We start from the raw sequence: 144,179 nt of genomic DNA, 5'->3' as shown, positions 1-144,179 counted from the left end.
CTCTTGTAGTGAGTATTCTATAACTCTGCATCCTGTGCTCCTCCTCCTTCTCTGCCATGATAATCGCACACAAGGGTGTGCTCATGGAGAATGCCATAACTGCTCCTGCACATTGGCATGGGGGGGTAGGTTACTAATAAACATGTCACTGGTCTAACTTTGTCAGAAGCAAGTGCAGACATCTGTGGGAAAAATGGCAAAAAAAAAATCCCAATCACAGAAATCACTATTAAAACTCTCCAAGCTCTTCAGTCTCACTAATTCAGCTGATCCAGACATCATCTGAGTTCACTAAATCTCAGTCTAAGTTTCTCAGAGTGCATTAGGAATGTAAATTCAGCAAACTCTGAGCTGCCACACACACTGGCTCGCATTATGACATATGCAAATGACATTACCCAGGACTCGAGCCGATCGCGGGCAGGTACCAAAATCTCAAAGGAATTTGTGGGATTATCTTCTTGCCTTCTGTCTGATTTTCCTGCTTGAAAATAATACCAGGATGTTTATGCACTTTGTGCTGAAAATAGTGAAAAAATTCATCCCTATATTTACAATAAGTGGTCTCGTCAAGATTACAAGTGCCATTAGGGTTAATTTGTTGTGGAGTGCAGATCTGGCTGGCTATAGAATAGGTAAGCTGCTAGGGCTAATTATTTGGGAGGGTGGGAAATCTATCATCCCTGTCACTACTTAAAGACTGTCTGCTGCACTTAAAGAGGAGGTTCCCTTACCAAGGTGGAGAATGCAATATTAAGGCAGTAAAAACATCAACATGTTTATTTCCATATACTAGAATAGTAACCGTTACATACTGCAATCATTGGAATAGTGAAGTGTATAAGAATGTAGTTTCCTGGTACAATCTTGGGGAGCTGAATTTTGTGCTTTCAGGTGTGCCTGACTGGTTGCAGTATGGGTGCATTATTGCACTAATATTGAAGTCACTTTTTACATCCCTGAGGATGTCCACTGCTACAGTACACAGAATGCAGGCACTTTCCATAGAAATAAAGGGGCCTCAATCATGTGAGATTAAAAAACTTTAAAAATTAAACAAAACAAAGTTAACAAAAATTAAAACCAGTTAACCCGTACAAGGAGCCCCAGCAAAACTGGAGTCAATGGGAATCGGGGAAAATTCTCCACTGGGTAGAGTCATACAGAGCACAAAGGAAGATGGTTGCGGTTGTTGGAGGTCAGTCATCCCAGCTCCAGCACATCACTGCAGGAGTTCCTCAGGATACTGTCCTAGGCCCAACCATCTTCAGTTGCTTCATCAATGACCTTCTTTCCATCATAAGGTCAGAAGTGGGGATGTTCGCTGATGATTGCACAATGTTCAGCACCATTCGTGACTCCTCAGATACTGAAGTAATCCATGTCCAAATGCAGCAAGACCTTGACAATACCCAGGCTTGGGCTGACAAGTGGCAAGTAACATTCACGCCACACAAGTGTCAGGCAATGACCATCTCCAACAAGAGAGAATCCAACCATAGCCCCTTGATGTTCAATGGCATTACTATCACTGAATCACTATCAACATTCTGAGGGTTACCATTGACCAGAAAGTGAACTGCACTAGCCATATAAATACTGTGGCTACAGGAGCAGGTCAGAAGCTAGGACTCGTGCGACGAGTAACACCTCCTGACTCCCAAAGCTTGTCCACCATCTACAAGGCACAAGTCAGGATGAGTGCAGCTCTCACAACACTGAACAAGCTGGACACCATCCAAGACAAAGCACCCAGCTTGATTGGCACCACATCCATAAACATTCACGCCCTCCACCACCGACACACATTAGCAGCAGCGTGTACCATCTACAAGATGTGCTGCAGGAATTCAGCAAGGATCCTTATACAGCACCTTCCAAACCCACGACCACTACCACCTAGAAGGACAAGGGCAGCAGATAGATGGGAACTCCACCACCATCCTGGCTTGGAAATATATCGCCGTTCCTTCACTGTCACAAGGTCAAAATCCTGGAACTCCTTTCCTAACAGCACTGTGGATGTACCAACACCACATGGACTGCAGCGGTTCAAGAAGGCAGCTCACCATCATCTTCTCAAGCACAACTAGGGATGGGCAATAAATTCTGGCCCAGCTAGCAAAGCCCACATCCTGTTAATGAATTTAAAAAAAACAAAATGGGCAAGCGCTGCCAGTCAAAGAATGTAACGGTCCACACCAAAGATTGGAGCAATACCCTGCAGAAAAATCCTAAATATTGACAATCTCGGTGCAATTTAATTTAGTTAAATTAAATAAAGCACCCCACTCTATTTCTAAATCTTAATAATTCCACCAGTGCACTGACAGGAATACTTAATAATGCCACTCAACTGCATCCACACCTGGGAACGGTCTTCAGATCTCAACAAAGCTGCGATATATTAGTCTCAAGAAAAATGAAACTTCAAACAGGATAACAGCTTGGCATCCCCCAGGAAGTTCAACTGTGTAAAATGTGGCATTTTTACAGGTTGTATTTTCACAATTTATTCCTTATGTGCACCTTCTTTGGGGAAAGAAAAATATTTTTAAAATCTTTAACTGTGACCCTCAGACATCATCAGCTCAATTTAAACTTTTCAGCCTTGAATTTCTCCACAACCAAAAAGGAGGACAATTTTCCTACATAAGCCTTCGGTTCTGACCTGCTAGGTTCGCTGATTGATTCTGGTAGCTTCCAGTCATGTCTTCTGACTGATCCATTAACTCCCTATTGAAAACTGCTCATCCCTGTGACAAAAGCTAATTTTTGGTATGAATTGTGGCCAAGTTGGGTCAAATAACGTACTGTTAATCTAAAAACCTGATGGTTGGTATGCCTGCAGAATTAACTTTAACCCATTGACCCGATCCCCTCTTGAAACCAATTACTTTTGCAATGAACCCTTATTGTACTGTTTGCACAAAATTTGTTTGGTAACATCGCTGTGAAGTGCCTTGGAGGTGCTTTACTATGTTAAAAATGTGATAAAAATATAAGTTCTTCATGTTGCTGTTGAAGTGAAATGGCTTGCTTATTCCTATATTATCCAAACCAATGCACATTTTTCTGACCTGGACCATATCCCTTCTCAGTATTTTTCTTCAGTGAAAGCAGGTTCAATGAGTCTATTTTCATATGTTATGGCATTTTTCTTCCTCTTGGACCCATCTTTAATTTAATGTTACCCTGGTTACATTTTTAGGTTGAGAAGCACTTTATAGGCAGAAATTTTCACTGGGGGGGCAGGCGCGCATCCGATCCGCTCGAGCGTGAAATGATGCGTGTTGATGTCAGCCAAGCGAGCTGACTTCAACGCAGAGTCGCGCGATAGTTCGGCCAGCGGGCGCACGCTGAGTCGGCAGCGCACCTGCCGGCAATTAAAAGGACTGTTAAGGCCATTAAGTAATCAATTAAATTAAAATTTTCACTGCCCATCCAACCTAATGGTGTGATGAGGTTTCCAAAAGGAAATAATAATAAAATAAAATTTTTAAAATTTAATTAATAACATGTCCTTGCTCATGTGACAGAGTTACATGAGGGGACATGTTTTATTACATTTTTATTTCCTTCATTTATTTTTTAAAAATGCTTCATTTGCCTGAGGCAGCTCCGCGCCCCAGGGAGATTATACAGCGCTCACTCACGCGCACGCGCAAAGTTCATGCTCGGCCCACTCGCCCTCCTCCCCCTGCCCACCCAGGCAGCGCTGAGCGCTGCCATTCGCATTTCATGCTGGACAGGCCTTAATTGGCCCGCCCGCGTAAAATTGCGGTGCGGCGCCGATCGCAGGCAGCGGTTGGCTTCCTGACCACCCCCACCCCTCCCCCACTCCCACCAAGCCCGCCCGCCAAAGGCAAAATTCTGCCCTATGTTTAAATAAAAAAGGATCAAAGAAATTTAAGAATTCTTTCTCAAACTAAATAAAAATGTGGATCAAAATCTCTTTGTGGGTAAAAGTATTAGATCAAGTATGGCAGGTTCAACTGAAACATTGAACGGGGAATTAGATGGTTAACTGAAAAGGAAGCATGTGCAGGGTTACGGGAATAAGGAGGGGGAATGGTACTAGGTGAATTCCTCATTCGGAAAGCTGGTACAGACACGATGGGTCCCAATTGCCTCCTTTTGCACTGTAGCGATGCTGTGAAGTAAACATAAGTGGAGGTACAGATCAGCATTGATCTCATCGAATAGCAGACCTGGCTTGGATGCTGAATAGCCTTCTCCTGTTCATATGTTCCCATGTATGTGTGGCAAAAGCCATAGCATTCTTGAATCCTGAAATATTGACTGACCTGTGTGTTCTCTGCTTATGTTGCCTGACTTTCTGAGTATCTCCAGTGTTTTCAGCTTTTTGTTTCAGATTTCCATCATCCGAAGTATTTAATTTTTCTGCAGAAGATGCTTGTATTTGAATCGAATGACTTGTTCCCTTCTCTCAAGTACCTTATCAAATAAAATGTATATATTCCACATCGGATGCATCAAAGCAAGCTGGAGGATTTCCTGTAAGTGAAACTAACTTCTAACCCCATATCTACAGTGATAGGAAGGAAGTAACATCTTGCTATAACATGGATAAAAATGCTTCATTTTTGAAACGGCCCTCTAAGAACATAGGAGCAGGAATAGGCCATTCGGCCTGTTGAACTTGCTCAGCCATTCAAACTGATCATGGCTGAATATCTGCCTCTACGCTATTTTTCCCCACTATCCCTATATCCCTTGATGTCATTAGTATCCAGAAATCTATCAATTCCAGTCTTGAACATGCTCAGTGATTGAGCATCCACAACCCTCTGGTATAGAGAATTCCAAAGATTCACCACCTGTCTTAAATGGCCTGCCCCTTATTCTGATCATCTAGTCCCCTGGTTCTAGACTCACCAGCCAGGTGAGTCTAGAACCTATCCACATCTACCCTGTTGAGCCCTGTAAGAATTTTGTAAATTTCAGTGAGATCACCTCTCATTGTTCGAAACTCAAGAGAATACAGGTCCAGTTTCGTCAACCTCTCCTCATATGACAATCCCAGGGATTAGCCTGGTGAACCACCATTGCACTCCCTCTATGGCAAGAATAACCTTCCTTGGATAAGGAGACCAAAACTGTACACAGTACTCTAGGTGCAGTCTCACTAAGGCTCTATGCAATTATAGAAAGATATCTTACTCCTGTACTCAAATCCCTGTGCAATGAAGACCAACATACCATTTGCCTTCCTAGTTGCTTGCTGCACCTGCATGCTAGCTTTTAGTGACTCATGAACAAGGACACACAGGTACCATTGGACATCAACACTTGCCAACCTCTCACCATTCAAGAAATACTCTGCCTTTCTGCTTTTTCTACCGAAGTGGTAACTTCACACTTATTTACATTATATTCCATCTGCCATGTTCTTGCCCAATCATGTAGCCTGTTCAAATTCTCTTGATGCCTCCTTGTATCCTCCTCACAACTTAAATTCCCACCTAGTTTTGAGTCATTAGCAAATTTGTAAATTGCTGAAAAAGGAGACATGCTGTCAAAGCTTTTTGTCTTGCCCTGATCAGGACAGAATTCGCAAGAACACCAAACTTATACTGTATGAGAAAAGAGCGCTGACTGGTTGGCAAGTGGACTCTGATTGGTAGAGGTATTGCCATGGAGAATGCACCAGGGAGCAGTTAACTGCCAGCTTTTATTTAAATTCAAACTAGGCAGGTCGACTCAGATTGGTCAAGGCATTGCCATGGGGAATGAACTAGGGAATGGCTGTCCTCCAAGCTTTTGTTTAGTTGAAAAAGGCTAATTGTGTGGACATGCTCCTTCTGTCTGCAAAGGACAGGGCCCTGTGTGTGAATATATATTGCTTCTAGCACAAGTGAGCCACACTGCAAGCTTGACTGATGCAGGATAAATTGTTATTCCCTTTACAGTTGGTATTCTTGTGAATTCTGTCCTGATGAGTGCAAGATGAAAAGATTTGATGGCACATCACTTTTTCCAGCAATACTCAAGTTCTGTGCTACCAAACAAAAATTTGGAAATATTACATTTGATCCCCACATCCAAATCATTTATATAGAGTGTGAACTGCTTTGGCTTCAGCACTGATCCTTGCAGTACCCCACTAGTAACAGCCTGCCATCTTGACAATGACCTGTTCATTCTTACTCTCTGTTTTCTGTCTGTTAACCAATTCTCAATCCATACCAGTATATTATCCCCAATCCCATGTGCTCTAATTTTGATTACTGACCTTCTGTGTGAGACATTATTGAAAGCCTTCTGAAAATCCAAATGCACCACATCCACTGGTTCTCCTTTATCTATGCTACAGGTAACATCCTCAAAAAACTCCAAGAGGTTTGTCAAACATGGTTTCTTCTTCATAAATCCAAGTTGACTCTGCCCAATCATGTCATTATTTTCTAAGTGCCCAGTTATCACATCCTTTGTAATAGATTTTAACATTTTCCCTACTACTGATGTCAAACTAATAGGCCTATAGTTCTCTGTTTTTGCCCTCATTCCCTTCTTAAATAGTGGGGTTACATTTTCTACTTTCCAGTCTGCAGGAACCTTTCCAGAGCCTATAGAATTTTGAAAGATAACCACCAATGCATTCATTATCTCTATAGCCACCTCCTTCAACATTCTGGGATGTAGCTCATCTGGTCCAGGGGATTTATCAATCCAATTAATTTTTCAAGTACGACTTCTTCATTAATATTAATTTCTTTCAGTTCCTCATTTTTACAAGTTCCTTGGTTCCCTAGTATTTCTGGTAGATTTTCTGTATCTCCCTCCGTGAAGATAGGTACAAAGTAATTGTTTAGTTTCTCCGCCATTTCCCTATTCTCCATTATAAATTCACCTGTCTCTGCCTGTAACAGACCAACATTTGTCCTTGCTAATCTTTTCCTTTTCACATACCTAAAGAAGCTCCTACAGCCTGCCTTTATGTTTCTTGCTAGCTTGCGTTCACATTCTCTTTTCCCTTTCTTTAACAGTTTTTTGGTGCTCCTTTGCTGGATTACAAATTGCTCCCAATGCTCAGGCTTAAAATTTTTTCTGGAACCTTATAAGCGACTTCCTTTGATCAATGCAATCTTTAACTTCTTTTGTTAGCTACAGTTGATTTATCTTCCCTGTTGGGTTTTTGTGTCTTTGAGGAATAGATATCTGTTGTCAAGATGGCAGACTGTTACCTGTCACTGCAAGGATCAGTGCTGAAGCCACAGCAGTTCACACTCTATATAAATGATTTGGATGTGGGGATCAAATGTAACAATTATTTAAATATTAGCCATTACCTGTCTACCACAGCCAACTTGCCCCTCATACCTTCCTAGTTTCCTTTGTTCAGATTTAAGACCCTAGTTTTAGAATGAACTATGTTACTTTCAAACTTAATGTAAAACTCTTTCATATTATGCTCCTTATTACATAAAGGCTCCTTTACTGTAATGTTATTAATTAGCCCTTTTTCATTACATATTACTAAATCTAAAATAGCTTGACCCCTAGTTGGTTCTTCAACATACTGCTTCAGAAACCCATCCTTACACACTCCAGGAATTCATCCTCCAAATCATTAGTCCTAATTAGGTTAACCCATTCTCTACGTAAACTAAAGTTGCCTATTATTATCCATGTTACAGACAGCTCTAATTACCTGATGTATACCATGCCCATCATTACCACTGCAGTTTGGTGGCTTGTAAACAACTTCCAGCAATGTTTGCCAACCCTTGCTATTTCTCAGCCCACCCTAACTGATTCTACATCTTGATCCTTCAATCTAACATCCCCTCTCACTAATGTACTGATCTCGTCCCTTATTAACAACACTACCTCACCTCCTTTCCCTTTTTGCATATCTTTCCTAAATGACAAATATCCTTGAATATTCAGTTCCCAGTCTTGGTCACCCTGTAACCACTTCTCCATAATGCCAATTGAATCATACCCATTGACTTCTATTTGTGCCTTCAAATCATCTACATTGTTGAGAATGCTACATGCATTCTGACAGATTGCCCATTATTCCGCATTTGATGCCTGTCTTCACACTGTCTGCCTTTTAATTTCACTTCTTACTTTTCTATTTCCTGTTGCCAGTTTTGCTTCCCTCCAACCTGATCTCCTTTCAGCTTCCCATTCCCCCTGCCAATCTAGTTTAAAACCTCCCCAACAGCACGAGCAAATTTCCCTGCAAGGATGTTAGTCCCAGCCCTGCTTAGGTGTAACCCGTCCATCTTGAACAGGTCCCACCTGCCCCAGAACTGGTCCAATTCCTCAGAAATCTGATGCCCTCCCTCCTACACCAATTCTCCAGCCATGTGCACAATTGCTTATTTCTTCGATTCCTATGCTTTCTGGCACGTGGCACTGGGAGTAATCCTGTGATTACTGCTTTTAAGGTTCTGCTTTTTAATTTATTTTCTAGCTCCCTAAAATCTGCTTTCAGGATATTATCCCGCTTTCTACCTATATCGTTGTTACCAATGTGGGCAATGACCTTTAGCTATTCATCCTCCTCCAGGAAAATGTTCTGCAGCCGCTCCATGAGATCCTTGACCCTGGCACCAGGGAGGTAACACAGCACAGTCATGTCTACAGCCACAGAAACGCTTAGAAATTTAAGTGCCCAGAATTGCACACAATCTTCAGATTGTGACCTTGCCAATGCTCAATTCAAGACTTAAACAACTTGTTTGAATTTACGATTATGGTTGCAACAGAGATTTCCAGGTATTTGGTTAGATTTATTGATAACTTAATATTTACAGTATAATTTCACGAGGGGTCAATAACCATCTTGAATCCTTTTCCTACTAAGAAGTGTTTGGCATGAACGTTTAAATAATTTCCAAGTTTTTTAGTTATTTCAATTCCTTCCCATTGCAAAAGATTTTTAAAGGATTCAGTTCTGGTTAGCGGGTTGCCAACTGTTCATGATGTGCAAAACTAGCTCTGCATTTACCTCCTTCCTGTCTAGTTGACACAATGATCAGGAGCTTTCCTTGCTCACCATTGCCATCTATTGGCAATGAGTGAGAAATTCATTGCATCCTCCAGTGTTTAAATCCACAATAACAAAATTCAAATAAGCCCAGAACTGGGAAAATTACAATTTCTTGTAAATTTAGTTTAGTAATATTAATGGTTATATTATAATTTTAGTTCTTGATACTAATATTGGTGGAAGAAAATACCAGCCTATAGCATTAAATTGTTGCACAGAAGTGTCAGCAGTAGCTTAATAGAACTTCTTGCTACTGAGTCAGAAGGTTCTGGGTTCAAGTCCCACTCCAGGACCTGAGCACAAAAATCAAGGCTTATACTCCAGTGCATCACTGAGGGGATGCTGTACCATTGGAGGTGCTGTCTTTTAGGTGTGACGTTAAGCTGAGTCCCTGCATGCCATCTTAGGTGGACCTGAAAGAACCCATGGCACTATTTGAAGAAGAGCAGGGGAGCTATCCCCAGTATCCAAGCCAATATTTAACCCTCAATTACTATCACAAAAACAGATTATCTGATCATTATCAGATTGCCGCTTGTTGGAGGTTGCAGTGCACAAATTGGCTGCTGCATGGCCTACATTACAACAGTGACTATATCTCAAAAAATACTTAATTGGCTGTGAAGTGCTTTGGGACATCAGGTGGTTGTAAAAGCTGTGATATAAATGCAAGCCTTTCCTTCATTTTAAAATTAAATTTCCAAAATAAGAGATACAGTTCTCTCATTTTGAATTGAGACAAATTATGTTGTGATAATATTTCCAGTATTTCTTCATAGTAGCTTTCTAGTGTAAAAACCATAGCTACGCTTAAATTACCCATGAAGGAATTGGGCTGTGTCTATTTGGAAAGAATTGTTTTTATATGGAGTCTTCCTTAATCTCAGGGTGTGCAAAAGCATCTCAGAGCTAATGAAGTACTTTTTGAAGTGTAGTCTCTGCTGTAAAGTAGAAGAACAGCCAGTGTGTGCACAGCAAGCTCCCGCTAATGACCGGATAATTTGATTTAGTGATGTTGGTTGAAGGGCAAATTATTGTCAGGACACCAGGAGACTTTTCCTCCTCTTCTTTATTAGTGGGAGGAAGAGGAGGAGGAGGGGGAGAATGGCTCTCAGCAAGAGGACATATCCTATCTGAACTTCAGGTATGACCAGTCAGATAATGACAATTCCTCGCTGAGGAATCTGCCAACTAATGTAACCACAACTCCAAGGTTCACATTGCCGTGAAGGTGGTCCTTGCTGTAGATTTTCATCTGTCTGGTTCTGTCTAGGCACCTGCTGGGAATATTAGCAACATCTTGCAACTTGCACTATTTCATAAGGAAGGTCACTGAGGCTCTCTATGAAAAGTGAAATAACTTAATTTTATTCCCTATTTCCAGAGTGAAGCAGGTGGAATAACCACAACGGTTAGCACATATTGCAGGTTTCCCCATGATGCAGGATACCACTGACTGCACACATATTGCTTTGCATCTATATTGTGTCAACTCTCTCATGTATCTGAACTGAAGAGGATGACACTTGCTCAACAAGCAGCTGATGTGTGACCATAGACAGCACACCATGCAGGTCAATGCCTGGTATCCTAGCAGCAGTCATGATGCATTAATGCTGCACCAATCCACTGTACTTCAACCACCATAACAAACCAAACCAAACTGAGCAACAATGATGGGATAAGCTTCATGAACTCAGTTTACAACTCATGCACACATGTTCACCAGGTATATAACAAGAGCAATGGTGCTGCAAGAAATTGGATAGAGCAGGTATTTGGTGTCCTGAAGCAATGACTCTGCTGCCTGGATCACTCTGGAGGAGGACTGTAGTAATCTGCTGAGTGGATGACAAGATTCATTATTGAACTCTGCATGCTGCTCAACATTACTGTCATGGGAGAACAGCCCTTGCCACCACCTATCAGGCAAGAAGCTGATGAGCAGGAACATGAAGAGAAGGCAGTGGAAGCCGAGGAAAAGAAATGGAGGCTGCAAACTAGACAGACCCTTTCTACTCAGGTTTTGCATGAACAACTAATCCAATATGTTACGACCAGGTGAGTAGGAGTCAACTGGCTCCCCTCTATTCAGCCTCCTCGGTTGATCACAACTAAGGTTTAAGTTTGTTTTTTATGAGGTTATGCCTTTTCCAAATCAGAATGTATTTAACTTTTGAGCAGTGAGTAATAAGGAGCCAATCAAGCAAGATTTGCCAGAGTGAAAGAAGGAGCAAATTTATTCACCGTTAAACCCAAGGGAAGTTAGAGTCCAAAAAAAAAGTTAAAAGAATATACGGTTAAGTGTCCTTGGATTGTTCTGGAGATGTAGATTTTTAAATGTTGCAGCTGGTTTGGATTAGCTGGTTTCGTGAGTGCAGTCAGATGTAGAAGATGTTACAATTCTTACGAGATCTCAGTTCATTGGTAGATTTCTAGTAAAGGTGACTTCTGAACCAGGCAATACACTTGTTCCAAAAGAGAGAGAGAGAGAGAGCTCAGCTTTGAACTTGTTCCCTCTGCTGAAAACTGTCTTCAATCTCTTGCAGCGGTTCCAGCCTGGCCTGATATTCTTCACCCATTGTGTATTTCCAAGGGGTTTTGGGTGGGTCTGTCTGTGTCAGCCATTGTTTCAATATCCAGTACTTTGCATTTTAATATCTTTTCCTTAGACAGCGATGAACTTTGGTGGTAATCTGAATTATAGGAAATGTCTCCCTCTTTGCACTCCTCTGAGGGTGACTTGTTTGTTTTCTCACCTTCACCTTGGAAGATGGCCTTGCATTTTTAAGTAGTTTGTTCTGTCTCATTTCAAACTGCAAAATTTCCAGTCAGTTGGAAGTTGAAAAATCACCTTTTCAAAAACAAAGAGCAAAGCCTAATGACAGATAGGAATGCTGGTAATATCAAGTCAATTCTCCAATCACCAACATACTTGTTATCTGTCCTCTGTCATTGACCATTACCTACATGCAAAAATAAAAGCTAACACAAAAAATGCATTCCAATTGAAATGTAATAATTAAATCATGCATACAAAAATGAACTAATCATCCAGCATCATGGAATCAGAATCACAGAACTGTTACAGCGCAGAAGGAGACCACTCAGCCTGTCGTGTCAGCGCCATCTCTTTAAATGAGCAATTCACCCATTCACTCACCTTCTCTCTATAATCCTGCACATTCTTCCTTTTCAGATAATTACCCTGTTCCGTCTCGGAGGCCTTGATGTGCATCTGCCTCCACCACACTCTCAGTGCATTCTAACCGCTCGCTGCGTGAAAAAATTTCTCCTCATCTCTCCATTGCTTCTTTTGCCAATTACCTTAAAACTGTGCCCTCTCGTTCTCAATCCTTCCACCACTGGGAACAGTTTTTCCCTATCTCCTCCTACCCTTGTGCATTCCCTTACTGCCTGTCTTCTGTCTTTGATTGTCCCAGTCCTCCCGCACACTGTTACCCCAGTGGCTGCAGCACAGCTGGCGGAGGACTGGTGACTTTCAGTGGGGGAGACTGCAGATGACCTTGAAAGATGACCCCGAGCAGCTCTGTGCCTTGAAGGCTCAGCTTCAGACTGCACCACCCCAGCATGGGTGGCAGCAGCCCTGCTTGGCTAGCTGGCTGGCAACATCAAGGGCGCTGGCAAAGTGGAAGTGGGTGGGAGCACGAATGCTGTCATCCTGAGAGAGGACAGCAGGTTTGTATGCCATGGAACCGCTGTCACTCACCCAGGGCAGCATTTCAGCAATCCTAGTAATCTGTTAGGATTAGAATGCTAGACTGCTGTGTCACCCTGCAAGCTCCTTTGAACACAGGTATCAAGAGTCATGATGGCAGCAGCCTAAGCATCCATTGTTGGGTGACTCACTGTTTATGCTGCAATGTTAGAACGTGAAAGTAGGCCTTTCCCCCTCCAGTTATTTCCTGCTTCTCTGATAGTGTGCCACCTTCTTCTGCAAAAGAGAGGAAATAGTATCAGCTAGTGTCATGCATAGGATGTCGTGTGGTGCAGTGGATCATCTCTACCTCTGAGCCTGAAATTCATGGCTTGAGTCCCACTCTGGGACTTGAAGGCTATGGAAGGTGTATTCATAAATAACCAAAAAGGTTGATTATCAACCTGCAAGTCCTTCCAATATGCCTATGGCAGGTGGTAAGAGCATGAGAATCTCTTGGTCAGCCAGAATCTGCAGGAGGCAAAGGCAAACCACTGCAGTACCTTGCCAAGCATAACCTTGGACCAACACATGGAAGTGCATAACAAAAACAAAAATACCTGGAAAAACTCAGCAGGTCTGACAGCATCTGTGGAGAGGAGCACAGTTAACGTTTCGAGTCCAAATGACTCTTCATCAGAACTAAGAAAAAATAGAAAAGAGGTGAAATATAAGCTGGTTTAGTGTGTGTGTGTGTGTGTGTGTGGGGGGGGGAACAGGTGGAGCTGGATAGAGGGCCAGTGATAGGTGAAGATTGCCAAAAGATGTCATAGACAAAAGAACAAAGAGGTGTTGACGATGGTGACATTAGCTAAGATATGTGCTAATGGTGACATTAAGGGTAGAAAGCAGGATGAGGGAGTGCATGATGGCCTATGCCCTCTTAGGACAAGGTACCACTCATGCACTCTGCTTGGGTGATGTGCCCATCACAGTTGAAAGCTGCCAGTGTGAGCAAGATGTAAGATGTGGGTGTGAGAATTGCAACAATGCCAAGTATGTAAGTGTGAGGTGAAGCATAAAAATGAATCAGACTGATAAAACAGTGCTTCTCAAAGATTTTCCCAGTGTGACCCCACTTTAATGTCTCAGACTTCATGTGACCTCAGAGTGAAAATTTTGGGATAGAGTTGCCGAACGGGTTGGGGGGAAGCGAGGAGGCTTCAGTTATTGAGCAGGGAGAGGTGAAGGAGTTTAATGTGCCCCATCTCCCCATACTTCACCCTGCCATCATGCCTCCTTCACTTCCCAATCTGCCCCTCATTTCAACCCCCCATCTCCCCCTCCTTCACCCCCAAGCTCCCCTTCCTTTACCCCCATATCTCCCTCCTTTTTTGCCCAAGCTGCCTTTCCTTCACCTCCCCATTTCCCCCTCCTTCACCCCCAGCTCCCCCTCCTTCAGCTCCCCAGCTCCCCCTCCTTCAGCTCCTCATCTCTCCCTCCTTCACGCCCCATCTCTCCCTCCTTCACCCCCATCTCACTGTCCTTTACCCCCCCCCCCATCTGCCCTTCTTTCACCCCCAACTCCCCCGCCTTCATCCACATCTCTGTCAGGGCAGTAGTTGATGTAAAGGCAGTTTTTCTCAAAAAAAACACCTGCCTGTTAACAGGCTTCTTTGATATAGCAGCATCAGGCCTCAAAGAGCAGTCCATTAGGTCATGCCCACCAACAAAAAATAAACACAAGGATTTAAAGGTGCCTTGCAGCTGTCAGAAATCAGTCTGAGCTAAATGGCAGCCATTGATGCCTAGGAGCTCGTGATCCCAAAACACCATCTCACGACCCCACAGGGAGTTCCGACCCACAGCTTTGGAAGACCCATGATAGAGATTGATGGTATATTAACTGTATATTAATTGAGCATTTAATTGTATTTAAGCATGTTACAATTATGAGATTTATAAATTTATTATATATTTTTTATTCATTTGTGGGATGTAGACATGCTGGCTAGGCCAGCATTTATTGCCCATCCCCAATTGCCCTTGTTCAGAGGGCATGTAAGAGTCAACCACATTGCAGTGGGTCTGGAGTCACACGTAGGCCAGACCAGGTAAGGACAGCAGATTTCCTTCCCTTATGGGCATTAGTGAACGAGATGGGTTTTTGTGACAAACGGCAATGGTTTTGTGGTCATCATTAGACTTTTAATTCCAGATTTCTATTGGATCCGTGGTGGGATTTGAACCCTAGTCCCCAGAGCATTACTCCTAGGTTTCCGGGTCTACCAGTCCAATGATGATACCTCTATGCCACCGTCTCCTCCTACGCCACCACCTGCCCCTAATTTTGGGACTGTAGCTTTAAATTTAGAGGAACTGAAGGAGTTATGTGACCTGTTCTGAAGCCAGCCTGAAAGTAAGCCTGGGTAGTTTGATTGTTAGAGTTCAAAGAAAGGCTTAGGGTGGAATCATCCCAGATTTGCAGTAGGTACGGTAGCGGGCAAGAAAAAGGATGTTTTACCCGTTGGCTGTAATGGCAAGTTGTTGCACCGTATCATCCCAATCCCGGTTCATTAGTCATGCATTCCCGGGAAACACGCTGTTTTGCTGGCAAGCGGCCTCCAATTCACCCACCACGCTGTCACCTCGCCGCTTCCCCACGCCGGATGCCATACTTAAAGTGCAGCTGCGTGCACACCTCTCAGTGCTTCCAGCCCAGGACTGCAGCACAGAGACGTGGCCCCAAAAGGCAAGAAGACTGCAGTCCCCTGATTCAGTGACATGTCCCTGGGACACCTCCTGGACTTCATTGGAGCCCGCCGCAATGTCCCCTACCCCTGCTCTGGCTGTACGAGGCCCATCAGTGTCACCAGTCTGGCTTGGGAGACGGCGGTCAGTGTCAATGCTGCACAGAAGAGGCTCACCATCCAGTGCAGAAAGAGGATGTGATCTTACCTGTGCTGGTACAGGTATCACTCTGGTCATCACTCTAAACTCACACACTCACAAGGCCATCACACATTCACTGGCATCTCACTCATTGCCAGCTCAAGGGATATCGCCACTCACTCTCCCACAACACCCTTGCATCTCCATCTGGCCTCCTCCTCTGGAGACTGCTCCTCAGTCCTCACCCTCTTGAGGCCACTTGCACAGAACAACATGTGTCCTGGGATACTCCCCCTTCCTCAGTAATGCCCTAGCCATGCAGCCTCTTCCCTTGCCTGAAGCCACTTCTCTCACTTCCCCAAGTAAGCCATAGCGCTGCAGCCGTTGAAAAGCCAGCCCTGCCTTAATGCCGGTCTTGTAAGTGGAGACCTGCCCATGAGCCTGCTCTAAAAGTGATGTGGTGCTGCCTGTGAAGCCTGGCGCTGATGACCACGAGTACTGCCCAAAGCAAGGTAAGCAAACAATCCTCAAAATCCTGAGCAAAGTGCAGATTGCCAGGTGCACGTCGCTTATGTTTAGTTGTGAAACACATCGGCGTGCAATCACGCCAATGTGCTGGAATGATTCAGTGTGGGGGAATGATTCCGGCTAGCTGGGCTTATAATGATATGCAGATGTATTACAATCAAGTTCCTGATGTGCAGTGGTGGGAAATGCGGCCCGACTTGGTTGGGTGGAGCGGACGATTGCAAACTAATCATGAAACCAATTTTTGGCCTTGCTGTCATATTGTCCACTCATGCCCACCATGACGCCCAATGCCAATGGGCACAGAAAATTCCACCCTTAGTTTGTTTTACTGAGAAGAAGGTGCAAGGTATTTATGCTTGGAGGCAATGGCAACAGTCTCTGAGTTTACAGTGAGTAGACTGTGAGTCTCCCTAACTCCCAGAAAGGTGTGGTACTGGGTTGTAAATATTGTGCTGTAAACTGTCCATTTCTAAGGTGAAAGGGAGTTGAGGTCAAGGATAGCCAATCGGCATTTCTAACTTGATACAAGGCTAATGTGTTTTATGTTGCCACGGGAAAGAGGGCAGAGGAAGCTATTTTTGAGATCAGGTTACAGCCTTACCTATAAATAATGAATATCTCAGGCAGACAGCAGTTCTCTGTAGTCAACAGAGAGGAGAGGCTGCTTGGCTTTGCAAACTACCACAGCAGGATGCGGGAAGGAGACAGTCTCTAGTTAAAAGACGCACCCTGCAGCTATCTAAGGATTCTGGAAGATTCATCCTGGTATGGGCATTAGGACTAAGAATTGTCGGAACAGGCTTTACTGCTGGTGGTGGATTTAAGGAACTCTCTGAAAACTGAGGAAAGTACCTGGAGACAGTCACCTGAAGTTATGACTCAGTGAAACAGGATATGGAAACCCATTGGAAGTTGTTAGCAACTGTGGAATGTTTGCTAAAAGGACTGTAATTCCATGGAGAATGTGATGGGTGATAAGTATAAAAGGGGAATGTCACTTTCTATAGTTTAAATTATAAGTTGCGTACAAAAAGAAAATATTGTTTAGTCAATGGTTTTTTTTAGTCATTCCTTACAGTAAAATTTTTAAAACACGAAATCTTGTGTCATTCTTTCAACTAGTAACTGGAAGCTCGAATCTCTTTTTAAAAGTTAATGGTCTCTACAGATATCATAACAAGTGGTAGGTATTAACTGGACAGTCACTTGTATATATTGGAACAGACTGAAACTGTGGTTGTTTAGAGGTGCATGTTCATAGTGTTTTTTTTATAACTAAAATATTTAAAAATGTGTAATGATTAGGATCCAGTTATATCTTTCAATGCCTGTCTTTCTAAAATAGAACAAGCAGACAAGTGATGGAGGTATGGCATTGTGAGCAGCAGCTAAGGCTAATGGTGCAGTTACTTCAGAACTAAGACCATCAGAAATAGAACCCGGATTAGGCCATTCAGCCCTTTGAACATGCTCCACCATTTAATTAGGCCATGGCTGATCATCTACCTCAATTTGTACTATCCCCATTCCCCTTGATTCCCTTAGTATCCAAAAATCTATTGCTATCTGAATATATGCAGCAGCTGAGTAACCACAGTTTTCTCGAGTAGACAATTGCAAAGATTCACAACTCTTTGCATGAAGAAATTTCTCCGCATGTCAGTGATAAGTGGCTGGCCAGTTATTCTGAGCCGGTGACTCCTAGTTCCAGATCCTGTCTGATTTTCATACCCAGGAGAAACACCCTCACAGCATCTACCCTGTCAAACCCCATAAGAATTTCAGATATATCAATGAGATCACCTCTCACTCTTCTAAACTACAGGGAATATAAGTCGAGTCTACTCAATCTTTTCTCATGGGGAAATCCCCTCATTCCAAGAGTGAGAAAGATTTGGCACTGAAGGTGCCTTCAATACCTTTCCACACAGGAGAACATCAAGAAATAGAGGGCACAGATTCAAAATAATTGGCAAAAGGAGTAAATGTGATGTGCGGAAAAATTTTTCATCCAGAGGTGGTTGTCTGAGATAAACTTACTGAAAGGGTGGTGGAGGAAGAGTCGCATCAAGGTATTCAAAATGGAATTGGATTGCTACCTGAAAAGAGAGAATGTGCAAGGTTATGGGGATAAGGCAGGGGAGTGGAACTAAGTGGAATGCTGTTTCAGAGAGCCAGTTCAAACTCGATGGGCCGAATGGCCTCTTTCTGCACTGTAAAGATACTGTGATACTAACTTCTACCACTTGTGTGATGTCATTTGCCTTCTGTCAATGCATCCAAGTCCTAGCATAAACTTCCATGATTAACTTCTCCTACTGCCTTCTCGTCATATTGGGCAGAATTTTCTGGTAGGCGTGCGGGGACGGACCCGACACACCAACGCTTAAAATGACGCACAATGCCGTCGGGCGTGTGTCTTGATGTCATCACGTGTCATCGTGATATTTCATTCAGTGGGCGCGAGCCTGAGTCAGCTGTTTGCCCGCCGAAATGTAAATGGCCTATTAAGGCCATTAAGAAATTAATTAAAGCACTTAAGAACGTTGCCCGTCCAAAATTAAGGTTCACGGGCAGGTGAAAAGCCCAAGCAGCCTTCATGTTTTTCAGGAAACCTCATCCACAGGCGGGATGAGGTTCCTGAACCTTTCATTAAATAAGTAAATAAATTCTCATAAATGTAAAAACATGTCCCAACTCATGTGACACAGTCACATGAGGGGACATGTTTAAATAAATTTTGAAATAATTTATTCAATCCTTTTGATATCCATTCAGTCTCTCTGAGGTAGCTCCGTGCCTCAGGGAGATTGCTGCGCTCTTTCGTGCGCATGCGTGAATGAGTGCAGACCCTGACTCTCCCTCCTCCCCCTGCCTGCACTGGTAGTGCTGAGCACTACTGGCCGTGTATTATGCTGGGCGGGCCTTAATTGGCCCGCCCACATAAAATGGCGGTGCACAGCCAATCACGGGCAGCAATCAACTCCGTGCCCTCCCAGCCCGCCCGCCATAGGAAAAATCCTGGCCATTGTTGCAGGGTTTCCTGATACCCTGAGGTTACAGAACACCTCCCCTCCTTTCCAGTTCCTCCGCCAAGACCCCCACTGCAGCATCCAAAAATCGGTGACCCACCCTCTCCTATGGTCAGTCATTCTCCTCTCTTTCCAAGTTCAGATTCAGTTGCAGACTCCTAGTATCTACTCCAGCCACAATGCCTTTTAAGAAGTGCAGGCTAGCTTTAAGTCGTGCGGTCTAACTTTATTTAGTGCAAGTTTGTAACAATATTGTGGCCCCTGTTGATGCATGAAGCCAATGAAAAGTGCAGGGTGCACCAGCTCTGTGGACAAATCATGATATTTAGCAAAAAGCTGGATGCTGCCCGCATTCCACTCAGCAGACATAAGTCAATTGTGATTCCCGCTCTTGTTTTGAGGGTTAACCAATTTAACCCCCTCTCAGGTCCCTAGACTGTCTAATTCATGTGTAGATTCTGCCTCTATGATATCTGTGCCAGTACCTGAGAGTGCTATCATTGGTTGAAAGCTGGCACTTATTTCTTGCACAACACAATATTTGATTTCACTTACAGCCATACAAGTGTTTCATTTATCAGATTCTTATACAGAGCTGGTACATTTTGAAAACTATATGGTCAAAATATTTTTTAAGATGTAGAGATCTCCCAACACTCTGCCCATAGTCAACACCCTTAGGCACTCTTGTGGAACTGTCCTCACTTGTTTCCGCTATTATCTATCCAGTCATAGCCAGAGCATCTCTAGCAATGTCTTGTCTTCCCAGTGCCACACCTGTTACCTCCAGATTCTCTCACCTTCCTCTTTTTCATCTATATATTGTGTCTTGACATAACAAATGGGGTCAGGTTCCACATATACACCACAACAACTTTCCACCATGCTCAACTTGTTAAACATCCTACAGCCAGTTCGTGAAGGAGGAGACCAGAAGTCAATCTTTATTCAGTTTTGGATTATTCACAAAGTGAGACATTAGAAATGTATACCACTTAACTCTACAGCGTACAGCCAATGTCAATAAATGTCTCTTTACATATGCACAAGTAATTGGAAGGAAGTTAAGGATGGTATCAAATTAAAAGAAAACATGTACAACATGGCAGAGACTAGTGGTAGGACAGAAGATTGGGGAAACTTTAGAAACCAGCAAAGGATGACTAAATAAAGAGGGAGAAATTAGAGTATGAGAGAAAACTAGCAATAAATATAAGAACAGACAGTAAAAGCTTCTACAAGTACATAAAAAGGGAAAAAATAACTGAAGTGAACATTGGTCCACTGGAGGGTGAGACTGGGGAATTAATAATGGGAAACAAGGAAATGGCAGAGACTTTGAACAAGTATTTTGTATCTGACTTCATATTGGAAGGCACAAAAAGCATCCCAAGAATAGTAGAACAGCAGGGGGGGAAATGGAACTTAAAAACAATCACAATCACTGGAGAAAAAGCATGAGAAAAGCTAATGGGACTATAAACCGACAAGTTCCCTGGACCTGACGGCCTGCATCCTAGTGTCTTAAAGGAAGTAGCTGCAGAGATAGTGAATGCATTGTTGCAATCTTCCAAAATTCTTGAGAATCTGGAAAGGTCCCAGCAAGTTGGAAAATCATAAATGTGACACCTCTGTTCAAGAAAGAAGGGAGACAGAGGGCAGAGAGCTAACAGCCACTGAATCTAATATCTGTTTTTGGGAAAATGCTAGACTCTATTATTAAGGAAGCAGAAGCAGAGCATGCAGAAAATCAAAATACAATCAAGCAAAGTCAAATTTGCTTTGTGAATGGGAAATCAGATTTAACAAATTTATTGGAGTTCCTTGAAAATGTAACAAGCTTGGTGGATGGAAGGGAACCGACAGATTGAGTGTATTTGGATTTCTAAAAGACATTTGATATGGTGCTACTTAAAAGGTTACTGCACAAGATAAGAGTTCATGCTGTTGGGAATGAAAGATTAGCATAGATAGAGGATTGGATAACTAACAGGAAACAATGGCCAGAATTTTCCAGCCCCCTGAGACGGGTTTCCCCGCAGCAGGGTCGGCAAGCCATTGAACTCCCTGTTCACATCATTGGGACCGGAAGATCCCGCCAGTGTGAAAGGCTGGAAAATTCTGGCCAAAGAGTTGGGATAAATGCGTCATTTTCAGGTTGGCGAACTGTAACTAGTGAATCAGTAACTGCGCCTCAACTATTTACGATCTATATTAATGAATTAGATGAAGGGACCAAATTTGGCCGTTTTTCAGCCAAATTTGCTGATGATACAAAGATAGGTAGGAAAACAAGTTGTGAGGAGGATACAAAGTGGTCGGCATGGGGATATGGATAGGTTAAGTGAATGGACAAAAATTTGGCAGATGGAGAATGATGTGGGAAAATGTGATGGTGCACACTTTGGCAGGAAGAAAAGAAAAGCAGAATATCACTTAAATGGAGAGAGACTGCAGAATGCTGCGGTACAGAGATACTTGAGTCTCCTTGTATGTGAATCACAAAAAGTTAGCATGCAGGTCCAGCAAGTAATCAAGAAGGCAAATAGAATGTTGGCATTTATTGAAAGGGAGATGGAGTATAGCATACATACATATGAACTAGGAGCAGGAGTAGGCCACGGCCCCTCGAGCCTACTCCGTCATTCAATAATATCACAGCAGATCTGATTGTAACCTCAACTCCACACCCCAGCCTATCCCTGATAACATTTCACCCCCTTGCTTATCAAGAATCTATCTACCTCTGCTTTAAAAATATTTAAAGACTCTGCTTCCACTGCCTTTTGAGGAATAGGGTTCCAAAGACTCCAAACCCTCTGAGGGAAAAAAATTCTCCTCATCTCTGTCTTAAATGTACAGCCCCTTATTTTTAAATAGGCACCCCTAGTGAGTAGGGAGTAGAAGTAGAGAAGTTTTGGTACAACTGTACAGTGCATTGGTGATACCACACCGAGAGTACTGGATACAGCTTTGGTTTCCTTACTTAAGGAGGGATATACTTGCATTAGAAGCAATTTAGAGAAGGTTCATTAGGCTGATTCCGGGGTTGTCTTATGAGGAAAGGTTGAGCAGGTTGGGCGTATGGTCATTGGAGTTTAAAAGATTGAGAGGTGATCTTATTGAAACCTAAGATTCTGAGTGGGCTTGAAAGGGTAGATGACGAGAAGATGTTTCCTCTCCCAGGGTAATCTAGAACTAGGAAGCCTCAGTTTAAAAATAAGGGGTCTCCCATTTAAGATGGATGTTATGACCAGGTGAGCAGGAGTGAACTGGCTCCCTTCTATTCAGCCTCCTTGGTTGGTCGCAACTAAGGTTTAAGTATTTTTTTCACAAGGTGATGCTGTTTCTGAATTCAAATATATTTAACTATTTATGCAATGATCAATAAAGAGCCAATCAAACAAGGTTTTCTTGAGTTAAAGAAAGAGTAAATTTATTGACCACTAAACCCCAGAGAAAAAATAATAAAAATGCAGCATCACATGCACACACACAGGTATCAGAAACAAGGGAAGTTAGAGTCCAATGAGAAAAGTTAAAAGAATACTCGGATAAGTATCCGTTAATTGTCACGGAGGCCTAGGTCTTTAAACATTGTGACCAATTTGGATTGGATGGTTTCATGGATGCAGCCTTGATGTGAAGATGTTGCAATTATTATGAAACTCAGTTCACTGGTAGATTTCTAGTAACATTGGCTTCTTAATCGGGCAATACATTTGTTCCAAAAGAGAGGGAGGGAGAAAGCCCAGCTTTCAGCCTGTTTCCTCTTCTGAAAATTGTCTTGCAATCTCTCTGTGTTGGTTGCAGCCTGGCCTGTTATATTTTACCAATTATGTGTTTCCAAGGGGTTTTGGGTGAGTCTGTCTGTGGCAGCAATTGTTTCAATATCCAGCACTTTGCATTTTAATGTCTCTTCCTTAGACAGTGACGAGTTTTGATGGGTCTCTGAATGACAGGAAATGTCTCTCTTTTCACATTGCCCTGAGGGTGACTTGTTTGTTTTTTCACCTACATCTTGGAAGGTGGCCTTGCATTTTTAAGTGGTTTGTTCTGTCTCATTTCAAGTTGCAAAATTTCCAGTCAGTTGAAAGCTTCAATCATATTTTTAAAAATAAAGGGGCATAGCCTCGTGACACAAAAATGAGAAGGAATATCTTCTCTGAAAGAGCTGTTGGTCTTTGGAAATCTCTTCCACAGAGAGTCTCAGTCATTGAATATATTGAAGGCTGAGTTAGACAAATTTTGATCGATAAGGGGGTCAAGGGTTATGGTGGACAGGCAGAAAAGTTGAGTTAAGGCGACAATCAGATCAGCCAATCAATCAGCTGAATGGTCTACTCCTGATGCTATTTCTAATGATCTTATAATTATCAAGTGAGTGCCCCCTACCTGTAGACATTTAACTTTAAGTTATAGAATTATGCAACTCTTAGGAAAGATTTCCTTTATAAAGGAGAAGACTAAGAAGACATCTGATAAAGGTGTTTAGCATTATGAAGTAGCTTGCTAGGGTGCAAATGGAAAACAGTTTCCACTTGTGTGTAAGTCTAGAACAAGGGGACATAAATATAAAATGACCAGTAACTGATAACACAATAATTTTGGAAAAATTTTAAGATGGCGGAAATGTGAAACTAACTGCCATGGAAAGTGGTTGAAGGTAATAATGATGAATTTAACATTGGTTTGCTGCATACATAAAATCCCTCCATGGATTGCCACCTTGACATGGTGGAGAGGCTTGTGCACTCCGATGAACCTTGCTCCTGGTAGAGTCACACCGGTGGAAAGGTTGGGGGGAGGTGCCAGGCAAAGTGTGGTCCAAAAATTCCTCAATGGCAGGACAGGCAAAGGAAGACAGTGCATCTCACCAGCTACAAAGGCGGAAGAAGGCTGCAACGGCAAGGTAGTCACAGTCACCATGGTTTGACAAGTCACTGAAATCTGACCACCAACCCATCAAGGTTGAGTGGACAATGATGGCGTCCCAAGGTTTCCATGTCAAACCAAGTCATGCACAGGCTTCTAGCAGGATCCATTTATTCAGTAAATTATGGGGCTCAATGAATTGTGTTCCAAAAATTTGGATATCCAAGAAGCCTCATCACAACCCTGCAATTGTTTCATGATGATATGACTACAACTGTCTTGAGATCTGAAACATATGCTTTCAGAATCCAGACCAGGGTCATGCACAGTTCTGTGATTGCCTCCATACTATTTACAATCTATCTGACAGTGGCGACTCACCTCATCAAAGATCAATTGCTCTCTGGTTTCCATTTTAAATATTGGCTAGATGGAAAACTCTTTAGCCTCAGTTGCCTCTGTGCCAAAATTAAACTGACCACCAGAGACATACATGATTTACAGTTTGTGGATCACTGCAGTGTCATTGCCTACTCTGCACCAGATTTGCAAGCCACTTTCGATCTCTTCAATTCTTCATACAAGAAACTTGACCTGTCCTTAAATCTTGCCAAAACTTAACTCATATATCAACCCAGACCAGGTTAGCCAAATATTCCACCTCCCATATCTGTTGAAGGACAGACTTTGGAATATGTTGAGTACTTCCCATACCTTGATAGCCACCTCTTTCAAAAGGCCACCATCAACAAGGAGGTCCAACTGGATCAGCTGTGCCCAGCTAGCTCAGCCTTCTATGAACTACGGTAGCGAGTGTTTGACAACAAAGACATCCACAAATCAACACAAGTCCTGGTCTACAGAGCAGCTGTCTTCATCACACTCCTGTATTGCAGTGAGACCTGGACTGTGTATCAGTGAGAAATTCCATCAGCAATGCCTCTGCCGCTCCCTCCGGATTCAATGGGAAGACTGGCAAAAAAATGCTAGTGTCCTTCTTTAAGCCAGCTCCACAAGCATTCAGGCAAAATTCCTGCAAAATCAATTGCAATCCACTGTACACTGTGTCTGGATGGCCAAAAACCATCTCTCCTGCCAGGTCCTGTTTTCTCAACTCTCAAATGGCCAACATTGCAGGGGAGGTCAAAGAAAATGCTTCAAAGACACTCTGAAGCTCCTCTTGAAGTGTAGCACTATTGACATTAATGACTGAGATGAGCTTGCTACCAATCATTCAAAATGGCTACACGTTGTCCATCAAGCTGCATCATACTTTTGAGTACATCTTAATGATGAGGCAGAGCGGCAGCAGAGGAGCAAGCAAATCCTGCACTCCAGGTCCTACTACCTCATGGGACATCCTGCCCTGTGCCCAAAGATCTGTGTGTCAAGAATAGACCTGTTCAGTCACATGAAGATCCATGGCAGAAACTTGACCCTCAAGACAGGTCATCCTTGAATAGAGCGATAGCCAACAACGATGCATATAGAGGAAGAAGGGAAACAGAGATAAGGGGCAAAGCAGGAGATACTTGAAGTGAGAAGAAATTTGTATGTAGTAATGTTGTGGCACAATTGCTTAGGCTAAATGTTTTTGTGCTGTAGATTTCATTAACTTCTGCTTCTCCTTTGGTTGTGTCAGCATCGCAGACTAACACCCCTAATCCAACAACATCCACCGGGAACAAAACTGTTCTCGCTCGTGAAAGGATTGACGATGAGAGGGCACAGATTTAAAGCAATTTGCAAAAGAAGCAAATGCGTTGCGAAAAAGCTTTTTCACACAGCAAGTGGTTCGGGTCTGGAATGCAGTGCCTGGAAGTGTGGGGGAGGAAGGTTCCATCAAGGCATTCAAGGGGGCATTGGATCATTATCTGAATAGAAACAATGTGCAGGGTTACAGGGAAAAGGCAGGAGAATGGCACTAAGTCATGATGCTCCTTCCTGAGCTGGTGCAGAAACGAGGGGCCGAATGGCCTCCTTCTGCCCTGTGACAATTCTGTGATTCTATAAATGTGGTTAGCGCCCGCTGAACCAGTGTTCATGAATTCTGAGTTAGGTAATAGTTTCTTTCTTTGATAAAGACTTTAACCAGAATTGGGAATACAATTTATGAAAAATTTCTCAGTTATTGCCTCAGCAGGCTTGCTCCTAACGCCAATCCATCTCCGAAAGCGATACCGTTCTGTTTGGTCGTCAGATGCGGCCAAAACAAAACGGTTCAAATATCCCAACTCCAGCCGAGTCTGCGCAACCACGCGCACACTGACCAAACCCCAGATCAACCCCGCACCACCCCCGCCCCCCCCCCCCCCCCCCCGCGGCCACTTTCGCCTCGCAGGAAATCCCTCCTCTCCGCCGCTCTCATTGGCTGGATACCATGGGCGCCGTGCTCTGACTGGCGGATAGAATTATCGATCAGAGCGTGCACGCACGCTTCCGGGTCTCGGTGCGTGCTCAAACAGTAACAGTGTTGGAACGTTGGCTCCTGGACCGTTAAACTGCCGCGTTCCGAACAACAACAACAACAACAAGAAGAAGAGAGGAAGAGCCGAGAAGCGTCCGGCCGTAAAGCCCGAGCCGAGTTGAAGGAGAGGCCGGTGAGGAGCTGTTTATTAGTTTCTTTCAGACTTTGTGAACATGCGCGGCAGAGTTCCGATATCCGGTTTGCCGGGGCCTTCGGTCAAAATGGGAAGGAACCGGAGGCGAAGTGGGTGGCGGTGAGTTAGTGCCAGCCTTGAACCAACAGTGTGATCGGGTCAGAGGGATGGAGGGAGTAGCTGAGCGGAGCCGATCGCCCACTCACTGATTCCGTGAGTGAGTGTGTTTGCTGGTGTGGGCCCAGGGCTTGGTTCATCCACAAAGTGTTCGCTTATTTCAGGGCAAGGCAAACCGCCCCCCACCTCCCCCCCCCAAACCCACCCCCGAACGGTGCTGCCCCCTCCCCGCTTTCCGGTATAGAGGCTTCACAAATATCCCCATCTTCAATGAATCTCCAAATTGTTACAGCGCAGAAGGAGGCAAATCGGCCCATCATGTCCGTACTGGCCCTTCGAATGAACAGTTAATTTAACCCCCGCCATCCCCCTCTGACCCTGCACATTCTTCCTTTTCAGAAGAGAATGATGTGGGAGCCCAGCACTTTTTAAAAAAAATTCATTCACGGGATGTGAGCTTCACTGGTTGTGCCAGCATTTATTGCCCATCCCTAGTTCCCCTTGAGAAGGTGGTGGTGAGCCGCCTTCTTGAACTGCTGCAGTCCATGTGGTGTAGGTACACCCACAGTGCTGTTAGAGAGGGAGTTCCAGGATTTTGACCCAGCAACAGTGAAGGAACAGCGATATATTTCCAAGTCAGGATGGTGAGTGATTTGGAGGGGGACTTCCAAGTGGTAGTGTTCCCATCTATCTGCTGCCCTTGTCCTTCTAGATGGTAGTGGTCGTGGGTTTGGAAGGTGCTGTCTGAGGAGCCTTGGTTAATTCTTGCAATGCCTCTTGTAGATGGTACACACTGCTGCTACTGTGCATCGGTGGTGGAGGGAGTGAATGTTTGTCGATGTGGTGGCAATCAAGGGCTGCTTTGTCGTGGATGGTGTCAAGCTTCTTGAGTGTTGTTGGAGCTGCACTCATCCAGGCATGGGGAGAGTATTCCATCACACTCCTGAGTGTGCCTTGTAGATGGTGAACAGGCTTTGAGGAGTGAGGAGGTGAGTTACTCGTCGCAGGATTCCTAGCCCTTGACCTGCTCTTGTAGCCACAGTATTTATATGGCTAGTCCAGTTCAGTTTCTGGTCGTTGGTAACCCCCAGGATGTTGAAAGTGTGGGATTCAGTGATTAGTAATGCTATTGAACATCAAGGGGCGATGCTTAGATTCTCTCTTGTTAGAGATGATCATTGCCTGACACTTACATCCCCATTCTGACCTTATGATGGAAGGAAGGTTATTGATGAAGCAGCTGAAGATGGTTGGGCCGAGGGCATATCCGTTCAAAAGAAAGGCTGAAGCACTTGCACCAATCTTGAGCCAAAAGTGGATGATCCATCTTGGCTTCCTCCTGAGGACCCCAGGATCACAGATGTCAGTCTTCAGGCAATTTGAATCACTCCACGTGATATCAAGAAATGGCTGTAGGCATTGGATACTGCAAAGGCAATGGGTCCTGACAATATTCTGCAATAGTACCGAACCCTAGCCAAGCTGTTCCAGTATGGAGAGGCGGTGGCATAGTGGTATTGCCATTGGACTGGTAAGCTAGAGATGGGGACCTGGGTTCGATTCCCACCACAGCAGATGGTGGAATTTGAATTCAATAAAAATCTAGAATTAAAGTCTAATGATGACCGTGAAACCATTATTGTAAAAACCCATCTGGTTCACTAATGTCCTTTAGGGAATCTGCAGTCCTCACCTAGCCTGGCCTACTTTTGACTCCAGACCTGCAGTAATGTTGACTCTTAAATGCCCTATGAAATGGCCTAGCAAGCCACTCAGCTGTATCAAACCTGTATAAAAAGCCAATAAAAAGGAATAGAACCGGATGGACCACCTGGCACAACCTAGGCACCGGAAACGACAGTGGCAAACCCAGCACTTTCGACCCTGCAAAGTTCTCCTATTACTAACACCTGTGCCAAAACTGGGGGAGCTGTCTCAGACTAGTCAAGCAACAGCCTGCTATAGTCACACTTGCAGGATTATACCATACAGATAATGTCCCAGACACCACCATCACCATCCCTGGGTTATGTCCTGTACCACCGGCAGGGTAGGCCCAGCAGAAGTGACGGCACAGTGGCATACGGTTGGGAAGGCTTTGTCCTGGGAGTCCTCAACATCGACTCCGGCCCCCATGAAGTCTCATGGCATCAGTTCAAACATGGGCAAGGAAACCTGCTGTTTACCACGTACTCTCCCCACCCCCTCAGCTGATGAATTGGTGGTACTCCATGTTGAACACCAGTTGGAAGAAGCACTGAGGATGCAGAATGTACTCTGGGTGGGGACTTCAATGTCCGTCGCCAAGAGTGGCTCGGTAGCACCACTACTGACCGAGCTGGCCGAGTACTAAAGGACATAGCTGCTGGTTTGGATCTGTGGCAGGTGGTGAGGGAAAAACATACTTGACCTCATCCAACCTGCCTGCAGCAGTTGCACCTGCCTATGACAGTTTCAGTAGGAGTGACCACTGCACAGTCCTAGTGGAGACGAAGTCCCGTCTTCACTCCATCGTGTTGTGACACTACCATCGTGCTAAATGGGATAGATTTCAAGCAGACCTAGAAACTCAAGACTGGCTGGTCACGAAGCGCTGTGGGCCATCAGCAGCAGAATTGTACTTGACCACAATCTGTAACCTCATGGCCCAGCATATTCCCCACTCTACCATTACCACCAGCCCAGTGGTGTAACCCATGTTCAATGAAGAGTGCAGGGGGCATGCCAGGAGCAGCGCCAGGTATACCTAAAAATGAGGTGTCAGCCTGGTGAAGCTATAACACAGGACTGCTTATGTGCCAAACAGCATAAGCAGCAAGTGATAGACAGAACTGAGCGATTCCACAACCAATGGATCAGATCTAAGCCCTGCAGTCCTGTCACGTCCAGGTGTGAATGGTGGTAGACAATTAAACTACTCACTAGAGGAGGAGGCTCCATAAATATCCCCATCCTCAATGATGGAGGAGCCCAGAACATTAGTGCCAAAGATAAGGCTGAAACATTCTCAACAATCTTCAGCCAAAAGTGCCGAGTGGAGGATCCATCTCGGCCTCCTCTGGAGGCCCCCAGCATCATCAGTCTTCAGCCAATTCGTTTCACTCCACATGATATCAAAAAACAACTGAAGGCACTGGATACTGCAAAGGCTATGGGCCCTGACAATGTTTAGGCAATAGTAGGAGTTGCTCAGGGTAGTGTTCTAGGCTCAATCATCTTCAGCTGCTTCATAAATGACCTTCCTTCCATCATAAGGTCAGAAGTGGGGATGTTCGCTGATGATTGCACAACGTTCAGCACCATTTGCGACTCTTCAGATACTGAAGCAGTCCATGTCCAAATGCAGCAAGACCTGGACAATTTCCAGGCTTGGGCTGGCAAGTGGCAAGTAACATTCGTGCCACACAAATGCCAGGCAATGATCATCTCCAACAAGAGAGAATCCAACTATCATCCCTTGACATTCAATGGCATTACCATCACTGAATCCTGCACTATCAACATCCTGGGGGTTACTATTGACCAGAAACTGAACTGGATTAGCCATATAAATACTGTGGCTACAAGAGCAGGTCAGAGGCTGGGAATCCTGCGGCGAGTAAATCACCTCCTGACTCCCCAAAGTCTGTCCACCATCTACAAGGCACAAATCAGGAGTGTGATGGAATGCTCTCCACTTGCCTGGATGAGTACAACTCCAACAGCACTTAGGAAGCTTTACACCATCCAGGACAAAGCAGCCTGCTTGATTGGCACCACATCGACAAACATTCACTCCCTTCACCACACTCTCAGTAGCAGCAGTGTGTACCATCTACAAGATGCACTGCAGGAACTCACTGATGGTCCTTCGACAGCACCTTTCAAACCCACGACCTCCACCACCTAAGAAGGTTAAGGGCAGCAGGTGCATGAGAACATCACCAGCTGCAAGTTCCCCTCCAAGCCACTCACCATCCTGACTTGCAACTATTTTTCTGTTCCTTCCTTGTCACTGGGTTATAAGCCTGGAACTCCCTTCCTAACAGCACTGTGGGTGTACCTACACCACACATGGACTATAGCAATTCAAGAAGACAGCTCACTTCCACCTTCTCGAAGGCAATTGGGGGTGGACAATAAATGCTGGCTTAGCGAACGATGCCCTCATCCCATGAACAAATATATTTTTTTGTATATGTTCACACCGTTATAATGTCATGCAATTGTCTTGTAATATAATGTAACTATAATGGAAGACTGCAGTAATACTGCCCTCCCACATACACCCACACACAAATGAGGGGTTGTTGGTGGGCACAGCCTGAGCTGGGTCTCAATGGGACAGTTACTTGGTGTGATCAGTCTGACCAAGCAACAGCTACTTATTACTTCCCAATGGTGAAACAGGATGGCTAATGGATCTCTTTAAGGTCAAAAAGTAACTTGGGGCGCAGAGGAGATGAAGTAGCTTGGGCGCAGAGGAGGTGATTCGGCCCATCCAATCTATGCCAACTCTCCGTAGAGCAAGTCAGTCAATCTCATTCCCCTCTGCTCTATCCCTGTAGTCCTGCAAATGTATTTCTTGAAGCACCCATCCAATTTCCTTTTGAAATAGGCCACCTCTGTTTCCACCACCCTTATAGGCTGTGTGTTTCAGGTCATTACCACTCACTACGTTTAAAAAACAACTTCCTCTCATCTCACCCCTGCATTGCTTACCAAAAACCTTTATCTTAAACCCTAGTCCTTGTACCATCAGCTAATGAGTACAGCTTTTCTTTGTCTACCTTTCCTAAACCTGCCATAATCTTGTACACCTCTATCAATCTCCCTTCAATGTCCTTTGCTCCAAGAAGAACAACCCAAGCTTCTCCAACTTACCATTGTAGCTACATTCCCTCATCTCTGGAACTTTTCTGTAAATCTCCTTTGCACCCTCTCAAGTACCCTAATATCCTTCCTAACGTGTGCTAAATGAACTGGATACAATGTCTATATGTGGCCTAACCAGAGTTTTATGCAGGTTCAATCAGCTTCACTACATTGCTCTTGTACATAATACCTCTATGAAGCCCAAGATTGCATATGCTTTGTTAACCTATTCTCTCTATATGTCCTGCTGCCTTCAGGGATCTATGGATATAAAATCCCTCTGTCCATGCACCCTCTTTAGAACTGTGCCATTAATTCTTTATTGCTTCTCCTATACCTTCTACCAAAATGCATCTGTACACTTCTCTGTATTAAACTCCATCTGCCCCTTGTTTGACCATGCTGCTAGCCTATCTATGTTCTGTTGTGTACGTTTGGTCACATCCTCACTGTTTGCCACACATCCAAGTTTGGTATCATTGGCAAACTTTGAAATTTTACTTTTATATTTATCGATAAAACAGTAGTCCCAACACTGATCCTTGAGGAGCACCACTGTCTACCATCCTCCAGTCTGAAAAACAACCATTTACCGCTACTCACTGTTTTCTGTCCTTCAGCCAAGTTTTGACTGAAGCTGACACTGACCCTCCTACTCCATGAGCCTCAGTTTTGTTAACCAGCCTTTTATGAGGTACTTTGTCAAATGTTTTCTTAAATCCATATAAACAAAATCCGTGGCATTCCCCTCATCAATCTTCTCTTGTTACTCCATTAGATCAGACAATTACAATCTCTTTTATAAATAAAATACATGCTGGTTGTCATAAATTAACTCAACCCTATCCCAATTGCCTGTGGATTTTTTTTTCCCCCGATCATACCCACTTTTGCTGTTAAACTGACTGCTGTGTCGGTACTAGGAATATCCTCACACCCTTTCTTGAACAAAGTTAACGCATTGCCGCTTTCCGACCATCTGGCACTTCCTCCGCATCCTTTAGCAACCTGGGAAGCAAGCCATCCAGACATCCTTTCCAGTACATCCTGCCTTTAAATATTCACCCCATCCATTACCTCTACCACCTCGGCTTCTACGGATGTTTTGTCAGCTTCCTCTTCCTTGGTAAACATAGATACAAAGTAGGTGTTAGCCTTGCTATGCTCCACTAAGCATACATGTCTCTTTGTCCCTAGTAGGGCCCACCCTGGCTTCTTCTATCCATTTACAGTTTACATGCCGGTAAATGATTTTTGGGTTTCCTTTTATGTTAACTGCCCTTTTATCCTCATATTCTCTCTTCGCCAGTCTAATTGCCTCTACGTTTCCCCTCTCAACTCATTGTATTTGGCCTGGTTTGTGCTTGAAGAATTCACCAACGTGCCTCATAGATCTCCGTCGTATTCTCTCTCGTCATCTGAGGAGCCCTGGCATTGGTTCCCCTGCTTTTCATATGTGTTGGAATCTATGTAGCCTGTACCTGAAACATTTTTTCTTTGAAGATCACCCTTTGTCCCATTACATTTTTTTCCTGTCTGTCTTTGGTTCCATTTTATACTGGCTGGATCCCCTCTCATCCTGTTGAAATTAGCTGTCTTCAAATTTGAAAGTTCTACTTTAGCTTGTTCCTTGCTCTTCTCCATTACTAATCTAAACCTTTATAGTAGGATGTTAATTCTTATCTAAATATTCCCCACAGGCACTTGGTTCATCTCATTTCCCAGCACCAGATCCAGCAATGCCTCCTTTCCACTTGGGCTTCTGCCAGCCCACCTCCCTTTTTTCCTTCCCTATCTTTTCTGAAAACTTTGCATCCCTGAATATTAAGCACCCAGTCCTCACCATTTTTGAGCCAGCTTTCCATTTTTGCCACTACATCATTCTCTCACTCCTATTTCTGCTTGCAGCTCACTAACCTTATTCACCCTACACACTATTTCTTAATCCAGTACTATCCGATAGAGTACTACTACCTCCTTTAGTATACACTCACATTTTGCATCTTATTCCTCTTTTCAACTCGATATACTGATTCCCAGTCCCCTGCCAATTTAGTTTAAGCGCTCCCAACTACACGCGTGAACCTCCCTGCAAGGATCTTGAACCCAATCCTTTTGAGGTGTAACGCACCCTTTTGATTAGGTGCCTCCTGCCCCATAACTGGCCCCAATGCCCCAAAAATCTGAAGCCCTCCCACCTGCACCATGGTTCAAGACACACATTGATCTTCCTCATCTTACTCTCGCTAATACGCAGCACTGGGAGTAATTCAGAGATTACTACTTTCAAGTTCCTACATTTTATCCTTCTCCCTAGCTCCTGAAAATCTGATCATAGGACCTCAGTGCCTTCTCTCTCTCTGTCGTTGGTACCAACATGTACCACAACTCCTGGCTCACTCCCTTCCTCCCTGTAGAATATTTTGCATGCTATCTGTGATCTCCTTTACCCTGGCACCATAATGATGGTTATGGGAACGTCTGTTTGTTCCCCTAACAATGGAATAGCAAAGCATTTCTCCTTTGCTCTACGCTCTTGTGCAGTCCTTGGAACTATATCACTTCCTTCACTGTTACTGGGTCAAAATCCTGGAACTGCCTTCCAAACAGCACCATGGGAGTATCTGCAGCAGATGGACGGCAGTGGTTCAAGAAGGTGAAGGTGACTCTGAACCACCTTCTCGATGGGCAATAAATACTGGTATTGCTACCGATGCTCTCACATCATGAAAGAATAAAAAGATAAAACTATTAGTTTAAACAAGGTACTAATTATTTTCTAAAATTGGGGAGGGGGGGGAGATTTTTTTATATTATGAATAGGCAAGTGATAGGGTACTACAGTAGTACCCTACCTAATGCTTGCAATTCATGCGTCATGTGGGAACTTCAGGACACTTCATTGGCCTTGGGGGACCATTGGTACCATAGTTTGGACTGTACTCCTCCCTGAAGTCTCCAATGCTGAGTACTGATTTAAGAGTGGCACATACCCCGAAGACTCCTGCACTTCCTGCCTCTCCCTACTCTTTCGGATGATCACCCATCGACTATCCTGAACTTCTATTTCCTGTGGGGTGGCCACCTCCTGGAATGTACAATCATCCTCCTTGATGCTCCAGCTGCCCCTCAAACTCAAATCCTGAGATCGAACTCCAGTAGCTGTCCAGTACACTTCCTACACACGTTATTCCCCCTAAGCAAACGAAGTGACTTGAAGCTCCCACGTGATGTATGAATTGCAAGCATCAGGTCTTGGCTGCCCATTCATAATCTGACACTCTCCTCCCTCTTTCAGAAAATCGTTAGTACCTTATTTAAACTATTAAATTTACATTTTTATTCTTTCATGGCATGTGAGCATTTATTGCCCATTGTTAATTGCCCTTGAGAAGGTGCTGAGTCACCGTCACCTTCTTTAACCACTGCAGTCCATCTGCTGTAGATCCTCCCATGGTGCTTTTAGGAAGGCAGTTCCAGGGTTTTGACGCAGTGACAGTGAAGGAACAGTGATATAGTTCCAGGTCAGAGTTTGAGAAGAGTTTGCAGGTGCTAGTGTTCCCTTGTGCCTGCTGTCCTTGCCCTTCTAGAGGTTGTGGGTTTGAAAGGTACTTCAATATGCTGCCTCTAGACCTGCTCCGTGCCAATGCTCTTATTAACTCCCTCACTGTTATACTTACTCTGCTCGTGCTAATGTGTTTTGTTTGTTTTTAACCTTGCTCTTGATGCTCATGCTAACTCTGCTCTGTCACAAACTCCTTCAGCTATGCGCTTCTCGCCTTTGGCTCTCCAAACAACCAATCACCCACCTGTTGTCCTGTGATGGCACTTCTTGATATTTTTATTGATTTCTTCTCATAGTGCATTCTTTAACTCCCCCTGATTCCTGCAACTCTCCCTGATTCCTGCAACTTCCCCAACTCCAACTTCTTGCTCTCCCCCACACCCACTGAATCCCCTCTGCCACTATTATCCATGGGTCTCCGGCACTTTTTTCCCTCAGGCTCACTCTTTCCTGCTGACTTCTCGTTGCCACCTTTACCTGTGCGTTTCTGACACTGATTCCCCACAAGCTCGCTTTCTCTCAACTGGTGTTTGGTGGCATATTAGTTGTTGGCATAGAAGTTGGACCATGACAATCATGTAAGTTTTTCCTGCACCAATAGGGTGCTTTTTTTTTGCTGCTTGTTGTCAATTGAGATTTTTTTTTGTTGAGTTCCTACATTCTAAACCTTGCACTTGATCACTTGGATTGGACCACATAAAGCACTATTGAGTCCTGCTTTCATCTGCCCAAACTGCTCACTATTGCAGGATAGCAGATAACTCTAGTTTCTTTTCTCGACAGCAAATTGTTGTCTTAATTCTCTCACCCCTATTTCTTCCACTCTCGCCTCCAATAAGTCCAAACCGAGGACTACTTTATCGCTAAGATCGGGACCATCCAGTCAACTGGTTCTGCTGCTTCCCTTTCCCATCAGACCAAATGCCTCAAATTTCCCCCTGATCTAGACTTGAACTTGCATCTTTCCCTGGTTTCTGTCCTCATGCACTCTCTGAGCTCATTTTGTCCATGAAGCCCACTTCCTGCTCCCTTGCTCCCATACCTATACTGCTGACATTTCAACTTCAATTCCTGACTCCCACGCTAGCTCATATTTTCAGTGGTTCTCTGTCCTTGTGCCTTCAACTGCCAAGGCCCTAAGCTTCTTTTCAGACACACCTTAAAACCGACCTGTTTGACCAAGCTTTTGATTATTTGCCTTAATATCTCCTTATGCAGCCCCATTGTCAAATTTTGTTGATTATGCCCCTGTGAAGTACCTTAGGATGCTTTTACTATGATAAAGGTGCTATATAAATATAAGTTGCTGATGTTTCAAAATGTAAAAAGAATGGCTGATTGAGCCCCGAATCAAACATGGTGCTGGCCAGGAATGGTTTTTGCCAAATTCCCCCAAGTGATTGAGGGAATTGGTTAATGTTGGATCTAAATAGGCTTCACTGTAAATCTATTTGCTGGATCTATATGGGCATTATCTCTATTTGAAGACTCATAGAAGTTTATAGCACAGAAGGAGGCCATTCGCCCCATCATGTCTGCAACAAACATCTGACTACACTAATCCCATTTTTCAGCGCTTGGCCCGTAGCCCTGGAGGCTATGGTAACGCACACAAATATCTAAATACTTTTTAAATGTTGAGAGTTTCTGACTCAACCACCCTTTTCAGGCAGAGAGTTCCAGACTCCCACCACCCTCTGGGTGAAAGAATTTCTCCTCAATTCCTCTCTTAGCCTTCTACTTCTTACCTTAAATCTATGCCCCCTGGTTATTGACCCCTCTACTAATGGAAAAAGTGCCTTCCTATCCACCATATCTATGCCCCTTATAATCTTATTCACCTCTATCAGGTCCCCTCTCAACCTCCGTTGCTCCAAGGAAAACAAAGCCAGCCTATCCAATCTTTCCACATAGCTCAGACCCTCCAGCCCAGGCAGCATCTTGGTAAATCTCCTCTACACCCTCTCCAGTGCAATCGCATCCTTCCTATAGTGTGGTGATCAGAACTGGAAGCAGTACTCCAGTTGTGGCCTAACCAACATTTTATACAGTTCCAGCAGAACCCCCCTGCTCTTGTATTCTGTGCCTCGGCTAATAAAGACAAGTATCTGATATGCCCTCTTAACCACCTTATCTACCTGTCCTGCGGCCCTCAGGGATCTGTGGATATGCACACCAAGGTTCCTCTGTCTTCAGTACTTTCCAGGGTCCCACCATTCATAGTGTAATGCCTTACCTTGTAAGCCCTCCCCAAGTGCATTACTTCACACTTTTCCAGGTTGAATTCCATTTGCTACTGCTCTGCCCATCTGACCAGTCCATTGATATGCTCCTGCAGCTTATGGCTATCCTCCTCACTTTTTACCACCCTACCAATTTTTGTGATCATACCCCTTACATTTAAGCCCGAATCACTTATGTACACCACAAACAGCAAGGACCCCAGCACCGAGCCCTGCGGAACCCTATCGGAAACAGAATTCCAGTCACAGAAACACCCCTGTACCATTATCCTCTGCTTCCTGCCTCTCAGCCATTTTTGGATCCAACTTTGCCTTGGATCCCATGGGCTCTTACTCTCTTGACCAGTCTGCTGTGAGGGATCTTCTCAGAAGCCTTGTTAAAGTCCATGTAGGCCACATCAAATGCATTACCTTCATCAACACTCCTGGTTACCTCCTCAAAAAATTTGATCAAATCTATTAAACATGACCTCTTAACAAATCCATGCTGACTATCCCTGATTAACCTGTGACTCTCCAAGTGCAGACATATTCTGTCCCTCAGAATTCTTTCTAGTAACTTCACCACCACCAAGGTTAGACTGACTGGCCTGTAATTTTCTGGTCTATCCCTTCCTTTTTTAATAATGGAACAACATTAGCAGCCCTCTGGCACCTCACCTGTGGCCAGAGAGGATTTGAAAATTACTGCCAGGGCCCCAGGCATCTCTCCCCTTGCCTCTCTCAACAGCCTGGGATACATCCCATCTGGGCCTGCAGATTTATCCACTTTTTTAAGGCTGCTAAACCCGCCAGTACGTCCTCTCTCTCTGTTAATTTCCTTTAATATTTCGCAGTCCTGCACTCTGATGTCTATACCTGCGTCATCCTAAAGAAGACTAAACCAGTTAGGTGAAGTTGCTGAGTGGAAGACAGTATGGCATTCCACAATGGTTTGTCTTGTTTCCTAGTCAATTTGTGTACTACTTGGTTGAAGTTGTTGATTAAGAGAACTGGCACTTGAAAAATGGATGTTGGAATTATCCACTGGTGGTCAAGGTAAAAGTGCCCCACCTGCTGACAGCAACTCTCCCGCTGACTGCGACAATTTAGGCAAAGAGACCATGGGTAATCGATATACCATAGAACATGGCGTAGAAGTGGACCCAGCTAAAAGGAGGACTCAACTTTTGGCACTGAAAAATTATGTTTAGGCCTATACTCACCATGTAAGTGGAATCACCCTCCTCCAACTTTCCATTAAGTCATGCTATATTTCCATTCGGAGCCAGCATCAATTTTTCATCTCAGAAATGTATGTTTTACTTACCTTATAAGTTGGCGCAAGGGAGCAAGCAGGCAATATGGGCCGTTTCGTCAAGAAAATGGATGGGAGTTTAGGACACACCCACACAGAGCAGACTGCATGTGGCGAATGATGAACAGAAATGTGTTCTCCGGCAAAAAGAATGAAGTATGAAGCTGGCTTCAACCTGAAAGTCGTAACATTTGCTAACTTGACAAATAATTGCTGTAGTGAGGGAATTTGGTGTTCGTGAAAAACTGGTGCAAGTATGGAAGAAGGGAGAATCCTCCCAGAAGAAGATGCCCAAGATCAAATGCACCATAAGAACAGGGGGCAACCACTGGCCTGATCTTAAAGCATGTACTGGAGTGAGTCCTTGAAAATCTGCAGAATGGTTATGTCGTCACCGGAAATGCAAGCCTATGTATGCACTTAAGTTGGTCAAATCAAACACCGAGTCCAGCAAAGGGCAATGGCTAGTTGTTGTAGCTACTTTATGGAAAGAAAATGTCTAGTGTTGCAGCAGAAGACCGAGATCGCTCAGAGACTACCAAAAGATGTAGAAGTCAAACCCATTTAAGCCACATCAGCAGCATGGATGAAACGCCCATGAATTTTGAAATGGCAACCAAACTGTAGAGTGGAAAGGTTCCAAAACAGTTCTTGTGAAAATCACAGGGCATGAGACAAGATCCATAGTGGAACTAAACTGCATGACCGACAGAATTAAACTGAAGCCTATGATCATTTTCAAATGTAAAACCATGCTGAAAATCAAGTTCACCGCAGGAGTTTTTGTGCATGCCCATGAGAACGGTTGAATGGATAAAGATGGAGTGAAATTGTGGATCAATAATGTGTGAAATGGGCGTCCTGGTGACCTACTCAAAGGACGCAGCTTTAGCGGGGGACATGCTCATATAGATCGAGACATACCTGTGAAGAAATCACACCCACATTGCAGTTATACCGGGGGTTTAACATCTATAGTTCAACCTTTTGGATGTGTGCCTCAACAAGCCATTCAAAAGATCATGTTTGCACCAGATGGAATTGATAGATGGTTGACGGAAAACAAACCACACGAAAATATGCATGCTCTACTTGATGTACTTTGTGGCTTTGTCATCAAATTCTGGGATGCTATTAATGCGCAACCTGTCATCAGATCGTTCAAAAAATGCAGAATGTCCAGTTCAGTGGATGGAGATAATGATTTGTTGTGGAGGGATGATTCTAAAATTGAAAAGCAAGTCTGGTCTGAAGTGCGATCCTTAAGGTGATGTCGTAACCAAAGGGACTCAATGAATTTGATTGTCAAAAAGTTAATGAATTCAATGGTTTTTAGAATGTTTTGATTGTGGTTAAAGGTATCCTTGTAGAATTTATTCATTCAATAAAACATGTCACACTGATTTAATTTACTTGCCAGTGTTATGCTTTTTCATATTTCAAAATTAAGACCACTGATGCCAACACTGGCAGTTCACATTTTATACTTGGCGAATAAGTTGACCTCCCTGGAAGGATTTTTTGAGGCTTCAAAGATCGACTTGTACGCCTCGATCTACAGTAATTTTATTTCTTGAGAATTACTTGCTACCTCTTCAATGTGATGCTGTACTCAGCCCATATGTGTGCGCATACGCACCATACAATGTGTTTGTCAAATTTTTTCATGTCTATATTGAAATAGGTGACAGCTGCTGTGTCAGAGGCTAGATGCACCGTAACTGAAAGTAACAAATAAGTATATGTGCAACGTGCACCACTGCTGGAGGGTGAACCTTAAGTTAGTGCTGCCACATTACAGTTTTCGTACAAAGATCATTTGAGTGCAATCCCCAAAATACCAGTAAATCACCTAAGAACATAATTTGATTTGAACAGCCCTGATCTCTTGTGCTCTGAAGAGCCTTAAGTCCGAGTTTCATTGTTGTTAGCTTGCATTAAGCCTTGCCTGCATGCAGTATTATTTGTTGCATGGTAAATTGAGTTTGCATAAAAGCAAACTTGATCACTAATACATGGTGAGGAAAGTATCTGGGAATTTCAGAGCTCATCCTACTTCTAACAGTTAGACGATTGAAAGAGATCCTGGGGGTGAGATATCCTCAGTCATTGTATGTAATTTGAATAAGCATGCTATTGATTTCAAGTGCAGTACATATGGACCTACATATTACTGTAATGGTGTTGCACTATAAAGTAGCAGGATTTTTCTAATACTGTTACCATCTTTTATGAACTTCAGTACCAAGTTCTGCATATTGACAATGTCACAGCAATGTCTACTCAGTGCTGAAATGGGATGCTGTTGACTATGTACCCTCTACATTATGCTGTGTTAATATGCTTTGCCTTATAGAACTGTTAGTGTTTTTTTTGTATGCCTCAGAAATAAAACTGGATATATGCTGCATTTATGTATTTATCTCCAATGATGTAAAGTCAACTTATTTACTCTATTGGTTGTAGGTATAGACCTTCATCCAACCAGTCCCTGTGTTAGTATATAGGCAATTATGCAATGATCTTGATGTACGAATATTGCGTAACCACTTTTAAACACAGTAAATTGTTGTTGAATTTAACCTGAGAAATCCAATGTTTTAATTGTCATAATTTTATCAATCTGGATTTATTGGCAAGTCATTTGACATTTAATGAGTAGCTTCTAGCAAGATGGCATTAACACGAAGAAAGTGATGTTTAACTATAAAGATGGGGATAAATGTCACCTTTTGTCAGGAAAGAGTTCCATATGTTTGACCAATAATGTAAAGAAAAAGAGACTCTCTTGCATCCCCAGCTACTGAACTATTCTCTTCCATCAACTAAACCAGTGCTTCCTAGACTTTTTTTTTGGTATGACCCCATTTTAATGCCTCAGACTTAATGTAACCCTGGAGTGAAAATTTGGCTGGTACAGGAGTTGTTGAGTGGAGGGTAGGGGGGGAATAGTAACCTTCACTATTTAATTATTAAAGTGCACACTAACTTTAAACATAAAATCATATGTTTTTAAATTTAACCTACTTTGTCAAAATGTTATCCCACTCACTGAGCCTAATGAGATACATGGCCTGCATGTTGTGACAGTTTCTCAAAACCTGGCGGTGTGGTTGATGCTATGCATCTAATCTCCCATGTGACATCCAACTTGATCAATATCGAGATTTGATGCAGACCAGTGTGCTTAAGAAAAATATCGGGTGTGTTCAAGGTGCACACAGAGGCTGCCTGTGCAAAGCTTGTTCGTTCCTCTCCCCTCCCAGTGAACTGCAAACAGGGAAAAAAATAATGGGTGTGTGTATCATGGGACCTCAAAAGCTGGTCCTAGGACTTTCCCAACAGTCTCCACCCAAAATCTCATCCCAACCATAATTTGGGAACCCCTGAAGTAAGTCTTGTGTCCTTCATTATCAGGAATGCTAATAAATGTAAGGCAACTTCTGAATGATCTTAGAAAGGGTGGCATGTTTTAAAAGTAACTCATGGTACAGGTCTGAAATAGGCCAAAGTGGAGATGTGTCACAAAAGAAAGAGAGACTGCTGCTGAATGGTGAGTGCTAAACAATGGGAGGGTGAAACAACACTGGTTTTGGAAGTCTGGTAAGTTATTTTGTATAACCACAAATATGAACAAACCTGCTACAAATTTACAAATTTTTGTACCCCTGTAATGTTCCCTGCCCTCATTTTTTGAACTCTTAATAGTAACACAAAAAATTCCAAGATTTAGGCACTGTCTTTAAAATATAATTTTCTGAGCGATGTGCAGTACAGTGTCTTAATTTGTAATATTCATTTCATGTTTTCACAGATAATTAATCCACATTCCAGCCAACAACTGAATCTTGATCACCTTGCCTCTGGAGGAAGATGAACCTCAAGATTTGAGGAAGAGGAGGGGGTAAAATCTGTTGAATCACAAGTGCAGCATGCTGAGGGCCACTTTTTTTTCAATAGGCCTTGAAGTAACTTGATGCAAATCTTTAGGAATATCCACAAGGTTACCATATAAAAAGCTGTCAACATTCAAAGAACCACCTAAAATAGATCCTTTTAAAATAAATGCAAAACACTGCAGATGCTTAGAAATCTAAAATATACAGGTGTGGCAGCATCTGTGGAGAGAGAAACAGTTAGTTCTTGAATAGGATATAATTCTTCAGAACTGAACTCAGTTCTGTTCAGTTCCGTTCTGAAGGAGAGTCATATTCAACTCGATGGTAACTCTCTATCCATAGATGCTGCCAGACCTGCTGAGTATTTCCAGCGCTTTGTTTTTACTTAAAATAGATCCTTTACTTCGCTGGGCCAAAATCCTGGGCCTCACTTCCCAGCAGCACTGTGGGTGTATCTATATCACATGGATTGTTGTAGTTCAAGTAGGTGGCTCACCATCATCACCTCCAGGGTAATTAAGGATGGGCAATAAATACTGGTATTGCTAGCGATGCTCACATCCTATTTTTTTTTAAAGTTGGAAAGAGACGGGGAGGCAGTGGCATAGTCACTGGCCTGGTAATCCAGAGACCCAGGATAATGCTCTGGGGACCCGGGTTCGAACCCCACCACTGCAAATGGTGGAATTTGGATTCAATAAAAATCTGGAATTAAAAGCCTAATGATATCCATGAAACCATTGTCGATTGTCGTAAAAATCCATCTGATGGTCGACTCTGGCCCATATGTGACTCCAGATCCACAAAAATATGGTTGACTCTTGAATGCCCTCTGAACAAGGGCAATTAGGGATGGGCAATAAATACTAGCCAGCGATGCCCGCATCCCGTGAATGAATTAAAGAAAAAAGTTACAACAGCAGAAATTAAAGATAGTGCCTTCTAACTTGGAGCAAAGGATATGCAATGGATGTGTTGGCTGTACACCAGCTGTATAATGAAAAGCTGTATAATTTACTTGTAAGCTTGGCACATTTAGTCAGATTTGTAACAAATATCCTAGCTTTCTGATATGACTTGGAGATTTTCTGAGACAACTGCTTAAGTCTTAAGTAAGTTGTACTGTTTTTGACTCTTGATGGGCTCCTTCGGCAAATTCTGATTCGCAGTTGCCCTCCTCTCATTGAAATTATTATTTTAGTTCTCACTAAATTATATATTGAAATATTTTCATATGTGATATACAAAAATATACTTATTTGCCTTTAGCATTGAAGGCATTAAATAAAAATAATCCTCACTTGTGAATCTGGAGGCTTTTTGTTTTGTTGATGCCAGTTGTCATTTTAAGGTACTTTTATATTCTTTTGAGTAGTGCTGAAATAAAGACCTACTTTATGTACTTCTCTCTCAGTTGGAGGGCATTTTTTTTGCTTTGGATTGTATTTTGCACATGCAAATTTATCAGATGTCTACTAAGGTGGGACCCTAAAGTCTTTTCAAGTGTCAGCTGTGATCCAGCGGTAGCATTTTTGCCTCAAGTGTAGAGGCTGTGGTTTCACAAACTTGAACACATAATCCAGGTTGACGGCTCATTGCAGTACCGTGGGAGTACTGCGCTATTGGAAGTTGTAATCTTGTAGATGAGATGTTAAGCCTTCTCAGCTGGATGCAAAAGATCCTATGGAACAATTAATGAAGAGGGGATGAAGTTGGTAGTGTATGAGCAAGCATTTATTATTCGACTAACACCAAAACAAAATATTAGTTATCTAACTGATAATATTTATTTATATTGTTTTTGGGATCTTACTATGCATACATTTGTCTTTTAGCATTTTTCTTCCTTTAACCCTTCTTATGGTAATGTCCATTTTTGACTGTTGTACCCAACCCTTGTCATATTACTTCAATCTCCTTTTTCTTTTCCCTTCTATGACCCAGTCATGTTACATTTCATTTCTTCCATCTTTGGCATTTTGTGCCCCCACCCAATCTGTACCCCAAACCATCCACAGTTTTCCTACATTTGGCACTGTGCTGTGCTTGAATTCCTCCTCTTGGAAAAGCCCACAGATGCCTGTTCCCATTTCACGTGGTCTATATTCCTTATTCACAGAAATGTCCATCTCCATCCACTTGCGAGTATCATCCCCTTCCAGCCTTACTTCCATCTGCACTTGCTACTGGAAAAAAACTTCCCTTCTGTTCCACCCCACCTCTTCTACCAAGTTTAGTTACAGAAACACTTTCTAATTCTGAGCTGCCCAACATGTGCCACAATTTTTTTGTTTATTCAACTAGTGATCTGATCTCCCTCTCCAGCATCTTTAATACCCTTGTCCCCAGCAAAACCTAACTCTCTCCCCCGTTGGTCATTCTGCTTGATATTGCTCCCATCTTAAGTCTGAGAGCCACACACTTGCCCTTGTATAGCATACAACTGCTTTAGTGGTCCATTGCCAGATTAGATTGAGCTACCTAAAGCACTACTGGGCCTCCTATGCCAAAATTGCTCACTACTCAAGGATCATTCTTGAATGCAAAAATAATACTACTTTTATCTAGATCGACCATCTCCTCAAACCCCCCTGTCCACCCCTAACCCTCAGTTTCAATATGCAAAGAATTTGTTGGCTTAATTTGTTCTTAAGATTGAGACCATTTATTCAGCTGTCTCTGCAAATTTCCCTCATCCTACCTGATAGCCAAACGTGCTCTGTCAACCTAGGTCTTTCCTAGCTTCTCTCCTTAGCCTCTGGTTCTCATCTCAGGGGTTTTGTCTTGTCTGTCTGACCCGCCTTCTGCTCTCTTAACCTCTTTCTCACTTAAGCTGACCAGCCTATTTTCCCTTCTTGGTCTCAATGCTGGCTGACTTTGCAAATGGTTCCAACTCCTCGGGTACAGTCCCTCCCTCTTAAAACAACTTATCGCTCCCTGCTTCAAAAAAACGCATTCTCGACCCCTCTGACATTGCAAACTATTACCCCACTTCAACAATCCTGTCCAAATCCTTGAATCATAGAATGGTTACAGCACAGAAGGTGGTCATTCGTCATATCATATCCATGCCTGCTCTCTGCAAGAGCAAGTCAGCTAGTCTCACTATCCTACCTTTTCTTTGTAGCTTGCATTTTTTTCTCTTCAGATAGTTATCCAATATACTTTTGAAAGTCATGATTGAATCTGCCTGCACCACACACTGAAGAAGTTCCAGATCCTAATCATTTGCCGTGTTTAAAAAAAAATGTAATTCCCTTGGTTCTTTGCCATGCGCCTTAAATTGATGTTTTCTGATTCTTGAGCTATCTGCTAATGGGAACAGTTTCTCCCTCTGTCCAGGCTGCTTATGTTTTTGGGCACCTTTTATCAAGCCTTCCATCAACCTTCTCTGAGTTGAACAATCTTAGCTTCCCCAATCTATCCACCTAACAAGTCCCTCACCCCTGAAATCATTCTTGTAAATCTTTTCTACACAAATATTTTTCCACAAACATTCACTCCCTCCATCACTGATGCACAGTAGCAGCAGTGTTTACCATTTCCAAGATGCACTGTAGGAATTCACCAAGGCTCCTTCAACAGCACCTTCCAAACCCACGACCACTACCATCTAGAAGGACAAGGGCAGCAGATAGATGGGAATACCACCAACTGGAAGTTGCCCTCCAAGTCACTCACCATCCTGACTTGGAAAGATATCGCCGTTCCTTCACTGACGCTGGGTCAAAATCCTGTCTGGGTCAAAATCCTCTCTGCTTCTGCACCCCTCCTAATATTTCTTTTGTTTTGGCATCCAATTTTGTCTGATAATACTCCTGTGAATAACCTTGGGACATTCCATTTATATTAAAGGCACTATTATAAAACTAAGTTTGTTCTTTCCTGAAACTGCAACAATGGCTGCTCTTCAGAAGTACATCTTGCCTGTGATATGCTTTGAGATGTTTTGAAGTCATAAGTGCAAGTTTTTTTTCCTAAAATATTTATATCAAACTAGCTGTAATTTACATTTGGTAGCGGTAGTAAAATATGCCACAATAGAGTGCATGAGCAAAGCAGCCCACCTAGCCACCTCTTTCTCTTCTCCTTATTCAGCTCCCATCTTCCTACTCCCCGATCTCTCCTGCCCGACTTCAGAACCCTTATTTCTTCTGATGAACCAAACCCATTCTAATCCAGTTCTTAACCATCCCCTTTTTTAATGAGTCTGTACAATTCTTCTATGCTCGTCTCAGCCCCAGGACTTAAGAGATATTACTAGGTCCAGCTGCATTACTGGTGATGATCCCTGCATCAAAAAGTTAGAAATGGGGTCGTTAGCTTTGACCTCATAGCATTCAACTCTCTTTGCAGTTCCTTAGATAATACAGTACTCCATGCCTGCATGCAGTAGGAACTGGGCTATATTCTGACTTGGGCTGTTAAATCACAAGTGACATTGTATCACAAAAATACCAGGCAATGACCATCTCCAACATGAGCACCTAACTATTTCTTGACATTATCATTGCGAGTACTCCCCATCAACATTCATTGACAAGAAACTAAACTGGACGAATGATATAAATTGCATGACTAGTGGAGCAGATCAAACACTGGGTATTGTGCACTGAGTGGCTTACTGCTGGACTCTGCAAAGCCTCTCCGCCACTTTGGCAAGGCATAAAGCAGGAGTCCGATAGCGTACTCCTGACTTGCCAGGGCGGGTGCAGCTGCAACAACACTCAGCACCTTACAGGACAAAGTAGTCCGCTTGATCGACACCTGAACATCAACTGCCTGTGTGGCATTGGTTGTTTTATATAACATCTTTAGCATCTTCTCCCTAACTTGCAATCTCCATCACTTTGAAAAACAAGGGCAGCGGGAACATGGCACACCATAACCTTCAAGTTTCCTTTTTCCCCAGGCCCAGGCCATATACCATTCTGGCTTGGATATGTATCCAACTTCACAAATCACAACATAAGACGAAGGCATGTTGATAATGTGTTGCATTTTTCCCCTAGCTAAAAATTTTAAATGAAACTTCTCAGCAAGAGTTAGTGTAAAATTATAACATTGCTAAAGATAATGATAATATCACTCCTACTCAAATGAAGACTGGCTTAATTGTTTCATTGGTATGGTGTTGCATGACAATTATTTGGTATATAGAAAATGTGACAAGGTGGTACTGCAATTCTGTTATCGCCAATGCTAATGTGGTCCAAGTTAATGGAGGTGCCATTTATGGGGGGGGATGGTCATCACATTAATTCATTTAAGGTTGGCTAATTTTGTATGTCAAATCTCAATTGAAAGTTAACTGCTCCCTTTTAAATCCCTAATCATGCTTTATTGCAATTATGAGTCAGATCTGAATAGGGACACAGCATTGGTGAACCTCGTGCCTGCATTCAACTGAGCTAACTAAATGTGGACCTCACCTCTCCCACATCTGCCACCTGCAAAACCCTTTGACCTGTTCCAAACACCTCAAAACGTGGCATTACTTTACATAGAATTAGCCATGAATGTTTATGGATGTTATTAATTTAGCTCCCTTGCGCAGGTGGGTTCGGTAATATTCAGATGCATATCTGGCTAAAGTACTAATACCACAACCCATTAGGAGAACTAAACTTTTCAGGGATCTGAATTGGCCTGGACCTTCCTGGGCTTTGTTCTTATCTAGTCGGAAAATAAACATGCAGGCTGCCCGAAACCTGTGAATCAAAAAACAAAAATGGCTTCATCTCCTCAACAAACATGCAATGAGGTGTACCTTTCGAACAGGAATATTTGCTAAACCAATTTACTTGCTGCACAGGAATTGGCCGAATAAATCTGACAATCAAAAAGCATATGTGCAAATACTATGTATGAGTGTTTTTATTTATTCTACCTCAGCTCCTATAACCTTGCTTGTAAATCATTTGGAATGAGAATAAGCCTGATGGTTGGCTGCTAAAATGGCGTTTAGTTAATCTGGCCTATATTTTTAAAGCCACTGCTGTGGGGCTGTTTGTGCGGTCTAAGTGGTGCATTTTGAAATTAATTTTGGGTGAATTGGTGGAAGTATCTTAAATTGCCAGCTGCTCATAAATATCCAGTTCTTTCCTTTGGCTTGAGGTCAGGGCAATCGAGATTGGAAAATTGGCAAGAAACTACTGACTCTTGTTTTAATATATATCCTTTTGACACTTGAAGTAAGATACCTGAAATGTGCTGTGTGCTAGATCCAAATTGAATGAATATTGAACTAATAAGTTGATCTCCCGTGGCATTGCTTGCTGTGAGTTAGGACTAACCGTGTTCTTCAAGTGAAACAAAATTGGGCCATGATGTAAAGATGTAATTTAGCCCCTATTTTAAAGTTAAACATTCTGTCTTTATATATCAGCAGTTAACCCCCCTCCTCCTCCCAAAAAAAAATACCAATAGGAAGCGTGGAATTGGACTTGATTGAACTGCAGGAATTTTCATGCAGATAATGTCCCAGACACCACCATCGGCATCCCTGGGTATGTCCTGTCCCAGCGACAGGACAGACCCAGCAGAGGTGGCGGCACAGTGGTATACAGTTGGGAGGGAGTTGCCCTGGGAGTCCTCAACATCAACTCCGGACCCCATGAAGTCTCATGGCATCAGGTTAAACATGGAAAACAAGGAAACCTCTTGCTGACTATGTACCCCCCCACCGATGATGAATCAGTGCTCTTCCATGTTGAACACCAATTGGAGGAAGCACTAAGGGTGGCAAGGGTGCAGAATGTACTCACTGTCCATCAAGAGTGACTCAGTAGCTCCACTACTGACCGAGTCCTAAAACATATAGCTGCTAGACTGGGTCTGCAGCAGGTGGTGAGGAGAACCAACAAGAGGGAAAAACATGACCTCATCCTCACCAACCTCCCTACCGCAGATGCATCTATCCATGTCAGTATTGGATAGGAGTGACTACCGCACAGTTGTGGAGACGAAGTCCTGCCTCCACATTGAGGATACCCTCCATGGTGTGTGGCACTACCACCATGCTAAATGGGATAGATTTTGAACAGATCTAGAAACTCAAGACTGGGCATCCATAAGGCACTCTGGGCCATTGGCAATAGCAGAGTTGTACTCAAACACAATCTGTAACCTCATGGCCTGGCATATCCCCCACTCTACCACCACCATCAAGCCAGGGGATCAGTCCTGGTTCAATGAAGAGTGCCGGAGGGCATGCCAGCAGCAGCACCAGGCATACCTAAAAATGAGGTGTTAACCTGGTGAAGCTATAACACAGGTCTACTTGCGTGCAAGAGCATAAACAGCAAGTGATAGAGCCAAGAAATCCCACAACCAATGGACTAGATCTAAGCTCTGCAGTCCTGCACATCCAGTCATGAATGGTGGTGCACAATTAAATAACTCACTGCTCACTGGAGGAGAAGGCTCCACAAATATCCCCATCTTCAATGATGGGGGAGCCCAGCACATTAGTGCAGAAGATAAGGTTGAAGCATTGGCCTCAATCTTCAGCCAGAGTGCTGAGTGGATGATCTATCTCAGCCTCCTCCGGACATCCCCAGCATCACAGCTGCCAGTCTTCGGCCAATTCAATTCACTCTACATGATATCAAGAAACAGCTGAAGGCACTGGATACTGCAAAGGGTATGGCCCTGACAATACTCGGCAAAAGTTTTGAAGCCTTGTGCTCCAGAACTTGCCGCGTCCCTAGCCAAGGTGTTCAAGTACAGCAACAACACTGGCATCTACCCTGCAATGTGGAAGATTGCCCAGGCATGTCCTGTACTCAAAAAGCAGAACAAATCCAACCCGGCCAATTACCGCCCCATCAGTGTGTCTCGATCATTAGTAAAGTAATGGAAGGGGTCATCAACAGTGCTATCGAGTGGCACTTGCTTAGCAATAACCTGCTCATTGGTGCTCAGTTTGAGTTCCGCCAGGACTACTCAGCTCCTGACCTCATTACAGCCTTGGTTCAACATGGACAAAAGAGCATAACTCCCGAGGTGAGGTGAGAGTGACTGCCCTTGACATCAAGGCAGCATTTGACCGAGTGTGGCATCAAGGACCCCTGGCAAAACTGGAGCCTGTGGGAATCAGGAGGAAAACGCTCCACTGGTTTGAGTTATATCTAGCACAAAGTAAGATGGTTATAGTTGTTGGAGGTCAGTCATCCCAGCTCCACGACATCACTGCAGGAGTTCCTCAGGGTACTGACCTCAGCCCAACCATCTTCAGCTGCTTCATCAATGACCTTCCTTCCATCATAAGGTCAGAAGTGGGGATGTTCAGCACCATTCGCGATGACTCATACTGAAGCAGTCCATGTCCAAATGCAGCAAGACCTGGATAATATCCAATTTTGGGCTGACAAGTGGCAAGTAGCCAAGCAATGACTATCTTCAACAAAAGAGAATCTATCCATCGCCACTTGACGTTCAATGGCATTACCATCACTGAATTCCCCACTTTCAACATCCTGGGGGTTACCATTGACCAGAAACTGAACTGGACTAGCCATATAAATACTGTGGCTACAAGAGCAGGTCAGAGGCTAGGAATCCTGCAACGAGTAACTCACTTCCTGACTCCCCAAAGCCTGTCTACCACCTGCAAGGCACAAGTCAGGAGTGTGATGGAATACTTCCCACTTGCCTGGATGAGTGCAGCTCCCACAACACTCGAGAAGCTGGACAGCATCCAATACAAAGCAGCCTGCTTGATTGGCACCACATTGACACACGTTTACTCTCTCCACCACTGACACACAGTAGCAGCAGTGTGTACCATTTACAAATGCAGTGCAGGAACTCACCAAGCCCCTTTAGACAGCACCTTCCAAAACTACGACCGCTAACATCTGGAAGGACAAGGGCAGCAGATGGATGGGAACACCACCACCTGGATGTTCCCCTCCAAGTCACTCATCATCCTGACTTGGAAATATATTGCCGTTTCTTCACTGTCGCTGGATCAAAATCCTGGAACTCCCTCTCTAACAGCACTGTTGGTGTACCTACACCACATGGACTGTAGCAGTTCCAGAAGGTAGCTCACCACCACCCTCTCAAGGGCAACTAGGGATGGGCAGTAAATGCTGGCCCAGCCAGCGAAGCCCACATGCCGTGAATGAGTAAAAAAAAAAAATCTATAATTGCAACTGCAGTTACACCTTCAGTTTTGTTGTGGGGATTGCCAATCAAAATATTTTGCAATATTCCCCTTTTTATGTTTCAGCCTTGGCTCAAAGGTAGCGCACTCACCTCTAAGTCAGAAGGTCATAGGTTCAAGCTGCACTGTAGAGACTTGAGGATATTAGCTAGGCTGATGTTTGAGTTCAATACTGAGTGAGCACTATACTGTTGGTTGGCCTTTCGGATGAGACATTAAACTGTGCCAAATTGTGTGGATGTGAAAGATCCCAAGGCACTATACGAAAAGGAGCAGAGGAGTTTCCACCATTGTCTTGGCCAACAATCATCTCTAAACCAACATCTAAGAAAATGACTTGGTGATTTATTTTATTGTTTGTGGGAATTGTTTCTGTGCAAAATGATTACAGTGTTTCTCTACATTACAGCAATTGACTTTCAATGCTGTGGAACGCCCTGACTATAAAAATTGAATCTGTTATGGTCAAGCCAGATTTGAAAATCTGAAGTAATTGGGAGTTGTGCTATTATCTGTGTCTGTATGAGTCAATGTAATGAACATTTATTTTCAAAAGAAGGTAACTGACACACTTCCAAGATAGCTGTTCAATAATCCATGATCTTTGTGAAATCCTTTGTTTCTTAACATTCACTTTGCATATACAGTAATACTTTGCACTTGTTTTTAACTTTGTAAGCAATGTTGTCTTTGGGGTTGCGAAGGGTATCTTCAGGAAGTTTGATCACTGTGCAAAAATGCAAGCCTCAAAATCCTTGGCTTTCAAGGAAGTGTATGAGATTATTTAGTTTGTAGTTGAAGTTCAAGTGATCAAAATAAGACTAAAGCATGTGTTATAAATTCTCCTATTTGCAGGACTTTTTTCAATAACAACCCAAAGTTAGCAAATTTTGTCAGAATTGAGAGTTATTGTCGTGTGCTAAAATATGAATAAAGTCAATTGCCTTAAGCCAAATGTTAGCACTTGCAGTTGCTGAAGTAGCCATAATGTGCAAAAGAAATCCATGGTTTTTTTTCTCTGAGATCTTAAATAATTATGCAGACAATTACACTGTTGGATCCTTGGCACCGTAGGCCTCCGATCAGCTTCTGTTTTGTTTTCCTGAGATTATTTGCTCTTCGTCATTCTACTTGAGTGTCTGCCTAGCTCCTGCATGTGTAAATCAGGATTTCCTTAGACATTTTTTCTCATCAGCAAAGCAAACTTGATGAACTACAGATGGAGAAGATATTAATACGTAGGACTTCTGATAAATCACAAGTTAGGGACGTTTGGAGTTATGGTATTTTCTTTGTTGTTTACTTGATTTTATCCTTTTATTTTGTTCATTCATTGGATGTTGCTGGCAAGGCTATTATTTATTGCCCACCTCTATACAACTGATTGGCTTACAAAGCCACATCAGAGAGTAAAGGCTCAACCACAGTGTTGTATGCCTGGATTCACATGTAGACCAGACTGGGTAAATTTGACAGATTTCCTTCCCCAAAGGACATTATTATTGAACCCAATGGGTTTTTACAACAATTCAGTAATTTTATGGTCACTATTACAGCTACATACTAGCTTTTATTCCAGGTTTATTTAATTAATTAAACTTAAATTCCCAGCTGCCATGGTGGGATTTAAACTCATATGTCTGGCTCATTAGTCCAAGCCTCTGGATTACTTTTCCAGCCATATAAGCATTCCAGATCCACAACAATGTGGTTGACTCTTAACTGCCCACCGGAATGATCTACCAAGCCATTTAGTTGTATTGAAGAAGACAGCTCAGCATCACCTTCCCAAGGGCAATTAGGGATGGACAATAAATGTTAACCTTACCAGTGATGCCCACATCCTGTGAATGAATTTAAAAAAACAAGTAATTTTGAATTATATTTTTATTTGAAGGTTAAAGCAAAACAATATTGACACAAACAAGCTAGTTCTTTTGATGTTTGAACATTGCAAACAGTAATACACCATTAATTGATCATGATTTTCAGCCGTGTATAATTTGTGTCTACACTAAGGCATTAAAAAAGAACAAGATTGACCCTCAATCTGTTACATAAACATTTTATCTAAGCTATTTCTGTTTTAACAATGTGCCCAAGTTCAGCTTTTAATGTCTGGGAGAGAACACCCATTGCACAGTCCTTTTTGTTAATACAATAGGATTCTTATGAATGCCACTGCTTTTTTGGAGGTATTCATTATTACATTATTACATTGCATACATTGCATATAGACCATTTAAGCAGTAAACCGAGCTGATAATAAAACTGAGATACTATTTTTATTTCATTTATAGGTTTGCTGCTACCTTTACTTCTAGACTTTCTTTTTACTCGGACTCTAGAAATTGGCTGCCCAGCTGGCTATGGTGAGTATTTTTCTACTCTTGATCCTCAAGTGCATTACCCGAAAATTGTGGGCTAACTTATGGGTCTGTGCAGTTTACTTGGCAAAATTAGACTTCCCTGTAGTCCCATCTAAATTTTATGGACTTGTTTTTTGAATTTGATTTTGAGTAAGGCATTCCAGATATTAAGTAACAGTTGCTTATTGTTATGGTATACATTGCATCTTTTTAGATACCTCTGTACATATGAAGTTAACATTTTGTTGTTCTAATCTAGTATAGCACTATCTAGATGGTATGCTGTCTGTTGGTCAGTTGGATAACAAGCCATACCCATGGAACCGGACAATGATATTGCACTGGATATTTTGATAACAAATGTAGTCTGTGTCTTTAAAACAAGATGCCATTTGAATCTGCGGAAGATTGCACTGGAAGGAACAAATGTGATCTACAAAAGAGATGTTGGAGTAAGTTCTATTCTGTTTGCGTCATCATTTCTGCATCGTTGTATTAGTTGCAATAAACTCTAACCTTCTCTATGCTGCTGCAGTGAACAGTGCTAAATTATTTAATAGGCAGTAGATAATTTTTTTCTGTTATATTTAGTTGATTTTTTTTAATGTGAAAATTTCAAAATGATTTACTGACCTTCAGTTTTAGTAAAGATCACACATTTGTTAATGCTTAACTTAATGAACTCTATATGATCTCTATAGATAATCTTAGCATTAATGATTTGTTATAAAAGTCCATATAGACAAAATTCAAGTATGTGACAAAGCAGATGGCTACTATAGACTTTGGTGTACTTACTGCCATTAGATTTGGGGTTTGATTTTCAAAGATAAACATTCGGTGTATTTTCAATTGCTGCCTTTTTATTATTGCAGCATTCAAAAGAATGAACAAAATTTCAGCATTGACTTCTGTGTTTTTGGTGTTTTATACTGGTTTTAAGCTAGTCATTGTCTATGATTTTACTTCCTACATTTTGTAAGATGAATGCTAAGTAAAGTGTAGCATAGCTTCTGTGTTGGTCAAATTAAACTGTTTTTCACTTTGGCATTTATTATCTGTCAGTATCCAACTACAGATATTTTTGGCAGCAGATTATTAATTGGATTGATATCTCTCAGAATTATTTGTCTTCCAGGCCTGTTGGAAGATAAAGATCCTACATTATTAGTCACGTAGACTTATGTACCTAGAATCGTAGAACGATCCAGTGCAGAAGTGAGGCATTAGTCCATCATGCCTGTGAAAGCTCTTTTGTAGAGCTATCCAATGAATCCACTGCTCTTTTGCCATAGCCCTGTAAACTTTTCCCTTCAAGTAATTATTCAATTCCCTTTTGAAAAGGGCGAGGCCCAGAGCGGAGCGGTAAAAAAGGGCGAGGCCCAGAGCGGAGCGGTAGAAAAGGGCGAGGCCCAGAGCGGAGCGGTAGAAAAGGGCGAGACCCAGAGCGGAGCGGTAGAAAAGGGCGAGGCCCAGAGCGGAGCGGTAGAAAAGGGCGAGGCCCAGAGCGGAGCGGTAGAAAAGGGCGAGGCCCAGAGCGGAGCGGTAGAAAAGGGCGAGGCCCAGAGCGGAGCGGTAGAAAAGGGCGAGGCCCAGAGCGGAGCGGTAGAAAAGGGCGAGGCCCAGAGCGGAGCAGTAAAGGCAGTAATGTGTACTATATATAAGATGTACTGCAGCAACTCAGCTCACCAAGGGTCCTTCAGCTGCACCTTCCAAACCCACAACCTCTACCACCTAGAAGGGCAAGGACAACAGATGCGTGGAAACACCACCAACTGCAAGTTCCCCTCCAAGCCACACGCCATTAAGACATGAAACTATATTGATATTCCTTCACTGTCACTAGATCAAAATCCTGAAACTCCCTTCCTAACAGCACTCTAGGTTACTTGCACCATATGGACTGCAACAGTTCAAGAAGATGGCTCACATCGCCTTGAGGGCAATTAGGGATTGGCAAAAAATGTTGGCTTTGCCAGCGACAGCCACATCCCATGAAAGAATATAAATAGATGAAAAACTGCAAGGTGATGTTACAGCATATCAAGGGGCAGCATATATCAAGGGGCAGCAGAGGTAAGTTGCAGGTCAATATTTAATTTAATCTATCCACAACTCAAGATCAGGTAATTAAAGGATGAGAAAATATAAACTAAGTTGATTAAATACATAAACTTTATGTGGATGCCAGCATGTATGCTGACCATTGAAACTGCCAAAAGTTGTTCCAGAAGCAGTGGCCAACTTATATGCTGAGTATAAAATGTGAACTGCTGGTGAGAGTGGTTGCCATTTTGAAGTGTGAAAAAAAAATAACATTGGTAATTCATTTATTTTAATGTGGCATGGTTATTGAATAAATTAATTATACAAAGATACCTTTAACTACAATGAATGCGTTTAAAAATCGATCAAATTGACTGTCTTTGGCTCCGATGCAAAGAATTCGTCAAGTTTATTCTGAGTCATTTTTTGGCTATGGCATCATCGTAAGGATCGCACTCTGGATCAGATGCGGCTTTCGATTTCAGAATCATCCCTCCACAACAAATCACTTTCCACTCCATCCATTGATTTGGATGTTCTGCAATTTTTTAGAACAATCTGATCACAGGTTGTGCACTAATAGCATCCCACGATTTGATGATGAAACTACAACAACGTCAAGCAGAGAACATTACAACTCTTTGCAAAGGCTTTTCTCCGTCAGCCATCCACCTATTGCATTCAGCGAGGACATGATCCTTGAATTACTTGTTTTGACATACATCCAAAGGTTGAACTATGGACATTAAATGCAACCCCCCCCCCCCCAACCCCTTGGTCCGTTGGTTTAACTGCAGTGTGGGTGTTATTTCTTCGCAGGCACCGCTTGACCTCATTAGTTATGTGGGATCTGAATGTTTCCTACCCTAATAAACTGCATTCTTTACCTAGGCCACCAGGGCTCCTATTTCATACATTATTGAGCCATAACTTCATCCTCAACCATCCAACCATTTTCATGGACGTAAACACTCCTGTAGGAAATTTGAATTTTTGACATGGTTTTATATTTGAAAATTACGATAGGCTTTAATTTTGTTCTGTTGGCCAAGCAGGCTAGTGCCACCATTAAAACAATAAGACATAGGAGCAGAAATTACGCCATTCGGCCCATCGAGTCTGCTCCTCCATTCAATCATGGCTGATAAGTTTCTCAACCCCGTTCTCCCGCCTTCTCCCTGTAACCTTTGATCCCCTTACCAATCAAGAACCTATCTATCTCGGTCTTAAATACACTCAATGACCTGGCCTCTACAGCCTTCTGTGGCAATGAATTCCATAAATTCACCATTCTCTGGCTAAAGAAGTTCCTCATCATCTCTGTTCTAAAAGGTCTTCCCTTTACTCTGAGGCTGTGCCCTCGGGTCCTAGTCTCTCCTACTAATGGAAACATATTCCCCACGTCCACTCTATCAAGGCCTTTCAGTATTCTGTAAGTTTCAATCAGATCCCCCCTCATCCCTCTAAACTCCATCGAGTATAGATCCAGAGTCCTCAAACGTTCCTCATATGTTAAGCCTTTCATTCCTGGGATCATGCTCGTGAACCTCCTCTGGACCCTCTCCAGGGCCAGCCCATCCATCCTGTGATACGGGGCCCAAAATTGCTTACGGTATTCTAAATGTGGTCTGATCAGAGCCTTATAAAGCCTCAGCAGCACATCCCTGCTTTTAAATTCTAGACCTCTCGAAATAAATGCCAACATTGCATTTGCCTTCCTAACTACTGACTCAACCTGCAAGTTAACCTTAAGAGAATCCTGGACTAGGACACCCTAGTCCCTTTGCACTCCAGATTTATGAATTCTCTCCCCATTTAGAAAATAGTCTATGCCTCTATTCTTCCTACCAAAGTGCATGACCTCACACTTTCCCACATTGTATTCCATCTGCCACTTCTTTGCCCATTCTCCTAACCTGTCTAAATCCTTCTGCAGCCTCCCTGTCTCCTCAATACTACCTGTCCCTCCACCTATCTTTGTATCATCTGCAAACTTAGCCAGCATGCCCTCAGTTCCTTCATCTAGATCATTAATGCACACACGGTAAGGTGGGGGATAGAAGAGGGCAATTTTTACAACAACAGATAACAATAGTAAAAGAGCCACAGAAATGATTATTAGCTCACTTGATTTCCAAAGTCTGGAAGGTCAGAGTCCAGAGGGTGTTTCCTTCGTGGCGGAGTTTAGTCCAGATGAGTTCTTGGTTGAAGACAGCTACATGAAAATCCTTGAAATGAACAACAATGCAGCATGATGGACTTTCTTTGTTTAAACGGCTTGGCAGGTGATAATCACAGACTTTTAAAATCAAACAGGTTTTGATGAGTTGAGACACAGTGACCAGCTGCTTGTTTCTGTTTGATTAGTTGGTAACTCAGCAGACTGAGGATTTCTCAGTTCTCAAAGGAATATAGAGATTTCATAGAAACTAGGAGTAGGCCATTCGGCCCTTTGAGCCTGCTCCACCATTCATTATGATCATTGGTGATCATCCAGCTCAATAGCCTGCTCCCGCTTTCTCTCCATACCCTTTGACCCCTTTCGCCCCAAGAGCTATATCTAACTCCTTCTTGGAAACATACAATGTTTTGGTCTCAACTACTTTCTGTGGTAACGAATTCCACAGGCTCACCACTCTCTGGTTGAAGAAATTTCTCCTCATCTCAGTCCTAAATGGTCTACCCCATATCCTCAGACTGTGACCCCTGGTTCTGGATTCCCCCACCATCGGGAACATCCTTCCTGCCTCTACACTGTCTAGTCCTGTTAGAATTTTATAGGTTACTATGAGATCCCCCCCTTATTCTTCCAAACTCCAGCGAATATAATCCTAATCGACTCAATCTCTCCTCATTTGTCAGTCCTGCCATCCCAGGAATCAGTCGGGTAAACCTTCGCTGCACTCCCTCTATAGCAAGTACATCCTTCCTCAGATAAGGAGATCAAAACTGCACACAACATTCCAGTTGTGGTCTCACCAAGGCCCTGTTCAATTGCAGCAAGACATCCCTGTTCCTGTACTCAAATCCTCTGGCTATGAAGGCCAACATACAATTTCCCTTCTTTACCGCCTGCTGCACCTGCATGCTTACCTTCAGCGACTGGTGTACAAGGACACCCAGGTCTCGTTGCACATTCCCCTCTCTCAATTTATAGCCATTCAGATAATAATCTGCCTTCCTGTTTTTGCTACCAAAATGGATAACCTCACATTTATCCACATTATACAGCATCTTCCATGCATTTGCCCACTCACACAGCTTGTCCAAATCACACTGAAGTATCTCTGCATTCTCCTCACAGCTCACCCTCCCACCGAGCTTTGTGTCATCTGCAAATTTGGAGATATTACATTTAATTCCCTCATCTAAATCATTAACGTATATTGTGAATAACTGGGGTCCCAGCACCAATCCCTGTGGTACCCCACTAGTCACTGTCTGCCATTCGGAAAAAGACCTGTTTATTCCTACTCTTTGTTTCCTGTCTGCCGACCAGTTTTCTATCCATCTCAATACACTACCCCCAATCCATGCACCTTAATTTTACATGCCAATCTCTTGTGTGGGACTTTCCTCGAAAGCCTTCTGAAAGCCCAAATAAACCACATCCACTGGCTCCCCCTCATCAACTCTACTAGTTACATTCTCGAAAAATTCCAGTAGATTTTTCAAGCATGATTTCCCTTCCATAAATCCAAGCTGACTCAGTCTGATTCTGCCATTGTTTTCCACGTGCTCAGCCATTAAATCTATTATAATGGACTCTAGAATTTTCCCCACTACTGACATCAGGCTGACTGGTCTATAATTCCCTGTTTTCTCTCTGCCTCCCTTTTTAAATAGCGAGGTTACATTAGCTACCCTCCAATCTGTAGGAACTGTTCCAGAGTCTATAGAATCTCAGAAGATGATCACCAATGCATCCACTATTTCTAGCGCCGCTTCCTTAAGTACTCTGGGATGTAGATTATCAGGCCCCGGGGATTTATCGGCCTTCAATCCCATCAATTTCCCCAACACCATTTCCCTACTAATACTGAGTTATTTCAGTTCCTCCCTCTCACTAAACCCTGTGTTACCCAACAGTTCTGGTATGTTATTAGTGTCCTCAAAATGGTCACCCAAGTCATGAGACCTTTTTCCACAATGCCTTCAAAAGGGATGTTTATCTAGTGTCTGGGACTGCCTTTGGTTTCAGAACTGAAAATGTCCCAGCCATTAGCTTTTTGAAACATAGAAAATAGGAGCAGGAGTAAGTCATTCGGCCCTTTGAGCCTGCTCCACCATTCAATATGATCATGACTGATCCTCTATCTCAACGCCATACTCCCATTCTCTCCCCAGGTCTCTTCATGCCTTTAGAGTCTGGAAATCTATCTATTTTCTTCTTAAATATATTCAGTGACTTGGCCTCCACAGCTTCCCATGGTAGAGAATTTCACAGGCTCACCACCCTCTGAGCGAAGAAGTTTCTCCTCATCACAGTCCTAAATGGCCTGCCCCGTATCCTGAGACTGTGACCCCTTGTTCTAGACACCTCCAGCCAGAGGAAACATCATGCCTGCATCCAGTCTGTCCATCCCTGTCAGAATTTCATACATTTCAGTGAGATCCACTCTCATTCTTCTAAATTCCAGTGAATACAATCTAGTGGACCCAATCTCTCCTCATACGACAATCCTACCATCCCAGGAATCAGTCTGGTGAACCTTCACTGCACTCCCTCTATGGCAAGTATACCCTTTCTTAGGTAAAGAGACCAAAACTGCACACAATACCCAGGTGTGGTCTCACCAAGACCCTGTATAGCTGCAGTAAGACATCCTTGCTCCTATGCTCAAGCCCCCTCGCAATGAAGGCCAACATACCATTTGCCTTCTTAACTGCTTGCTGCACCTGCATACTTGCTTTCGGTGATTTGTGTCCAAGGATATCCATGTTATTGTATATCAACATTTCCCAATCTGTCACCATTTAAATAATACTCTGCTGTTCTGTTTTTCCTACCGAAATGGCTAACTTCACACTTATCCGCGTTACACTGTATCTGCCATGTATTTGCCCACTCACTCCACCTGTCTAAGTCGCCTTGAAGCCTCTTAACACCCTCTTCACCACTCATATTCCCACCGAGTTTTGTGTCGTTGGCAAACTTGGAAATATTGCACTTGGTTCCCTCATCCAAATCATTGATATATATTGTGAATAGCTGGGACCCAAGCGCTGATCCCTGCTGTACCCCACTAGTCATCGCCTGCCATTCTTAAAAAATATCCATTTATTCCTATTTCTGTCTGCTAACCAATTCTCAATCCGCCATCTATGTTGAGGATCTTGTGTCAGGAAGCCATTACCTGGGCAGACCATCTGAGTCCACTAGAGGGTCAGCTTGTCAAGATGCAAGTGACGTCCATTATTCCCTCAGTGGCCCTCTTTGAAATGGACTCGGACAGTCCCAGGTGTGAGGTGGGTCTGTCAATAACTCTGCAGGAATAACAAGTTTCAATTTCCGAGTCCCTTGGTTTCATGGTTCCATGATTATGATGTCCTTGCAATTGGCTGTGAGATTCCACGATGATATGAGGAGGATTCTTTTGTTCTTGTAACTCCTGTTGGTAGCTTCCAGAACAAAGGGCCAATCCTGTGGTCATGTGACTTGTAGCAACCATCTTGTTGGGTTCAGTAGGAGGTCCATTTTAAAAATAGCAAAAAAGTCAAGTCTGATGTGCACAGTTTGGATTTCTTTCATGTCTTATTGACATGACAGTAAAAATAAGCAGAGGTCAGGAAAAGATAGAGCTTGTCAAAGATAGGGCATTAGTGACTAGTATGAAAATTGGGACAAATAAAGAAAAATTAAAGCCACAGGCACTAAAATCTCAATGTGTGAAGCTTTAGCAACAATATTGATGAATTAGTAGCACAGTAACCTACAATACCCACATAAGATTTAAAGCTAAATATTTCAGGATATTTGACTTTTAGAAGACAGACACTAAATGAAAAGCGCAGGGTTGAAGCGGGAGGGGGTGGAAGGGTTTGTCCTAATAATAAAAGCGATAAAGACAGTAGAGAGTGAGGATCTTAGTTAAGAAAATCAAGATGTAGTGTCAGTTTGGTCAAGGTTTGGGTGGCGCTAAGAAATATCAAGAAGCAGGAAAAACTGGTTTGAGTAATTTTTAGGTCCCCTACCAGCAGTTGTAGTGTCGGGCAGGGTATAAATCAGGAAATTAGAGGTACATGTAACAAAGGTAATAAAGAACTTTGATCTCCACATGGACTGGGCAAATTTGCAGTAATACAGTCAAGGTAGATTTGTAGATCAGAATGTTGAGAAACCAACTAGGGAACAGGCTATTTTGGATTTGGTATTGTGTAACGAGAGAAGGTTAGTAACTTTGTAGGAAAGGAGCCTCTGGGGAAAAGTGCTGATAATATGATGGAATATTATCATTGAGCTTGGGAGCGATTTAGTTAAGTCTGAGGCTCTAAATCTGAATAAAGCAAACTGTGGAGGTGAGTGGCTAAGATAGATTGGGAAACTAGATATGGTAGATAAGAAATGGTGAACATTTAAAGAAATAATACATTTTTAAAATTCTTTCATGGGACATGGGCATCGCTGACTGGGCCAGCATTTTTATTGTCCTTGAGAAGATGGTGGTAAGGTGTCTTCTTGAGTGTAGATACGCTCGTGGTGCTGTTAGGGAGGGAGTTCCAGGAATTTGACCCAGCAACGGTGAAGGAATGGCGATATAATTCCAAGTCAAGATGATATGTGGCTTGGAGGGGAACTTGTCGGTGGTGGTGTTCTCATGCATCACTGCCCTTGTCCTTTTAGGTGGTAGAGGTCGTGGGTTTGGAAGGATGCTGTTGAAGGAGCCTTGGTGAGTTGCTGCAGTGCATCTTGTGGATGGTACACACTACTGCCCCTGTGCATCGGTGGTGGAATGAGTGAATGTTTAAGGTGATGGATGGGGTGCAAATCAAGCGGGCTGCTTTGTCCTGGATGGTGTTGAGCTGCTTAAGTGTTGTTGGAGCTGTTCTCATCCAAACAAGTGGAGAGTATTCATCACACTCATGATTTGTGCCTTGTAGATGTTGGACAGACTTTAGAGTCAGGAGGTGAGTTACCTGTCGCAGAATTGCCAGTCTCTGACCTGCCACCATATTTATATGGCTGGTCCAGCTCAGTTTCTGGTCAATGGTCTTGATAGTGGAGGATTCAGTGAAAGTAATGCCATTGAATTTCAAGGAGAAATGGTTGGATTCTCTCTTGTTGGAGATGGTCATTTCCTGGCACTTGTGTGGCATGAATGTTACTTGCCACTTATCAGCCTAAACCTGAATGTTGTCCATGTCTTGCTGCATTTGGGAATGGGCTGCTTCAGTATCTGAGCTGTTGTGAATGATGCTGAGCATTGTGCAATCATCAGTAAACATCCACACTTCTGACCTGATGATGGAGGGAAGGTCATTGAGGAAGCAGCTGAAGATAGTTGGGCCTAGGACACTACCCTGAGAAACTCCTGCAGCGATGTCCTGGAGCTGAGATGAATGACCTACAACAACCAGAACCATCTGCCTTTGTGCTAGGTGGAGAGTTTCCCCCCTTATTCCCATTGACTTCAGTTTTGCTAGGGCTCCTTGATGCCACACTCGGTCAAATGCTGCCTTGATGTCGAGGGCAGTCACTCTCACCTAACCTCAGGAGTTAAGCTCTTTATCCGTGTTTGAACCAAGGCTGTAATGAGGTTAGGAGCCAACTGGCCCTGGCAGAACCCAAATTGGACATCAGTGAGCAGGTTATTGCTAAACAAGTGCTTCTTGATAGCACTGTTGAAGACCCCTTTCATTACCTTACTGATGATCGAGAGTAGACTTATGGGGCGGTAATTGGCCAGGTTGGATTTGTCTTGCTTTTTGTGTACAGGACACACCAGGGTAATTTTCCACATAGCCAGGCAGATGCCAGTGTTGTAGCTGTATTGGAACAGCTTGGCTAGGGGTGTGGCAAGTTCTGGAGCACAAGTCTTCAGTACTATTGCCAGAATATTGTCAGGGCCCATAGCCTTTGCAGTATGCAGTGCCATCAGCCGTTTCTTGATATCACGTGGAGTGAATCGAATTGACTGAAGACTGGTATCTGTGATGCTGGGGACCTCCAGAGGAGGCAGATATGGATCATCCACTCGGCACTTCTGGCTGAAGATTGTTGCGAATGCTTCATCCGCTACCTCCAGTGAGTTGTAATTGTCCACCACCATTCACGACTGGATGTGGCAGGACTGCAGAGCTTAGATCTGATCCGTTGGTTGTGGGACCACTTACCTCTGTCTATCACTTGCTGCTTATGCTGTTTGGCACGCAAGTAGAGGACTACTACTTTCCTGTCTACCCCCTATACCCTTTGAACCCCTTGTCAGTCAAGAATATCTCTAACTCGGCCGTAAAAATATTCAATGAACTTGCCTCTGCTCTCTAGTAAAGAGAATTTTACAGACTAATGACCCTCTGAGAGGAAAAGAAAATTCTCCTCATCTCAGTCTTAAATGGGAGACCCATTATTTTTAAACAGTGTCACCTATTTCTAGTCTTTCCCATAAGAGGAAGGCATGAACCCTGTCAAGCCCCCTCAAGATCTTTTACTTTTCAATAAGACCACCTCTCATTCTTCTAAACTCCAGTGGATACAGGCGCAACCTTTCCATCCTTTCCTCATAAGACAACAAATGGGAACAGTCTCGGGACCTGCACCCCTCAATTTTGAACTCTTCTCAACCATCTCTCTTCTCAGGAGAATAACAGCAGCTTCTGCAATCTGTCCACTTAACTTAAGTCCCTCAACTCTGGAACCATTCTAGTAAATCTTTTCTGCAACCGCCTCCAAGGCTTTTGCATCTTTCCTAATGTGCAGTGCCCAGAATTGGACACTACTCCATTTGTGGTTGAATTAGTGTTTTATAAAGGGCCTACAGAATATATAGTTTGAGCACAATTCTGCTGATTATGGATCAAGTTGATATAATTTATGGGTTTTTTTGTGTTATTCGTTCTGAGCATAAGCTCCTCATTTAGGATTTCTTGTGTGACATCTGTATGAGACTTAGTATCTACAGAAAGACCTCTATTTTTTATATGGATCAAATGACTATTGTATCAACTCAATCTTCACATTCAATTCAATTCAAAAATATCAGGTTTGTTGGGCATAGTAAGAAATAATGCCCAAAGAAGCTGAAGTTCTTCCATTTGGGCATGAGGTGTCATTGTTTGCTCATTTTGACTTCTATAAAATGGAGAAATGCTAACATAATTTACCCTAGTATAAAATATCTATGAATCAAGCATTTTTTGCTGATTCTTTTACTATAAATGCTATAGTAAAATTGATTATTTCATTCCTTGGCTTCATTGGAAGTTTCATTATCCACAAAATCAGTAATTTATACTGCTCACCACTGAGCATTATTTCAATGTTTATTTTGTATAGAATTACCCCTGAATAGATATATAGAATATTTACTCATGCTGTTTATCGTTTGAGGATTCATTTGTGAACTAAAAGGACCAGGATCACAAGCTGAGGTTTCCTATTTTATGTTGCACAATTGATGAAATAATTTGCACATTTAAGAATTCATCTTGTGATGTGGACTATTTTGTATTTTCACTGTAGTTATTACTGTCTAGGATAATGAAACTCCCATTAACTTTCATTCAAATCTCTACTAATGGGATTTCTGGTTCTTTCATCTATTTCATCATAACTCAAGCCTGAAATAGTTCAATTTTTCGCACTTTTGAGAGAACTACTTGAACTCCACCATCAGTGTGACCAGTGTCTCTTGCAACATACACGCAGCTATGATTTATTTGATCTTTGTCTTCAAATAAAAAGACAGGAGTCTTGTTTAGATTTAAAGCAGAAAGAGTTTTAGAAAAGTAATAAAGAATGAAGAATATATTGCATTTGACAACTGTAATAGATTAACACCTAATAATCATATACATTAGTACAACTTAACATGAAAGGGTAAATTTGAATTAAAATGAATGAATGGAAAATTGTGGGGTGCATGTTTGTGACTCTTGGTGTGTGCCTTCGAATGGTGAGGCTGCATATTGGTTGCACAGCTTGAAAATTGGCCCTTATGTTTTATAGTATGTCTTTAAATGAAGAATTTAGAGAATCTTTCCCCACAGGTGAAAGACATGTAATTCACCATTGTCTTTCATTTGCACTGTATTTAGTTTGGGGCAACATACTGCTGGAGAAACAAGTGAATCTTGGAAGGGGTACATTGCAGATTGGTGGGTCATTTTTTTAATTCTTTGATGGGATATGGGTGCCGTTGGCAAGGCCAGCATTTGTTATCCATCCCTAATTGCCCCTGAGTGGCTTACAAGAGGGCAGTTAAGAGTCAAACACATTGCTGCAGATCTGGTCTACAGCACAGAATAAGGCCCTTTGGCCCATTGAGTCTGTGCCGGTCAAACAAGTACATAACTATATTCTAATCCCATTTTCCAGCACTAGGCTCATAGCCTTGTATGCCATGGCATTGCAAGTGCACATCCAAATACTTCATAAATGTTTTGAGGGTTTCTGCCTCTACCATTCTTTCAGGCAGTGAGTTCCAGATTCCTACCATCCACTGGGTGAAAAAATTTTCCCTCACATCCCCTCTAAACCTCATGCCCCTTACCTTAAATCTATGCCCCCTGGTTATTGATCCCTCCACCAAGGGGAAATGTTTCTTCCTGTCTGTCTATCTATGTCCCTCATAATTTTATACACCTCAATCATTTCCCCCCCTCAATCTCCTCTGCTCCAGGGAAAATAACCCCAGTCTATCCAATCTCTCCTCATGACTAAAACTCTCCAGCCCAGGCAACATCCTGGTAAACCTCCTCTGCACTCTCTCTAGTGCAATCACATCCTTCCTATAATGCGGATTCCAGAACTGCACGCAATACTCTAGCTGTGGCCTAACCAGTGTTTTATACAGTTCCAGCATAACCTCTCTGCTCTTATACTCTATGCCTCGGCTAATAAAGGCAAGTATCCCATACGCCTTCTTGACCACCTTATCTAGCTGTCCCGCTACCTTAAGGGACCGGTGGACATGCACACCAAGGTCCTCTAATCCTCGGTACTTTCCAGGGTCCTACCATTCATCGTGTATTCCCGTATCTTGTTTGTCCTGTCCAAGTGCATCACCTCACACTTATCCGGATTAAATTCCATTTGCCACTGATCAGCCCATCTGACCAGCCCGTCTATATCCTCCTGCAATGTAAGGCTATCCTCTTCACTATTTACCACCTCACCAATTTTTGTGTCATCCACGAATTTACTGATCAACCCTCCTACATTCAAGACTAAATCGTTTATATCACAAACAGCAAGGGACCCAACAACAATCCCTGTGGAACCCTACTGGACACAGGCATTCAATCACAAAAACACCCCTCGACCATCACCCTCTGCTTCCTGCCACTCAGCCAATTCTGAATCCAATTTGCCAAATTGCCTTGGATCCTATGGGCTCTTACCTTCGTTATCAGTCTCCCATGTGGGACCTTGTCAAAAGCCTTGCTGAAGTCCAAGTAGACTACGTCAAATGCATTGCCCTCATCTACACACCTGGTCACCTCTTCAAAAAATTCAATCAAATTGGTCAGACATGAGGTCCCCTTAACAAAACTATGCTGACTGTCCTTGATTAATTCCTGCCTCTCCTAGTGTAGATTAATTCTGTCCCTCAGAATTGCTTCCAATAGTTTCCCCACCACTGAGGTTAGACTGGCTGGCCTGTAGTTCCCTGCTTTATCCCTTCCTCCCTTCTTGAATAACGGTACCACATTGGCTGTCCTCCAGCCCTCTGGCACCTTTCCTGTGGACAGAGAGGTATTGAAAATTATTGCCAGTGCCCTGCTATCTCCTCCCTTGCCTCACTCAACAGCCTGAGATACATTTCATCCAGGCCTGGAGATTTATCTGCTTTTAAGCCTGCAAGACCACTGAGAACCTCCTCCCTTTCCATGCTAATTTCTTTAATTACATCGCAGTCCTTCTGCCTGATTTCCATACCTACGTTGTCCCTCTCACTTGTGAACACCAACACACAGTATTCATTTAGAACCCTACCTACGTCTTCCGGCCCACACACAAATTACCACTATGGTCCTTAATGGGTCCTACTCTTTCCCTACTTATCCTCTTACTCTTAATGTACTTGTAAAATAACTTTGGATTTTCCTTTATTTTACCTGCCAATGTTTTTTCATGCCCCCTTTTTGCTCTCTTAATTTCCTTTTTAAGTTTCCCCCCTGCACATTCTATACCCCTCTGGGGCTTCTGCTGTTTTGAGCCCTTGGTATCTGCCATAAATCTCCCTTTTTCTCTGTATCCAATCCTGTGTATCCCTGAACATCCAGGGTTCCCTGGATTTGTTGGTCCCACCCTTTATCTTTACTAGAATATGTTGGCCCTGTACTCTCCCTATTTCCTTCTTGAATGAGTCCCACTGCTCTGACACAGATTTACCTAAAAGTAGCTGCTCCCAGTCCACTCTGGCCAAATCATATCTGATCTTATTAAAATCGGCCTTCCCCCAATTTAGAACTCTGATTTCTGGCCCATCCTTGTCCTTTTCCATAACAACCTTGAATCTAATGGAGTTATGATCACTATCTGCAAAATACACCCCCACTGATACCTCTACCACTTGCCCGGCTTCATTCCCTAAAATCTAGTCTAGGACCGCCCCCTCTCTTGTAGGACCCTCTATGTACTGGCTTAAAAAGCTCCCCTGGATGCATTTTAAGAATTCCACTCCCTCTAAACTTATCACACTATGACTAACCCAGTTAATGTTGGGGAAGTTGAAATCCCCCACTATTACTACCCTATTATTTTTACACTTCTCTGAAATTTGCCTACATATCTGCTCTCCTATTTCTCTCTGACTGTTTGGGGGCCTATAGTACACTCCCAGCAATGTGATTGCTCCTTTTGTGTTTTTGAGTTCTACCCATATGGCTTCATTTGAGGAGCCTTCTAAGATGTTATCCCTTCTTACTGCTGTAATTGATTCCTTGATCAATACTGCGATACCACCTCCTCTTTTACCTCCTTCCCTGTCTCGCCTGAAGATCCTATATCCTGGAATATTGAGCTACCAATCCTGCCCCTCTCTCAACTATGTCTCTGTGACAGTAATGACATCATACTTCCATGTGTTAATTTGTGACCTCAACTCATCTGCCTTATTTGTCAGACTCCCTGCATTAAAATAAATGCCATCCAACCTTGCCAGATTCTCTTGTGCCTTAACTGGCCTATCATTTCTATGCCTTCCAGGCTGACTTGCTCTCTCTTCTAATTTTGGCTGTGCATCTCCCCTTGCTGAACCTTCTGTCAGGATCCTATTCCCCTGCCAAGTTAGTTTAAACCCTCCCCAGCACTAGCAAACCTCCCCGCAAGGATTTTAGTCCCATTCCGGTTCAGGTGCAACCCATCCGCCTTGTACAGGTCCCACCACTCCCAGAAACGGTCCCAATGTCCCAAAAATCTAAAGTCATCCCTCCTGCACCATCTCCAGCCACGCATTCATCTGGACTAACCTATTTCTACACTCACTAGCGCGTGGCACCAGAAGTAATCCAGAGATTACCTTTGAGGTGCTGTTTTTTAATCTGCTTCCTAGTTCCCTAAATTCTGCTTGCAGGACCTCACCCCTCTTTCTACCTATGTCGTTGGTACCAATATGTACCACGATTTCTGTCTGTTTGCCCTCCCCCTTTAGAATGCCCCGCAGCCGTTCAGTGACATCCTTGACCCTGGCACCAGGGAGGCAACATACCATCCTGGAGTCACATCTACGGCCACAGAAATGCCTGTCTGTTCCCCATACTATCGAGTCTTCCACCTCTATTGCTCTTCCCCTCTTTTTTCTCCCATCCTTTGCAGCTGAGCCACTTAGTGCCATGAGCATGGCTGCACTCCCCAGAGGAACTGGCATTCTCACCAGTTTCCGACACAGAAAAACGGTTCTCGAGCGAGATGCACCCTGGGGGTTTCCCGACTATGTGTCTGACACCTTTCTTCTGACTGATGCTCACCCATTCCCTCTGTCTGCACTTCCATAAGCTGTGGGGTGACCATATCTAAAAACGTGCTATCCACGAAACACTCAGCTTCACAGATGCACTGAAACTCGGAGCTCAAGTAGCTGCAGCTGGTGGCACTTCCTGCACAAATGTTTTTAGAACAGTCAATGTTAGTTTCATGTTGGTTTTCAATTCCATATTTTATTAATTGAATTTAAATTCAACCAGCTGTCATGGCAGGGTTTGAATCCAGAGTGTTAACCTGGGTCAAGTGGATTACTGGTCTAGTGACATTACTAATACACCACCATCTCCCCCTAATTGAGTTGCTTGAAACAATAAAGGGGTTGAATACAATAGATATCGATAAACTGTTTCCTCTGGTGGATGAATTTGAACAAATAGGCATAATTTTAAAACTATAGCTGAAGCCATTTAGGAGCAAAATCAGAATGTACTTTTCCACACCATTTTGAGTGAGAATCTGGAACTCTGTACCCCCAAAGGTTATGAATGCTGGGGAAATTGAAATTTTCAAAACTGAAATTAAGCATTTTGTTAGAATACCAAGGAATATGAATCACAAGTGGGTAAATTGTGTTTGAGGTACAGATTAGTCATGATTTAATTGAATGGCAAATGGGCTCAAGGGACTGAATGGTCTAATCCTGTTTCTTATGTTCCTAGTGAATATTAGAATGACGAGAACTTCCACTTGCTCCCACAGAATTTTTTTATTTTTTTACAGGCACAGAGGTCTTCAATGCTAATTTTAACTTTATGTACACTTTTCACTGTTATAGTAAGTGCCTTGTGTATATCACTTTGATTTTTATGTGTGAAGTATTGATCTACCTCCGGCTAAATTAGCAATCATACACAGATTATATTAGTTTAAAAAATCAATGAAATAGTAAGCCTAGATGCAAACCTGTCCTTGATCAATATTAGGCAAGACTTGCATCAAGGAATAATGAATAGAAAGCATGTATACAAAATTCTAATCATACTGGAAATAAAACAAAGCCAAGTGTTTAAAATTATCATGAGCATCAGAAAAATCCTAATTACCACAATGGTGTAATATAAAATGAAATACTGTATAACTGGTAAATAGTGCATATAAAATGCATTATTTTACATTCAGAAATACACTTAAACTTTAGGTGCATATTATATGCAAGTATTTTTATCAAAGCAGCCCTCTGACATTTTTTGCATATGACATGATCCAGAATTGAATTAAAATATAAATGTGAATTCTCAGTGAATGTACTAAGACACAGATAATAGTTTGTTTATATGTTTGCAGAAGGTGTTAATGAAACTGAGGAAACCCAGGATAACAGCCACAATCTGGTCCTCAGGGAAAATTATATGCACTGGAGCTACAAGGTAGGAAATGTGTTTTTCTTTTTAAAAGCTTTTTATTCTGTTATTATCATTGACTGTTGACTTATTTAATCTTAAGAACTTTGTTTTAATGGCTAGCATTATACATATATTGAATGAGAGAACTGAACTAGGGAAGTTCAGCCTGTGTTTTTCCAGATAATTGGGAGGAAGAAAACACTATCCATTTTTGTGCAGATGGTGATATAGTATAAAATGAGAGATTAACTGTAAAAGTATGTATTGTAAACCAATTATTGGTCTTTTTTTTTAACCTGGAATGGTATCTGTGAATATACTTGGCAAAAAGCTTGGTCATTTGTGAGCAGAAAATGAATCGCAGAAAAGATTCTAGTCCAAATTTTGAGTTTTGGAGCTCGTAAAATACAGGGAATGACGTTCAGAATTCAGATGCTGTATTCAGATGCTGTATGCTCAAAACACACTCCAACAGTGGACACCTTGCACGAGGAACATGAGTGAAATTAAATTTTAATGGGGGCACAAAGGAGATGGCAGCAGATTGCCCACCTGTTATACATCATATCTGATTTTCCCTTTGATTGAAGATAATGGAAAGGAACATTGATCAGGCATACGTTGGTTGACTAAACTACAGTCACTCAATTTTCACCCCAGCATGGTTAAATTTCACTCATACATTTGCTCTCTGTCTCATTAAATTTTGTTAATCATAAATACAAAGCATACTTATTAGGTGTCAGTCAACTAATATATATATTTCTTCATTTTATTATGATTAAGAATACTCCCTGTCCAATAATAAAATGTATTCTAGTATTTAAAAACTTTAAAGCAATAGTTCTCTTACAGTACTTCACCTGAAATATAATATAATGTGTCAGAAGATCTTTTTGTACAAAACTGAGAAAATATTTTCAAACATAATTTAGTGAAGAAGACGCAAAAACTGGTGCTCGAAGATTAGCCCGCCTTCTGCAGAAACTGGGTTTTCAGGTAATTCTTTTGTATGTTATATTTGTATAGCAAGTCTAAATGCTGAGCTGTTGAAATCACTATTGGTTATTTAATCTAGTGATTTAGATTCTTGGTGTCTAGCTTTTAAATAAGTTGTGCACTGCTCTGTAAGATTTGCACTCAATAGCCCTGTTGTTTTCTGTTAAAGTTAAAATTTTAATCTGATTAGAGTTAAAGTTGGTTCCATTTGTGTGTCTTGTCTATGTTTAAATTCTACCAGAGCTCATTAAGGCTATTTTACCTCCAAATACAAATGTGAGGTGTTAAATTGAACCTGGCCAAATACACTAATACTTTATAATTTGGTTCCTTATCATCATTGTTCTATAGCATATAAAGGGCTAGGAAGGTCTTGGTAAGTACTTTTATTTTTGAGAAGAAAAATTACAAATGTGTCAAATATTCCTTTAATTTTAATAGAATTTCTTTTTGTCAGCAAGGAGACCCTCAAGTTTGATCTATTTTCCTGTTTAGCCTCTCTGCTTTGCAAAGCTACTAGCTTTGAGTGTTTCTGGATCAAGCAGCAGTTCCACTAAGCAACAGGGGGTTGAATCTTTAGACTTTATATTCCCTATCTATAATGTGGTTTCCAAAGGTATCTCTGCTCCGAAACAGTTGGCAGGTTAGTCTGAATTTATAGCCTGTATTTACTATGGAGCCACTTCAGGGAACAGTGGACTGGATTTTGTCAAGGTGGCAGAAGCCCCCAGCGATGGACTGGGGCAGCCCCATCTCCGTCGTTTGGGGACCTCCAGCAGCATTTCAGGCCCATCTTGTAAATAACGAGCTACCATTGGATTCCTGATCCTTTAAGGGATGAGAACCTGCCTCCAAGCACTGCCGGTCTATCAAACCGGTGGCCACTGCTGGGGCTGTACCCTTACGAGTGACACGGTGGTAGATGCTGCCATCGGAAAAAGTTAAGTGAGTCGGACATTTCCAGGGCCAGTCAGGCACGCCTCAACAAACGATAAGTTGTCGGTTGATGAGGGCAGGGGGCATTGCTGCTGTAGCAATGCAGGGGCTCTCCATGGGCAACAGAGAGCTGGGTAAAATGGCAGCAGCAGTAGGAAGAAGCTCTGAATTGGCCACTTATGTGGCACAATCAGCCTGTGGGCTGGAGGGCTATCTTCCACCTTCCCTGTTGCTGGCAAAATACCATGGGTACGGGAAGATGATGAGCACTCCAGCCCTGCCCATCCTCCTGATTTTTTAGCCCCTCACGCCTCCTATCCCATCCCTTTGATGCCATAAAATTGAGCCAAGTGATGTCACCATTGTGTCACAAGAGTGGTGGGGATGTGAACCTTGGTGTGAGTATAAAGGACACAATATTTTATATCATTTGTAGCTTGTGGATTGCGGAAGTGGAGATGCCAGCTAGGATCACCTTGAAGGAGGTCACTTGCAAGATGTTATTGACATGAATTAGGATTTCAGCAACAGAGGGTCAGAGATGAGGCAAATGGAGGTTTTGCTTTGGAGGTGACCTTGATGGATTGAACATAAGGGCGAAAGCTGAGGGCCAAGTAGTGGTGAAGTCGAATTTCACTTGATATATATATAAATAAATATATATACAATGCAATCGGTATGTACTTAATCACAGTGTGTAACTAATAATTGGTGCTAATTAAATTTAGTATTTATTCTGTAGCTACCGCTCTGATCTAACATGATAAATTTTAAATGGCCTGAATTTTGCGATAAATGTAGCAATGAGGCTATCCGCACTCATCATTACTGAGGAATAAATTGGACAGCAATTTTGGCACCTGCACATATGCGGTTAAACAGGGAAACCAGGAAATTATTGTCAAACTTACCCTGCTCCTCAGCAACTTTGCAGTAACAGTATCTTGCTGAGAGACACACCAACCAAATACATGAATTGTGTGAAGTTGTGGTACTTACCCACTAGTTCCCAAATAAACATGCCAGAAAAGGTTAGGGCTTGTCAATTCAAGTGTAAGTGAATTTTTAATGGCATGGTAAGTCTTGATTACTACCAAACTCCTTGGAGTTTTCCCACACTCAAAACATTTTAACCAACTCTGCCTGATTATAAAATATGTGAGAAATTCAGGAGAAATGCAGGTACAAGGGGAGCAAATCAGCGGAGGCATTAGTGGAGTACAGAAAGTGCAGGGTGGAGCTTAAGAAAGCAATTCGGAGAGCAAAAAGGGGATATGAGAAAGCTCTGGCTGGTAAAAGTAGGGAAAATCCCAAGATATTCCATAAGTATGTCAATGGGAAGAGGATAACCAGGGAAAGGGTAGGGCCCATTAGGGACCAAGGGGGCAATCTATGGGTGGAGCCAGAGGACATCGGTAGAGTGTTGAACGAATACTTCACATCCGTCTTCACCCAAGAGAATGAGGATGAAGGTATGGAACTCGGAGAGAGACTGCGAGGTTCTTGAGCAAATTGATATAGGGAGTGACAAGGTATTGGAGGTGTTGGCAGGCTTAAAAGTGGACAAATCTCCAGGTCCAGATGATTTGTGTCCCAGACTGCTGAGGGAGGCTAGGGAGGAGATTGCAGGGGCTCTGACCCAAATTTTTAATTCTTCTCTGGCCACGGGGAAGGTGCCAGAGGACTGGAGAACAACTAATGTGGTTCCGCTATTTAAGAAGGGTTGCAGAGATGAGCCAGGGAACTACAGACCAGTGAGCCTTATGTCAGTGGTAGGGAAACTATTGGAGAAAATTCTGAAGGAGAGAATCTATCTCCACTTGGCGAGGCAAGGTTTGATCAGGGAAAGTCAGCATGGCTTTGCCAGAGGGAGGTCATGCCTAACAAATTTGATTGAATTTTTTGAGGAGGTGACCAGGTGTGTAGATGAGGGTAGTGCAGCTGATGTAGTTTATATGGATTTCAGCAAAGCCTTTGACAAGGTCCCACATGGGAGACTTATAAAGAAGGCAAATGCACCTGGGATACAGGGTAATTTGATAAGGTGGATTCAAAATTGGCTTAGTTGTAGAAGACAGAGGGTGATGACAGAAGGCTGCTTTAGTGACTGGAAGTCAATGTCCAGTGGCATACCACAGGGATCTATTATTCGTCATTTATATAAACGACATAGATGACTATGTGGGGGGTAGGATTAGTAAGTTTGCGGATGACACAAAGATTGGCCAGGTGGTTAACAGTGAGGTTGAGTGTCTTAGGCTACAGGAAGTTATAGTCGGGATGGTGAAATGGGCAGATAAGTGGCAGATGGAATTTAACCCTGAAAAGTGTGAGGTGATACACTTTGGAAGGAGTAACTTGACAAGGAAGTAATCAATGAACGGCATGAAACTAGGAATTTCTGAGCAACAAAGGGACCTTGGCGTGTGTTTTCATAGACCTCTGAAGGTGGAGGGACATGTTAGTGGGGTGGTGAAAAAGTCACATGGGACACTTGCCTTTATCAATCGAGGCATAGATTACAAAATTAGGGAGGTCATGTTGGAGTTGTATAGAACCTTGGAGAGGCTGCAGCTGGAGTACTGTGTGCAGTTCTGGTCGCCACATTATAGGATTATATATACATATAATAGGATTATAGGCACTGGAGGGGGTGCAGAGATTCACCAGGATGTTGCCTGGGATAAAACATTTAAGTTATGAAGAGAGGTTGGATAGACTTGGGTTGTTTTCGTTGGAGCAGAGTAGACTGAGGGGCGACCTGATCGAGGTGTACCAGATTATGAGGGGCATGGACAGGGTGGATAGGGAGCAGCTGTTCCCCTTAGTTGAAGGGGTCAGTCACGACGGGACACAAGTTCAAGGTGAGGGGCAGGAGGTTTAGGAGGGATGCGAGGAAAACTTTTTTACCCAGAGGGTGGTGACGGCCTGGAATGCGCTGCCTGGGAGGGTGGTGGAGGCAGGTTGCCTCACATCCTTTAAAAAGTACCTGGATGAGCACTTGGCGTGTCATAACATTCAAGGCTATGGGCCAAGTGCTGGTAAATGGGATTAGGCCGGTAGGTCAGGTGTTTCTCACGTGTCGGTGCAGACTCGATGGGCCAAAGGGCCCCTTCTGCACAGTGATTCTGTGATTACAATACTGAGCATTTTCTAAACCAGATCTGACACTGCCTTACAATTATCAGTGTCAAATGCAATGGTATGAGATGGCCTTTCTGAAGCTGCTCTGCAAAAATGGCAGGATAACTACGTTCTAACGTAGCTGGTACGACCGAAGTAATAACGGAACAAAAGTAACCTAAGTCCCACAAATACGTAATGTTTCACTTCCTCAAAGTGGGTTACCCTTGGCTTTTCTCTATATTATTCCTTAAATCTCAAAATATAATTGCCACTGCTGTTTCAGGTTAATAATCTCCTTTACCTCTGCTTCTAATTGTGAATAATATTGTCTGACTGAAAGGTTTACAGCTTTGCTCATTTATATTTAAAAGACCCATTTCTCTGTGGGCTTGGCAATTTGGTGTTAATTGCCACTTAATTAAAGGTATTTTGTGCTGTGCATTTGTCTGCCTTAGGGACTAGCTTCAGATTGTCACAAACATGGATATGGCTATTACAGTCAGCAGAGAGGAGACTTTTATCCCATCAGCATATGCTGGATAGTAACTCGGGTGCCAAAGAGAGGAAGCCATTATGACTGATCACACGTTCCAGATGTATTTGTATTTAAATATTTTCACTGTCAACTATGAATCTAATAGTGTGCAGATATTTAAATGTACTAATAGAACAATGTTAGATAATGTTTTTTTTAAAAACTCTTCTCTCTCTATCCTGAAGGTAAAATTTGCTGGCTATAAAGTTGTCAACGTTCTGGCTGTGTGCACTATGCCATTTGAAATTAGGCTACCAGAATTCACCAAAAGAAATCGGCCAATTGCAAGGTATGTACTTGGAAGATATTGAATAATACTATATGACAACATTGTCCAACAGTACCTGAGAAAAGACCAGAGAAATGAAAGATCTCTACCCCAAATATAAGCTCACTGTTTTTCTTCTTAAATGTTGACAGACCTGCTGTGTATTAACAGAATTAGTTTTTATTTTTGACTCACAGCATTTGAAGTATTTCTTTTCTTTCTTTCTTGTGTGTTACTGTTACTTTTTTAACAATCTCTAAGATGTGCTTTCTGTTATTTTACTTAGTTACTGAAACTCCAGTGTTTTTCTTTCTCTTGCAGCTATGAGCCAGAACTCCATCCTGCAGCATCTTATAGAGTTAAAGCGTTAAAGGCTACACTTCAAATTTTTTCCACAGGAAGCATAACAATAACAGGTGCGCTTGCAAAGCTCAAGTTAAAATCAGCTATTGTAGCCACTAACTTCTTCATTTTAGGTTCCTCCACATTTCATAAGCTTCGTAAAAATAAGTATTTTATGAGTAAAAATGTGTATCTACCTTTTAAGAATCTCCATTGAATTGCACAAGATCACTATTACATCACTGTGCACGAATTCTGCCTGACATTAAGTAAAGGAGCTCACTACTACCTTCTCAAGGGCAACAAATGCTGACCCAGCTAGCGAAGCCCACATACCATGAATGAATTTTTTTAAAATACTCTCTGCAATATCTGCACACTTCTCTCTCTGCTGTTCATCGCCCATTGTGCAGCACCATTGAAACACTTAACATACATGTTCAGAATTTTCATTATCCCCTCCCACCAACCTGAATAAATTCACTGCTTCAGGCCAGAGATATTCCTAAAATATTAGCTTGAAAACGATTACAATTTGCAGTTGCCAAAGAAACTCAACTGTTTGAGAATATTGTTTAACAGCCAGTCAAATAATATCAACTTCAGAGAAATTGATCACCAAAGCAGTGCTAACCAGATGTTATGAATACCGGTGAGAAAAAATGTAGTTGCTGGGAAGCTGCACAATTAATAATGAATCCTTTTGTGTTACATTTTTCTGTCCTACTGTTCCCCTCCTTATCACCCACAATTAATTTAATTTCCTTCCATTTCTGTCTTTCTCAGTCACTGTGTACTAAATACTGGTATTCATCAGTATAAACTTTTTTAGTGGCAGTTTTCTTAACAAGAAACCTTTATAATTGGATCCTTAAAAGTATCACTGGGGCAAAGGGGCATGGAAACAAAAGTTTGAATTGGACACCTGCCTGCTTGCCCTTATACTCCTAATAGATAGCACAGTCTAATTTGTGCTAATAATTTTCATCAACACAAAATACATTATTTGGACAGCAAATACTCAATTGAAGTATTGCATTGATTTCTCGATTCAGTAGTGAGGAGGATGATATGGGTTTTGAATAGGGAAAAGATTTTAAAAATCAGACTATGAAACAGGATCTGAATAATGGAGTGAACTGGATTAGTTAAATTGACAAAAACATCACTTAGTTGACATTTTGTAATTACATCTATTAAAGTTTATGTTAACTTGTCCATATTTGGGATAGATTTTTTGAGTTATTTCACTGTACCGAATAATAGATTATTTCACTGTGAGAGCAAAGAAAAATGCATGTATGGAGCATTCTTCAAATTAGTGTTGGCACTTGAGATTTTAAAACAGAGCCAGAACATAAGATAGGAGCAGGAGTAGGCCATTCAGCCCCTTTAGCCTGCTCCTCCATTCAGTAAGATCATAGTTGATCTTCTATGCCAGCTATACCTTCCCACATTATTCGCATATCTCTGATTCCCTTAGTGTTTAAAAATCTCTTATTCTCTGACTTGAGTATGTTCACATTTCTCTGGGGTAGAGTATGCAACAGGTTCACAGCCCCCTGTAGGAATTTCTCCTCACGCAACCCTTTGAAGAAATTCCTTGCCATCTCAGCCCTAAATGGTCCTATTCTGAGAATATGGCTCCTAACCAGGGAATCATCCTTCCATCATCTACCCTGTCAAGCCACTGAAGTATTTCATATCTTTCAATGAGATCACCTTTTATTCTTCTAAACTCAAGGGAATATAGACCTAGTCTACTCAATCTTTCCTCAGAGGGCAATCCACTCATTCCAAAAATCAGTTCGGTGAGCCTTCATTGCACTTCCTTTAAGGCAAGTACATCCTCCCTTAGGTAATGAGAACAAATCTGTACACAGTACCTCTGTGTTCTCACCAAAGCCCTATATAATTGCAATAAGACTTCTTTACTCTTATAAGCCAATCCCTTTGTTATAAAGGCTAACAATAGCATTTGGTTTCCTAATTCCTTACTGTATCTGCCTGTTAATTTGCTGTGATTCAGGTTTAAGGATGCCCTTGGTCTCAGTAAATACCAACATTTCCCCCTCTCTAATCATTTAAAAACATTCTATTTTTCTATTTATCCCACCATAGTAGATAACTTCATTATAATTCCATCTCTCATGTTCTTTTGCCCACTCTCAATCTGTCTAAATCCTTTTAGAGCCTCTCTGCATACTCCTCACTTGAGTACTTTACATTGTATCCTCTCATCTAGGTCATCAATATAGATTGTAATTGTGTGAGGTCCATACACTGATCCTTGCAGTACCCAACTTACTACAGCCTGCTAACCTGAAAATGACCCATTTATTCGTATCCTGTCCATTAGTCAATCCTCAATCCATGCAAATGTATTACCCCCAATCCCACGCAGTTGTTGTGTGGCACCTTATCAAAATCTTTCTGAAAATTCAAATATACTACATGCACTGGTTCCTCCTTTATCCACTCTGTTAGTCACAACCTCAAAATGCTCTAGTAGATTTGTCAAAAATGATTTCCCCTTCATAAATGTATTGACTGTGCTCAATTACATTATGATTTCCAAGTACCTTGATACCACGTAGCTAATAGATTCTAGCATTCCCTGTTAGGGAATGTATGTTGCGAATTATAAATTAATTCTTAATATGTCTGCCATTGTCTATCTGCCATCGTATCTTTTAATCCAGTTTCCAATTATACCTTAACAACTTGCACCTCATAGTCATGTAATTTACTTTGTTCAGATTCAGACCCTAGTTTTGGAGTTAACTAAATCACTTAATATTAAATCCATCATGTTATGATTGTTAATTGTATATCAGTTGGATGGTATTTGCATTCAGGTGGGGGGTATTAATTAACCTGTGCTCATATGCAGGAGCAAGCAGGCTGAAAGAGGGTTGTGCTGTTGGAGGTACACGGTATGTAATGTGTATCTCTGCAAATAAAAGCGACTAAGTGAATAAAGACGTGATTTCAGTGTTTTATCCTTCATTGCCTGGCTATTCGAGTTTTGACAATGACCGTTCTTCCTCAGAGGCTCTTTTACTACAAAGTTACTAATTAACCCTGTCTCGTTGCACAATGCTAGACCTAGAAAAGTCTATTCCTTAGTTGGTACCTTGACATACTTAACTAGAAAATAATCTTGAATGCATTCCATGAACTTATCCACCACACTATTGTTGTAAATTTGGTTTGTCCAGTTTATGTAAAGATTAAAGTGCTGCATGATTATGCTATTATCCGTATAACATGTATCTCAAATTTCCCAATTTATACTCTGCCTGATATTACAACTACTCCCATCATTGTTTTCTGCCCCTTGTTGTTCCTTGGCTCCACTCAAACTGATTCCACACTGATTTTCTCAGCTAAGATCCTTTCTCTCTACTGTCTTTATCATGGGACAACCCATCTTCCTTTTCTATTTTGCCAACTCCTCTAAAAGAAATGTATCCTGGAAAATTTAACCCCCAAACTTGGTCACTCTGCAACCATATCTCCATAATGTGGGGAAATGGTGGCATAGTAGTAATGTCACTGGACTAGTAATCCAGAGGCCCAAGTTAATGTTCTGGTTAACAGCAGCTGACGGAATTTAAATTCAGTTAATAAATCTGAATATAAAGTTAACCTCCGTAATGATAACCATGGGCAACCATCACATTGTTGTAAAAACCCATCTGGTTCACGAATGTCCTTTAGGGAAGGAAATCTGCCATCTTTACCTGGTCTGGCCTACATGTCACTCCAGACCTACAGCAATGTGGTTGACTCTTAAATCAAAACAGAAAATGCTTAAAAAAAACTCAGCAATTCTGGCAGCGTTTGTGGAGAGAGAAACAGATTTAACGCTTCAATGCAGACTTGAAACGGTAACTCTGTTTCTCTCTCCACAGATGCTGTCAGAAATGCTGAGTTTTTCATTTTTCATGTTTTATTTCAGATCTCCAGCATCCACAGTATTTTGCTTTTATTTTAGTGGTTGACTCTTAATTGCCTTCGGAAATAGCCTAACAAAACACTCGGTTCAAGGGCAATTAGGGATGGGCAGCAAATGCTGGCCTTGCCAGTGACATCCACATCCCAATGAAAGAATAAAGCAAAAAAATGGCTATTAGATCAAACCCACTAATTTCCATCTGTTCTATTTAATTCATCTATTTTGTTGCAAATGCTGCACACAATCAAATATAGTGCTTCTAGCTTTCACCACATCCCCATTTTTTCCTGATGTTACCCTAGTCGCTAATCCTCTTCATACTTTTGTTAAGCTTTCTGTTTCCACACCCCCACCGACTCACTGTTTATTTTTAGCCAAGACACAACTCTGTTCTACAGCCTCAGCATTTGTTTTGAATTTATCCTATCCTGGATCCTCTCCTTCCACCCTCAACCTTCTGGGGTAAAAAATTCCAAAGATTCACAACCCTTTGAGTGAAGTAATTTCTCCTCATCTCAGTCCTAAATTTTCTTGAGACTGTGCTCCTGTGTTTTAGACTCCCTGACCAGCAGAAACAATCTCTATGTCTACCCATCAGAATTTTGTAGGCTTCAATGAGATCACTTCTCATTCTTCTAAACTCCAGAGAATATAAGGCCAATTTACTCAGCCTCTCATCATAGGACAACTCCCTTATCCCAGGGACCATTTAATGAACGTTTGCTGTACAGCCTCCAATGTGAGTCTATCTTTCTTTAAATGTGAAGACCAAAACCACACAGTATTCCAGATGTGGTCTCACCAAAACCCTGTACAATTGTAACAATACTTCTCTAATCGTGTACTCCAATCCCCTTGCAATAAAGGCCAATGTGCCATTTGCCTTCCTAATTGCTTGCTGCACCTGCATGCTAACTTTCTGCATTCCTTATGCAAACACACCCAAGTCTCATTGAATATCTACACTTTCAAGTTTCACACCTTTCAAAAAAAATTCTGATTTCCTATTCCTATGACCAAAGTGAATTACTTCACACTACCATACATTATAATCCATCTGCCATCTTGTTGTCCAGTCACTTATCCTGTCTATATTTCTTTGCAGCCTCTATGTCCTCCCCACAGCTTCCCACCTAGCTTGGTATCATCAAACTTTGATACATTAATCTCTGTCTCCTCGCCTAACTCATTAATATAGATTGTAAATAGCTGCGGCCCCAGCACTGATCCTTGCGGCACTCCACTATTCACTGCCTGTCAACTTGAAAAAGCCCTGTTTATGCCCACTCTCTGCTTTCTCTAATCCTCTATCCATGCTAAAATATTACCCCCAACTTCATGACCCCTTATCTTGTATATTAACCTTTTGTGTGGCACCTTATCAAATGACTTTTGTAAATCCATTATTCAACATCGTCTGGTTTATCAACCCTACAGGTTGTAACCTCAAAAAACTCTTAATAAATTTGCCAAACAGGATTTTCCTTCAGTAAAACCATGTTGACTTGTTCTAATCATACTATGCTTTTCTATGTGCATTGTTAAGACTCCCTTAATAATAGATTCCAGCATTTTCCTAACAACTTGATGTTAGGCTAACTGGCCTGTAATGCCCTTTTTCTCTCTCCCTCCTTTCTTTAAAAGTGGTGTAACATTTGCCACTTCCAATCTAATGGGACCGTTTGGAATCTAAGCAATTTTGGAAAATATAGCCAGCACGTCCACTATCTCTGCAGTTATCTTTTGGAACCCTACAGTGTAGGCCATCAGGCCCCAGGGATTTGTCAGATATTAGTACCTTATGTTTCTCCAATACTTTTTTTCTGCTGATATTAATTTCCTTAATTTCCTCACTCTTTTTAGCCCCTAGGTTACCAACTATTTCTGGTATGAAACTTGTGTCTTCTACTGTGAAGATGGACACAAAATATTTGTTCCATGTCTCTGCCATTTCCTCATTCCACATGATAATTTCTCCTGTCTCTACTTCTAAAGGACCAACGTTTACTTTAGCTTTTCCTTTTTATATAGTTATGACAACAGATTGTAAGAGCTTTTATATTTCTGGCCATTTTAAGAGCAAGCATTTCAAAATGTTGGCTTCACGTTGTAAAATTAACCTAGAAGTGTGATTTATAATATGTTTTTCTCTTTCTGTACCTTAGCACCCAGCATACAGTGTGTTGCCACTGCAGTGGAACAAACCTATCCATTAATCTTTGAGTCCCGAAAGACGATCAAATAATCATTCCTATTCTGGGACCACCCTTTGATTATCGAATGGATGACTACAAAGACAAATTTTACCATATAATAATCCCGGGAACGGAATGGACATAAAGTAAATGAGAGACTGTGAGACGCTTATAAAATGTATGAACACAATGCAAATGTATTCATATTGGGATGTTAATATTGTTTTATTGTGAACTGTTTACATGACATGATGCTGCTGTTTTTCTTGGGAGAGCTCTCTTAGTCTGTGCAGTAAGGGGAACAAGATTATAAAATGTGCACTACATTTAAAGTTGAACCATTTTTTCTGGTTGAGCTTTGTGTTTTATTGTGAGGTCTTTTTAAAAAAGAAATTTATGCTGTATATGAAAACCAAAGATGCCACCAATATCACTGTCCATTTAGTTAAAATGTTCAAATAAAATTAATAGATGTGTATTTAATTTTACAAGAACCCTGCCATCAGTCACAATCTCTTTCAAAACTTATAAATAGCATAACAAATTTAGCATTCATTAGTGAATCCAAAACATTATTTGGGAAAGCAGTTTTGACTAACAGGTCCTTACAAATAATAGTTGTGGTTGAAGTTAAATTCCCATTTAGTAGTGATTAAAAATTTCAGGTAGACGTGGACTGAAAGTTCATTTTTAAAATGATTATTTTGTGAGTTAATGAAAAATGGAGGGTTCCTAAAAGTTGGAGTCAAATCACATCCTATTAATGAAAAAAAAATCTAGTGCATCAGATCTTTTACACATTGTAGCACATTGAAAATGTTTAAATATTTGCATGGTTGCTTGTTGATCTTAATTGTTAAAATTGATCAGCTAAGCTAAGAAACTTCATATACAGCATCACCTAATGGATCAAAAAAGACAGTGTAAAGTTGTTTTATTAAAATAGTTACATGCTGTGATGCATACCATTTATCATATCAACCATTGGAAATGTATCAAACATAGTAACAAGTATTGCATTAGTATTCTAAAGCAGTATCTTAGGAAACTTTTTCTGTATTTGAAAAGAACTTTCATGGGACTAGAACCATATAGCCCATAATGCTGCAGAACATGAATTTAAACTTCTACCAGGAGCCTCACACCCACACAATAAAGAGAATCTCACTAATGTTGGTGAGTTCCAGTGGTTTTTTCATTTATGTTTGCTATAAACTTTGATCAGTTAAACTCTTGAGTTATGAATCTTTCATACTCCAGAAAGAATGGCAGAGACTACCCATCACCAGTGAGATTTCTTCTCTGAACCCAGATTTATTTTGTCTATGTTTTAATAAATACTGACTTGAAAAAAATGTTTTATGATGCGCAACCTTGATTTGAAGTTCTTTAATGTACCTATTAACAAGCAGACTATTACTTATGTAACATTTTAAAAGAAATTATTCTATTGCCCTTCAACCATTTCCAGAAGAAGAAAAATCAATTGTTACAGTTTGACCACCGTTACTCTGCATAATAAACATATAATATTGCCAGTATTCCATCAGATATTCATGATTTATAATGAAAATAAGGTTTCAGTTCTGCAAATTACAAAGAGAGTTTGAAACTCTTGACTTTGTGCTGTAGAAATCACACTGCACTATAGCAGTGAACATGTTCTCGATTCACTCCACTTTTCCCAGTTGAATGTTTATTCCTCAGGTTGAGTGTCCATCCTCATGAGCATTGCAAGTGGCATCTGTTTAATACAAGAATACTGTTGAATTTCAAACAATTTACTTTATCATTGCGATTGCAAGGTAAATCACAAACAAAATTTTCAATTGGACATTACATCGTCTAAATTAACATCAAAATTCACATAGAACATAATCCTTTGAGTACTGGATAGCACTTTTGAATAGCACAGTTTCTGTTATATATGTTTCTTTTTGTAAATTTCCAATCCTCAGCAAAATTGTAGTAGGTGGATGTATGCAACTGTAATATGCTGATTTACAGTATTCACACAAATGTAGTCCTGACTATATAGTAGTTGCTTATTTAATGTAGAAGGCTTCCTCAGTCTCAAAGGGTTATGTTGAGCGACAGAGTGCATCTGTCATGTAAATAGTCTACTTCAAAATATGTCAGCATTGTTGCTTAGATGTTATGTCTTCATTCCAATTGCCAGTAGTTGGAATATTGTATTGCTTTTATACCATACCTTGAAATTGCCTCTGCTGTTGAATTTGAGTTGGAAAGGACAATTATGTATTGCAAAGGCTATATGTTTGTGTTGATGAGATGTAGTTAAGATGGTATACTTTTCCATAGAAAATATGTAACTTTCATATGTAAAACTGTAAATTCAGGAAAAAAAACTTCAAAATCTACTAATTTGAAGAAAAAATGTGTTTTGGATTGCTTTAAAATTTTCAATAACAAGGTCACCTTTTCAGCTTGACATGTGAGCACTTGGCTGTTGAAGATGGAAATCCCAAAGCTTCCTTGAACGCATGTTTCAGTGAGTAAACTTCTGTTTGTTCATGGCCGGGACAAACAAAGTCATGGTGAATGATTTGGAATGAGGAAAACAAAATTGGCATTGTGAGCTGCAGAATATGTATTGTGACTGGCCTGCAGGTAGGACACTCATTGCCTATCAGAGGCACATGGCATGTAACTGGTAAGAATATTGCAACACCACTCTGAAAACACTGCAAACTTATTTTGTGAGTGATGATGGAACAGCTGAAGTTTGATGTACTGTTATCTACAAGACTTCAGTTTCAGTGGAAATTGGTGAATTTTTGTTTTCCCTGGACATGTTTGCGACATTGAAGTCTATGCACAAAAGGAGAGGTGGAAATGAAGTTCTGAGTAACTTTTATTGTCAGATAAATTAGATTTATGATGTATAAGTAATGTTGGTAGGCCAAAGAAATTCCGAGGCCTCTTCTAAAAGTTTCAAGTTAGCTGCCAGAAGCAGAAATTGATTTCAATATCATTGCCCTAGAAAAGCTACTGCTTTAAAGTTACAATCTTTGGCCATTGTTATAAATGAACATTACTGAGTTCTCTCTAAAAGATGCTGGGATTTGATTAAATACTTTGCAAAAATATGATTATTTTGAAGGGGAATGCTACATTTTGGCAAATATTTAATTTCTATCTATGTACATATAATACTAGATCATTCTCTGGCTTTGCAAATGGGAAATCAAGACCATTATAAACTTCAAATGAATGATTAGAAGGTAGAGCAGGATGTGCAGCATCAAGATATTTAATGAGAATAAATGAAATAGGAAGAGGAGTGACAAAAAATTACAACATGAAATAAGGTTTTGTAGACAACCGCATGCAAATGTATGATTTTTAATATTAGAATAGTTGATCCCCAATGGTATTGATCATGGTGAGTTGAAAGATACACACCTTGAAATTCCTGAAAGTAGAAATGGCAAAATTTCTACTTGCAGAAGGTTAGGATTTTAAATGACCTTGTCCTCGTAATTTGGGATTTAGCTGCAGATGTGATTTCTGCACTGCTGCGCTTGGGTTAGTAACCAGGGTTGTCTGAATCTTTCTTTGGGCCAGTGTTTATGCCCTGTAAAGGATATCTCGAGAGCCACTAAAGTGCCTGAAGAAATCAAATTCCTTTTTAATTGCATTCTGGGAATTTTGCTGGTAATTTGGGACTGAATTACATTCTGTGAAACTATTATTAGTTATATATTTAATTTTAATCCATTTTTACCAGTTTCAAAGCCGAAAATGCTTAATAGAGTGGTATACAAGATGTACTAGTTAGATATCTGAGGGAATCCAAAATCCTTCACTCTGCTGTTGGAAGTGTAGCAGGGCACGTCTTACAGTCACCAGTCTTATTGGATATTCATCACATTGCAATTTCTGGGATAGAGTCGTTAAATAAAGTGGCTTAGGCACCTGTGACCTTTAGTTAGGGAAGCATAGGAGCAGGAACAGGCTATTCAGCCCCTCGAGCCTGTTGTGCCATTCAACTAGATCATGGCTGATCTACATCAACGTCATTTTCCCGCACTATCCCCATATCCCTCGATATCTTTAATATAGGGAAATCTGTCAATTTCTGTCTTTAATATACTTGATGACTGAGCCTCCACAGTCCTCTGGGGTAGAGAATTCCAAAGATTCAGCACTCTCAGTGATGAAATTCCTTCTCATCTCTGTCCTAAATGGGCTACCTCTTATTCTGAGACTGCCCTCTGGTTCTAAACTCCGCAACTTGCAATCAGGAGAAATATCCTTCCTGCATCTATCGTGTTGAGCCCTGTAAGAATTTTCTATGCTTCAGTGAGATCATCTCTCATTCTTCCAAACTCTAGAGAATACAGGCCCAGTCTCCTAGCGTCTCGTAGGACAATCCCACCATCTCAGGGATCAGTCAGGTGAACATTCGTTGTGCTCTCACTATTGCATGTATATCCTTCCTTAGATAAGGAGACCAAAACTGTACACAATACTCCAGGTGTGGTCTCACCAAGGATCTATACAATTGCAGCAGGCCTTCTTTATTCCTGTACTCAAATCATACGAACATATGAAATAGGAGCAGAAGTAGGCCTTTTGGCCCCTCCAGTCTGCTCCACCATTCAATAAGATCATGGCTGATCTGTTTGTGTTTCGAGTTCCACAATATCGTCTAAACCTGATAACCTTTGATTCCCTTGCCTAACAAGAATCTACCTACCTCTGCCTTAAAAATATTCAGTGACCCCACTTCCACCACGTTCTGAGGCAGAGAGCTCCAAAGTTACACAACCTTCTAAATTTCTCCATCTCTGTCCTATAAGGGCAACTCCTAATTTTAAAACTGCCCCCTAGTTCTGGACTCACCCACAAGAGGAAACATCCTTTCCATATCCACCTTGCTGAAACCATTCAGGATCATACATCAATCAAATCATCCTCACTCTTCTAAACTCCAGTAGAAACAAGCCCAGTCTGTTCAACCCTCATAAGACAACCTGCTCATTCCAATTATCAATCTAGTAAACCTCCTCTGAACCACTTTTAATGCATTTACATCCTTAAATAAAAAGACCAAAACTGCACACCGTATTGGAGATGCAGTCTCTCCAGTGCCCTGTATAACTAGCATAACATCCTATTATGTTCAGTTTTTCTTGTAATAAACAATAGCATTCCATTAACCTTCTTGAACACATGCTGTACCTGCATACATGCATGAGAGCGCCTAGATCCCCGTACCTCTGAATTCTGCAGTTGTCCTCCGTTTAAGTAATACTCTGCTTTTTTTATTCTTCCTGCCAAAATGAATAACTTCACATTTTCCCACATTATAGTCCATCTGCCAGATTTTTGCCCACTCAACTTATCTATATGTGTCTGCAAACTCCTATGTTGTCTTCACAACATACTTTCCTACCTATCCTTGTGTCATCTGCAAATTTAGCTACCATGCCTTCTCTCCCCTCATCTAAGTCAGTGATGTAAATTGTAAGAAGTTGAGACCCCAGCACAGACCCCTGTGGGTCTCCACTCATCACATCTTTTCAATCAGACAAAGACCCATTTATGCATACACTGTTTTCTGCCAGGCAGCCAATCTTCTATCCAGGCTAATAGGTTATCCCCTACACCATGAGCTTTTATTTTCCACAATAACCTTTGATGTGGCACCTTATCAAATGTTTTCTGGAAATCCAAGTACAGTACATCTACAGGCTCCCCTCTATCCACCGCACATGTTGCTCCTTCAAGGAATTCCAATAAATTGGTTAAACATGATTTTCCTTTCATAAAACCATGCTGACTCAACCGATTACCTTGTGTTTTTCTAAGTGCCTAGCTATAACCTCTTTAATGATCGACTCTAACACCTTCCCCATGACAGACGTCAAGTTAACTGGCCTATAGTTTCCTGTTTTCTGCCTCCCTTTTGCTACCTTCCAGTCTGATGGAACCTTTCCAGGATCTAGGGAATTTTGGAAAATTAACACCAACGCATCTACCACTTCATTAACCACTTCTTTTAAGACTGGGATGAAGTCCATCTGGACCCAGAGACTTGTCATCTCGCAACTCCATCAGTTTGTTTAGTACTGCTTCCCTAGTGATTGTAATTTCACCAAGTTTCTCTCTACCCTACACCTGATTTACCAGCTATTTCTGGAATGATTTTTGTATCATCTCTGGTGAAGACAGAAGCAAAATATTTGTTCATTTCATCTGGCATTTCCTTATTATCTACTATTAACTCCCCATTCTCACTCTCTAGAGGACCAACACTCACTTTACCTCCTTTTCCTGTTTACCTGTTGAAATCCTTGCTATCCATTTTCACCTTTTTAGCTAGCTTCTCATACTCTAATTTCTTTCTCCTGATTAAACTTGTAGTCATCCTCTGTTGTTCTTTATATTCTGGCCAATCATCTGACCTGCCACTCATCTTTGTGCAGTTATATGCTTTTTCCTTAAGTTTGATGCTTTCCTTAACTTCTTTAGTTAACCATGGATAGTGGGTCCTCCCTCTAGAATTTTTCTTTGTAATAGGAATATACTTATTCTGAAATATCCCCTTAAATGTCTGCCACTGCTTTTTTATTAATCTATCTCCTAGCCTCGTAACCCAGTTCACTTCAGCTAGCTCAGCTTTCATGCCCACATAGATGCCCTTATTTAAGTTTAAAATATTAGTCTTAGACCCGCTCTTCTCCCTTTCAAACTAGATGTAAAATTCAATCATATTGTGGTCGCTGCTACCAAGGGGTGTCTTTACTCTGAGGCCATTAATTAATCCTGTCACATAAGACCAAGTCTAATATAACCTGCTGTCTGGTTGTTTCCAGAATGTGCTGCTGTAAGAAATTATCTCAAAAGCATTCTAAGAACTCCTCATCCAGGCTATTACTGCCAGTCTGATTTTTTCAGTTTGTATAGATTAAAGTCACCCATGATTATTGCCCCCTTCGCTGAACTCCCCCTAACTCCAAGTCTTCACCCAGTTTCCTCAGTTGCATTCGCCTTGCAATAAAGGCCAACATACCATTTGCCTTCCTAATTACATGCAACACCTGCATGTTAGCTCTCAGTGGCTTATGACCAAGGACACTCAGGTCCCTTTGGACATCAACGCTTTCTAATCTCTCACCATTTAATAAATTTGCTGCATTTCTGTCTTTCCTACCAAAGTGGATAACTTCACATTTTTCCACGTTATATGCCATCTTCCTGTTCTTGCCCACTCACTTAGCCTGCCTAAATCTTTTTAAAGCCCCTTTACATCCTCCTCACAACTTGCTTTCTGACCTAGTTTTGTGTCATCAGCAAACTTGGAAATATTACATTTGGTCCCCACATCCAAATCTTTGATATAGATTACAAATACCTGGGACCCAAGAACTGATTTTTGTGGTACCTCACTTGTCACAGCCTGCCAACCTAAGAATAATTCATTTATTACTACTCTCTGTTTTCTGTCTGTTAACCAATTGTCAATCCATACTGGTATATTCTCCCCAATCCATTGTGCTCCAATTTTGCTTTCTATCCTGTTTGGGACTTTATCTAAAGCCTTCTGAAAATCCAAGTATACCATAAAGCCTTCTGAAAATCCAAGTATACCACATCCATTGGTTCCCCCTGCTACTTGCATCCTCATAAAACTCTTAACAGGGTTGTCAAACATGATTTCCCTTTCATAAACCCATATCGATTCTGTGCAATCCTATCATAATTTTCTAAGTGTCCAGTTATTACATGCTTTACAATAGATTCTAGTATTTTCCCCACTAATGTCAGGCTAACAGGCCTGTAGTTCCCCATTTTGTGTCTCCCTCCTTTCTTAAACAGTGGGCTTACATTTGCTACCTTCCAATCTGCAGGAACCCTTCCATTAATTATAGAATTTTAGAAGATGACCACCAACGCAACCACTATCTCTACAGCCACCTCTTTCAACACTCTGGGATGTAGATCATCAGGTCCAGGGGATTTATCAACTTGCGGTACCATTTATTTCTCTAATAGTACTTGTTCACTAAAAAATATCTTTCAGTTCCTCATTCTCACTAGTCTCTTGGTTCACTAGTATTCCTGGGAGGTTTTTTGTATTTTGTTCTGTGAAGACAGACACAAAGTATTGTTTAGTTTCTCTGCTATTACCTTATTCCCCATTATAAATCCTCACACCTCTGCCTGTAGTGGGCCCGTGTTTGTCTTTGCTAATCTTTTCCTTTTTACAAACCTATAGATACTTTTATAGTCTGTTTTTATGTGTGTCACTAGTTCACCTTTATTCCATTTTCTCTTTCGTTATCAGTCGGTCTTTGCTGAATTCTAAAATGCTCGCAATCCTCAGGCTTACTATTTTTTTTTAAAGCAACTTTATAAGCCTCTTCCTTTCATCTAATACAATCTTTAACTTCTCTTGTTAGTCATGGTTGGCTCACCTTTCCTGATTGGTTTCTGTGCCTCAAAAGAACGCAAATTTGTTGTAAACCATGTGTTAATTCTTTAAATGTCTGTCTACCACCATACCATTTAATGTAGGTTCCCAATCTATCACAGCCAATTTGCCCCTTATACCTTCATAGTTTCCTTTGTTTAGATTTAAGACCCTAGTTTTGGATTGCACTACATCGCTTTGAAACTTAATTTAAAATTCCAGCATGTTATGGTCACTCTTCCCTAATGGCTCCTTTACAACAAGATTATTAATTAGCCTTTTCTCATTGCACAATATTAGATCTAAAATAGCCCATTCTCTAGCTGGTTCATTCTGTTCTAGAAAACCATGTTGTATTCATTGCATGAATTTGTCATCTACAGCATTAGTGATAATTATGTTTACCCAGTCTATATGTAGATTGAAGTCCTTGATTACTGTATTCCTGCTGTTACATGCACCTCTAATTTCCTGATTTATGCCGTGCCTTACATTACCACTGTTTGATGGCCTATAAATAATTATCAATGTTTGCTGGCCCTCGCTGTTTCTTAGCCCCACTGAAACTGATTCTACATCTTGATCTTCTGATCTAACATCCTCCCTCAATGATGTACTGATCTCATCCTTCATCAACTATCTGTTTCCCTGTGACATTACAATTTGATTTTTCTCAGAACACAGTTGGTCCACTGAAACCATGGATTGGGCTGGACTGAATAGGTACTGCTGTCTGTCTCTGGGTCTTTCTCTCTCCCGCTGTTCTAGGTGCTGCTGTCTGTCTCTGGGTCTTTCACTCTCCCGCTCTTCTAGGTACTGCTGCCTGTCTCTGGGTCTTTCTCTCTCCTGCTCTTCTAGATACTGCTGTCTGTCTCTGGGTCTTTCTCTCTCCCGCTCTTCTAGGTACTGCTGTCTGCCTCTGGGCCCTTCTCTCTCCCACTCTTTTAGGTGCTGCTGTCTGTCTCTAGGCTCTCCTCTCTCCCACTCTTCAAGCTGCTGCTGTCAATCTCTGCAACCTCCTCTCTCCCATTCTTTTATGCGCTGCTGTCTGCCTCCAGGTCCTCCTCCTCTCCACCTCTTGCTACTGTCTGTCCACGGGTCCTCCTTTCCTGCTCTTTTAGCTGCCCCTGTCTGTCTCTGGGACCTCCTCTCTCCCGCTCTTTTAGGTGCTGCCGCCTATCGCTAGGCCCTCCTCTCTCCCGCTCTTTTCACTTTCAGCATGCATGTTCATCAGAAGGGTAGAAAAATTGGAAAGGCAATGGGGTGATAAGTCATTATGACTGATTTTTTTTGTGGGAGTGGCAAGTTACTCCATTTGACAGTTGCCACTTTTCTAATGATGTTAGATTTGATTCATGCAAATGTGAGCTGATTGGTAAAAGCAGAATTGTTGGGATTTCTGATGTGGGTGGGTGTGGGGAAGGGGTTGGTAAAATGGGGCTTTGACTTTGCTTGTCCTACCTCTTTCAATGATTATAGGATTGAAAATGACCAGAGAAAGAAGCACTAGTTCCCCTTCATCATAATTTCTAAGCATGGGATGAAGATTCTGTCCCTTTCCTGTTCCATTCTGCGCTCCATTAGCCAAGATTTTTGGGACTTCAATATTTAGCTGCACTGGGTGGAAAGAGGGAGAGGGAGTTGAACTAGGACTAATCTTAAGCATTAATGCATCTAGGAAAATAATCTTGGGATTTTATAACACTGGGATGTTTTGGGGCTTTGTTAGAACTGGGGTGGAGATCCTGGAATTTGGCAGCTCTGTGGTGGAGTTTCTGGCATTTTGCAGTATAAGGCAGAACCCTTTGGTATCACTAGCAAAGGGGAATGGATTCTGACAATTGTATTTGTTCCGTTTCCAGCGTCTGTCAGCATTGAAAGAGCATATACTGAGACTCTGCCCCTGTGTTCTAGTTTCCCCAGTCAAGGGAAACTACCTCTGTGTCTGCCCTTCAGAATCTTGTATGTTTCAATGAGATCACCTCAATGCCCTGATGAAAGGTTATTAACTTGAAACATTAACTCTGTTTTTCTCTCTCCACAGATGCTGTCTGACCTTATGAGCAGAAATTTTCGCTTAGAGGGCAGGCATGCGCCCGATCCACTCGAGCGTGAAATTATGCATGTTGACGTCGGCCGGGCGTGCCAACGTCAACGCGCAGTCGCGTGATAGTTCAGTTGGCAGGCATGCGCCAGAGCCGGCAGTGTTCTCGCTGACAATTGAAAGGCCTGTAAGGCCATTAAGTAATCAATTAAATTAGAATTTTCACTGCCCATCCAACCTAATGGTTGGCAGGCAGGTGAAAAGGCCAAGTGACTTTTGCATTTTTTTGGAAACCTCATCCAATGGCGGGATGAGGTTTCCAAAAGCAAACGAAAGTAAAATAAAAACTGTAATTTTTCATTAATAACATGTCCCTGCTCATGTGACAGAGCCACACGAGGGGACACATTTCATTACATTTTTAAAATTTAAAAAAAAAAATCTCCTCCCTGAGGCAGCTCTGTGCCTCAGGGAGATTATGAAGCACACACTCGCGCGCATGCACGAAGGTTGCGCTCGCCTAGCTCTCACTCCTTCCACCTCCCCCTGCCCCCCCACACAGGCAGCATTCAGTGCTGTCACTTGCAATTCACGCTGTGCGGGCCTTAACAGGCCTGCCAGTGTGAAATCACAATCCCGAGCTGATCGCAGGCGGTGGTTGGCTTCCCAAGCGCCCCTGCCCACCCCCACCGAGCACTCCCGCCAAGGGCAAAATTCTGCCCCATGAGCACTTTCAGTATTTTCTATTTTTATTTACTTTTGCTACTCTCCATTTTATATACTCATGAAAGCTCTTACAATCTGTTTTTATATTCTTAGCTAGGTTACATTCTACTTCTTCTCCTTTTTGTTAACTCTTGAGTCACTTTGCTGGTTTCTAAGTCTCTCCCAACCTCTAGTAATCTAGTACAATCCTTAACTTTCCTGGTAAGCGATGGATGGATCTTTAAATATTTGCCGCTGCTTATTTATCACCATACCTTTTAGTTTATTTACCCAATGCACCTTAAGCAGCTCTTCCCTCCATACCTATGTAATTGGCTTTGCCTAAATTTAAGATTCTTGTTTTGGACTCAAATAGTATTTGGAATACTATTCCAAATAGTATGGAATTTAATTGCGTTTTCACTTTTTTTCCCCAGAGGACCTTTTACTATGCAATTACTACTTAACCCTTCCCTATATCCCAATACTAGATCTAAAATATCTTCAACTCTAGTTGGTATCACAACATTTGTTCTCAGAAACTGTCATGAAATAATTCTACACAGCCACCTTTCAGACTACCATTGCAATTTAATTTGTCCAGTCTATATGAAGATTAAAGTCCTCCATGATTATTACATTGCTTTTGTTACAAGTTTCAATTATTTCTTGCCTAATGCTCTGTCCAACAGTACAGCTACTGTTAAGGGGCCTATAAATTACTCCTGCCAGAGTATTCTGACCCTTGTTATTTGTAATCTCCACCTATACTGATTCTACTTACTAATCAAGCCAAGAGCCTCCCTTTCTACTGTTCTTACATCCTTTGCAATCAGGGTTGCTACTCATACTTTATCATGTTTTTGTAAATGTTGTGGATCATGGAATATTAATTTCCCAACCTTGATTATACAGGTACTCAATCTTCTATGTCCGTGTGGTGATATTTTAAACATTTTTAAAAAAAATATTCATTCACATGTTGTGTCACTGGCTAGGTCAGCATTTATTGCTCATCCCTAATTGTCTTGAGAAGGTGGTGGTTGAACCGCTGCAGCCCATATGGTATAGGTAGACTCATAGTGCTATTTGGAAGCGAGTTGTAGGATTTTGATCCAACAACATTGAAGGAATGGCAATATAGTTCCAAGTCAGGATGGTGTGTGGCTTGGAGGAGATCTCCCATGTGGTGGTGTTCCCATGTATCTGCTGCCCTTGTCCTTCTAGGTGATAGAGTTTGCGGGTTTGGAAGGTACAGCCAAAGGCGCCTTGGTGGGTTGCTGCAGGGCATCTTGTAGATGATACACATTGCTGCCACTATGTCAGTGGTCGATGGAGTGAACATTTATGGCGTTCGTTGTTGTGCCAATCAAGGAGCTTTGCCCTCTATGTTAAGCTTCTTGAGTGTTTTTGGAATTGCACTCATCCAGGCAAATGGAGGGTATTCCATCACATTCCTGACTTATGCCTTGTAGATGGTCAACAGGCTTTGGGAAGTCAGGAATTGAGTTACTTTCCAAGAATTCCCAGACCCTGACCTGCTCTTGTAGCCACAGTATTTATATGGCTGGTCCAATTCATTTTCTGCTCAATGTTAACCTCCAGGATGTTGATAGTGGGGTATTCAGCGATGGTAATACCATTGAATTTCAAGGGAAGATGGTTAGATTCACTTTTGTTGGAGATGGTCCCCAATTCAGCAATGTACCTAGCATCTGCTTAGCAAGTTGCCAAAATCAGCTACATAGTGACATAATTGGGAACTGCTGGCATAGGCTGTAGTTTAATGGAGGCAGTTGCAGAGATGCCATTTACTGCAAGGTGACTTGCTAGTAGTCTTCATTCTAGGGATGACATTACCAATGCTCATCAAGGCAACAACTCTCAATTGTTGTACCTTTGTTTCCTTCGAGGCTATCATGGGAATCATCTCCAGTGACAGCAAATTTGTTATCCATATCCATATCAAGCAAGTAGATGAGACATTATTGGTCAAGGGCTAAAATTTCACAGGGAGGTGATGGCATAGTGGTATTGTCACTGGGCTTGTAATCCAGAGACCAAGGGTAATGCTCCGGGGACCCAGGTTCGAATCCCGCCAAGGCAGATGGTGGAATTTGAATTCAATAAAAATCTGGAATTAAAAGTCTAATGATGACCATGAAACCATTGTTACAAAAACCCATCTGGTCCTAATGTCCTTTACAGAAGGAAATCTGTCATCCTTACCTGGTCTAGCCTACATGTGACTCCAGACCCACAGTGAAATGGCCTAGCAAGCCGCTACAAAGTCACAAAAAGGAATGAAACCACCCGGCATCAACCTAGGCACCAGAAATGACAATCGTGGTTCTGTTGACCCTGCAAAGTCCACCTTACTATCATCTGGGGGCTAGTGCAAAAATTGGGAGAGCTGTCTCACATCCTCATCAAACCTTACAGATAATGTCCCAGACTACACCATCACCACCAGCAACACACACCCAGCAGAGGTGGCGGCACAGTTGTATACAGTGGTGGGCAAGGTAACCTGCTGGTTACCATGTACCGTCCTCCCTCAGCCGATGAATCGGTGCTCCTCCATGTTGAACATCACTTGGAGGAAACACTTAGAGTGGCAAGGGTGCAGAATGTTCTCTGGGCTCTGGGTGGGAGAGGGGGGGGACTTCAATGTCCATCACCAAGAGTGGCTCGGGAGCACCACTGCTGACCAAGCTGGTCGAGTCCTAATTGACATAGCTGCTAGACTGGATGTGGCAGGGTGAGGGAACCAACAAGAAGGAAAAACATACTTGACATCATCACCAACCTGCCTACCACAGATGCATCTGTCCATGATAGTATCGGTAGGAGTGACCACCGCACAGTCATTGTGGAGATGAAATCCCACCTTCACATTGAGGGTACCCTCCATTGTGTTGTGTGGCACTACCATCGTGCTAAATGGGATAGATTTCGAACAGATCTAGCAACTCCATGAGGCGCTGTGGGCCATCAGCAGCAGCAGAATTGTACTCAAACACAATCTGTAACCTCATGGCACGACATATCCCCCACTCTACCATTATGATTACACTGGGGATCAACCCTAGTTCAATGAAGAATGCAGGAGAGCATGTCAGGAGCAGCACCAGGCATACCTAAAAATGAGATGTCAACCTGGTATAACACAAGACTACGTGCATGCCAAACAGCATAAACAGCAAGTGATAGACTAAGCGATCTCACAACCAATGGATCAGATCTAAGCTCTGTAGTCCGTGAATGGTGTTGGACAATTAAACAACTCACTGGAGGAGGAGGCTCTACAAATATCCCCATCCTCAATGATGGAGGAACCAAGCACATCAGTGCAAAAGATAAGGCTCAAGCATTTGCAACAATCTTCAGCAAGAAGTGCCAAGCGGATGATCCATCTCGGCCTCCACCGGAGGCCCCCAGCATCACAGATGCCACCATTCAGCCATCAAGAAACGGCTGAAGGCACTGGATAGTGCAAAGGCTATGGGCCCTGACAATATTCCAGCAATAGTACTGAAGACTTGTGCTCCAGAACCTGCCACGCCCCTAGCCAAGCTGTTCCAGTACAGCTGCAACACTTGAATCTACCCAGCTATGTGGAAAATTGCCCAGGTATGTCCTGTACACAAAAAGCAGGACAAATCCAATCAGCCAATTACCGCCCCATCAGTGATCATCAGTAAAGTGATGGAAGGGGTCATCAACAGTGCTATCAAGCAGCACTTGCTTAGCAATAACCTGCTCACTGATGCCCAGTTTGGGTTCTGCCAGGGCCACTCAGGTCCTGACCTCATTTCATCCTTGGTTCAAACATGGATAAAAGAGCTGAACTCCCGAGGTGATCGAGTGTGGCATCAAGGAGCCCTAGCAAAACTGGAGTCAATGGGAATCGGGGGGGAAAACTCTCCGCTGGTTGGAGTCATACCTAGCACAAAGGAAGATGGCTGTGGTTGTTGGAGGTCAATCATCTCAGCTCCAGGACATCATTGCAGGATTTCTTCAGGGTAGTATCCTCAGCCCAACCATCTGCAGCTGCTTCATCAATGACCTTCCTTCCATCAAACAGTCAGAAGTGGGGATGTTCATTGATGATTGCATAATGTTCAGCACCATTCGCAACTCCTCAGATACTGAAGCAGCGCATGTCCAAATGCAGCAATACTGGACAATATCCAGGCTTGGGCTGACAAGTGGCAAGTAACATTCGCGCCACACAACTTGGGGTTACCATTGACCAGAAACTGAGCTGGACTAGCCATATAAATATTGTGGCTACAAGAACAGGCCAGAGGCTAGGAATCATGCGACGAGTAATTCACTTCCTGACTCCCCAAAGCCTGCCCACCACCTACAAGGCACATGTCAAGAGTGTGATGGAATATTCCCCACTTACCTGGATGAGTGCAACTCCCATAACACTGAAGAAGCTGGGCACCGTCCAGGACAAAGCAGCTCGCTCGATTGGCACCACATTCAAAAACATTCACTCCCTCCACCACCGACGCACAGTAGCAGCAGTGTGTACCATCTACAAGATGCACTGCAGGAATTCACCAAGGCTCCTGAGACAGCACCTTCCAAACCCACGACCACTACCATCTAGAAGGACAAGGGCAGCAGATAGATGGGAACACCACCACCTGGAGGTTCCTCTTTAAGTAACTCACCATCCTGACTTGGAAATATATCACCATTCCTTCACTGTCGCTGGGTCAAAATCCTGGAACTCCCTTCCTAACAGTACTGTGGGTGTACCTACACCACATGGACTGCAGCGGTTCAAGAAGTCAGTTCACCACCACCTTCTCAAGGGCAACTCAGGACAGGCAAGAAATGCTGGCCCAGCCAGCAAAGCCCACATCCTGTGAATGAATAAAATAAAAAGGGTAGATGTGGATTATTTGATCCATTTTGCCTGCTCCATCATTTTTGTTAACCTTGGGGGGAGCGGTTATTAGGAGCCGGCAGTATCAGAGTATCGGTGCAGGTGACACGGCGATAGTATCACCTAACAAGGAACCCTCACTCCCCACGCCCCCCCCCCACATTCTCACAGGTTCATCAGCACCTGCCCCTACCTCCCTCCCCATACCCCTGGTCATACAGACCACCATGCAAAAGTGTCCCTTTTTTTTCCCCCGGAAGTTGGTCACTCTGTTTTGACCTGCAAGCAATGAAGTAGGTTATATTCCAGCTCCTGTCCGCCTCCCCAAAACTGTATGCATAAGTGGGCTGAAAGTGGTCTGGATTACCTTCTGCCCAGTTCCCACCCATAAATTCATCTGAAAGCTTGTCTGCCTGCCCTCTGCAATAGCTCTGGCAAGAACCACTGGAAACAGTGGAGAGATGTATATGAGGGAAAGGTGGCAATGTGATTTCACCCACAACATTTGCCCCTATTCTGTGTCCCTCTTCCCTGCCATCACCCATAGGCATCATGGGCATTCAGGCACAGAACAGGAGGAGCTGCATGCCCAGCTCCCAATGTAAATTTCAGCAGAATATGTTTGAAGGCATCAGGTGAGATTTTGATCTAATGGGAGATATGTTATTGCTGCTGTCAAATTAAATACTTTAGCTTAAGGCTTAATACAACTCAGGCCTGAAACTATGATTTCAGAGCAGAAGTGTTTTAAAGGGATCCGCACCATCTCTTAAAGTGGGAATCCCCTTCAGGTGTCCAACACCATGGCATTAAATCTTAGTACATTCCTCTCGGCTGAATATTACCTTGCAAAAGTGGGACTGCCCTAGTTCCACAGATGTGTAATATCTCAGCATGATGACATCAGGTTGCGAATCACACTGGTCCGCAATAACACAGTGGGTGTGTGGGCTCTAAAACGGCAGCCCACCCACTATTTTTAAATTGATAATTAAGGGCCATTTAACTGCAATAATACATTGCCAAAGCAATAACAAGGTAGATGCACTTGAAAATAATACATTGCCAAAGCAATAACAAGGTAGATGCACTTGAAAATGCCTGTTGGGAAGCTTGATTTTTCTGGAGGGTTCTCATGAAAGGGCAGACATAAAGGCTGAGGGTGGGTGTGTGTCAGACTTTAGTGGGAGAGGCTGCTGTCAGCTATTTCTTTAGGAAATCTTTGCTGTTCATAAAGCTCTAATCATAATCAGGGCTATCCCTCAGTGGAATGGACAGAACCTGTTGGCCCTGTCATCTTTCATCACCGCATTATTTGTGCTGAGAAACAGCTTCACCTGTAGGCACTGTGTGTTCTTTAGGAGATACCTCCTCCGGTGAGGAGGAGGAAGAGACCAGCTGTCCAGGGGCAGGAGTCACATGATTTGGAGGAAGGTGGACAAGCTGCTGAGTAATGAGGAGCTGTGGAGAGGAAGCAGCAGCAGAACTTGAGGTGTAGGCGGAGACCTTACCCTGACAAACGCATTTACAGGGTGCAAATATCATAACTTAAGATGACACAGCGACAGTGTCTCTGCAGACTTCACCTTTCACTGTCATATCCCTATGAGAAATGCTTGCCCTTGAGATAGCTTCCAATTATGTGAGTGTCCACCTAATGCCTGTGTCATTAAAAATGAGAAGTTGCACTGAACTTCTTCACCTGAGGGTCATTTCAGGTGGTCTGTGGAGACCTAAGACCCAGCCTGTAGCACATCACTACATAAAGGTATTCACAGATGCCATGTTTTGCCTTGCCCATCAATTCATTTTCTTCACTGCAGAGAACAGTAGTCAAGAGGAAAGAGCCAGAGGTTTTGCAGCCATGGCTGGTTTCCCAAGGGTGCAAGGGGTCATTGATTGTACCCATGTAGCCCTCAAGGCACCAGCAGGGCAGCCAGGGGCATTTATAAACTGCAAGAGATACCAACTCCATCAATGTACAGATAGTGTGCATCCACCAGCAATGAACCATGCAGGTGTGTGCAAGGTATCCAGGAAGCAGCTATGAATCATATATCCTCAGGCATTCCCAAGTGCCAGGGATGTTCATGGGCCTGGATGTATTGGACAGATGGCTGCTTGGTGATAAAAGTTACCCCGGAAGAAGTGGCTGATGGCTCCAGTTCAATGTGTGAGCAAAGAATCTGAGCACCGATATAACAAAAGCCACGTCACAGCCAGGTCCATCACTGAGCAAACCATTGATCTGTTCAACATGAGAGTCAGATGCCTTGACAGATCAGGTGGATCTCTCCAATATGCCTATCTACAAGATGCACTGCAGGAACTCACCAAGGCTCCTTAGACAGGACCTTCCAAACCCACAACCATTGCCATCTAGAAAGACAAGGGCAGCAGATAGATGGGAACACCACCATCTGGAAGTACCCCTCCAAGTCACTCACCATCCTGACTTGGAAATATATCGCTGTTCCTTCACTGTCACTGTTTCAAAATCCTGAAACTCCCTCCCTAACAGCACTGGGGTGTACTTATACCACATGGACTGCAGCAGTTCAAGAAGGCAGCTCATCACCACCTTCTCAAGGGCAACTAGGGATGGGCAATAAATGCTGGCCCAGCCAGTAAAGCCCACATCCCGTGAATGGATTTAAAAAATGTGCCAGCCAGAGTATCTCTCATAGTCGTAGTCTGCTATAGGCTGCAAAACCTGGCCATTCAGAGGGAACCCCTTTCAGAAGAGGTTTAACCCTCTGATGAGGAATCTGAGCCCGAGCAGACAGATGTGCAATCCACTCCCAGGGGAGGTTTTGAAGGCCAGGAGACATGGAAAGCTCTTATCATGAGACGATTCCAATAGATGAGTCTCCCCAACTAAATCAGCGTCATCGCCAGTGGTTCTTTCCTCACAGTCCTCCATTAAATTAAAAGCAGTACCTCATATGGACAATGTCAAACATCAGGATGCGCTAAGCACATAATCAAATAAGGCCATCAATTGATCTCTTCTCCATACATACAAACACATTTTCAATAAACAAATCCAGGCAGGTAAAATATAAAAATGTCATTCATTTATACACGTAGAAAGGCAAAAAGATGTGCAAATGATAAAGACACCCATGTGCGCCCACATGTGACTAATGTGGGATTTTCTGGAATCCTTTCCGGCTGCGGTGGCATGGTACCGCCCCACCCACCCCCCTCCCCCTGCTGCCAGCTGTAGTGGAGACAAGCTGCTGACCCTCATCGCCCCTTGTCTGGGCTGACTTTGGTGAACTTCCTCTGGTCGGGGTTTGAGGGAAGGGGAGGTGGTGATCACAGCACTCATGACATGGATGGACTCCTCCAAAGTCCTTGCCAGAACGTGCAATCCCTCTGGTGCTTCTGCCATACCTTGCACTGCACGTCCACTATCTTCTGCCTAATAGATGACTCCAGAGGCTCGCCATCAGACTAGGACTCAGTATTCAGGTCATCTCCAGCAGTCCTTCAACTCCCAGAGGTCTGCTCCATCTCAGTCTCCAGTAGAAGCACATGCGAGTGTTTCCGATTCTCTTACTGCTGAGGGGCACGTATCCACCCTGTACCTACGCTAGTGTTGGGTACAGAGCAAGGATGTGATGCTGCACCCTCTGAGGCGTTCTCTTCCTCCTCAGAAGTTAATGTGTGACCCTGGGTCATTCTGTTTGATCTGTGTAGGAAACAAAAGTAAGGAGAGCTAGGGGCATCTTCAACCTTTGAGGTGAGTGCGCTGAGACAAGATGCCTCAGTAAAACCACTGGAACCATTGTGGGATGTGATTCAGTGTGTGAACCTTGCACCTTTCAACATGCATTCACACATTACTCCCCAATGCAGGAAAACTTCATAGTCAGTAGCCATCACTGATTCATCCCTGACAGCTTGCCAAGCATTATGCACCTTCTCCATCCTTGCCCTTTAACATGTTTGTTGCAATTATAAAATTGCTCATTTGCAATCTCACCACCCCAGGGCCTTTCTCCTACCTCACTTCAACCAATGGCCTGGCACCAGTTATTGACAGCCAACTACAGCACCTCCTCCTCGATGGGAGCTAATATGGCCACCCACTTTCAGTCTGTTTCTCTCCCTGGCATTGTGTGCCCGCTTTTCCTGCAATTAAAGAAGGACATTGTAATGATGATGATTCTGTGCTACAATCATGCCTTCACATATATGGCCAATATGAATTCTGTCTGCAGCACACTTTTCTCAATGTTCTCTGCCAACTTACAGGTGTGGCATTTTCACTCTCTCACCCCTTCATAACCCCTCCTGCAATTCAAAGCAGCATGTGCCTATCATGCCACTTTTCACACTTGTGCAACATACAAGACAATCCTATAATGGAGCCAGCACACAACCTTCCATGTAAGCTCATCTCCAGGATGGTTGCACACTCACCCTTACAGATCTCAGAAGGTCATTGAGGCATTTGCAGCACTGAAGCCAGACTCACTGGATGACCCCAAGGCTGCTCACCTCTTCAGTGGCCTCCATCCAGGCTGCTTTGATCAGGCTGGGAGGTCTCCTCTTCCTATCAGCAGGCACTAGGACCTCCCGCCTATCACTTTCAGCCTGGAGGAGGACTGGCAGGGACTCTTCGTCAAACCTTGGGCCATCCTTGATCTTTTGGCCTCTCTGTCTCCCTTTGTTATGGCACAGCAGTTGGTAAAGGCTGAGTTGTTTAAATCCCAGAGGGAAATTTGAAACAACTTTCATAACCTATATTTTTAATTGGTATGTTTGAGATGCAGCTCTGAATTCAGGAATAAGACCACCAAGAGATTTTTTATATAAAACTAAATTAAACATTTATCAATTTACAACACATTAAACACATACACGTATCTACAAATTACTACCATAATAACTTCTAAACAAATCCCCACATTAATCACTCCCAGGTAAATCTCCAACAAGGCAACAGTAACCCATAGACTTTAAACAGAAACTAGGCAAAGTACATTTGACCTTACGAATTCAAAATAAGGTTCCTTGAAATTTGGCCCTTTTCAGACACAGTTGTAGGCTTACAGACTGGTTAGGTCTTAAATGCTTCTGACTTACACACGCAAACTCCTTTCTGTTTATACCTAGCTTTTCCTTTGAATGTAAATTTTCCATTCTATCACCAGGTTTTTAATGTTACATCTCCTAATAATAATATCCTTTCATACCGCTAATTTTATTAGTAAGCTGAAAAAAAAACACATTGCTTGGTATCTTCTAGCTAGGTGCAAGATTTGCTCCCACTCTTGAATGCTTTATTCAACAAATGCAAATTTACACTTTGCCTTCTATCCTCCTTATGTTTATCTAATAAACATCTCAAAACTATTATCTATCAAAGCACCCAGACTAGTTGGCTTTAATCTAATTAAGACACACCCAGACACACACATGGACACAGACCCCATTAAAACTCTATTTTAAATATAATTTCCCGTAATATTATAGACATTAATATCTCTTCATGGTACCCTTCTCTTGGCCATCTGCAGAGCGACACAGAGCATTAACATTCTGATATGCAACCTCTTCCTAAGCATTTGGTATTCATCAGGATAAGGGCTCTGCTCCATTCTAATGCTATTTCTTCTCTACGAAAGTTCCTGAATGCTTCCCAGCTATAAGAACAGTCATACACATCTGTAAATAATCACTTACATACTGCATGGTTTAAATAAATACAAATTCAGCAACACAACATTTTGATGCACCCAAACAATGTTTCCTTGTTCACCTGACACAGTCCTGTGCCAAGGATCCCTTTAGATAAGTGGCCTTGATCTCCTTCTGAGTCATAGCCTGCCTCCTCTTTGTCCGGACATCCCACCTTCATTTGCCAATTGGCAACCATCTCCCGAAGCTGATGGCCGGCTCCTGGCCGTGTGACCATTAATTGGACAATTCACATATTTCAAAGACTTCCAAAATGGGCTCCCACCCAAATAGGAGTTGGATCATCCTACCCCTTTAAGGCTGTTCCAACTTTCTATTGGGCCATGATTGATCTGTGCATTGACCCAATTTCCCTGTCTCTAATTTATTTCCCTCGATACCCCTAACTAACAAAAAAAGTATCAATCTCAATCTTGATCATTTCAGTTGTCCCTGTATCCACAGCCTTTTGGATGTTGGGTGTGGCGGGGAGAAGTCCTTTGGATGAAAGATGCTTCCTGACTTCACTCGTAATTAGTTTGGTATAATTTTAAAATTATGTTGCTTTGTTGTACAATCCTCCACCAGAGGAAATAGTTGATCTATATCTACCCTATCCGACCCCTTCATCATTTTAGACATTTAGATTATATCACCCTCAATCATCATACTTAAAGAATGCAACCTGTTTTTTAAATGTATCCTTTAAGCCCCAGTATCATTTGGTAAATCTGCACTGCAGCCTCTCCAAGGCCAGTCTCCTGTGGTGCACTGCCCAAAACTGAACATAATATTCCAGATGGTGTCTGAGCTAAGGATCTGTACAACTAAAACACCACTTCCTCACTTTAATGCTTTACCCCCTTTGAAATAAAGGCCAACTTTCCATTAGACTTTGATTTCTTTTTGTGCCTATGCACTCATTTTTAATGATTTGTGTACATGGATACCAAAATTCATTTGCTCCTCTACAATTCCTAGACTTTTCTCCATTAGGAAAATATTCTGATTTGTCATTCTTGGATCTAAAGTGTACGATTTCATGCTTACCCATATCAACCATTATCTGAGACTGTTTTTCCCCATTCATTTGGACTATGTCTCTTTGCAACTCCCTGCTCCTGTCTACACAACTTATCTTCTAACTTAGCATTTCCTATCGTAATATCTGAAAATTTGGACATGCAACTCTCGATGATTCCTTTATCTGAGTCTTTAATATATATGGCGAAAACCTGAAGTTCCAATACAGATCACTGGGAGTATTCTGGAACCTGACCTAAAGCCACTTCCAAAGGATGCTGCAGCAAGATTTGTAGAGTTGAAGGTTTCTATTATCTTGATTTTTTTGCATCAGGACCCTTTGAGTAAAATGCATCATTTCATGATCAGTTCTGCACATTTGCATCAAACAGTTGGCTAATACACTGTTCACTAGACAGTTCATTTAATTCTCAAAGGACCACCAAGTAATATTAAAGCATTGGAATTTTGAAGGCCTGCTTTTGTGGTGGGTCAGGTACAGTGAGGCTCTACGTTATCACCAGGCTTGAATACTAAGAAGAGTAATTACCTGCTGCATCCTTCATAATTAAGCACTGGGGGTAAGAATCCAGTTGCAGGAAAAGGAGGAATCACCATGGGGAAGGAAGATGTGGAAGTAGTTGCTAATGATCAGGCGAATGAGGCTGACTCATTCTGTGCCAGAAGTGTTCTGATGGAGTATAGCGTGGGCAAATGTGAAATTGTCCATTTTGGCAGGGAGAATAAAATAGAAGCATATTATCTAAATGGTGAGAGATTGCAGAGCTCTGAGATTCAGAGGGATCTGGGTGCCCTAGTGCATGAATCACAAAATGTTAGTATGCAGGTACAGCCCATAATTAGGAAAGCTAATAGAATGTTATCATTTATTGTGAGGGGAATTTATTACAAAAGTAGGGAGGTTATGCAGTGCATTGGTGACACCACATCTAGAGTATTGTGTACAGCACTGGTCTCCTTATTTAAAGAAAGATGTAAATGTGTTAGAAGCAGTTTAGAGAAGGTTTACTAGACTAAATTTTTTCTCTCAGAGGTTTGTGAGTTTTTGGAACTCTCTTCCTCAAAAGGCGGTGGAAGCAGAGTCTTTGAATATTTTTAAGGCGGAGTCAGATAGATTCTTGATTAACAAGGGGATGAAAGGTTATTGGGGGTGTGATGGCTGTCACTTTAAGACCTGTTCAACTGAGAAGGGGCCACGTGATTTGTTCAACCAATGTGTGGCCAGTACAGGGGAATAAATTCTATGGAGGGGTTTCCTAGGAAAAAGATGAGGGGCTGGTTGGATACAAGCAGCCACAGAAGGTCTTTTGTAAGTTAAGTTTGTTTTGTTTGATTAAGAAGCCTCCCAGAGCGTGTTTCTACAGGAAGTAGGCAGGAATGTGAGCTTGAGATTACATTCAGATCAGCCATAATCTTATTGAATGGCACAACAGGCTCGAAGGGCCGAGTGACTTACAACTGCTCCTAATTCGTATGTTCGTAAAAAAAAAAAAAAAAAATTATAGTAAGGAATCCCTATGTTCACAGATACACCCAAACTTAAATATCCACACTGGGCTACGTCATCCCACAACAATAACAACTCCCAAAAGCATCTTCAGCCTCGTCCCTATTTCCAATATTATGGTTAATGGAATACAAGCAGGGAAATAGGAAAAACATTCCATCAACATGTAGAAATCTTCAATATTGTGTTTCCCCTTTCTGTGTTAATGTCCCTTATGGCCTCCTGCAAACCATGAAATTCTTTGAGGTGCCATCTGAGTGACCAAAGTGGAGGAGATGGTTGGCTGTTCTTAGTCTACGTGAAGATCATGCTGCTGAGGCAGTTGTTGTGTCCAGCAGCCACTGCTCTGAGAAGGACCAGCTGAAGGTTATGTTTCCAAATCAGATGATGACGTTACTCGGTCCTGCTGCTGTGACCCTGTATGTTCAGGTGCCGGGGGATTCGACAAGTTCATTGATCCTACTTTCCTAAGAGAATGTTAGATCATGCAAACACCTGCCTGCTAGCACTAAATTGTAAGGTCTTAATCAGAGCTGAAAAAAAATCCATCTCTATGCTTTGCTCAGTGATGGGCACCCAAGTGTTCCAGGGCAACAATATAAGCTGCCTCTCTGAAGCAAATATCATTCCAGATATGCCATTGGTGAAGTGTACACTGCAGATCTTCCTTGGGTTTCCATCACCTCCAGGGAACAAAGCAATACAAAATCTTCCCCAGTGTCATGACAGCCCCGAATTACTTATGGGCATATTGAACATTTTTAAGGACGGCGTGTTTTTTTTAAAAAGACTTACAAGCAAAAGCTGGCTGAGAATGTAAAGTAACCACTTTCTGGAAAATTTCTGTGTGGATTATACTTGACCAACTAGCCCAGAGAGAATGGAATGTCGCACCCAAAGGTGTCAAGGCCTACTTCAGACAGAGACACTTGAAAGGAAGCAATGCAATGCAAAAAACTGAAGTTTAATTCCCTGTGGTTTGGAGACAATGGAGACTGATTACCATCTCAGCTGAAACCATCTCCTGTTGAGTTATATCTCAGAACGTAGAAATGATCTGAGTTGAAAGAAAGCAGGTTCTGGGTGAAAGTCATGTTTGTTTTTGCCCTTCCAGGAATACACAAGAAAAGGGGTTAAAAAGCCAGTTGAAAACCTGATGTGTGTGTGTGTTTGTGTGTGTGTGTGTGCTAGCTCTGGTGTTCTAGTTGTGGTGTGCTAGTGCATGCTGTGAAGGTCACAGCTGAACAACATCAACTAGGCATCCTTGCAGTTTGCAGGTAAAAATGTCTCTGTCTATTGCTGGAGGCAAGTCACAAGTCAGCAAAGCCATAGTCAAAAAGGAAACAGGACAATTCCTTCAGCTAACCTGCAGAACCAAGTGTCTCCAAATCAACTGCTCAACTGCCTCAGGGAGATTGAATCGATATTAAAATTATTGAATAAAAGGTTTATAAATTTCTTTAAACATGTCCCCTCATGTGACTGTGTCACATGAGATGGGACATGTTTTTATAAGTACGAGAAAATTTTTATTTATTGAATAAAAGCTTTAGGGAACCTCATTCCCCTTGTGGATGAGGTTTCCTAAAAAACACAAAGGCCATTTGGCCTTTTCGTCTGCCTGCCAACCGTAAGGTTGGAAGGGCAACGTTAACAAGTACTTCAATAAATTTCTTAATGGCCTTAATAGGCCATTTACATATCAGCGGTCGCACAGCCGACTCTGGCCCACGCCCGCCGAACGAAATATCGCATGACTGCGTGATGACGTCGGGACGCACGTCCGACATCATCATGTGTCATTTTATGTGTCGGCGTGTTGGGTACACCCCTGCACGCCGATTGAAAAATTCTGCTCAGTGTGTTTATTTTTCCCAAAGATTACTGGTAAAATTGGTACTATGAGAGATTTTTATTATTAGAGGGGTAAAGTCCAAAGGCTTGGTGAAGCAATGGGAATTTGCATTCAAAGGGGAAAATATGTATAAAAGAAAGAAGGCTGTCTGTAAGGGCAGGCATTCTAAGATCTAAAACAAGTATGAAAAGCCTCCAGCATCTAAGTCTCAGGCTGCTGTCAACAAAGAACTGAAGTTAAGAAAACTCACTTTGAATTGGATTGTTCAGGGTATCGTGTTTCTTTGCCTGGGTCTTTTAAAATCTATGTGTCTCACTGTTGCCTTAATGAATGTGTAACTGGGAGTTAGATTAACTAGGAGATTTAGAGGTTATCATAGTAGCAATTTGTAGATCTATGTGTGTGCTCAAAATAATTTCTTCTATTTAATAAAGGTTTAATTTAGTTTTGTAAGAAACTTGTAAGACTCGGTGGTCTTATTACTACTGAATTCAAGGCATGCATCTCGAAATAAATACAAATTGCAAAACAATTGTTGCAGTTGTTTCAAGTTTCCCTTTGGGATTTGAGCAGCTCAACATTTGCCATCATCTGTGCCATAACAAGTGCCTTTTGGAGGCCTGCCAGGATGCCCTCTACCCCCACTCTGGCCACAGGATGGGCAGCAACAGCACTAACCCAGCTTGGGAAGCATTGGCTGTGGTGGTCAGCGCTAACGCCCTTCAAAAGAGGACAGCCACCCAATGCCGCAGGAGGTGAATGATCTCCTCCAGGGTAAGTCACTCTTCTTATCACTCTCAACTCACACACTCACAAACCTATCACACATCCAAAGGGCCCTCACATTGCCGGTTCAAGGAACATCACCATTCACTCTCTCACACTCATCGTAATTGTCCTCATCCCACCCATGGGACCACTCATCATCCACACAGGCCAGATATACTTATCATCTGCTTACACTTTCTCCATCTGTATTCATGCTGGACAAGCTGGCTCACAACAAGAGGGAGAGGTCACAAAATGGTGGTAGAATGCCCAAATTCCAGGTCCTCAAGGACTTTGAAAATGGAGCCATCCAGCTGGCTGGCGAGGATCTGGACCAGTCCTGTGCTGACGGTGAGGTTCCCGATGTTCTACCAAGTGAGGATCCAGAAGTGCAACATGCTTCAGACAACCATGCTGTGAGTGATGTGTCCTGTTTCACAGGCCACTGCCTTGCACTAATTATCTCTCCTTCCTTTTGCAGGCACATCTGCCAAACAGCCCACAGAGTCCATGACCCAGGGCCTCCGATCAAGTCCCGAAGAAACCTCAGGAGAGGAATCTGGAGGCACCCTCCCTGAAGTCCCGTCACAGCGCTCACCCACACTCTCCACCAGCGCAGAGACACACACCTCGGTGGGACTGAGCTTTAGAGTAGCCCCAGGGTCACAATCTGGTGAGCACATCGCACCGTCTGATCCACAGCAGGCAGCAACAGGGACTTCCCAGTTTTCTGGCAGTCGGAGGACTGCTGGAGGCCAGAACTTTGCTGAGTCCAAGTCAGATGATGGAGCCTCTGGATTCGGTCATGTCACAGTTGCTGAAGCTGCAAAGACAAGCTCGGGAACAACAGGAAGGGATGTCTGCTGCACTCCTCAGAATACAAGGCACAATGGAGGAGCCCGTCCACCTTCAGGCTGAGCTGATAGCGCCGGCATGCCAATGCACCGAGGTCGGCTCTGGTGGGGTGGTGGCCGCCATGGAGACCTTAGTCCAGGACCTCCCTCTGTGCTGCTGCACGGGCTCAACCTCATCACTGATGCCATAGTTGGCCTCCAACAGTGTGTACGCGAGAGGGGTGCCAGACAGCTCGATCTCACTCCAGCTGCCCCTGCTCCTCAAGGAGTCAGCCTGGGGCTCCCAGGCACCCGTTGGAAGGAGGATCAGCGGGTGCACACTCCGGGCCCATTCATCCAGATGACTCCAAGGGTGTCTGGCCAATTGGACTCCCCTCTTCCTGTGACCTCAGCAGCTCCAGCTCCACAGGCCGAGGAGGGTGCCACTGCCACACAGCAGAACCCCGAAAGCAGGCCAGGGCCCTCCAAGTCTTGGCCTTCCAGAGGACGCCCGCCAAAGTCATCACAGACTGGGGGTTGCAGTCAGCAGGCTGCCTTCACCCCCACTGTGGATGTCCGGGAGCACCAAGACGTAGCAGCAGTATTAGGAAAGTTAAGGAGATTTAGTTGCACAGTCTGGGCACGGGTGATAATCACCTGTACATGCTTTTCACTATTATCCCAAGAATGTCTCCCTGCCTATGGCTGCTTGTTCTGATGAGCAGTGTTCGTGTCACTCAGATGTGAAACCTTTCTGCACAAGATAAAGGCAGGTGTCTCAGCCAGGGCCTCTTCCCTGTGCTTTGTGCAGCCTTCAGACCGAAGTGACTGTCCGGCCTCATACTCCCTGGAAACATTACTGATGCCTGCATCTTAGCGGTGCTGGTCATTGCTGCCAGAATTTCGTGGGCAGGCACCGCAGAGTTCTTTCCTTCTTTCGGTGTGCTGTCACCACTTTTAAAGTAGGGCTGGCCCACATCTCTTCAGCATCTGTGACCAGTGATGCTGTGCTCCTGAAGTGCTCAGTTGCTGAAGGCAGATATTCCTACAGTTTCCTGGCTGCATCTCTATGATATGACCCTTATCACAGAGTGCAAGCGAGCTGCCCTCGGCCAGACAGAACTCAGACATTCTCAGAGGCTATGTGAAGATCTATGGAATGTCCTCACTGCATGTTGTCATCATCCTCTTGCAATGGAGCGACTATTAGGGCCTCCACCGCATCTCCATGACAGGAGCATTATCGCAGAGGTTATATGCGCTGCCATAAGCAAGACTGGAGTCAAATATTCACAGGTGCAATGTGAGGATCTATGGGGTCACCTTGCTGCATGTCGTCATCATCATCCACAGGAACCAACAAGATGGAAAAACAGACTTGACCTCATCCTCACCAACCTGCCTGCCGCAGATGCATTTGTCCATGACAGTATCGGTAGGAGTGACCACCGCACAGTCGTTGTGGAGACGAAGTCCCACCTTAACATTGAGGATACCGTCCATCATGTTGTGTGGCACTACCACCGTGCTAAATGGGATAGATTTTAAACAGATCTAGCAACTCAAGACTGGGCATCCACGAGGCGCTGTGGGCCATCAGCAGCAGCAGAATTGTACTCAAACACATTCTGTAACCTCATGGCCCGGCAAATACCCTGCTCTACCATTACCATCAAGCGAAGGGATCAACCCTGGTTCAATGAAGAGTGCAGGAGGGCATGCCCGGAGCAACACCAGGCATTCCTAAAAATGAAGTGTCAACCTGGTGAAGCTATAATACAGGGCTATTTGCATGCCAAACAACATAAGCAGCAAGTGATATACAGAGCTAAGCAATTTCACAACCAACGGATCAGATCTAAGCTCTGCAGTCCAGCCACATTCAGTGGTAAATGGTGGTAGAAAATTAAACAACTCACTGGAGGAGGAGGCTCCACCAAAATTCCCATCCTCAATAATGGAGGAGCCCAGTACAGCAATGCAAAAGATAAGCCTGAATAATTTGCTACAATCTTCAGCCTGAAGTGCCAAGTGGATGATCCATCTCGGCCTCCTCTGGAGGCCCCAGCATCACAGATGCCAGTCTTCAGCCAATTCGATTCACTTCACCTGATATAAAGAAACAGCTGAAGGCGCTGGATACTGCAAAGGCTATGGGCTTTGACAATATTCCAGCAATAGTACTGAAGACCTGTGCTGCAGAACTTGCTGTGCCGCTAGCCAAACTGTTCCAGTACAGCTACAAAACTGACATCTACCTGGCTATGTAGAAAATTGCCCAGATATGTTCTGTACACAAAAAGCAGGACACATCCAACCTGGCCAATTACTGCCCCATCAGTCTACTCTCGATCATCAGTAAAGTAATGGAAGGGGTCATCAACAGTGCTATCAAGAGGCACTTGCTTAGCAATAACCTGCTCACTGACCCACAGTTTGGGTTCTGCCAGGGCCACTCAGCCCCTGACCTCATTACAGCCTTGGGTCAAACATGGACAAATGAGCTGAACTCCTGAGGTGAGGTGAGAGTGACTGTCTTAGACATCAAAGCCGCATTTGACCGAGGAACCCTAACAAAACTGGAGGCAATGGGAATAAGAAGGAAAACTCTCCACTGGTTGGAGTCATACCTAGCACAAAAGCAGGTGGTTGTGGTTGTGGTTGTTGGAGGTCAGTCATCTCAGCTTCAGGACATCACTGCAGCAGTTCTTCAGGGTAGTGTCCTAGGCCCAACCATCTTCAGCTGCTTCACTAATGACCTTCCTTCCATCATAAGGTCAGAATTGGGAAGTTCGCTGATGATTGCACAATGTTCAGCACCATTCACGACCATGCAGATACTGAAACAGTCCATGTCCAAATGCAGCAAGACCTGAACAATATCCAGGCTTGGGCTGACAAGTGTCAAGTAACATTTGCCCCACACAAGTACCAGGCAATGACCATCTCCACAAGGGAGAATCCAACCATATATCAATACCAATATCCTTATTGATGATATGAAAAATGTGGGAATTTTGTGAACCCTTCACCCCCAACCATCACCATTTGCTTTCCCGCCAACTAGATATAGTGCTTCCATGTAAGTGTTGTATTAAAATGATTTCCCATTGTAAATGGTTTCCCACTCATGGTAAATCAGGAACTATATTGTTGCTCAAGGAATTTACCAAGGTGTAGAAGTCGCAGAAGAAGTAGGGGTAGACAGCATCACTCACAGAATTTAGAAAGAGTTTAAGAGGCTAATGTGATTCTTCTGAAGAAGATTCATCTTCAACTTAAAATGTTAACTCTGTTTCTCTCTCTCCACAGATGCTGCCAGACCTGCTGGGTATTTTCAACACTTTCTGTTTTTATTTCAGATTTCCAACATCCACAGTATTTTGCTTTTATTTGAGAAGAGATGACCCTGCAAGTGAGTGAAGTAGATACTTTTGATTGGTTACTGAAAATAGAATAAAAAGTATTTTCCTTACCCACTGCAGGTATATTTAAAAAGAAAAGATTTCTCACACATCCTGCTTACATAGTTAGACAACTCTCTGCACGCAAACATCAATTTACATATGTTTAGAGTGTTTATTTTGTACTGAATGTCAATAGAGAATCCTAGAGTCGTCATTGCACAGAGGAGGTCATTTGACCTGTCAATTCCATGCCAGCTCTCTGTAGAGTAATCTAGTCAGTCCCATTCCCCTGCTCAATCCCCATAGCCCTGCAAGTTTATTTCCTTCAAATACCCATCCAATTTCCTTCCAATCATCTCTTCTTCGATCAATGTCACAGTCATTACCATTCACTGTGTAAAAAACCTTCTTCCTTATATCTTCCTGCAACTCTTGCCCAAAACCTAAACCCTGCGCCCCCTAGTCCTTGTACTGTGAGCTAGTGGAAACAGTTTTTCTTTGTCTACCTTACCTGAGCCTCTCATAATCTTGTGCACTTGTATCAAATTTTCCCTTAACATCCTTTACTCCAAGGAGAACAATCCCAGCTTCTCAGGTCGAACCTTGTACCCTCACATTCTTCCTCAAGTGTGATGCCCAGAACTGGATGTAATACCCTAGTTGTGGCCCAACCAAAGCTTTATAAAGGTTCTGCATAACTGCCCTGCTTTTGTACTCAATATCTTATGAAGTCCAAGATACCATATACTTTGCTGACTACTCTTCTGCAGCCTTTGAAGATATATGGAAAAGAACCCCCAGGTCCCTCTATCCCTGTGCCCTCTTTAGAACTGTGCCATTTACTTTATATCCCTCTCCCTATCCCTCCTGCTATAATGCATCAGCTCAAACGTCTTTGTAATAAGTTTCATCTGTCCCTGACCCTCTGACCACCCCCTGACCACTCAACTACTCCCCATCTTCCTAACTACCTTCTGACCCAACTTGACTACCCCTCCCACCACCTTACTACCCCACAACCACCTGACCTCCACCCATCCATGACCAGGCCAGACCCATTTGAAGAAACAATCTGACATGTATCATACTTTTTGGTTCTGTTACGACTGGGTGAGTAGACGTGCTAGGACTTGACCTTTCTTTCCCACTGCTTGATTGATTGTAACAGGTGTTTTTTTTGAAATTTATAAGGATGAAGGTATTAATTCATTGCCTATACTTGACTGCTTACATGCTAGTTGTAAAGAATTTACAGGCTTTCTTGAGTTTAAGCTCAAAATGGGTTAGTTTTTATTGTGCTAAAAACCCATCCAGGTAAAGATATAAAGATACTTAAAAGGGCAAACACACATCCTGACCTTTGCAACACACATACGCACAAAAATAAGCATGAAAAATTACTAGTTATGCAATAGAGGAGGTTAACTTCTGGCCAAATTAAGATATTAATGATAAAAGGCAAAAAAAGTCTTTCACTGTTATTCATGGCTGAGGCAGTTTTTTTTAAACAGCAGTCCTGGTTTTTCCCCTGGAAATGCTACTTTGGGCTTTTGGAGTGCCCTTTAGAACTCCTCTGTCTGTTGACTCCAGTATGATATAAGCAGGTAGAGTTCTGCTCACTTGAAATTCTCTATCTCTGTGATGTGTTGCAAAATGTAACAGATAGGGCTCTGAACTTGAGGCAGCAAGGAGAGAGATAGTGTTACTTGCCAATTTGCAGACTTCTTCAGACTGGTGAATCTTAGCAGCTTGTGTGATGTTTTTCTACACTTGGCAGTAAGGACGGCTGCTGTAATGTGATTGGCTTTCAAACTGCAGTCATTGACCCCTCTGGCAGTGAGATTCTCTCTCACCTGTTTTTAGAAGTTCTACAAATCAAAAGTGGCTTTTAACACATCAGGAGATTAACTCCTTGTAAATATTATTTTTATTCATTCACAGGATGTGGGCTTCGCTGGATGGGCCAGCATTTATTGCCCATCCCTAGTTGTCCTTGAGAAGGTGGTGGTAAGCTGCCTTCTTGAATCACTGCAGTCCATGTGGTGTAGATACACCCACAGTGCTGTTAGGGAGGGAGCTCCAGGATTTCGACCCAGCGACAGTGACGGAACGGGGATATATTTCCAAGTCAGGATGGTGAGTGACTTGGAGGCGAACTTCCAGGTGGTGGTGTTCCCATCTATCTCCTGCCCTTGTCCTTCTAAATGGTAGTGGTTGTGGGTTTGGAAGGTACTGTCTAAGGGGCCTTGGTGAGTTCCTACAGTGCATCTTGTAGACGATGCATACTGCTGCCACTGTGTGTCAGTGGTGGAGCGAGTGAATGTTTGTGGATGTGGTGCCAATCAAGCAGACTGCTTTGACCAGCTTCTACAGTGTTGTGGGAGCCGCACTCATCCAGGCAAGTGGGGAGTATTCCATCACACTTCTGATTTGTGCCTTGTAGATGGTGGACAGGCTTTGGGGGGGTCAGGAGGTGAGTTGCTCATTGCACAATTGCTAACATTGTAACTGTAGCCACAATACTTATGTAGCTAGTCCAGTTCAGTTTCTGGTCAATGGTAACCCCCAGGATGTTGATAGTGGGAGATTCAGTGATGGTAATGCCATTGAACATCAAGGGGTGATGGTTAGATTCTCTCTTGTTGGAGATGGTCTTTGCCTGATACTTGTGTGGCGCAAATGTTACTTGCCACTTATCAGCCCAAGCCTGGATATTGTCCAGGACTTGCTGCATTTGGAAATGGACTGCTTCAGTATCTGAGGAATCACGAATGGTGCTGAACATTGTGCAATCATCAGCGAACATCCCCACTTCTAACCTTATGATGGAAGGAAAGTCATTGATGAAGCAGCTGAAGATGGTTAAGCCTAGGACACTACCCTGAGGAACTCCTGCAGTGATGTCCTGGAGCTGAGATGACTGACCTCCAACAACCACAACCATCTTCCCTTGTGCTAGGTATGACTCCGACCAGCAGAGAGTTTTCCCCCTGATTCCCATTGACTCCAGTTTTGCTAGGGCTCCTTGATGTCACACTTGGTCTAATGCTGCCTTGAGGGCAGTCACTCTCACCTTGCCTCAGGAGTTCAGCTCTTTTGTCCATGTTTGAACCAAGGCTGCAATGAGATCAGGAGCTGAGTGGCCCTGGCTGAACACAAACTGGGTATCAGTGAGCAGGTTATTGCTAAGCAAATGCCACCTGATAGCACTGTTGATGACCCCTTCCATTACTTTACTAATGATCGAGAGTAGACTGATAGGACTTTAATTGGCCGATTTGGTTTTGTCCTGCTTTTTGTGTACAGGACGCATCTGGGCAATTTTCTGCATAGCCGGGTAGATGCCAGTGTTGTAGCCGTACTGGAACAGCTTGGCTAGGGGTGCGGCAAGTTCTGGAGCACAAGTCTTCACTACTATTGCTGGAATATTGTCAGGAGCCAAAGCCTTTGCAGTATTCAGTGCCTTCAGCTGTTTCTTGATATCATGCGGAGTGAATCAAATTGGCTAAAGACTGGCATCTGTGATGCTGGGGACTTCCGGCGGAGGCTGAGATGGTTCATCCACTCGGCACTTCTGGCTGAAGATTGCAGCAAATGTTTCAGCCTTATCTTTCGCACTGCTGTACTGGGCTCCTCCATCATTGAGGATGGGGATATTTGTGGAGCCTCCTCCTCCAGTGAGTTGTTTAATTGTCCACCATCGTTCACAACTGGAAGTGGGAGGACTGCAGAACTTAGATCTGATCCATTGGTTGTAGGATCGCTTAGCTCTGTCTATCACTGGCTGCTTATGCTGTTTGGCATGTAAGTAGCCATGTGTTGTAGCTTCACCAGGTTGACACCTCATTTTTCGATTTGTCTGCTGCTCCTGGCATGCCCTCCTGCATTCTTCATTGAGCCAGGGTTGATCCCCTGGCTTAATGGTATAATAAAGTGGGGGACATGCCAGGCCATAAGGTTACAGATTGTGTTCGAGTATAATTCTGCTGCTGCTGATGGCCCACAGCATCTCATGGATGCCCAGTCTTGAGTTGCTAGATCAATTCTAAATCTCTATCCCATTTAGCATGGTGGTAGTGCAACACAACACAATGGAGGGTATCCTCAATTTGAAGGTGGGACTCTGTCTCCACAATGACTGTATGGTAGTCACTCCTACTAATATTGTCACGGACAAATGCATCCGTGGCAGGCAGGTTGGTGAGGATAAGGTCAAGTATGTTTTAACCTCACCACCTGCCACAGACCCTGTCTAGCAGCTCTGTCATTTAGGACTTGGTCAGTAGTGGTGCTACCAAGCCACTCTTGGTGATGGACATTGAGGTCCCCCACCCAGAGTACATTCTGCACCTTTGCCAACATCAGTGCTTCCTCCAAGTGATGAGCACTAATTCATCAGCTGAGGGAGGGCAGTATGTACCAATCAGCAGGAGGTTTCCTTGCCCATGTTTGGCCTGATGCCATAAGACTTCTTGGGGTCTGGGGTCAATGTTGAGGACTCCCAGGGCAACTCCCTCCCGACTGTATGCCACAGTGCCACCACCTCTGTTGGTCTGTCCAGCCGGTGGGACAGGACATACCCAGGGATGGTGATGGTGGTACCTGGCACATTATCAGTAAGGTATGATTCCATGAGGATGTCTATGTCAGGTTGTTGCTTGACTAATTTGTGCGACATCTCTCCCAATTTTGGCACTGGCCTCCAGACTTTAGTAAGGAGGACTTTGCAGGGTCGACAGGGCTGCGATTGCCATTGTTGTTTCCACTGCCTAGGTTGATTTCATTCCTTTTTTGTGACTTTGCAGCAGTTCCTGATTGGCTTGCTAGGCCATTTAAGAGTCAACCACATTGTTGTGGGGCTGGAGTCACATGTAGACCAGGCAAGGACAACAGATTTCCTTCTGTAAAGGGTATTAGTGAACCAGATGGGGTTTTAAACGACAATCGTTTCATGGTCATCATTAGACTTTTAATTCTAGACTTCCAAATTCAATTACTTGCTGTGGTGGGATTCGAACCACAGCCCCCAGAGAATTATCCTGAGTGTCTGGATTACTAGTCCAGCAACAGTACCACTGCACCATCGCTTCCCCTCTTGCTAGCTGATGTGATAGCCAAAGGTGATTAATGTTAATGTCTCAGCTATTAACTCCTTGAATAGTCCATTTCCCACTTGATAATATAGAAGCAGGGCTTTTACACCTCCAAAGGGAATACCATTGTCTGTCCGAGGGTTCCGCAAACTTTATGACTCCATGACCACATCAGAGGATACCACACAAGGTGCAGGGAGTAACATATTAGCATGAATAGGGGATTGGTTAGTTAACAGGAAACATAGAGTAGGCATAAATAGGTCATTTTCGTGTTGACGAGATGTGACGAGTTGAGTGCCCAGGGATCATTGCCAGGATCTCAACTATTTACAATTTATGTCAATGACTTGGATGAAGGGACCAAATGTATGGTTGCTAAATTTGCTGATGACACAAAGAAAGGTAGCAAAGTAAGTTGTGAAGAGGACAGAGAGTCTGCAAAGGGACATGGATAGGTTAAGTGAGTGGGCAAAAAATTGACAGATGGAGTATAATGTGGGAAAATGTTCACTTTGGCAGGAAGAATAGAAAGGCTGCATATTATTTAAATGGAGAGAGATTGCAGAACTCATAGGTGCAGAGGGATCTGGGTGTCCTGGTACATGAATCACGAAATGTTAGTACGCATGTACAGCAAATGATTAGGAAGGCAAATGGAATGTTGTCGTTTATTGAAAGGGGAACGGAATATAAAAGTGAGGATGTTTTGCTACAGTTGTATAGGGCATTGGTGAGACCACATCTGGAGTACTGTGTACAGTTTTGTTCTCCTTATTTAAGACGGTATATAAATGCCTTAGAAGCAGCTCAGAGAAGGTTCACTTGACTGATACCTGGAATGGGGGAATTATCTTATGAGGAACAGTTGGACAGGTTGACCTGTATCCATTGGAGTTTAGAAGAATGAGAGTGATCTTATTGAAATAAATAAGATCCTGAGGGGATTTGACAGGGTGGATGCTGAAAGGATATTTCCCTTTGTAGGAGAGACTAGAACTAGGGGACACCATTTAAAAATAAGGGATGTTCCATTCAAGACTGAAATGTGGAGAAATTTTTCTCTCAGAGGTCGTTAGTCTTTGAAACACTGTTCCCCAGAGGCAGGGTCATTGAATATTTCTAAGGCAGAGGGAGATAGATTCTTGAATAACAAGGGAGTCAAAGGATATCAGGAGCAGGTGGGAATGTGGAGTTGAGGCCACAATCAGTCATGTTCTTATTGAGTGACAGAGCAGGCTCAAGGGGCCGAATGGCCTACTCCTGCTCCTGATTTGTATGTTCGTATGATGGAGAATTTTTGGCAAGGCTTACATTTGTTGCCTTTCCCTAATTTCCCTTGAACTAAGTGACTTGCAAGGCCATTTCAGAGGACAATTAAGAGTCAACCACATTGCTTTCACAAATGCAAATGTGGCTTTCACAAATGCAAATTAGCAGCCATTTTAAAGTCAGTGGGCAGGATTTTCCTTCCCTCCCACTGCGGGAACCATCACGAGTTGGATGGAAAATTTGATGGACCAGCATAAAGTTCGTTGACTTCAGGCGAGTCAGGACCGGAAAATCCCACCGGGTGGGCATGTTTCCCATGGGGGGGGGCACATGAAATGGCATGGGCGCCCATCCCACAACCTTCCCACCTACCCCCAAGATCTCCCCCATAATGGGGGGGGGTGGGGGGAACAAAATTGGCGGTCCACCTGCCACATTAAAATGACCATTTATGGGTCAATTAGGCTTGTTATCAAGCCTATTGACCAGAATAATACGCTGTCCACACCATAATATGTTGAGCATGAGCAGCAGGGCTGAGGCAGGAAGCCCGATTTTTAACCTCAAATGGTTAAAAGGCAGGCAGGAAGTTGGGGGGGGGGTCACTCATCAGGGGCTGCATTTGCCAATTGCAGGGCAGCCCCCTCCTTAGATTGAATCCCCTCCCTCCTTCCTATCCACTCCCTCTCTTAAACCCACCCTTTTCACCCCATTGCCCCTGTCCCTAAAGCGCCCAAACCCTCCTGGCCCAAGACCGAAGGCTTACCTGCTCCAGGGATCCTAGGCCTCAGGCCCCAGTCATCATCTGCAGTCCCAGCAGCTGCCGCTGATGCCCTCCTGACAATGCCAGGACTGATGGATTGTCCGGTAGCTCCAGAGGATGGAACTCCCGCCCCTCAGTCCCACTTGGCCTTTGTTAATGAGGTCCACAGCACTTTATTGCTGTGGAACTGCTCAGTGAGGAGTCGGTTGGCTTCACACTGATGAGGTTTCTGGGGTGGGTGGGGAGAGTAGGGGTGTGCCGTTCACCCCAACCTACCTCCACCCCCACTCCCACTATTATTTAGCCTGTGTCTTTACATAGCAAAATTCCTTTCTAAAGAAGTTCAACAGCCAATGAAATTAATATTATACCATGGCACCTCCACCTCATGGGGAATGAAACATAAATGACAATGGGTGTTTCATTACAAGATGTCCAAAGGTTAAGAAAATTAAAAGTAACACATGCCCACCATTCACACTTTTAATCTAATTGAATCAGTTTGCCCTATTGTGGTTTTGGTACCCAGATAATTCTAAACTGAGTTAGACTTGGATAGCATGCTGTTACATTACTTTATGCTTTCAGGTGGTGGTTGCAAACAAAACATTTCTTCATTGGAAAAGATTAGTCTTGCATTAGTTCTGGTTACGTATCATCTAAAACAGGGGTGGGCCATTCACACAGACAAAATCAGTCACTGGTTCACATGCACAGAAAAATCAACTTAATTTAGCTTTTTGTTAGAAAGAATACAGAAACATTCAACTCACCGACTGTTTTAATGCGATGGCTGAATTTGAATATTATATTGTTAAATATTATTATAGTAATTTAGCTGATGCTTTTATCCCTTATAAATTCGTAACAATGATGATAAATGCTATTTTGAAAGCACTACTGTCGTAGGTCTATATTTTTAGAAATCTTGCTGCGGATGAGATTGAGCAACACATTGGATTCTACTTTAGATTGTTTATTGCTCTTCTCCAATCTAAACCTTATATTAAGCAACCAGTCCTCACCACTTTTAAGCCACCTTATGCACCTTATTCCTCTTTTCTACTTAGATATACTGGTTCCCATGCCCCTGCCAATTTAGTTTAAATATTGCCCAACCACACTGGTGAACTTCTCCATGAAGACACTGATCCAAGTCCTGTTGAGGTGCCACCTGTTCCTTTTAAATAGGCGTCTCCTGCTCCAGAACTGGTCCTAGTGAACAATTTATAGTTGAAAAGACATTTGATCTTTTGATCGGGATGCAGGTGTCGCTGTCAAGGCCAGCATTTGTTGCCCATCCCTAATTGCCCTTGAACTGAGTGGCTCACTAGGCTATTTCAGAGGGCAGTTAAGAGTCAACCACCAGTTAAGAGTCACTGCATTTCTGGAGTCACATGTAGGCCTGGCAAGGATGGTAGATCTCCTTCTCTAGAGGGCATTAGTGAACCAGGTAGGATTTTTACAACAATCGATTATAGTTCCACGGTCACCATTACAAAGACTAGTTTTCAATTCCGCACTATATTCATTGAATTTAAATTCCACCAGCTGCCATGGTGGGATTTGAACTCATGTCCGCAGACCATTAGCCTGGGCCTCTGAATTACTAGTCCACCACTATGCCACCATTTTCCCCTTAGAGCAATACTACATATTCAGACAACATGGCTGAAATTCAATGCTCTTTAACACATGCAACAATCTGATACCTGAGTCAGGTCAGCTCACAGTGGCCCAGGGCCATGACCAGCCAGCACAGTTCGCCAATGGGCCCTGCAAGGCTATTCCTGTCACAAAGGCTCTAGATGGTTCTAGATAACCCTGCAAACCATGCCCTAATGAACAGGCTGGTCCTGGCTGGACAGGCAGAAATTGGTGTACTATTGTGGTAAGCATTATACTACAGCAGTATTGGGGAAAGTGGGAGTTATACCATTGGGATGGTCTTCACCTGAACCATGCTAGGACCAGAGTGAACAAACTTAAGAGTTCTGGTGAGTCGTATAACTAAGGCATTAGAGAGGGCTTTAAACTAAATAATGGGAGCCAGGGATCAAGTATGGGAAGATGTGATCAATTAAAGAGAGAACACAAGGCAAGAGAGCAAGATAGCAATAAGAGAAGTTATTATCAGGATGTAGCAGGAAAGGGCAGAGTGTACAAACTTAAGATTGCACTAGCAGATAAGGCCAGAGATTGCAAAAATGGTAAAAAGGTAGAGTTAAAGGCTCTGTATCAGAGTGCACGCAGCATTCATAACAAAATGGACGAATTGACAGCTCAACCAGAAATAAATGTATATGATCTGATAGCCATTACAGAGACATGGCAGCAAGATGACAATAACTGGGAATTAACTCTGTTAATTAAGGATGACATTAGTACATTAGAGAGAGATGACTTTAGTTCCTCTTTTAGGGAAGGCTCGCCAAATTAAGTGTCACTCAGGCCTTAACTGGGCAGCGGCAGGTTTTCCCTGGGATCAAGGACCCGGTGGTGGATGCCCCACCTGCTGTGAGTTGCTGGGCCACCAGGGGCCGGCAGCTCTATTGAACAGCAGCGCCACTGGGGTGGTGCTGGCTACTGCCAGTACTACACCTGCCCGGGCCAGGTATCGTCACTGGATCCCGGTTATGCTTGTCATGGTCCTTACATGACAAGCCCCCCCCAACCCTCCCGTCCCCCTTCATTGGGTCAATACCAGCAGTGACAGGATGAGGCCCTTAAGTGGGCATTAGTTACCCACTTAATGGCCTCAATTGGTGGCAGGGCGGGAAGGTCATCCACGTGTCTTCCTGCCACGGACTTAATTGGGGTGGAGGAGGGAAGATGGTGGGGTCTTATCCACCGCCCTCAGGCCTGATTAAACGAACCCTCCATCTCCAAACCTGCCATGGGGAAGACATGAAATTCCACCATATTTCCAAACATATTTACAAACAGTCATGTACCAATAAATATTATCAAGCAATACTGGACTATTGTATCTGAAGAATAAAAATCAACAATATTATTGAATTAAAACAAAATTTGTAGATAATCAATGCAATATCACTTCCAAACAGTCAGTACTTTTTTTTTGAATACAATTTACAAAGTAGAGTCACCAAAAAGATTTTCCAAGCCATGTGTATGGTATTGGATGCCAGTAGCCCAGATGGAGCGCTCACCATCTATGCGTTTCCAAATTAGTGCTGGAATCAGTCCTTTCAAACGTTCGGTTGTACAGCAAGTTGGAGTGTTGTTGTACCTGGAAGATTGTTAACATTTCATGCTGATTAGAATTCAATTGACATTTCAGCCACAAATCTGTGTCTTTAATTGCGTTAATGAGCATATGCTGGGCATCATGGTAAGTCAGCCAGTTATCAAAAGGCTACCTTTGTTCTAAGTAAGTCAGGCTGAAACTATATTATCATGAACCCATTCTCAGCTGAACGTAACCATGGGCAAACTAACGTGTACTTGAGAAGTACATTGTTGAATGCTAATGCAATTTTTTTTGTTGAGAGTACAGCTTGTTAAAAAGTTGTATTCAATGACTTGTCATTTGTCTGTGGAAACCATGTTCAAAGCTTCAGTTCAAATGCCATGAGAATGGAAGCACAATAATCTGAAACCGTTCTAATCAATCAGTAAAGGAGTGGCAGCTCGGTGATGTTTCAAACTGGTTGACTTCCCATCTGAGAAACTGGACTGCTAAAGTGAACAAGCATTATGTCCTTGGAGGGGCTAATTCACCATAATGGTTACTAACACTACTCTTCAAGCCTGCCAGACTTAGTTCTGGAGAACTTGCCTTCACTAGAATCTTAATTTAAATCCTTTTGAACTTCATTTCCATCTACTACTTCTGATGTCTTTATTATCTTTGCTAGATATGTACAAGTGAATACCAGTAAACAAGGCTACAAATAACGCTGCAAGCCATTGCCCTAATTTGTAGGATGGCCCCAGCTGAACAAACATTAGGAAGTTTATCAGTGCACCGTATTGGTAAACTGTACAGCTTTAGTTGGTTAAACTCCAGCAATGCCGCTCAGCATTCTTGATGACTCTTAAGCTCTGGGTCTGCCAAACTGCACCTCTCTGGACTTAGATAATTGGGGCACCTTTATAGAGAAGGGGTGTGCACTTCTCTATCAGCCAAGCAGAAATTCTGGATACACGGAGCTTGGCACCCATCTGTTTCAGATATCGGGCTGATCAAAACAAAAAAAAATGACATTATCCAACTTCTTTTGTAAGCAAGCTGGCAGCTTCTACAATATAACAATGACACACAACTCTACTTCAACCACACTTTCTAATTCCCTGCCCAGCATTAAGTCCTGAATGAGAGGACTTATAGAGTAAGAATTGCTTAGGGGGTACTCCAGCCCTGTTGTTGTGACTTTGTCCAAACTACACATAAACACTGCTTTTGCCACCCTTGTGGCTAAGTTACCACTCTGAAAAAACTTTGGACTATAATGTCCATCAGCACAAAGCTGGGAAAAGCAAAATCATCTGTACTCGGCTCCCAGAACATCTTTGTAATAGAGAGGATATGGGATTGGAAAGCCAGTTCAGGCTTGACTTCTCATGCCTATTCTTGGTGGTGTCCTTGTCCCCACCCTTCAGAAACCTCAACTGTTCCAAAATGTCACTGCTTTTATCTCCTAAATCCCATACAATCTTTATTCTCATCCTCCTTAAACTTAACCGGCTTCCTGTGTCCATTATTTGATTTTAAAAGCTTCACCTTAATTTTAAGACCCTCCACAGCCTGAATTATCTCCCCAACTATTCTTGTACATCTGATTCTGAATTATTGCATGTTACACGTACATTCTGCTTTTTATTTATTTATTCATTCATTCAAGGTAAGTTAACATTGCTGACAAGGTCTGCGTTTATTGGCTATTTCTAATTGTTCTTGGAGGCATTTGGCAATGGGGAACCATTACTGTACAACAAGGACAGGAGTGATAGCTGAACGGAACTTGGGTGAATATCTGAGATTAAATTTTTTTCCCCCATCACAAAATGCTGGCCACTGGTTCGCTGGCATGCGAGTACTGGATTTCAACTTACCCCTGCTTTAGATGTTCAGATATCTCCTCTAGAGTCTGACCTTTTGTCTCAGGTACAACGGAAATGACAAAAATCAGTCCACCAAAACTCAGTATCGCATATATTAGAAGCACCCACATAAGGCCAATTGATTCTGGAACCAGCAAATAACAATATATGTAAGCAAGTTTTCAAAGAAAAAATGACAACAGTTTTATGATAGGTTCACACGCCACAAGTTTGCCAACGGAGCAAGATCAAAATCACCACAAAGACTAATTATAATATGAATGTACTCGAAGACCATGAATTCTGTGCACGTCTCAGCCAGTTGTAAGATCTCATTTTCAAACTGCAAAAAAGATTTGGATGAAGCAAATATTTAATGGTGGAGTGTGTCTGTGATTAATTAATGTCTACTCCTAATATTTCATAAATAGGAACATATATATATGCTTATATATACTAGCATGAATAGGCCAGATTAGGCCCTCAAGCTTGTTCCACCATCCAATTAGATTATGGCTAGTCTGTATCTCAACTCCATTTACTTACCAATGTATCCCTTGATAGCTTTACCTAACAAAAATCTATCGATCTTGGTCTTGAAAATTTCAACTGTTACAGTATTCACAGTGTTTTGATGGGGTTAATTTTAATCTTGGTGAGAAAAAGGCACACGCTCACTGACTGCTTGTGTTACCTAGGCTCAGATTCTCATCGACTGCAATTGAGTTGATCCAGATGTGACCTTTTTAAATGCAAATGATAGGAATCTTGCTTCACTAGTACCTTATCATGGTTCAATCCCTCACAGCACTTCAAATAATGAATTACTTTTTGAAGTGCAGAGAAAAACATTCTCCAGTGAGAAGCCAATACTCATCAATCACCGAATTTCCAAAAATATAGTTCATTGCATGAAGTGGTTTGAGATATTTCAAAGCAATAAGAGACTATTGTCTTGTCTTTTCAGCTCCTTTTTACTGGGGTTCATCTCCAGCAGGGCAGGATTCCTACTCATCATAAAGATGTATTCTGAGCTCTGCTTAGGTCTTGGGGTCACAAATATAGAATATGAAAAATTAAAAGATTAAGACCTGTACTCATATAGCAGCTCTAGCAACTTCCCAAACTGTTTTACAATCAATAAAATACCTTAGTAGTTTGGACACTTTTATGATGTAGAAGGTGTGACAGCCAATATCGACACAAGAAGGTTCCACAAAGTGGGCTCTGCAGCCTCCACCAGGGACTACTACCAAAGTGCGGGTGGAGTTTTGCTGCTGCAAGCTTTGGTAACCTGCTGCAACACAGGGACGCAGACAACCTCCGAACTGCTGGTAAAATAATAACTTTTTAAAAAGTTTTGCTCATTTCTCTTTGGGCAAGTAAGTAAGTAAGGCAACACACTGAAGATGCTTGAACAGATCTTCATTTAAATGCTCTTTCCAAACGCGCACCCAAATGTAGGCAGGAGCATTCTGTGTCATCAAGCCTGGGCACTGAAAAATGGAGGGAAAGTGCAAAGAGATGGTGGAGTGTGTCTGTGGTTCATTTTCAACCTCCACCCATTCTAATCCATCTTTGAAAGGCATTAGCAGAAAATTTAGGTCTATGTAAATACAAGGATTATTAAAAGGAAACTCTCACCTAAATTCCAGCTTATCTAACATTTGTATTTAGCTTTACACTTGGAAGAAAAAATGTTTTGGCTGTCCCAGCCAAGATAGGATTTGGTAACACGAGACGGATGGGAAAATTTTAAGTCCTATGCTACAAATCTTGAAAGTTGGCATATACAACGAGTAAGGATGATCTATCATAGGACACTGAGTTCTGGACCTCTGAAACAGCAAACATTCATCTGTGGTTATGAACTACGAGTGCTCAAAACATTAGCATGTTGCTTTTTTTCAGTGATATTGGCTGCTCTAGTTTGACAAATATTAAAAATAGTCACTCAGCTACCTAGCTGAATATTTAGTAAATATTTACATCATCAGAAAAACTAGTTAAGTAGGAGGCTTGGATCTTAGGGACAGTTGCTTAAAATTTTTTTAAAAAATAATGTAACAGATTGAAGTCAATTTAATTTCCAATCATTTGTTGGAGACAATGAGATTTGAAACTAATGTTTTAGAAAACTAAAGAAGGGAGCAATTTATAATGCTTTACTGCTTAGTTAGAATTTCCTCTCAAATAGTGTAAACAGATAGAAAATTCACCTGAAGTGAGAAGGGTAGTTTAGAAGAGTTTGAAAAGTCAGGACAACACATTGGTAGGTTTTACTAAGATTTAATGGTACACAGCTAAGAAGTGACAGGTAAAAAACAACTAACAGGCAAGTCAATGTGCAGGCACGAGACTGCATGCAAGTGTTGTATGGATGGTAGTCCTGTTTGCCATTATATGGCATCAACCCCATAGATCAGCTTTGCAATATGTCTGGTCAAAGGTAGAGATAGGTTTGAGACCTTAACTGACCAGTACTTTTGTTGGACTTGCCAGCCTCATGCTGCATATTTGCTGCAAATTATCTTGCAGAAGATGGCATAGCTCTGCATTTGGTTTTCTTCCAGACCCTGTGAAAAGAATCATCACTATCATTGCCATGTAGATGTGACAATATCGGTAGGTGTCTGCTTTGTGACATCTGACTGGGTGTGGGCAATCAGGCTATGTTGCATGTTGATCACTCCAGCATGCTATTTTCATGCAATGGCATCATGCTCCATGATTGGGGAGTTTTTGAAGAAACATGCAACATTAAAATTAGTCAACACTGACATATTGTTTCTATGCTATTGGCCCAACCACAGACTACCTTGGAATTTGGAGCCTCTTCATGGACTAATCCTTTGCCAGAGCAAGAGATTTGCACCTCTGCTTGTGGTATTAGGCGTGAGGGTCGCAAAGGCACAAGACACAAAGATTGACCTGCCTGGCAGTCCTCCAGTCATTATTCATTTCATCCTCCAAAAAAGCTGAAATAATAGTAATTCCCACTGGAAAGCCCACTGGTCATAGTGATGGAGCTGTACAACACTAAAAGAAGCAGCAGAATTATTGCATAATGGTTTCACAAACCTAGGTGGCAGCAGCAAAGAAGAAAAAATGAAGACACAACAATGTAGAAGTGGCCTTAAATTGTTACAAAATAATTTCCTTATTATGGTGAGTTCCACCTCACCACTACCACCCTCGACTCCACCAATGTTGCTAAGTTATCAAGACCGTTTATCCGACATCCATTACTGGATGAGCAGAAATTTCCTCCAATTAAATACTGGCAAGACATTGTCTTCGGTCCCTGCTCAAAAAGTCTGAAGATTGTGGCACTAGATTTCTGAAATAACTGTTCTGGTCCTTTGCTGGAACTTCAGTGGGAGCTCAGTGGAATCTCTTACCTTTTAAACAGGTATATGAGGCAGCTGCTGGCAAGGCAGTAACCCTAAATCCTATGCCAATTCACATCCAATTTCCCTGGGGTTCTCCAACAGGTGCCCTCAGTTCACTGGTCTCATTTAAATGGTGTACCTCAGACCTATGCATTCAGGCGCGGGGAACTTTGAGGCCAGTGCCTAATTGTATCAACCCCATGGCCTTCATGGAGAGAAAGAGTTTGCATCTAATGCATGCAAAATGGGGGTTAACTTATAAAATAACTCAAATAAAGTTAAGTTTCGAACTATGAGCACAGGTATTTGACCACAGAGAAACCATGATGAACATCAATGATCATTAGAAGCTGAATCATTTAGGGTACACATTACCAGGCAATCCAGAGTATGTGAGCTCAAATCCCACAATAACATTTTGAGAATTTACAGTTTGCTATATTGCTCTGGCACCATGAAAGAGTAGCTGTTATATACAATGCAGGAAATGGTACCCTCCAGAAGGTGTGGCTGTTCCCATCTTAGATTTATTCCATGCTTGATAGGATCCACAGGAATGTGTTTAATACGGAAAAATACATGTACCTATTTTCTGTTTGCGGCCATGTGGTCTCAGCCAGCTGTGATGTCCTTTGATGTCGCCAGCACCTGTGTTATTACTGGCAGCAGGACCTCCAACTCTTCAACAGGAAAGGGAGGAATGTTGTTACTGTGCCACTGGGTTGCATTATTACCCTTTTCAGTCCCTGCCAGAGCTTACTTACGTATAGACTGGCTGCAGCACTTTCACAATTACACCCCGAATGGATTTTCTGATCCCTAGTAAAGTATTCTTCAGGTCATGCTCTCCTGGACAAGTTTTTCCCATGCCTATGGCCTATTAGGGAGGGGATGGGGGACTTCCATTGGAAAACTGGACCTTTGTGCTGGAGATGCAGATAACCCTACAAGTTGGGTCAGAGCAAACCCATTTGTGTCATACTTGGAAATGGGGGTTAATTTATAAAATAACTCAAATAAAGTAACGTTTCAAACTATGAGCACAGTTATTCTCAATACATAAATTCCAGGTTTCATCCTTATTTTTACATTTTCCAAAAGCCTTTGCGATTGTTCCTTACCTGTCACAGACAGAAATGTTAAAGTAATGAGCATATTTATCACCCAGTTCAAGCATCCTATGAAAGCCATGGCTTTGCCTTTTATCCCTATTGGAAAAATTTCACTCAACAGCACCCAAATTACTGCAATTAAAGACAAGAAATAAAGTTAGAATTAATACTTCCAAACTTAAATACTGTTCAGAGACAATCCTTTTGCAATGCACAAATAATATTTGCACATCCCTTTGAACACAAATAAAAATTTCAGTGGATATAGGATAAAATCACACACAGCCTATAACCATTACATTTAGATTCAGATTCTATTACAATATATTTTGCCAATTAAATCTATACTCTATAAAGATTATAAAGTTTACCAGAAATGGCATGACCTGTGCAGGAGTAACTCCTACATAAGAGTTTACCTGGTCCAAAGCTTATAGAAAAGGCAGCCACATACACAAGCAGACAACAAAGACACAGCCACTTCAACACAGGAGAGACTTGTTCATTCGTTTGTTTATCTGTCTCAGGACTTCCCACAAATGGAGAGGAGGATGCATTTTGCAGTATTGTAATTCCCATATTGCCATGCTTTGTTACTGAGAGGTTTCTAGGTTTTGATGAACTAAAGTCTGTACTTGAAGGAAAGACAGTGACAGCTACTGAATTAAATCCAGGTGTTGTAGATGTATCATTACCTTGCCAGTGATCAGTGTGATTAGGGTAAGTGCAGATGTCTGTGAACTCCATTGGGATTTTATGGATCAGCAATGCCAATATAATCAATGATACAATCATAACAGTACTTCCTATGTTAAGAAATAATTTACGTCCTACTTTGTCAATGAAGAACATTGCTAGAACCGTGCCAAGAACTTTCACCAATCCCATGCTAACTGAAGCTAATGTTGCTGTTGAATTACTTGCAAAACCAACAGATCTTAAGATAGTGGATGCATAATATAAAACATTTGTTTGACCTGTAGCTTGCAAAAACAGGGCCAAACCAAATCCTATCCAGAGTCGCATTCTCATGTTGTCCTTTGACCTAAACAGATCTAAAAACGTATAATCGCTTTCAGTGGTCAAGGAAGATTTGATGTTTGTGAGTTCATCATCAACGTTGGAATATGATCTAATCTTCTGCAGGATGAGACTTGCCTTTTCATCAAATCCTTTCTTAACCATAAACCGAGGACTTTGTGGAAGGAAGAATACGCCAATGACTTGCAGTGCAGCTGGTGGGATAGCAATTCCGAACATGTACCGCCATCCATTTGAAGTTCTAGAAAAAGTATAATTAAAAATGTAGGCCAACAGAACACCAATAACAGTCATGAGTTCAGTCAGAGCTACAAGCATGCCTCTTCTGTCCGGTGATGCAATCTCCGATAGATAAATACATGCTGCAATTACACCTGAAGTTGTAGCAATTCCCACGATGATGCGACCTGCAATGAGCATTACATAGGAGGTAGCTGCTGACATAATGGTGTTTCCCAATATAAAACAGCAAGATGTTACAATGATTCCTATCCGCCTTTCCCATCGATCTATGATGTAACCACCAGCAAGGGAACCTGCTATGCCTCCAATTAAGATTGAACTTACAACTATTTCTTGTTTCTCACAGGTAAGCTTGAAATCAGTGCTCAGCTGTAGAAGAGCTCCAGAAATGTTTGCAAGCTCGTAGCCAAAGATGAGTCCACTTCCAGAAGCAATTAGAGATGCAGCAATGAGAATTAGGTTGATAGGTCCTAGAAAAAAAATGAAATCATTGATCAGATGTAAGTTGATCAAACTGTACATGGGAATTAAAATGAATCATGAGGATTCAAGTAGCTGGCGTAGCTGGGCCTCTGCATTCTACATGAAATCCAAACAAATTCATACCGTTTATTGGTGATATTGGTTCTTGTGGTTGGAGAATACATTTACAGGTGCCACGGGATGCATGGGACGCAGTCCAATTTCACACAACAGTTCAAATGGAGAATTAAATCACCCATTAAGCCTAATTTTTCTGAGCATACATTAGGCTGCGGAAAACCTGAGATTTCTTCAAAATTTTTGCATTGCCAGCAATCACCAGGATGGAATCTGTGGTTCTCATGTAATTTACTTGGTGTTTTATAAAAAGTGGGATGGTTTCTAGTTGCAGGGGGAAGTTGTGTTGTTATTGAGCTTGGGAATATTGAATCATCTGTATGCAGTACAGAAAATTGGGCAGGAAGAACTGCATGCACATGATAGACCCCAACCAATGTTCTGTCTTTAGCATTTGCTGAAATGCAAACTTACCCAGCAGCCAACATGGCAGCTGGGCTTTTTTTGCCTCTGTGATACCAGAGTACTACTTCCAATATGCAGTCCCATAATGGCACCTCAATGCCAAATTACCCCCATTTTTACTAGAAGGCAGGTTAAGTAATAACAGACCAATTGCATATCCACAAATAAAAGTTGCATTTGCCATGGGAAGATTTATACATGCCAGCAACAGCAACAGTGAATTGTTGACCTTTTTGGGTGAGCTGAGAGTTCAGCGTGTCTGCAAACAAAATTAAGATGGTGAACGAATCGTTAGGGCACAATTTATTCTTTGCTCCTATGATCAATATTTTGTTACTGGAACTCCCCAGTGAAACAACCATCCAAGAAATTTTCAATGCCTCCAAGAATTCTGCACCTTTAGTAATGTAGACAACAAGGTGCTTTCAGTGGAGCACTTACATAGGCAACTCTATGAGGTAAAAGAACCATAAAACAGCTTTTTCAGGGACTAATCCTACCCAGTTATTGAAATAATACGATCCCCTATAATAGACAAAGCAAACTTTAAATATTATTCCTAATAGAAACTGATTTTTATTACTGTCATTCATTAGGTTGAAAGTAAATATTTTTGAGATTCTGTAGCAGTTGTTGATGGATTTGGGGATCAATAGTAAAAAAACTTTTCATTTCAGATGAGTGTGCAACTTAGAGAGGTCCATTAACAACAACAACATGCATTTATATAGCATCCTTAACTAAGAAAAATGTTCCAAGATATTTCATAAATGCAGGAAAGAAAAACTGGCACTAGGGAAGGAGAAATTAGAAGAGGTTATGAAATGCATGGCCCAAGAGGTGGACCTTGCAGACAGTTAAAAGATAGATTTTTAGAAGGAACCCCAATAATTAAGAATGACTGAGTTTTGCTGAAAAAAGAGACATGTCTAAGCTTTTTGTCTTGCACTCTTCAGGACACTCGCAAGAATACCAATATAAGGGGAAAAACAACAATTTATACTGTATGTGAAGAGAGTGCTGATTGGTTGGCAAGTGGTGTGGCCATGGAAAATGCACCACTGATGGTGACTGACAGTTAACTGCTGAGCATTGTTTGAAATTTAAACCAGGTAGCTTGACCCTTGTTGGTAAAGGCATTGCCCTGAGGAATGAGTCAGCAAATGGCTGTCACTTATTTTGTTTAGCTGAAACAGGTGCAATGTATATTCATAGGATAAAAGCAAAATATTGTGATGTTGGAAACCTGAAATAGAATGCCAGAAAAGCTCAGCAGGTCTAACAGCATCTTTGGAGAGAAAAATCAGAGTTAACGTTTTGAGTCCGTATGACTCTTCTTCAGAGCTTAAGAGAAGTAAAAACATGATGAAATTTATAATGTTTAAGGGGGGGTGGAGCAGGTGAAGATGGATAGAAGGCCAGCGATAAGTGGGGGCAAAGGAAAGATTGACAAAGATGTCACGAACAAAAGGACAAAGGGAGTGTTAATGGTAGTGGTAAGGGCTAAAGGAGGTGCTGATAGTGGCATTAAGGTAAGATAGCGGAATGTGATTATAGCAGGACCAGGTGTATATATATGTTCTTTCTGTCTGCAAAGAGCAGGGATCTGTGTATTAACATATGTAGTTTCCAGTACACATGAATTAGTTGAAAATTCTTCTACCAACAGCAGAGTAAGTGGTTGAGGTAGCTGCAGAAGCCTGCAATCTTTGGTGGTGATGAGAGAATAGGCAAGGAACAGAGTGGAATCAGTCACAAGGAATAAAGTCTGTTGCACATACTGTACACAATGGCTTTAGTCTCCCCCTTGTTGAGCCAGATAAAATTGTGACCAATCGGATGCTTGATAAAGGACAAAAAGACTGACAGCATGGAAGCAGTCAAGGGGTTGGAAGAAGTGAGGGGTATGTAGGGATGAATATCATTGGAGCACATGTGAAAACAGGGCCATGTGCCAGCAAAGAGAAGGTATTGCTAAAGATTCATTACCTGTGTTCAATTAGGTAGGAATGTAACTATACAAGGTCAGTCCCAAAGATTTGGACAATGGAAAAAAGGTGTTGGAGGTTAATGACATGTCCAATTGCATTAGACATTGCAGAAAGATCGAGTAGGAAAAGAAAAGATAATGCACCATGGTCAGTGTCCCATAGGTTGCATAACTTTGGTTAGACCTATTTCAGTGCTGTGAAAAGGATGGAAAACTGAACTGGAATTATTGTAACATCAAGTTTCAAGTAAGGTGGCATGAAGCTGGGAGTATATGCCATATTCAAGAACTTTAAAGAAACGGAAGTTGGAGAGATGAATGTAGTTGGAGAGGATTGATGGGCTTTTTGAAAAGGAATTGACAATATTGGCTGGAAGGGAAGAGGAATGAGTGCTGGATGAAAGGGAACTATTGAAGTAGATACACGGCACTCAGGCACTTTTGAGGAAACCAAAGATGGGTTTCATGGATGTGGCAACCTTTTAGAGAGTGGACAGTCCAGAGGTGCAGGTCTGGGATAGAGTAATTTGGAGATTCTGGAAAGGAGATGTTGGCCAGAGGGAAGAAGAGGAAGCGGTAGAGGCAGTTGCACAGTTTATTTGGTCTGAGTGATGAATAAATCTGTGAGCACCTCAACTTCAGTGCTTAAGGTGAAATTTATGGGAGATAAGGAGGGGATTGGTCTCAGAACAAAGGGGGGTGGAGCTGTCTTTCCAGGATCATTGTTGAGTGATAGATGGTTCCAGATAAGAAAAGCAAAATATGGTGGAGCTTGATGTGGTGAAGCCAGATTTGATGATTGATGACTAAGCCAGTTGTGTGCCAAGTACCTTTGAGTTTACACTCCTCTGATCGGAGACTGAAAATGAGGTTAATGCAAAAGAGGCAACAAGGCTGGAAAATAGGTAACAGATTTGCAAGGGACTAGAGCGCCAAGGACAGAGGTGAGACAGCGGTTAGATTGGTCCATAGTCATAGCATTTTTCTGATTGGTCAAAGGTGACAGCAGGGGCTTTATGAAGGATCTGGAGAATGAGTTTTTCATGAGCAGGTTATGGGAAGAGTGGATTGGAGCAGGGTAGGGGATGTGGGTGGTAAGAAAGAATCGAGGTCAGAGATTGCTTTGATAGTGATCAAAATCTCTGGTGCAATGATGAGTTGAAGATGATACGGGTGGTGGTGTTAACAGGTAGCTGAGATCAAGAGGAGTTGGGAGAACAGTGAAGTCAGAAGAAAAAGAGCTAGCAGGTTGAAATAAGTAACCCTATAGCTTTGAGGAGTGTACCAGCATACAACGCTTCTACCTTTTTTAGCTGTAGGCTGGTTCAGGATAGAAAATGAAAAATCACTTTGAATCTCAGTTGTCTTGGGTTCATTTTCTTGTTCAAGTTCTGCTTTGGTTTTCATTGTTTCGGCTTGCTATAAAAAAGAACAGAGTAAAATGTAATCTCCTTTACTTGTCTGCACAGAGCTAACTTCATTACTCAGGCACAGCATAAAAATATGAAATGCACTTTTCCATCACCGTAGGGTGTCAGCCACAAATTAAAATTCTATTTTATGTTAAAATAAACTTAGATATTTCAGTAAAAATGTGCATTGTATAAATACAATGAATGTTACCCGTTCTTTTTTCAAAAAAGTGCCCTGGCGGAGATGAAGTCTATAAAGTAATTAGTGTGCTTCTGGACAGAAATGTTTTGGAACACAGATTGGTTTGAACATGGACTGGATCAACATGGAAGTAATTTGTGGGATACCTCCAGGATCAATGCTAGATCTATTAGTTGTTCTAACAGACATATAAATAACCTAAACAGAAATAATTTTCCAAGCTTATAGATGATTTCAAACTGGAAGAGACAGGAGGGAGGGAAGGTGGAAGGAAATGTGGGAAGAAGGAAGGAAATTGAGCAAATAGGATCTTGGGCTGTATATTCAGAGAATCAGAACTCAAATCTCAGGAAGTCTGATCTGCCAAAACATGAAGTACTGTCTACAATCTGGTCACAAGATGACTTGGGGGTTATCTTACTGAAGCATCCAAAATCCTAAATTTCATAGGCATGATAAACATCAATATGTTTAATATAGTTACAGATTCTAAAATAGAGGGCATACAAGAGTGAGGATGGAAAGACAGTTTAGTTTCAATTATTTTGCAGTGAAGATGCAGAAAATTTGGATTTATTTTAAAATGCCAGCCAGGACCAGCAGTTACGGTGCCAAAGCATACACAGACAATCACAGTCTTACATGAAAGCTAAAAACTTGTACAAAGGGCTCAGCTGTAAATTTGCAATTAGGAAATGGGAGACACACACGGGCGGGGACACAGGATGACTCGATCAAGAAATGAGGAAGGCCATTTAACACCGTCTGGTAGCCTCGAACCACATCCAGTCAGCCCCTGTTTACCTTTTGTATAGAACAAACATACGTTCTTTGCTATCTTCAAAAGGACAATGCCCAGTCTCTGCATTGCAATTACTGTACAAAAACACAATTATCAGCCCAGTGTGGGGTCATTGTGCTGTGGCCTTTGTCTAACTAATACCATTAAGTTGTAACTGATAGTAAAAAAATATATAAACTGTGCTCATTTGAACCTCGGTGGAGAAGCGCCTGGACTGCCCAGCGTTTGCTCCCCGCATGCGTAATAAAGGAACAACTTGAATATCGCATCTGGACTCCGAGTGTTGAAATTTTGTACCAGAGTATTCCTCAGACCTTTCAGTTGGCGCTGCGAGCAGGGCACAAAGGACGCAGGACACCGATGGGGAACCGGGACGAGTCACAGTGTTTTAGATTTTTATCCATACTAAATCCGACTTCGTCCCGACCCAGGAAGTGTCAGGCGCCCCGCGTATCTGAAATCTAGGCTCCAGGCAATACTTCAAGGGGTGGTAAGGGTGGGGTAGAAACACTTGTATTATAGATTGTTATAATTACATCTGGTATTAGTCGCAAGTAATGAGTTCGGTCAGAAAGGACCCAGGTAAGAATCATACTGCTAACAACAACTGTATCCCGACTGTCTTACCCAGAGATGGCCAGTAGTGACAAACTCGAGTGAGGACCAGAGGGATCCCTGACACAGCATTTAGCTGACAAAATAAGAAATTGATAAGCAAAATTATAAAGAACAATTGGAACCCATTTGACTCACCCACTGATCAGAGAAAATGGTTGGATAATCAGAAAAAAGCCAAAGGTGATAAAGCATGGATCCTAATGTTAAGACAACATGTAGAGTTAAGTAAGAAACTAAATAGAATGTTGGCCAACAAATCCGAAAATGAAGAGCTAGTACAGGCAAAAAATCTCATGTCAGTTTCGCCAGCTTTAACACAGCCACCGGCAGCATACGCAGATATATAGATTGGAACAGGCTGGTGGAACAGACAGCAGGATATGAGGAACAACAGGAAGCGGGTTGGGAATCACCACCCCCATATCCCGTGTCCCCAATTAAGATAGAGTATGTGCCCCAGCTGCCCGGACAACCAGGCAGGACAGGCACAGCAGCAAGCCGATTTCCGAACCTTTAGAACAGAAATAGCACAAATCTTAGGGCAAGCCCCAGTTAATTGGAATATAGTGACTGGAGTAAAACAAGAAAAGGGCAAGGGTGCCCATGAATATGGCAATCGGAAGTTTGAGGCATATTGTGTCTATGGGGGTGTAGGTGCTGTGCCGAACCGAGATGATGTACAGTTTATGCAATTGTACAAGGATGGCCTTAGCCCGGCCCACCAGGCAATCCTAGACACTGGGCTAGTAGACAAGAACACATATGATGAGCTAGAAAGATGGGCCACCAGGGTAGATAACCACATAGGGAAAACTAAGATAAAGGTATTGGCAGTGGAGGTTACAGACCCCACTGAAACAGTGGCCACCGCGACAGCCGACCCTAAACCCGAGGTGTGCTTTAATTGTAAAAACCCGAACATGAAATATTTACAGTTTTAGATGTGGCCAATGGATTTTGGTCAATACCGCTGGACCAGGAATACCAAGATAAATTCGCTTTCACAGTGGGAGGGAGACAGTATACCTGGGCGATTTGATTCCTTGTTGTTCAAGTATGTCCAAGCTGTAAATGATTTTATCATCTTCTGTGGATTTTCGCATGACTGAAGAATCCATTGTAGGATTGCCATGGACGTCCACAGAAATGGCAATCCATACCCCAATTTGCTATCCCACCCTTCAGTACTGCTCAACCTCCCTGCTCTCTTGCCATTGCCCCAGGCTTGATTCTGTATTGGATAAGATTACAACTTCCCTCTGTGCCTTTCTTGGCATTCTCCCACAGATATATCAAGGCACTTGCCACTGGCTCATTATGAGCAGCAATCCCAATTGTCCCGTCCCACTCTCTCATCAGCCTTCCTGCCCAGTTTACCCACTGGGACCTAGTATTTCCAATTTTTCCCCTGTCCCAACTCAACCCTCCCACTGCTGACTCTGTAGCTTCTGCCAGCCTCCCTGCCTGGTTAAATCTTCCACCACTCATTCCGCCCAAGTCGGCATTGTGGTGCTTATCACCACACCACAGCTTGGCCTGACTACATATCCCTCTGGCACTTTCTCCTCCTTTGAGCATTTCATCTTGTTCCATCCCCCTCACCTCTAATTCAAAATCCTCATCCTCTACCACGCTCCAAAGTACAATAAACAATTTATCACTGAAAATCTTCACTGCTTTCCTTTCTCACCCTCTGCATCAAACAACTTCAGTGATTTTAATCTTCATCTCAATTCAATATGTTCTCTCTCCTCTGGGTTCACTGCCCTCTTACCCTCCCTAAATATCTCCTGCCATCTAAACTCTCCAATCCATATTCACAGCCTTGACCTTGCCATCTCACATGTTCTTGCTAGTCCCATCATATCAATCACAAATAAGGCCATCTCCAATCACTTCCTTTTATCATTCACCACCCAAATCCACCTCCCACGCCCTAACCCTGCCTCCTTCTGAATCCATCCCTGGAAAAAACTACACCTAATTCACTTACAACTGTACTTTCAAAATCCCAACTCTCTAGCCTTTGGTCTCTGTTTACCATAACACTTCTGCAGCTACTGATTTGCTCAACCACACCCTCATCTCCATCTTTGATGTTCTAGTTCCCAAAAAAACCCATTACTCTCTCCATTCCGCTGGCCTGGCCCTCATTTCCGCTGACTTAAATCCAAGCAACACAAGCTTGAAAGTATAACTGGTTTAAACATCCACTGCCAGATGTGGCCAGGTCACTTAAGACACTGTTGGGTTCTGCTCTTGCCTGCTAAAACTGTTCACTTTTCCAGAATGACCTTGAAATGCAAAGATACCCCAAGGCTTCTGTTCTCTACTATTCTCCATCTATTCTATTCTATCCTAACCATCTTCTTAAACCCCTCTCCCCTGTTCCCTCACCTCCAACAATAAGTGCATGGGGCTCATGGACTTCTTTGTCACGAAGATCTAAACCATCCAATCAATTGCCTTTGCTGTGCCCTTCCCTTCCACTAGCCCACCTGGCTAAACTTCCTATAATGCTTCTCCCTGTCCTGGCCATGAATTCACAACTTTCTCTCATTTCTCTCCTATCTCTCCTCATGCCCTGTCTGAATTAACCTTGTCCATGAGACCCGCCTCCTTTTTCCTCAATCCTATCCCCATTAAACTGTTGATCACCCAACTCCCCCTCCTGGACTCCATGTTAGCCGACATTATAAGCGGTTCTCTCTTTTCAGGTTTTGTCCCTTGATATGCGGTCATCACCCCTCTCCTCAAAAAACCAACCCACCCTTGCAAGCTACAGTGCCATCTCGAACCTGTCTTTCCTCTCCATGGTCATTGAACATGGCACCACCACCCAAACCTGTTCCCTCTTTCCTGGAATTTTGCATTTGAAACTCTTCAATCAGGGTTCTGCTCCAGTCACAGTACCAAAAGAGCACTTATCAAAGTCACAAATAACATCCTATGTGACTCTGACAAAGGTAAACTTTCCCTCCTTGTCCTTCTTGACCTGTCTCTAGCCTTTGACACGGTTGATCACACCATCGTCCTCCAACACCTCCCCACTGTCATCTAGCTGCTGGGACTGCTCTGACCTAGTTCTGTTTTTATCTAATCAATTTTCAGGGAATCACAGGCAATGGCTTCTCTTCCTGCTCCCGCACCATTACCTCTGGTGACCCCAAGGATCTATCCTTGGACCCCTACTATTTCTCATCTACACGTGTCCCCTTGCTGACATCACCTGAAAGCCCAATGTTAGTTTTCACATGTACACTGATGACACCCAGCTCTACATCACAATGACCTTTCCCAATTCCTCAACTGTTGCTAAATTATCAGACTGCTTATCCGATATCCATGGATCAGCAGAAACTTCTTCCAATTAAATATTGGGAATTCGGAAGCCATTGTTTTTGGGCCCTGCTCTAAGTTCCACTAATGACTCCATCCCTCTCCCTGGCAACAGTCTGAGATTAAGCCAGTTTGTTCACAATCTTGGTGTCACGTTTAATCCTGAGATAAGGTGCCAAGCTCATATTCGCATCATCACTGGAACTGTTTATTTCCACCTCTCCAACTTCACACTGTCCCAGCTCATCTCCTGCTGAAACCCTCATCCATGACTTCCTTACCTTGAAACTTGATTATTCCAATGCACTCCTGGCTGCTCTCCAACATTCTACCCTTCATAAACTTGTGGTCATCCAAAACTCTGCTGCCCATGTCTTAGTTCGCACTAAGTCCCGTTCCCCTAACACCCTATACCCACTGACCTGCATTGGCTCCTGGTCAAGCAACATCTTCATTTTAAGTTTTTCATCCTTGTTTTCAAATTCCTCCTTGGCCTCACCGCTCCCCATCTCTGTAATCTTCTCCAGCCCACAACCCACTGAGATATCTGTGCTCCTCTGATTCCTACCTCTTGTGCATCCCTGCTTTTAATCGCTCCACCATTGGTGGCTGTGCCTTTAGTTGCCTAGGCCCCAAGCTCTGGAATACCTTCCTTACACCTCTCCACCTCTAATTCATTTTCTTTCTTTAGGACTTTCCTTAAAACCTCTGTCTTTGGCCAAGCTTTTGGGCATCTGACCTAATATCTCCTTAGATGGCTCAGTGTCATACTTTCTTTTATAATGCTCCTGTGAAGTGCCTTGAGACATTTTATTAGGTTAAAGGTACCATATAAATATAAGTTGTTGTTGTTAAATCATTCACTCTGCAATTCCACACAGGTTCTCCCAATCCCTGTTGCCATAGGGAAATTAGTAGGATGGTTGAAAATTGTTCCTTATACTGTTTGTTTGGGAGAATCACCATGTAATTTCCATGTCATTATTTCAAATTGATTCTCCCATGGACAGCCGTTAGTGACCAACCTGTAACCATCAGTAATCATGTAGTCGTGGATTCAAAATGTTCTCCTCAGAAAAAAAGTTTTTAAGAATTAAATCTGCTATTCAACTGCTGGGTTTATGGTTCAAGGTAGATGTAACAAATATGTGCCCTCAGTAGGGAGCTCCACTTGCAAGGTGCATGTATCACAAAATCGCAAGAATGCTCCTCATAATTTTCCCTTACATATAAACATACGAACAAGGAGCAGGAGTAGGCCATTCGGCCCCTCAAGCCTGCTCTGCCATTTAATAAGGTAATGGCTGATCTGATAGTAACTTCAAATCTGCATCCTGCCTACCCCTGTTAACCTATCACCCCCCTTGCTTACCAATAGTCTATCCACCTCTGCCTTAAAAATATTCAAAGACTCTGCTTCTATTGCCTTTTCAGTAAAAAAAAAGTTCCAAAGACTCACGACCCTCTGAGAGAAAAAATTTCACCGCATCTTATTTTTAAAGAGTGACCCCTAGTTCTAGATTCTCCCACAAGAGGAAACATCTTCTCCACATCCACCCTGTCAAGTCCCCTCAGGATCTTATATGTTTCAAT

General features: G+C 42.6%; 2 protein-coding genes across 4 annotated transcripts; one reads left to right on the top strand and one right to left on the bottom strand.

Moving 5' to 3' along the window:
* The first annotated feature begins 26,437 nt into the window (after window positions 1-26,437).
* On the top strand, window positions 26,438-87,142 carry tbpl1 (TBP-like 1). Of its 3 annotated transcripts, XM_078542389.1 has the most exons (10): window positions 26,438-26,616; window positions 42,507-42,596; window positions 54,064-54,135; window positions 54,392-54,584; window positions 71,612-71,694; window positions 72,606-72,669; window positions 77,452-77,555; window positions 77,856-77,950; window positions 79,621-79,714; window positions 84,003-87,142. In XM_078542389.1, the coding sequence occupies exons 4-9, from the start codon at window positions 54,450-54,452 to the stop codon at window positions 79,689-79,691; spliced, it is 552 nt and encodes a 183-aa protein (XP_078398515.1). In that variant the 5' UTR covers window positions 26,438-26,616; window positions 42,507-42,596; window positions 54,064-54,135; window positions 54,392-54,449; the 3' UTR covers window positions 79,692-79,714; window positions 84,003-87,142. The 3 variants fall into 3 exon arrangements, with proteins under 3 accessions (XP_078398515.1, XP_078398514.1, XP_078398513.1); XM_078542388.1 differs by lacking the exon at window positions 79,621-79,714 and having other exon boundaries at window positions 54,397-54,584; XM_078542387.1 differs by lacking the exon at window positions 79,621-79,714.
* Window positions 87,143-125,377: 38,235 nt separating this feature from the next.
* Window positions 125,378-137,628, bottom strand: slc2a12 (solute carrier family 2 member 12). The gene is made up of 5 exons (XM_078541329.1): window positions 137,518-137,628; window positions 132,354-133,688; window positions 131,944-132,066; window positions 127,443-127,575; window positions 125,378-125,616 (listed from the first exon to the last, which is right to left on the bottom strand). Exons 1-5 carry the CDS (start codon window positions 137,618-137,620, stop codon window positions 125,457-125,459), a joined length of 1,854 nt encoding a protein of 617 aa, XP_078397455.1. The 5' UTR covers window positions 137,621-137,628; the 3' UTR covers window positions 125,378-125,456.
* Window positions 137,629-144,179: the final 6,551 nt, after the last annotated feature.

Source organism: Cetorhinus maximus, chromosome 5, assembly GCF_964194155.1.
Source record: "Cetorhinus maximus chromosome 5, sCetMax3.hap1.1, whole genome shotgun sequence".
Taxonomy (NCBI): Eukaryota; Metazoa; Chordata; class Chondrichthyes; order Lamniformes; family Cetorhinidae; genus Cetorhinus; species Cetorhinus maximus.
The sequence above is the reverse complement of the archived record's forward strand: the minus strand, read 5'-3'. Positions and strand labels throughout refer to the sequence as shown.

Excerpts from the sequence above, each read along its gene's own strand:
- tbpl1 (XM_078542388.1), top strand. The coding sequence starts at position 54,450 with ATGGAACCGGACAATGATATTGCACTGGATATTTTGATAACAAATGTA. Across the intron at positions 72,670-77,451 it reads TGCAGAAACTGGGTTTTCAG|GTAAAATTTGCTGGCTATAA; the intron begins GTAATTCTTTTG and ends TCTATCCTGAAG. Across the intron at positions 77,556-77,855 it reads AGAAATCGGCCAATTGCAAG|CTATGAGCCAGAACTCCATC; the intron begins GTATGTACTTGG and ends TTTCTCTTGCAG.
- slc2a12 (XM_078541329.1), bottom strand. The coding sequence starts at position 137,620 with ATGAAAACCAAAGCAGAACTTGAACAAGAAAATGAACCCAAGACAACT. Across the intron at positions 133,689-137,517 it reads CCAGCCTACAGCTAAAAAAG|GACCTATCAACCTAATTCTC; the intron begins GTAGAAGCGTTG and ends TTTTTTTTCTAG. Across the intron at positions 132,067-132,353 it reads TTCTATAAGCTTTGGACCAG|TAATTTGGGTGCTGTTGAGT; the intron begins GTAAACTCTTAT and ends CTTTAATTGCAG.